Raw genomic sequence first — 144,179 nt, 5'->3', positions numbered from 1 at the left:
CTATATGCACGTTTTTTTACAAATATTACGAATCAATAACGTATAAGTGACACATAATATTTCATTCGGTGATTGTTAATGGCAAGCTCATTAACTTTCGAGTTTGCTGCCGAAGTTTACTGGATCGAGACATTGATAAACAATCAACACAGAAGTACGTGGAGCATGAAAATAATAAGTGAATTGAACTATGAGCTATGCTATTATTTTTTTGCGTGAACCCGTTTTGGTAGCTTCTATGGGCCATTCGGATATTCCGGAAACAAGATTATCGGATCTTCTCGAAAATGTTCGATCATTCATACAGAAAGTTATCTAATATTTCTTTGATACGGTTCCTCTATGGATAGGCTACCACGTGATATTTTATATTTCAACAATGAAAATTCATTTGTAGATCGGATAGTAAAGAAATAAACACAAGGTGCAGTCAAAAAATCATTTATATGTTAGAATCTATTTGCCTTTTTACAAAACATATGTGTTTTTGATAATGTGAATGTTTATTAAATATCAAATATAATGGTAACGCAATTATATAATTCATGCTTTGAGACGGTCCCTGTACGTGTTGTGTGTGTGTAGTTTTAATACAGCGTGCTGTAGTGCATTGTGACAATAAACCCGAGAAAGTGTATCAATATATAATGTCCCAGAATAAATTGATTATTTCTGAACGGTTATCACGTGATAATTTGTATTTCAATCATAGCCTTGGAAAATGTCGGAAAGCATGAAGAAAATTAACAAAACGATATTTCTGAAATAAATATTTATCTTAGGTCGACAACACAGTTGTCGGAAAGCGGAAAGATAATCAAACAAAAGGATTTTTCTGTCAAAAATAATTAATTTCATTAATAGATACTACCAGACCAAGAGAGTATTCATTAAAATTATTAAGTTTAAACTGAGACTAAATTTATCCTTAATAGAAAATAAATTAAAAATGTTATATATACGTGTATTAATTATGTCCCGCGGGTTTGAACAGTGAATACATTTATGAAAATTATATGCAACAAATGAGCACCAATGAGTAGGGATGCGTATTCATACGTTAGTATCTAAATTTTAAACGGTAGTGAATGAAAAAAATACTTGCATGGTTTCGATTCACAAGGATTTTAAATCCTTGCATCTCACAAAAAACGCAATTAATATTTTTCAATAATCATAAAAAAATTAATTATTAGTACTACGTTAAATATTTTATACTGTTTTAGTATGGATTTATTTCATTTTTGCTTGTGTGTTTTGTATGTGCGACTTTTTGTGTTTCTTTGGTTCATATGACGTGACTCTGTACTTTTGAAGATCCCGTCATTATGTTATTGTTCTATTATATGTCATTATGTTATTGTTCTATTATAAATTTGAAAATACTTTGAACGACAAACGACAAAATTATGTTACTCGCGTAGTGGTATTAACCATATGTGTATTCTTAAAAATTCTAAAAAACTTCTGGATAATTTTAAATCTGTTTCTGAAATTAGTTCTAACACAACTTTTGATGTTTTAACCCTGTATACCACCATTCCCCATGTGAAATTTTTTTTTACAATACTTTGAACGACAAAATTCGGAGTCCAGTATTTTTGTGATTTTATTTGGGTTTTTTTTATAAGTCTCTGCTTATATTTTGTATATCAATATATTCATATAGTGGAAATTAAGACTTTAAGAAGAGATTGATTTGATATATAAAATGTCCACCAGTAATTACTTTTGCGTTTGTGTTTATTGATAAAAAGTAAAATCACAAAAATACTGAACTCCGAGGAAAAATTCAAAACTGAAAGTCCCTAATCAAATGGCAAAATCAAATGATAAAACACATCAAACGAATGGACAACAACTGTCATATTCCTGACTTGGTACAGGCATTTTCAAATGTAGAAAATGGTGGATTGAACCGGGTTTTATAGCTAGCTAAACCTCTCTCTTGTATGACAGTCGCATCAAATTCCATTATATTGACAAAGATGCTTGAACAAAACAAACAGACACAATAGGTAAAAATGTCAAAAATAGGGGTACGGCAGTCAACATTGTGTTATCATCTTAATCACTATAAAAACAAACAAATGTTTAAGAAGCACAAAAAGGCATACATCAAATTTTACATCCTCATTGTGCTTTTTTATTATATGATTTTATTTATCTATGTAAAATCCACCCAAAAAGGATGGAAGGTTTTAAGTACTGGCGTAGAATCGCGCGTATGACGTTACACAGGTAGATGTAAAATAATTTTGTCGTTCAAAATATGACGGAATACATAAGTACAGAGTCACATCAAATGGATATCACAAAAAAAACAGACTTAACAGTAAAAGTAATATTAAAAGAATACAATAATTTTGTCGTTCAAAGTATGACGGGATACATAAGTACAATAACACGTTATTAAGATGATAAACAACGTCAGTACGCAGAATCTATACTTCAAGACCATCGTGTATTATTTGTGAAGTTGATACGGAATATCTATCAACAAGGTCTTGGTACCTTCCGATGAACTTTTTTAGAAAAAGGACGAGACGTTCTTTGACATACCCCTGGTTCATCAACTTTCTGCTCAGATACTGGTGACGTTTTACAAAGTCTGAGTAGGAGCTGCCAGCTCTTGAATACCGAATAAGTTGGGAAATGTATATCCCATATGCAGGTGAAGTTGTAATATTGCTACTAAGGTGGGGGAAATTGATAATTTGATTTTCGAAATCCTAAGGATTTCCTATCCAAGGAAAATATTACCTTAGATGTATTCGGCAAAACCTTTGTTTCTAAATCTTGGCCCTCAATGCCTTCAACTTCGTACTTTATTTGGCCTTTTTAACTTTTTTTATTCTAGCTTCACTGATGAGTCTTTTGTAGACTGAACTCGTGCCTGGCGTACAGTATTTTAATCCTGGTATCTTTCTTTATCTACATATCTTTTTATATAAATTGGTTCCTTGAGAGTATGTTCAGGTATTCATTAAACTTCTGAAAATAAGATAATCTTCAAAACCAAGTTTTTCTGTAGAATATTTGGATTTATTTAATTAATTTCAGGAAATCCTTAAAATTTGAGATGTTTTATGAGACCAAAATAATTGTCAGTATAAAAGAGGTCCCAATGAAGCTGGTGTGTTACTTTCAAGAAAAATATACGAAACCTTCTTACAAGTTGCAGGCTACATGGTTTCACTTCACATGGAAATTGGACTTTAAATTTATCAAAACAACATCTACCATGAGTACAGACACCTTCAATAACGAGTATAAGAATAATTGAAGGCATCCAGGACAAACTATGAAGATACGATAGATCAAATAAATGCATCCAGATTATAAAGCAAACTGAGTGCTTAAATTTATATTGCGATTGGTTTGTGCAGTTTGCATTAGACATTCGGTTTGCGGAAACTGGGATTTGCAATAGGATTATGAAAAAATGATGTACATTCCCAAGTAATAAATAAAATAGTCAAGCCTTAAAATGTATATTCAAATAGTAGCAGTATATATACACTTTTCTATTCACAACTATCCAACATTGCTTTCAATTGACTTGTGCAAGAATCTACACACAATTACACATTTTCAATATAGGTGTTTTAAAATCATCACTATCGTATTCTATCCACAGTCAATTATTTCAAATCAAAAGCAACAAAAATTCAGCAACAATTTTTTGGTGACCAGTCAGCGGTCTCGGGTTCACGTATTGCTTTTCTTTTTTTAAAGAATTTTTTTTTCTATGCATTCATATATGTTTAATAAATTTTTCAATAACTGTTGTTAAATGATTTTGTGTATTTAATTTGTTCTTTAAGAATCAATTATTACTATTTACCTTCAGGTGAACGTTTGTATACATTCTGACATCACGGGTTTCCCTCGCACTTGCGCTGTGCGGTGGCCGAAGTTCTAAAGAGAGATCTCGTAGTTAAGGTCACTGCATACGGAAAAATATATTATTACTCAAAAATATAGACGAATCAGTATACGGGAAGACAATAATTTAATAGCAGTACATTTCTGAAGATTTTGAAGATGATGGATTTTCTTTCACAAGAAAGTCCATGTACACTTGTTTTGTAATACAACTTAGCCATTCAAGTATATAAAACATATTCTATTCAACTTTGTTTTTAAATTTGAAGTTTCATATGACTATAAATAAAAAGTTATACAATTTATTTATTCTATAATAGAAAATGTTATCTTACAAAATCAGCAGAGAGATCAGGAATTCATGTATATCATCTCGGCATAACAGGATATGATTATATCACAAAAAGTATATCTTACTTTTGCATTCAATTTCATAATTAGAAATTAAGAGAACAAATTTAAGACATGAACATTTAGGTAAATATTTCTTCATATCAATTCTATTCGCAAAGATGTTATGAAAAGACCTACATTTGTTCTAACATAATACGTTAGAATAACAAATAAATTTTCAACCGTAATATTTTATCTATTAAGAACAGGTATCTGTAGCTTTATCAAATGCGTAGCGACTTAGCATTAAACTAAGGTCACAGTTCAATGGTTTTTAAAATTTGTATTCCAGATGCTCTGGACCATCCGTACCAGTTCATTATAGCCTGATATCAACGTTTTATTTAGGCCGAGTTTAACGACATCATGAATGTGTCTGTATATTTGTCAAATTTGGAATAAATCCCAGCAATGGTTAAAAACCCCAACTTCATTTTTAAACTTCAGTTAGGGGAATAACTTTATTTGATAAGTGTACACCCAAGAACTGTCAATTTTGCATGAGGTTAAACTGAATATATATAATGAGTGACACCCATCACAACAGTGCTTATTATGTAATGAATATTAACATAAGACATGCATGTATCCGATGAAGATAATTCTTTAAAATGGCATTGCAGTGGTAGCAGTTATGTTTTCGGCGAACTAGTAGTGGTGTACTGTAATGCATAAGCGAACGAAATAAGTCTAGTATTAGAAGCATGTGACTTCAGTAAGTGCAACTTATCACTGAATTTGTACTTTCAATCAAAACAATGATTAAGAACTAGTCATTTCAATTGATATTTTATAGTGTGTCTTTCTATGTTGTAAATTTACACTACTATTTCAGGTTAGGGTGAAGGTTGGTGCCTGTCAAAACGTTTAAACCCGCTGCATTTGTTTGCACCTGTCTTAAGTCAGGAACCTGTTTCAGTGGTTGTCGGTTGTTGATGTGGTTCTTAAGTGTTTCTCGTTTCTCGTTTTTATATAGATTAGACCGTTGGTTTTCTTGTTTGAATTGTTTTACACTAGTCATTTTGGGGGCCTTTTATAGCTTGCTGTTCGGTGTGAGCCAAGGCTCCTTGTTGAAGGCCGTACTTTGACCTATAATTGTTTACTTTTTACACATTGTGATTTGGATGGAGAGTTTTCTCATTGGCACTCATACCACATCTTCTTATTTGTATTTAGTAAAAGTCAAGAACAACCCTTAGTAGAAAGGTATCAACTTTACTCATAAGAACTTTACAAATTTGTTTTATAGATCTTCAACTGTTTCGGTTCTTATACATCCTTGGCATTCAAATATTCGGCTTTGAGTGTTCCTGATGAAGGTTAATCCAGAAAAGCACTTCGAACGCATTAAATTTAGAAAGTGTTGTTTTTTCTTTAATACAGCACTGGGTCTATACCGCTGCTGGTGGACTATTATTCCCAGAGAGTATTATCAGGAAATTAACCTTCGTCAGATAATAACGCAATGCTTCCTGTAATTTGTTCTCTTGATTTCGTTACTGCAATAAGCGTTTCGCATCAATTGACGAAAAAATTTTTAAAATGTATGCATTACATAAATATGGGGACAATCTTAAAAAAATAATGTATAGATGGACATATTGCTGGATGGAATAACGGCAGGTAGGCATAGGGACAAGATGATATCTATTTTTCCATAAACCATATTAAGACAACAAGACACAAAATGGTTTTCTCGTTCTTTTAATGGGCATAAGATGTCAAATTCTTGTTCACCTATTTGACCCAAATTATCATATTTGATTTATAACATACTAAAACGTATATCCATATTAAAAAATGTCCAAAAGAAACAATTAACAATGCATGGACCCGTTATAATGTATCAGCATTTCGTGCGTATTTTAGACTATCATTTGTGATAACCTCCAAAGATTGCCGATGGTTATCATTTAACCCGATATAAGAATAAATATTAGTATAAATGATTGCCAGTTTTCCTGTCGAAGGTCGATGGTTCTCTCCGGGCACTCCGGCTTCCTCCACCAATAAAAACTGATCGCCACGATATATGACAGGCAAGCACGTGCAATCTAGACGATTTTCTAGATCTGTTTAATTTCGTGTTATAGATCAGAATTATATGTAAATCATCGTTTTACCTGACGTGTATAAGAATGATCAGTCGACGAAAAGGTTATTGCTAGTGTCTCCCTTGTTTCACTTTGAAATGTTGACATTCTTTTAATTTTAATAAAGGAGCATGTTGCCCACATGCTGAACACATGCGCAACCCATATCTACTTAAAGGCAAATTAAAGGTTGCATGAATACGGATTCCAATAAGGTTCAATTATTGACTTGCAAGCCAATAATAAATCAGCGATATTTAGAGTTTATTTTGACGACATTGAACAAAACTAACTGATAATAGCGAAATATTATTGCTATATTATGCCTTTATAAATGTTTGAAACAAAAATAAGCGTGTTTAAATGTTGTTGGTTTTTTTTTCCTTATTGGTTGAAGAAAGGGGTAATGGTTTTTATTCTAGGGACAATATTTTTTTCTTTAACGAATTTACAAACTATGTTTTCAATAACAATATTTTTTAAATTATTTTTTATCAGAAACAAACTATAATCTGTTTTACTTTCATTCTTTTATAAGTACTAGGAATTCACAATCAAATAATCTATTTAAAAAAAAAAAACATGACCCCCACCCCTTTTTTGAAAAAAGATGAATGGTCAGTGCCTACTAGGTGTTTGATATTGATATTATTCACATATTATTTCTGATACTTAATTTGATAAACTGAAAGAATTATGGTGCAGCATGGAATAGTTGAAACATGATCCAAAGTGTATTTTAATAATATTCATTTACTTCACTTTTTATATAGGATTATAAAGAATTATTCATTTATAATATATTCAACAACGTAATGCCGCTTAAAAAGAATTACAAACAAAATATCTTCATATTCAAAAGATATTGTTCTGATAATTCTGAAATAGTATAACACAATCGCATAGTCATCACAAAACCATATCAACATTGTCACCTACAGTCTAACAAAAATCATCAAAAACATTTTTAGTGCGTTAGATATTCGCTTTTCATTCGCTCTATTCCTTTTTTTTTTTAATGGAAAAAAATGTATAGGTTGTTTCAGAGTCGAAAAAAATATCTGTTCGACCTATCTTAATTCCAAGGTCCCTCTGAGATATAAAATTGGTGTATTCAAAGTTTTCTTTTTACCGTATGTTGCCTTGTACACAGCCATTGATATATATAAAAGCTTGAAAGTTCAAAAATGATAGAAAACGGTAAAAAATGAATATGTGTAAATATTATCCCTAGTGGAGTATAGCATATATTGCACTCACAAGCTCGTGCAATATAAAAGCTACTCAGGACGCTGTTCCCCATTATTCATGCAATAGCCCTATATTATCGGATTTTCCTGCGTTTTCCTGGTTTAGATTTAATTTTATTTAGTCAAGTATCGGTAACATTCGTAATAACTATCTTTTTAAATTTCAACGATGGTTTCCAACTTCCCAAGGGTATGGAAATTTAATCGTGAGATAATCCGTACCAACAACAGACATTTCCTATTTATTAGTCACACCAGTTGGCCATCTTCAATAGATCCTTCCGCTAAGTAATATTGCGTAAAATAACTTCAGATAAATTCATTATACAACCCCAGTACTATTTTTCCTTATAGACCGTCCCAGTAATACTTATAAAAGGAAGAATACATTAATCTATTGATGGATTTAAACAAATCGTTGATCATTTAGGAAGTTGCAATTTCTTCGTTATTTTGGCGGTGAAAGGAATACAGAATATATTCTTGATCTTTATTATAACAAAGATGGATAAGATAAAGAAGTTTTTCCACCGGAACTCTCCAGACATGTACACGTAAGTCGACTTCTTCTCTTCACACTCTACCCAGAGTTGAGACCATTATTCATACAGGCTATTCTCAATTCGCCGTTTCAGAATTTAATGCAGTATGGGTAAAACTCTTTGGTGTACGCTGTGGTGCCATTTGTTTCTAATGACGACATTCTGTTCATCATAGCTGGTGCAAAATTGTCAATAAAAATAGGGTGAAAACAGTGGCGGATCCAGCGGGGGGTTCCGGGGGTTGGAACCCCCCCTTTTTTTTGGACGATCAATGCATTTGAATGGGGACATATAGTTGGAACCCCCCCCCCTTTTATCCTGGGTTTGTAACCCCCCTTTTAAAAATGGCTGGATCCGCCCCGGTGAAAATGTGCTGTTTGCACAAATACGTCAAAAACACACAAATCAGTATCAGCGTTTACCACTTTGTCATCATCATCCATGCCATGCTTAGTATTTACGCGATCAATTTATAACCATGTCCATGTGGACGGTTAAGGGCATACGATACAGTTACAAGGGAGGTAATGACATTGCTAACGTAAAATTTTTCGCGACGTCAAACTGTGACATATCGAAAAAAGATCCATTTTTCGACTGATTTTTATCCTTCAGACTGATTTAACTTGAAAACGATTTCAAGGACCCCTCTTTTTTTATAATGCCATTTTGCTTGATTATGTATGAAAATTATTTGTGCCAATTTTTATGAACAATTCACAGATGAAATTTTTTTAAATTAGATAAATATACAGCCAAAAATGCCCGTTTTTAACTAAAATCATGAAAATGTGACAAATGAATAATTTCCAAAGAATTGTTACAAACAAATTAGAAAAACGCTTATGTAGAGAAGATATTCCAGATGTTTTTAGATAAATCCGCTTACGTTTATCTTTTAAAACAAAAAAGTTAAGTATATCTCTTTCCAAACGATACTGAGAAATGTCAAAGAAACCGAAATGTCCAGTAAATGTCTAAAATTTCGACCCCTTTTATCTCTAAAAGTAGCACATGAAGGTATATTTTTTATTACATATATAAATTGTTTGTATGCAAACTTTCGTCAAAAATTCCGATGATCGTATGCCCTTAAATTCAAAATGTCGTCGCAGAGTACACCAACGAAAATTACCCATAATGCACTCGATCCTGAAACAAGGCGAATTCCACCGTCAGACAAATTGGTGCATTGAAAACCTGTGGAATAAAATTGACTGTCAGAATATAGGGTAGAGCTGTTGAAGTATTTATCTGAAGTGTGCTGAATAATTTCAAATGTCGTATCATTTTAGCTTGACCCATATTGGTGTAATGTGCAAATAAAGCTGTCGTTATTATTTGTTTTTCCTTTTTCAGCCAACTTGTAATAAATTTTTCAAGGAATGAAATTGTATATTTAAAATATTGGTTTTAGACACACTTCTGTGCGAATTATGTAAAATCGCAAAATACTTTCAAAGTAAAAATCATAAGGCTTGTGAAATCTCTTTAACAATTAATTCAGGATAAAGTAGTTGATTAAAAACCCTCTAATATCCTTTTGACATCTTGCACTAAATCGCACTAATACAAGGAAATATAATTAAGATCAATTTTTTACATCTGGTGATACGTTTATTTGGCAATCGCCAATGGCAGTCAGCAGGGTTTAAGAACATCAGTTGTTCGACCTGTTATTCAAATGCGTTTTGTTAAAATATACTTTTTCACTTTTTTGGTCTTTCGGAAAATGTTGTTTGTGCTGTATGTAGACCCCTCTACCAAGAAATTTGTTTTGCATGCACACGTATAAAAATTGCGGTTTTTATCCAACGCAATCATAGGTTTGAACGTTGTTTTCAATTTAGACTTGTATATATATATTTCGTAATAAATTTCTTTTAAACTGAGTTTTACTGTGCATATTGCTATGTGTTTCTTTATTTTACATTGGCTAGAGGTATAGGGGGAGGGTTGAGATCTCACAAAACATGTTTAACCCCGCCGCATTTTTGCGCCTGTCCCAAGTCAGGAGCCTCTGGCCTTTGTTAGTCTTTGTATGTTTTTTAATTTTAGTTCATTTATATGTTTTGGAGTTTAGTGTGACGTCCATTTTCACTGAACTAATACACAATTTTATTTAGGGGCCAGCTGAGGACCACCTCCGGGTGCGGGATTTTCTCGCTGCGTTGAAGACCCATTGGTGGCCTTCGGCTGTTATGTGCTCTTTGGTCGGGTTGTTGTCTCTTTGACATATTCCCCATTTCCATTCTCAATTTTATATAAATATTAAGGCATGCAACGTAGTCCAGATAATCCCGTACCACTTATAATGGTTTTCAAGAGATGAAATTTCTTTGTATATGAACCCCACTTTCGCGCGTCCGGAAAATTAGTCAGATATTTTTAGGTCATTTCTTTCAAGGTTAAAAAGGAAATACGTGTACCATCAAACAAAAATCATATCATTATCAATATCTATACATTTTCGTATTTAATACATAATCTTTAACCCATTAAATGCCATATAAATACCTTATTAAATCTAAATCAAATGCTTATTAATCAATATATGAATTTATTTAATGTAAATATTAATACGAACACGCTTTATCAATTGATTCTAATGTCATTCAATAAACAATGAATAGCATTTAAATCTATTTCTCAAATAAGAAACCAACGGAGCATATCTTTAAATATCTTACCCAGGGTATACAATAGATTTGTCCTAATGTTTTGGAAACACCTCTGTGAAAATACACATAGATACACTAAATGAAAATTAAAATGTGGGATTTTAAAGAGCCATGTGATAAAAACAATGAAATATTTTGAAATCAAGGTACGTACTTTATTTGTTTAGAATATTTTGAATATCGTAATTCCTATCGATGCCACCGTGAGGCCACAGGAACTGTGAACTATGTTCTGAAATAATGTTATGTTTATAATTATCACAGTGTTATTTGTATTAAATGGTTCCAGTTACTGACCTTCAAAAAAATATATATTGAAAGTCTTTTATAGAGACCATATGCATATGTGTTGTAAAAGCATTTGTAAAAATGTAATTGCGTGTGAATAAATGGAGATGTGGTTATATGGGTGTCACGGAATAGAAGTTCCTTCATGATATAAGTTCCAAATGGAAACAATATTCTGGAATATTATTTCCACTGGAATAAATATTACAGTAAATGTTCCTAACGGAATAAATGGTATAGAATATTTGTTCCAACAGTAACTGATATTATGACATTGTCTATAACAAAATATCCAGTGGAACTTCTGTTAGGCGGAACAAATATACGTTGACATGTGAAGTGAGGCAGTAACCAAACGACACAAAATCATCAATATTTTTGTAAATAATGAAAGTTTCTATTTAATGTGAGTGCAGAAAAAAAATTAATAGATTAAACATATACTACCATGAAAACTTTAACAATTAACAATTAACTAAAACGACAAAAATGTCTCTAAAGTTGCGCTCGGAAATTATTTTGGTGTTCTTGTGTGTTTTTTTGCAGCTGCTACTCTGTGGAACAGCCTACCTGACCATTTCAGGACTGAAAACAGTTTCTCTCAATTTAAGAGCCTTATACAGTCTTGGAATGGTTCAAAATGTTGTTGTTCTGCTTGTAGATAAGCTTTATCATATTTTAGAAGTTGCTCTAACATGTTATTATGCCTTAAATTTTTGCATGTGTGCTATATTTTATTTGTGCTTAATTTTAATTGTGCTTAATTTTTAGTTGTGCTTCAGCTTTGGCTTTAGATATGTATTTTAAAAGTGCTTTGCATGTATTTCGATATGACTGTGCTGTTATATATCCTGTCTGCATGTTGTGTGTTTTAATGTTGTGTTTGTGTTACCTTATATTCGGTAAAAAGCTCTTAAGAGTTTATGTTTGTATTGTTATATGTGAACCGAATCAAAATAAAACTTTCGTATTCGTATTCGTATTCCGATATTACAACCATATACGTTTTTCATTTCATATTCTTCTTGTTAATAAAGACGTTATGCACATGGCTTTTCCCTTTTATGACATCATAGCAATGTAAGTGGTTTATCTTTTCATCGGTCAACCACGACTTTCTTGTCGCAGTGTAATGGTAATTTTCGTTTTTTATCCCATATATGGACATTGCAAGAAGTTATTTATGAAAAGCATATTCTGGGCGTGTTTATGGTCATCATTCCATGTGCAAACTACAAGACGTTAATTGAGTGTATTTGAAAAATGTATTGCATGGACAATTAACAATCTTCACACAATACCCGCGTTCAGAATTTTTGGTCCTCAATGCTCTTCAACTTTATACTTTATTTGGCCTTTTAACTTTTTGATTCGAGCGTCACTGATGAGTCTATTGTAAACAAAACGCATTTCTGACGTACAAAAGTAATAGCCTTGTATCTTTGATGTGTTTATTCTCGGTTACTCCCATGTAATCATGTAAATAAATGTTTTAATGATAACTATGAAATTGTGTTTCCCAGTATTTTATAAGAGTTTTACATATTTTTTTTCTGGTTTACATCCATTCTATGAAATTAACCTTTTTCCGTTTGTTCTTTCTTTCCAACTGTTAACATTAAATTATATATTTTGGGTTACTTCTGTGGATCTTAAAATCTATATTTATCTAATTGAACCCTGTGGTCACAAATTCCCATACCCGAAGCCATAGCGGGTTTCGGACGAACCCCTCTAAAAACCAAAAATACTATTAAAGATCATTAAAGTGGATATCAGATTGAAGTTTAACTATTAAAGGTCATAACCCCAAATAACGACCTTTTCCTTGTCAGTGGTGTTCTTATGTCATATTTCGCAATGTCGTAATGTGTAGATCTTAGATACAAATCTAATTTATTCCTAAATTCTTTAATCGATTAAAAGCTTGACTTGTTGTATAGACACCTGTCTATTGCTCTCGATTCCTTTTGGCTATTTTGTACGTTGTGTTAATGTCCCATTGACGTATTTAAAATACCACAACATCTTCTTATATTTGCTTTACAAAACATTGGTGGATCCAAGGTTTCATCCTTTTATTAATTAAATTATGAGAACGCTTTGTGGCGTTCTGGAGGTTAGTACCCCCTTTTTTAAAATGGCAAAGTCCGCGCCTGCAAAAGACCATCGAGTACCCACTAACATATTTAACCTGTTTAGGAATTTAGTTACGAAATTACATTAATTAAATTAAATAATTGGTTGATATATATTATATAAATATTGATTACAATCGAGATTACCTGTTAGACAATTCTATTGATCTACGTCACCATCACAACACTGCAAACTGATGTCTATGTTACATCAATAAATATGGCGTTTCTTCCAAAGGTAAGTTCAGAAAGAATTTATTCAATGTGTTTTAATATGTTTCAGCTTAAAATGACATGTTTTACCATGTTGCATATCTAATTAATAGAGTAAGAAAATGTGGACGTCTTGTTTGTTGCGATTCCGTTGTTGGTTTTGTCATTGTCCCATTATGTCTACCATACATACTTTCTTGTCATGGCAGTCATCATTGCAACAAAATACCACCATACCTCCTTTGTGCATGCAAAACATCATCACACACCTCTTTCCATGCGAGGAATCATAACTAAATCACAGATACTTGGGGACAGGACAATTGTTTTGACTCTCCCCCTTTTTTAATGATAATTAGTGACCGCTAGGGGTATTTGTTGATAGTAAACAAGTAAACAAATAATTATTAAAAAAATATGTTAATTCTAGTACATTTATGTAAAGTCTAACATAGAAAACTATGAAAATAATTGAAACTAGAAGACAACAAAAAAAAATAACGGATTTTCGGGAAAAAAAGGTGGAGGGCGAAAAAAAATGTCCTGTAGCCAATTACTTGTGGTTCGGAGCCAAAGAAAAATCATTTTTTTTTTATATTTATCTCCTGTCCAATAGTTTTTTTCCTTGAAGAATTCCTCATCTTTGTTACTGAAAAACTTATGATATATACAGAGTTTAGATTATCATTGAGGTTCACCATCTAACCAAAGTTCGGCATAAAAAAGAAACTTGCTATCAAGTGTATTACATAATTTCAAATATAACCTGATTTCAGAGTTTGCACCAAACCGTATAAACGCCAACCAATCTGTAGTTAACTATGAATAGTGTTATTTTTCACTAAAATGAATGCTCTGTATTTTATCATTCTGTGTCATTATGACGTTAAAATATGTCATCTCTGTATTTAATTATTCTGTGTCATATTATGTCCTTACCGACTGTATTTTATCATTCTTTGTCATATTATGTCATTGTAGGCTGTCTTTTATGATTCTGTGTCATGTTATGTCATTGTACACTTTATTTTATCATCAGTGTTACATTATGTCATTGTAGACTTTATTTTATCATTCTGTGTCATACTATGTCATTACAGGCTGTATTTTATCATTCTGTGTCATATTGTGTCATTACATGCTGTATTTTATTATACTGTGTCATACTATGTCATTACAGGCTGTATTTTATCATTCTGTGTCATATTATGTCATTACAGGCTGTATTTTATCATTCTGTGTCATACTATGTCATTACAGGCTGTATTTTATCATTCTGTGTCATATTGTGTTATTACAGACTGTATTTTATCATTCTGTGTCATATTATGTCATTACAGGCTGTATTGTATCATTCTGTGTCATATTATGTCATTACAGGCTGTATTGTATCATTCTGTGTCATATTATGTCGTTACAGGCTGTATTTGATTATTTTGTGTAATATTATGTAATTGCAGGATGGGATGTGGATCAAGTAGTGATGCTCCAGAAGGTCCTAGGACCGTTGTAGTTTTCGGGGCCACTGGCCTACTGGGAAGCTCTGTAGCGCGGGCGCTACTTGAGGACCCATTTAGATTTAAAGTAAAATGTGTAACTAGAAGATCATCCAGTGATAAAGCCAGAAAGTTGGCTGAATTAGGTTTGTTCAATTTTATACTTAGTTTGATAGCAAACATTAGCTCGAACTATACGTCGAACACTTTCTTCCGTTAACCAAAATCGACAGCAACTGCACATGGTATTGTTATGTCAAATTTAAATTTCTTTTACGTAGGACGGACCAATACTGTCTATACAGGTCGAAATAATGCTAAACGTATCTAGGAAAATTTGTTTGGACAATTTTTTACAAAGCAATGAAATATATTCCCAGTAAAAAGGATAAGAGTACACCTTATTCGCACCATTTGAATCCGCCGCTGTTTTCTGATAAAAAAAAAGTTTTACGTAATGACTCAAAAGATTATTTGCCTTTTAGTTGAGTTAAGTACGCTTTTAAAACATTGTATAACATTCTTCCTCTTTTCTTCCTCTTCGACAGTTTTGACATAATAGTATCCCTACTAGTAAAACTTCTTAGTAAATTCCTACTTAATCACTTTAAAACCAAGAGTTTTAATAGAAAACATGTAAATATTGAATTTAGATTATAAACAGTATACATGTGTGTACTTTAAATTCTCAGTGAAGCATTTGCCTTTGTTATGAACTATGAAAAAAAATCTTTTCAAACCAGGTTTGATTAAAACATTCAAATATCGTTTGTTAATAAAAAAAAACCAGTAAGATTTAATTTTCATTGGCAATTTTTGTTTTTCGTTGCGAAAAGGAAGGGATTATCCACATTGATATATGTATATATCCAGAGGGTTAAAACAAGAAACATTATGACCAGTGCCCTTTGTCTGTATTTTTTAGCAAAACAAGTCGCGTCTACGTTCCGTCTCGTTGGAGTATAAAAATTCTGGTCTGTATATATAGTGTTAATGGGAAAGACGAGATAATATATTTTCCCTTTTTATAATAGTAATATGTTTTCCTGACAAGAAAGAAAAGCGTAATTTTTCCTTACGATAAATGACGTCATTACATGGAGATAAAACCTTCACTGTCAAAGAAATTCGGGGGCGATGAACATATCGGAATTCGGGGAGGGGGGTGAACATCGGAATTTGGGGGCGATGAACATCGGATGAACATCGGAATTCGGGGAGAGTGGTGAACATCGGAATTCGGGGGCGATGGACATCGGAATTCGGGGGCGATGCACATCGGAATTCGGGGGCGATGCACATCGGAATTCATTGGTGATAGTCCATTTTAAAAGCTTTCCCCAACTTTATTAGACGATGGCATAATTGAGATTTAAAAATTGAATAGACCCTTGTTTATAGGGTTAAGATCGTATTTTGTATTCTAATCTTTGGTAGTCAAAGGTTACGACCAGGATTCCTTCTGTGAAGAGGACTCCGGAGCGTACCCTTGGCTAGCGAATACAGTTTATCTGTACTGTATCATCTGTATGATATCTTTTGGTACGTTTGAGTAAAATTTAAAGTTGGAGAAGTAATAAAAGTTGTATATGTAGTATAGGCAAGTTGCTAGTAATGTAATCATGTTTACTTTTAATTGAATAAAGAAAATTACAACTGTATTTATAAACACCTTTTAACGAGCAACAGAATTGTCTTCAACTTGAAATTGCATGGGAAACTTACAAGAAATATATATAGCATGATTCTTTTTTTTTATTATTTCCGTTCATCCAGAAAACTATTTGATGTGAATAAAAATAGATGTGGTTACACGTAATTAATGAAACAGCAACATGGGGACATATAGTAGTCAATAGTCTTCAACAATAGACGCGATGTTCATATTTTACTTTACAGAGCTATCATAGGTAAAACAGTTTTAGAAAATCAGAAAATTTAAAGAGATAAAATTCGCCTGACTGGTAAGGGCATTTCTAACTACATGTATGATTATTTTATTTGTAGGTGCTATAATAGTAACAGCAGATTTAGATGACCCAAAAAGTTTAGAGAGGGCCGTAGATGGAGCTGATACTATGTTCCTAACTACTCATTATTGGGAGGATAAAAACAAAGAAAAAGAGGTCATCAGAGTATGTATGAGGGTCTAGAGGGTTAACAGAATAGAGAATAATGGGGGTGTACTACAGAAAAATGGACCAACAAGAATAGAGAAATAATCGGCCCCAAAAATGACAGAGGTCTATCCACTCAATAGCATATATTACCTATACAATTTCACGACATGATAATGGTCTATCTACTGAATAGTATATTAAACAATTCCATAAAATGATAATGGCCTATCTAATGAATAGAATATTATCAAATTTCACGATAACATAACATAAAAATATAAATTTCAGGGATTGAACGCTATTGATGCTGCTGTCCATGCTAACATCAGACATCTTGTGTTCAATGGATCTGAACTGGTAAAGAAATATGTAGGCAGAGAATGTGCTCATTTAGATTCTAAAGCAGGGATAGAGGAGTACATCCGGGAAGTTGGTATGCATTCAAAAATTTATTAATAGCTAAATGTTTTGCTAAATTTATTGTATTGAACTAGCAATCTAAATGCATGCACTATATAAATATGTTTATGCATGAATATGCGTTTTGCTCTTTAATAAGACCGAATATTGGATGGACATATTTTGAACATCAAATGGTCGTCCCCTAAAACAATCAATAACTGTTTGTTAGAATATCAAAATGATACGTAGTTATATATTTACCACAAAATCATTAAAAGGGCAATCTGTATTTTGCTATACTGATGATAATTTTTAACATAATGAAAATTAATGATTTTAAATATGCCACTTTCTGGGGTCGCTGGCTTATTGATCAGCTATGTGTTGCTGGCTTGATTTGTCGCTCTTAATCTAATATTAATGAATTGTTTAACGAAAGAGCCTTTTAAATAACTTGTTTAATTTACTTTGTATAATTCCTGTTTCTGTCTGAATGAATGACACGAATGACCAAAGCATCCAACTCAAATACAACACGATACGATTCTAACAATGTTGTATATGATTATGAACGATGGGCAAAGGAAAAATTGTGAAAATAAAAATACAGACCCGGGTAAAGGAAGACGACTCTAAAAGTATGTAATGCGTTTGTAAAAGCCGGTTACATAGATGCTTTTAAAGCATTCGTGTGAATTAGAATGAAAATAATCTAGGTTACTTAGAAGCTTCGAATATCTTTATGAAAGAGGCTGATACAAACATTTTAGAGATTTGAAAAATTTATGTCGTTTAACCTAGATACACCCCCTTAAGTTACATTTTTAGGACTTTATAAAATGTACAAACTTTGAAAAGTTATTTCTTTTACCTAAACAGCAAAAATAGTACCAGGTTTGTAACAAAGTGTTGGTGTTTTGTTTTAAGGGATTCGAATTCATTGTGAAACTATTGATCATACTACTTAGGTTAAAATGGATTCTTTAAAAAAAAAGTGCACGACATTACTTCCCTTTATTTATGTAAACTTGACTACCTCGTGTCATGATTTTTGTCTCGCCTTGACACAGTCAAAAAGCGAGACATAGGCATGCTGTTTCCGGCGTCGGCGACGGTGGTGGCGTCAACAATGTATCAGTTTGTGATTAGGTCTAGTTCATGGTGAACCACTAGTGGTAGGTCAATGATATTTGGTATGCAGGTGTATAAGCATTGGCACATCTCATTACCATGGAGATTATTTGGCCCTGCCCCCTCAGTCAAGGTCTATTGACTTTGAAACTTTGCTTAGTTTACATGTATAAGATTGTGATTAGGTCAGTTTATGGGGAACCACTAGTAGTAGGTCAATGATATTTGGTATGCAGTTGTATAAGCATTGGCATATCTCATTTCCATGGAGATTAGTTGGCCCCGCCCCCTCATTCATGGTCTATTGACTTTGAAACTTTTGCTTAGTTTTCATGTATTAGTTTGTGATTAGGTCAGTTTAAGGGGAACAGTTAATGGTAGGTCAATGATAATTGGTATGCAGTTGTAGAAGCATTAGCACATCTCATTTCCATGGAGAATATTTGGTCCTTACCCCTCAGTCATGGTCTATTGACTTTGAAACTTTTGCTTAGTTTACATGTATTTGTTTGTGATTAGGTCAGTTTAAGGGGAACCGTTAGTGGTAGGTCAATGATAATTGCTATGCAGTTGTATAAGCATTAGCACATCTTATTTCCATGGAGAATATTTTGTCATTACCCCTCAGTCATGGTCTATTGACTTTGAAACTTTTGCTTAGTTTACATGTATTAGTTTGTGATTAGGTCAGTTTAAGATGAACCACTAATGTTAAGTCAATGATATTCGGTATGTAAATGTATTGGCATTTGCAAGTTTCATTTCCATGGAGATTATATAACCCCACCACGGAATTATGGTTCATTGACTTTGAAACTTTTACATAGTTTACAAGTTAATGTTTGTGTTTAGGTTTATTAAAAGGGAACGACTTATGAAAAGTCAATAGTATTTGGTTTGCAGTTGTATTAGCATTGGCACATCTCATTTCCATGGAGATTGTTTAGCCCTGTACCTTCAGTAATGGTTTATTGACTTTGAATATTTGCATAACTTACATGTTAAAGTATTGTTATTTTAATTTCAACATTTGCATTATCAAAATAACAAATAGGCGAGACATATATCTGTGTTAATAGTTTATTTTTTTTCTCAATTTTTACCGTTTAGATATTTATACTATTTTTATGTCTATATCCTGTCTAAACTATTATCTCCGCAATATCAAATAACTTATAAATTTAAATCGTCCACACCGTCATTCCTGGGACATACATTTTTTAATACCATTATCATAATACTAAACGTCCCTGGTCATTTTATTGGCTCTATTAATAAAAAAAAGAAACTGTGTTGTTAAAGTGAGATATCTAGAACTCTATGCTTAAAGATATTCGAACCGATCAGTGAGTATATAAAGCCCAATCTATATTTTATGTGTAATGTGTCACAAACAAATTGTTTAATTATGTCTTAAACCAGTCATCAATGTGAAAAAACGTAGAAAATGTCTTCAAGAGAAATAATTTCATAAAACGGAGTCGCATAAAGATTTATATGGCCTTTCATAACAAGGTTTCAAAATGATGTACAAAGTTTGACAATGAATTCGAATTCCTGTAAATGCATGATTTTAAATAGTATTTTATGACTTAACCTCGGGTATGATTTTAATTCAAAACTGCAGTGATTTAATCTTTTCCAGCAATATTAATCAACTAAGCTGCTCAGAATTGAATCTTTGCCTGCATCACCCTGACCAGTTCTTCGTTTAATTCTTTATTGATCTTCAATGCATGTGCCTGTATCACCCTACCAATCGCATCGTTAAATTCCTTATTTTTTTTCCTTGCAAGCGCCTGTATCACCATGACCAGTTCATCATTAAATCTCTTATGGTTCTTCCTTAAATGTAACAGACCCCCTTTTTCTGAGTCATTCTTTAAATCCCTTATTGGTCGTCTGTGGCAGAAAAATGAGACTAGTAATCGGTCCATATCAAATCATCAAGACAACCTACACAATGGATCAAAAGAAAAACATCCTGTGTCTTTGAAAATTTTATGTCTGTATATGTTATACTCTGGTCAAATTTTAAAAAGATGTTTTAAAAACCATCGTGACTTATTAAATATAAATATATGTATTTTTTCAGGAAGTAAAGCCGGTCGAGCAGGTATATGAAAATTCCCCTTCCCCATACATGTTGTGTGAAACCTCTACTTGAATTTACCAAAACAGTTCACAAATGATATCATTTAAAGACATCTTACCTTTTGTCCTGTTTGGTTTTACCAGCACATTAATGTGTGTATTAGTTAATGGATTTTCAAAGATTTTGCCCTTCAGCATCACTGAAGAGATATTGGTTGTCGAAATTCGCATCAGGATCTGGTGCAGTAAAATTTGTACCGCTAAATCAAATAGTGTTATTTAGACTGATCAATTTAAGATGTTAAAATCTTATCATATTGACACTGTTATATGTTAAGGGTTTTGTGTCTACCGGCGGCTTTTTTTTTAAATAGATAGGACAGATACTTAGAAAATGAATTTGGGTCGTATGATAGTTGCAACAACGGCAGACCACTTCCGATCAAGTGTATAGGATTTACAATCCTGTTTTTTCCTATAAATATTATATATTCACCACCACATCATTATGATTACCAACGGAGATATTTTTGGAATTTTTGAAATATTGATGTATTTTTATTTTTATTTTTGGCGGGAGGGGCAAGGGGCGGTACGAAGAAATGTACTCCCATATTCATTTAAATTCTTATAATTTTTTGTTTAATTACGAATTCAATTAGAGGTGTTTACAAAGAAAAATTTATAAATATCAAGTGTGTGAAGATGTTGAGTTCTTATATATTGAGTGTACAATTCTTTGTGTAACAAACCTATACCACTTAAATCGTCCGTCTTGTCTGTGTTTGAAATCAAGTCCTGACATAACGAACTATTTTGTTTGCTGTATTTTAATTCTAAAATTCACTGTCAATTTGATTTCAGTGTATACATATGTGGTTTTAAAACACAATAATAACTTCACGACAGTAACTGTAATTGTTTGTCCTAGCAGTATATATACAGCACGGTCAAATAGAGTTATCTCGCTTAGAACAAATTTAATTGAAACGGTCAGAACGATGTTTTTTTTCTCTCCAATTTTTAATACGTTGCAATCAAATTAATTTCTTTTTGTTTTACAGGCATCACGTATACAATCATACGACTTCCATTCTGGTACGAAAATTTCTTCACAATCTTTAAACCACATAAAATCAAACACGGAGTTTATGCCATAGGTAAGCAATATTTTTATTATTATTTTATCTGTCTTGTTTTTTTTCCCGAAGAAAGAATTCGAAATAACCTTGGCTACTTTTCATTCAGTAGCATTGTTTTGCAATGATAGGGGCAGATTTTGATGGTAAATGCTTCTTACTTTCAAATCTTTGGTATCTTTTTGTTATTACTTTAATAACGATAATGGGTAGCTACGTCAGTGATACTTTTACGTGGTACGAGTTTGCAATGGTACGAGTTGACTTGCTTCCATACCCGAGATACCCCGGTATATTTCTCTGTTGAATGATACTAAGCTTTCGAGGCCTTGTGAAAATTAAAGGTAATATAAGTTTGTTTTGTGTATTTTTATCATAGAATAAATATTTTCTTGAGTATGTATTTTTTCAGTTTAATGAGTACCTGCTACGCTCACTCGCCAAAAAGTTTTACATTGTGGCTCGCGGCTGATATTTTACGATATCAATGTGCAGAAAACCCGAAAATCAATACGTATTATACAATAGAGTGTATATCCTGTGTAGTAACCGGTTGATAAAGTAAAAGGTTTCACAATTGTATTAACATTTTTATAAAATTGCAAAATTAACTGAACTAAGCTGAATTCTACATTGGTTGTAATTTGTAATTTTCAGCATTGCCCCTAGAAGACAATGACATAGAAGCAATATCGGTCGAGGACGTCGGAGAATGTGTAGCTACAATTTTTAACAAGCCAAAATTATATGCTGGAAAAACCATCGGTTTAACTGCTGGGCGATTAACAATGAAAGCTGTTGTTGAAGGGTTTAATAAACAATTTTCAAACAGAAAATTTGAAGATCCGAAGGTAACATGTTATGTACAAGTTTTAGATATGCATCTGGTTTTATTTTTGTGATTTTGCATAAGAACAAATTGGCTAATCTGATTACACTATTTATCTCACGTTCAGAACTATTGCATGAACACTTAGCTTGTTTATTTAAGTTGCATAGAAGATGTCCATTGTTTGTGATTGTCATTGAATTGATATCTGATCTCCTTTTATGCATTCAGGCCTATTAAAAAAAATATACTTCTGTGGACGAGTCATTAAGTTTCGTGGTTACCAATTATCGTGGAATATGGCAATTTTGTGGATATTTGATTTCGCGGTTTTGCCAAAATCTACATACAAGCTTATAGAAAATTTGTACTTCGTTGAAAATTGGTTTCCCGCGATTAAAAAGGAATCCAGACCACAGTATGTCATTGAGTTGATATCATGGATATCTCATTAACATTTACTCTATAGGTATACATCTCCTTATATTCACACCTATTAAAACATAGCAATATACTCCTACTTAGTATTCTATTTGTGATAATATGACGTTATGTGATCCCTGTTTTACTAGTGGTGAAAATGGAATACTACAACTATGCTATTTGCAGATCGACTTTTTTTCTATCGAGCGTCACTGATGAGTCCGTTTTAGACGGAACGCGCGTCTGGCGTACACAAATATCAGCTTTGGTATCTTTGATTAGTTGTTTATAGTTTATATTTAGTCATCTATGACTTAACTTTCTAACGTATAACTGTTCTTCCTAATCATTTCAAAATCTGTTTAAAAAAAGAAATTTGACAGCTAGAAAATACACCAGTAATCATGATGTCTACAGATAATCACACAAGTGTACATCTGTCTCACCACTCAAATACACCAGTGATCATGATGTCTACAGATAATCACAGACGTGTACATCTATCTCACCACTCAAATACACCAGTGATCATGATGTCTACAGATAATCACACAAGTGTACATCTATCTCACCACTCAAATACACCAGTGATCATGATGTCTACAGATAATCACAGAAGTGTACATCTATTTCACCACTCAAATACACCAGTGATCATGATGTCTACAGATAATCACACAAGTTTACATCTATCTCACCACTCAAATACACTATGCGTTTTGTACCTCATCGTTTTCTGTTTTTTCTGTTTTTTTTTTGTTTTTTTCTTTTGGTGGGGGGGGGGGGGTATCAATAGAACTATGAATCTTATTATAATCAAGGGGAAAAAATAGAAGAAATCATTGTAATTTCTTTAATTGATATATTATTTATTTATCTATAAAATTGAGAATGGAAATGGGGAATGTCTCAAAGAGACAACAACCCGACCAAAGAGCAGACAACAGCCGAAGGCCACCAATGGGTCTTCAACACAGCGGGAAAATCCCGCAACCGGAGGCTGGCCTCTAAACAAGAATGTGTACTAGTTCAGTGAAAATGGACGTCACACCAAATTCCGAAACATAAATGAACTAAAATATTTAAAAAAAAAACATACAAGACTAACAAAGGCCAGAGGCTCTTGACTTGGGACAGGCGCAAAAATGCGGCGGGGTTAAACATGTTTTGTGAGATCTCAACCCTCCCCAATACCTCTAGCCAATGTAGAATAAACAAACACACAACATTTATGTATGATTCATTGTAATTATTCTACTCCTTATGTATGCTTTTATAAGTAAATAAGATATCTGATTCTGTATCTGTTATTTCTCCTGATATCTTTTCTGGTTTTTTTTTCAGATACGATGTAAAGATTTTGAAAGATTTCAGTTCGTCGGAGCAAAAGACTTGGCGGTCATGTTTGATTTTTTCACATCACCTCACTGTGTACGAGACTATAAATTAACAAAGAAATTAAATTCAGACATTCGATCGTTTGATAAATGGTTATACCACAGTAGGGAAATTATAGATGAAGAATTAAAGAAGGATTAATTAATATTTTATATGCAAATTTTCCAAACATGTTTTGGAGTTATACGCTTCAATTGATCTTTTATCAAATTAAAACACAAGGTTTTACAAACTTTTATAAAAGCGTGTCTGTGATGCGGATTCTAAAAAGGAAAATAGAACTGTTACTGACAAGGGAGAGAAGATAGGAGACAGGATACCCTAACTGCTTTGCTCCTAATTAATATGAGAACCATTAAATAGGTGGTGTATGTCTTACAATTTTACATGTAGCATTTACAAATGTTTTACCTCTATTTGTTTGTAATTTAACCAGACACATAACTTTTTTTCAGTTGTTTAACCTACAATATTTTTTTCTGTGATATGCAAGATATGGTTTGCATACTTTTAACATAGTGTTATTCATCAATTTTTAGAAATTTTGATATGTTGCAAATTTGTAATATGATATATTTATAGACGAACAGTATATAAAAACTCTGTAATATAAAAGAATAATGATATGCATTTTATTTTGAAAATTTGACCAGTTTTGCATTTATTATATCATATTGTTATAAGTTTTGTTTTCATTTACAACAATAAATTTGAGAAAAAAAGTGTATTAGAACGTCCCCAATAGTTACCATTGATTGTTATACATATATGCACTTTCACGGTACTACAATCTGTCGATACCTATATTTTGGCATTGCACAAGGTTATGTTTTCTGTTAATAACGTCTTTACACTAAATCCATTGGATGTTGGATGTATACTGATTGATATTTTAGTCCTTGATACATGATTTCTTTTATTATTTAGTTGTTATTGGCTTTGAACTAGCTATCAGTAACTGCGAGTACTCTCAGATCTGTACTTTGTGTCTTTTTTGTTGTTAGGGATGTATTAATACTCTGCCACGTCCGGTCTGTGTTTTTGTTAGATGTTTTTCTGCTCTGTATGGTCTATGGATCTTATGAGTTGAGCCATTTTCAACTGACTTGTATATTTTGATCTTATGTTGTGATGTAACACCACTCTCCTAGGTTAGAGGAGGGTTGAGCACTCACAAACATGTTTAACCACGCCACATTCTTTTTGTGCCTGTCCCAAGTAAGAATCCTGTAGTTCAGTGGTTGTCGTTGGTTCATGTCTGTCATATTTGTTTTTCGCAAATTGTTTTGTTATAAATTAGATCTTTGGTTTTCTCAATTGAATTGTTTCATATTTTTCATGTCGGGCCCTTTTATAGCCGCCTATACGGTATGAGTTTAGCTCATTGTTGAAGGCCGTATGGTTACTTATAATTGCATGCTTACATCCATGCACTACATTTGAACTTTGGTGGATAGTTGTCTCAATGGCAATCATATCCCATCTCGTTATCTTTATATTACTAATTAAAAAATGAAGGAATAAAACATCACTGAAGAACTTTGAATTAGAATAGAAGACTAGTGGTGATGCAGCTAGTTTTGTATTTTGTTCGGATAGAATAATTAAAATAATAATTTTAGTTACAAATTACATCCATATGGGTCAAGCAAAAACACAAAATATAACATAGTCAAAAACAAAAGTCAAAAATCATAAGTTTAAACACAAAACGAAAACATAGTTTTGATAATGTATCTTTTGATGGATATGACCTCATTTTCACAATTCTAGAGATTGCTTTATAAAGTCACTAACTGCTGACAAGTTCAAATTCAGGATTTCAAAATTGTTTAAGCTATAATTTCAGAAAAATTAAGGGAATCTACAGGGGCGGATCCAGGCATTTTCAAAAGTGGGGGTTCCTAACCAAGGATAAAAGGGGGGAGGTTCCAACCATATGTCCCCATTCAAATGCATTGATCGTCCAAAAAAAGGGGGGTTCCAACCCCCGGAACACCCCCCCCCCCCCTGGATCCGCCACTGATCTAAATCTTATATTTTTTAAATGAAACCTAAGAAATATTGTTTTTTGAAATTGCAGTCATAATTATAGTCATCCTCCCTTGTGGCGGAATTATTATTTTTCAAATTGATAACTATATGACATTTCCCTTTTTGTGAGACAGTACATGTGCTTTGATATGGTTACATTACATTGTATTCAAATAAAAGAAGACTACTCAGTTTACTAGAAAAGTAAGTATCAGCAAGAATTCGCCTACGAAAATGAGTCCATATATAGTAAAATATATGTCTGGGACTTATTTTCCCATGAAATAATTTAACACAAATTATTGTTCAGATACTTCATTTTCTTGAAAAGTATGGAACATAGACTAGCTTACCTAGGGAGCAAAGTCCTAGGACCTGTTTATCTGCAGGCAGTAAATGACTGGAAACGCTGTTAACTGCTATAAAAACATCAGTTTTCCTATAGTAATAAAAGTTCTTCAAATCCATGTTAATATCGCATTTACATGTCGTTGAATGTTCCTTTACAACTTTGTTTCTTAAAAAAAGCTCTATATTAGTTTGATTCAGGACGGGTATAAAATTTACATAAAAAAGATGAGAGTTGAGCTCAATATTCAACATTCAACATTCAATTTTTTTTGTTTTGTTAAACTTTTTTTTCAATTTTTTTTTGTTTTTTTTTTTATTTAATCGTTTTCAACATTCAACATTCGTTTTCAATATTCAACATTCAACATTCAAATCATTTTTCAACTTTTTTTATTTTTTTTATTTAATCCCGCTATATTAGTCTTTCTGTGTCTGTCTCAAGTTCAGAGCGTGTATAATTCAACTTCGTACTTTATTTGCATGGCCTTTTTAACTTTTTTTTATTCGAGCGTCACTGGTGAGTCTTTTGTAGACGAAACGCGCGTCTGGCGCAAATACAAAATTTCAATCCTGGTATCTATGATGAGTTTATTAATAACCACTGGATCGATGCCACTGCTGGTGGAGTTTTATTCCCCGAGGGTATCACCAGCCCAGTAGTCAGCACTTCTGTGTTGACATGAATTATCATTGATATGGTCATAATTATAAATTAACTGTTTACAAAACTTGACATTTTTGAAATACTAAGGCTTTTCTACCTCAGGAATAGATTACCTTAGCTGTATTTGGCAAAACTTTTAGGAATTTTTGGTCCTCAATGCTCTTCAACTTCGTACTTTATTTGGCCTTTTTAACTTTTTTGGATTCGAGCGTCACTGTTGAGTCTTTTGTAGACGAAGCGCGCGTCTGGCGCAAATACAAAATTTCAATCCTGGTATCTATGATGAGTTTATTCACTGAGTGGTTGCCATTGGTTGCTGTCTGTCAAATTAGTTTTTCTTCCATTTTTCCTAGCATAAATCCGTATTTTTAATGCCTTCGCGACAAAATGTCGAGGGGCATATTAATTTATCCCTGTCCATCCGTTCGTCCGTCCGTTTGTCCGCCCGGTTAAAGATACATGGATTGTCCGACTATCTCTTCCTACAGTTTTTGAGCTACAGCTTTAATATTTTGTAGGATTTTTCTACACATAGTAGAGGTGTGCATGTACACAGGATTTAATTTTTTTCAAATATTTTTAAAAATTCTAGGTATTTGGACTTCGTCATATTTTGGTACTAGCTGCATAAAGAGATCATAGTTTGTCCGGCTATCTCCACCTACAGTTTCTGAGCTACAGTTTTGATAGTTTGTAGGTTGTGTTTACACATAATGGAAGTGTGCATTTCACCTGAATTTTGATTTTTTTTTCAAATATTCTCAATTTGCCAGGTATTTGGACTTTAGAAAGGGGGATGTCAGATATTCACAAATACCGGTAGTTTGACTTCATTTCCTTCTCACTTGCTATATAATTGAAAACATGGTTTGTACTTCTACTACAATTTTATTGACCTCTGCATGACACTAACAATAATACCGCATCTTCTTTTTTATATCTTCTATAAAAGTCCCTTCGCAATTTCATTTTCTATACAAATACAAATGTAGATTATTTTACATTTATATAATAAATTTTGAATAGCAAAACAATAAAATTCAACTTTCCTAGTCATAAACTAGATGTGTCGGAACGACACGAATGGTCCCCTCGTACAAAAAAGCTTGAAGCCATTTTAAGGAGTGAACATTTCACGAAAGTCCAAAGCCCGTAATTTCGGCACAAATCAGCGGAGCAGAACCAAACGTAAACTCAATCTGTAACTCATCATAGTAAACTCACACTCTAAAAAAAACAGCGCAATATATGTGAAGAGTTCGTTGACTGTCATTTTCACAAAATTTTCAAAGTCCACAGCCGTATAGTTTCGACAAAAACCAATGGAGCGGAACCAAGCGTAAACTCGATCTTTAACTCATCATAGTAGACCCACATACTAAAAAATCAACTCAATGGGGTTTTCTCATTGTTGAAGAAACCGTACTGTTGCCTATAATTGCTTACATCCACTTCATTTGAACTTTGGTGGATAGTTGTATCATTGGCAATCATACCACATCTCCTTATTTTTATATCAATATGTAATGTCGTGTAGAAAAAAATAGTTCGTATAACAGTTATTTTCGCGAAATTTTCAAAGTCTGAAGCCCGTAATTTCGGCAAAAATCAACGGAGCGGGACCAAACGTAAACTCGATCTGTAACTCATCATTGTAGACTCACATACTAAGAAATTGCATCAATATGAGAAGGCGTTTAGAAAAAAGTTCGTATAACTGTTCGTTGTGAAATGACGGAATGACAGAAGCTCCGATCACTTGGTGGCGGGGCCAAAAAATGATAAAAGTCCCTATTACTTATTTTGCTAGGAACATAATCCGGTAAAATAATTAAAAATACAAATATATATAATATTGATATATAAGGGTCTGAATGGGGTTCACAGAAAGAATATCAATTAATGGGTATTAAAGATTACAGAAAAATGGGGGGAAAAGAATAAAACAAAGTTGCAAAAAAAGTATAAAGAATAATGGGATGTAAAGTTATAAAGAATAGAGAATAATTGGCAAAACATACAGAATAGAGGAAAATTACCCAAAAATTAAATAATACAGAAATGAAAACTCCCTTTTTTTGCCATCTATACCCTCATATATATGTACATAATTTAAATGTGTATGTTTGTCTGGTTGTCTTTTGTGACTGGCTTTCTTTACAACCACAAACTAGGTATTTCTATTATAACATATATATTTTTTTAATTCATAATAATCATGGCACATTTATGATATCCCGAGGCCGGAGTTGATGTTTAAATGAAATTAACAAAACAAAAATACAGAAAATCATAAGATAAACAACTGCTCTTTGGTCGGATTGTTGTCTCTTCGGCATAATTCCTCGTTTCCTTTCTCTATTCTGTTATTATACAATAAAGAAAGTACTCGTGAAACGCAGTGTTATGAAGAGCTGAGCAGAGTGATATAGATAGTGGGAACACTCTAGTAAGTTACTGGTGCAGTAGTCTCCGGCAGAGACAATATTTATATATGTGTCTGTCTCAGGATAGTTCTGTTGTAAATCCTTGATCTAAGAATACGGTCACTTTATCTTTTCCAAGCCTGTTATGAATTTATCATCCTTGAAATGTAATTGTTTAGATCATTCACGTGATGTTTTATATCCTCATTTTTTTTATCTGTATCTGTATCTGTGAAAATGTTTCCGTCCAATTTATACAAATGTTGAAATGGTAATGTATGCGTGCTCTTATATATATATCTTATATATATTTTGTATTGTTACATATGTTAATTAAATGCCTTGAGAAGACTTCATAAGTCTGTTTGACTTGTGTCTCATCCAATTTGTGTTTATGCAAATAAAACATGTTTGAAACTAAATCTGTGAAAATATGTTGTAGTTCCCAAACATTTTGGTACAATGTATATAAACAACGGAAATGAGAGCGCATGTAGTTACTGAATTTTGAGGGCCGATGGGCTTTTAGCCGCCACTTTGTGTTCTTCTAGTTGGTTCTCGGAAAAACTGATTGTTTGTAAATTTCACTGTTTGTATCAATAGTTTTATGGCACTTAGAACTTTTTGTCTATTTATTCTGAAATGGATTGTTTACCATATAGTATTGTAATTTAAATGTTGAACTCATTCGTCTTTTGTTTTTAATTTTGGTGACTAGTTGGCAGTGTTTACTGCTTAATTGCTTCAGTAGATTTTAATTTTTCAAAGAACATCTTTTCATGTTAGATCAATAAATGAGGGTCTGGAGGGGGTCCTTCATTTCTGCATTCTTTAATCTTTTTTAAGCAATTGTTCTACGTATTCTTTCGATCATCGGAGGTTTAGCCCTCATTCCTATTATTTATATATTATTACCCTATTATTCTCTCAGTGATTCGTGATTTCTTGGCCCTATTTGTCTCTATTCTCCCCCCCCCCCCATTTTTTCTGTAGTATTGTGTCATTATTCTTAATTCTGTAAACCCCATCCAGACCCTCATACATTTATTACAGTGCAAAGAAATAAAGAAATTGTAATTTTTCCGTAAAATGAACTGTGCTTTATGGTATACAGGAAAGCTTTTAGAATTTTCTCCTGGTTTCTGGTTTAAAATTTTCTGTCTGTCTTTCCTCTTGGGAAATTCTTTTAACTTACAGAACCAGACAAAGACAATATGTCGCCCACGTGATACTAACAATCAAATGGAATATATTCGATGATCATCAGTGAAAACCATTAAAATTACATGATGGCACAGCTTATGAAGATGTACATGCGTGCTGTTGAGAAACACCCCTTAAGAACGAGTGCATGCACAACGGGTAATTATGACGGAGCTAGATTAAAAGTTCAGTATTTAGGTCGATGTCACAGTACAGTTGTGTAAGCATGTCTCTGTTTTTGTCACGTGTACAGTTTTAGCCGCTATTCCTTTATAATGGCCAGTCAGATGCTTGGGTTTTTTAAAGTTTGAAATAAAATGTTTAAGGTTCATCCTACATGTCCTAACAAATGGACAAAACTGGTTGTGTTTTTAGCTAAAAATTTACTTCTTTTTTTAATTCAGACTGTAACCACTAACCGGAGAGCATGATTCTTATAAGAAAATCACACTGTCTCCACCGGTAATTGTACCCAGGACCTCTGTGTTACAACGCAGCACTCTAACCAACTGAGCTAAATAAGTACATGTACTTCCCTAGCTCAATCGCTTACAGCTGACTAAGGGTCTACTATTGACAATACTAAGTATTGAAGGGAAGCAATCCCGTCACACACTCATGTATACCTCATAATTTTTAACTATGATTAATAATGTAAATATTTATCCTTTTTTGCTGTTTAGACAGAAAAATTTGTGTCCTGTATTCATTTTTCTCTAATTCTTACACAATTTATCCATTTCCTGACCTATTGATTATTTTTTGTCGAGCCTGCGACTTTTGTTGCAGAAAGCTCGACATAGGGATAGTGATCCAGCAGCGGCGACGGCGGCGTTAGCTAACTTCTTTAAAGCTTTATATTTTAGAAGCTAGAAGACCTGGATGCTTCATACTTTGTTTATAGATGCCTTATGTTACGAAGTTTCCGTCTGTCATATGTCTATTGTCCTTGACCTCATTTTCATGGTTCAATGACTACTTGAAAAAATGGTCAACATTTTTTGTAATGTTAATTTCTTTCTTATTATGAGTAATAGGATAACTACATTTAGTATGTGCGTACCTTGCAAGGTCCTCATGCCCGTCAGACAATTTTCATTTGACCTCGACCTCATTTCATGGACCAGTGAACAAGGTTAAGTTTTCGTGGTCAAGTCCATATATCAGATACTATAAGCAGTAGGTCTACTATATTTGGTATATGGAATGACTGTAAGGTGTACATATCCAACTGGTAGGTGTCATCTGACCTTGACCTCATTTTCATGGTTCAGTGGTCAAAGTTAAGTTTTTGAGTTTTGGTCTTTTTTTCTAATACTATATGCAATAGGTCAACTATAAATGGTGTATGGAAATATTTTATGATGTGCATGCCAGTCTCACAGGTTTTATTTGACCTTGACCTCATTTTTACGGTTCATTCGACATTTCTCAGTGTTAAGTTTTTGTGTTTTGGTCTGTTTTTCTTCAACTACATGTATAAGCAATAGATCAACTATATTTGATGTATGGAAGGATTGTAAGGTGTATATGTCTGTCTGGCAGGTATCATCTGACCTTGACCTCATTTTCATAGTTCATTGGTCAATGTTAAGTTTTCATGGTTAAGTTTGTTTCTTAGATACTATAAGCAATAGGTCAACTATATTTAATGCCTAAATTGATTGTAAGGTGTACATGTCTGTCTGGCATGGTTCATCTGACCTTGACCTCATTTTCATGGTTCATTGGTCAATGTTAAGTTTTCTTGTTTAAGACTGTTTCTTAGAAACAATAAGCAATAGGCCCACTATGGTTGGTTTATTGAATGATTGTAAGGTGTACATGTATTTCTCGTTTGGTTTATCTGACCTTGACCTCATTTTCTTGGATCATGTTAAGTTTATGTGTTACTTGTAGTAAAGCTTTGTATTTAGGACTATCAACATAAAATCAATGGTTAGTAAAGAAGGCCAGACATTTCAGCGTGTGCACTCTTGTATTTAATCAACGTGTGAATCATTTGATCTCAATTCCTCATTGGTCAAAATTCAATTATGACGTCAAATTTTCTTGCTTTCCTCTGAATTTTCTATTGTGACGTCATGAAAAAGGCGACCATGTCTGATGACGTCACATAGAAAGAACACATCTTTTTGCAGATCATTCCAAAAGAAGGATCGAGTTTGTCTGCATATCATTTAAAAATCATTAGAGAAACAGATTCCACCACCAAATTTTGTGCAATACGATATTTATCCACTCAATACAGTGGTAGAATCTATATATACTGAGTGCCAATGAAAACGCAACACTTGTAAATTTCAAATATTTTAAAATATATAAATATTTTTTTTAAAATGATTACCTATATCAGTTTGAAAATGAATCGTCAGACTTCTTTCGACAACTTTACGCTTGAATGATTTTAGAAAAAAAAGTTACGTGCTTTGTTACAGAAAAAGGGGGTGATTCGAGTGCACCGCTATTTTTCGCACAAGCGATTTTTTCATTGTGTGTTTTGGAAAGCCTCGCTTAAGAATTTAACTTTCCCATGCTTTTTTGTAAGCCACTGCAATAAACTAAGGCGTAGATGCCAAAACTTTCAGACAACCAGAGACATGAAGTTTGGGGCATGGTGCTAGGCATTTCAAGTCGTGAAATTGCACGCAGAATGCAGTGTTCAGCCTCAACAATTACCAGACTTATCCAAAGATTCAACCAAACTGGGTCTTTGAATGATAGACCACGTCCCGGAAGACAGAGAGCAACTACTGCCTTACAGGACCGATACATTTGTCTCCAGCATCTGCGAGATCGGTTCCGTACGGCTGTCCAAACAGCACGGGAGACTGTCGGCGTCCATAGGAGACAAATTGGAGCAAACAAGGTAAGACGCCGTTTGCGCAGCAGTGGATTAAGGGCATGGAGGCCTTTCCGTGGTAACATGCTGACAGCAGTACGACGCCAAAATCGCTTTAGATGGACACAACAGCGTCAGAGATGGTCACACAGGCAATGGACAACTGTCTTATGGACGGACGAATCAAGATTCCATCTTCGCCGTAGTGATGGACGAACTCGTGTGTGGAGACGAAGAGGAGAACGCTATGCAGATTCGTGTATCCAAGAGACAGATCGTTGGGGTGATGGTAGTGTCATGGTATGGGGAGGAATATCATTCAACCATAAAACTCCGCTCATCACTATCAATGGCAATTTAAACGCTCAACGCTACATTGATGAAGTTTTACGGACGACCGTTATACCGTTTATGGCTAGGCATCAAGATGTTAATCTTTTTCAGCAAGATAACGCTTGTGCACACTCCGCACTACTCACAACTTCGTTTATCAACAACAACCATGTTCAGACATTACCATGGCCAGCCTTTTCGCCGGATTTGAGTCCAATTGAACACTTATGGGATCAAATTGGACAAGCCGTAAGACGACGACAACCACCACCAGTTACGCTGCGCCAACTCGAAATTGCATTGCAGGAAGAATGGACAAACATTCCGCAACACCGTATCCGACGTCTGGTCAGGTCAATGCCACGTCGTTGTAGAGCTTGCGTTGCAGCACGCGGTGGACACATTCGTTATTGAGACTGTGAGTTAGTGAACTGTAGCGTTGTGATGCATAACCGTATTGCATTCGAATCGTGGCAATTGAACATTTTTGTTTGACTTTTATCTTTAGATATACCCTTTAACTGTCATTAACAATTACTATATAGAAAATATTATTTTGTATAAAAATGTTATTTCTAAAAAACTTAGTGTTGCGTTTTCATTGGCACTCAGTATATATACAGACCTTATGAGTCTGAAATAAATAAAGAATAGATTATCTTATAATTTGGTTTGAATCTGACAACAGGCCTTAAACGTCAGTGCCACATGTGGAGCAGGATCTGCTTACCCTTCCAGAGCATCTGAGATCACCCCAAGTTTTTGATGGGGTTTGTTTTGCTCAGTCTTTAGTCTTCTATGTTGTGTTTTATGTACATACTGTTGTTTGTCTGTTAGTCTTTTTCTTTTTGAGCCATGGCCTTGTCAGTTTATTTTCAACTTATCATGCTTATGACATCAACCATGCTGACTACATAAATATTGATTCATTCATTTATACACTATGCTGTAAACAGTGGATATATTCATGATATTATTTTTAAAATATTCTTGATAATGATAAAAAATGTTTTCTTTAACATCATTTGAACATGTGTTTATTTCTATGTTTCCATACAATGAAATAATGAAACTCTTGTATAGAAAAAAATGACACTTTAACATATGTTTCAATATTTATTTTTTTGAAATATATAATGTTTGGATTTTTTTACACTTAATTTGGTTTCTTGTCACTAAATTATTTTTCTTCATTGTCGCTAAATAATTTTTCTTGACGCTCTTTGTCGCTAATTAATGAGACCCTTTGAAACAGATAAAATCTTTTTTGGATTTTGATGGGAATTTTTTTCCATTCCTGCAGAAGGTGTAAAAATAAATAAACTAAGTTGGGTTAAACCTTTCAGATGCCCCCTCTCATGACAGTCAGTTTATCAGTAACTTTAAACAACACATGTAGGTCAATTATATTTGGTGTATGGATTGATTTTAAGGCATGTTTGTCTAGCAGGGTTCATATTAGTCCCAATAATTATGATGTCTTGAAAGACTATTTTAATTTTTTTCTGTGACGAGGAATGCGTCACAGAAAAGAATTAAAATAATCTTTCAAGACGTCATAATTAATTGGACTAGGTTCATATTATATACCTTGACCTAATTTTCATGGTTCATTGGTCATGTTGGTCAATGTTAAGATTTTGTGGTTTGATCTGTTTCTCAGCTAATAGATCTGTAAATGTCCATTTTCCTTGACCTCATTTTCATGGTTCAGTGACTGCTTGAAAAAATATTAAAGTTTTTGTCTCGCCTGTCATAGTATGCGAGACATACATGACATAAGTATTACTATCCGGTGGCAGTGTAAACTATTTGTATAAAGCTTTATATTTTAGAAGGTAGAAGACCTGGATGCTTCATACCTTGTTTGCAGATAACATATGTTACGAAAATTCCGTCTTGTCATATGCCCATTGTCCTTGAACTCATTTTCATGGTTCAGTGATAATGAATGCTTGAAAAAGAATTAGTTTTTTTGTCATGTGAATTTCTCACTTATTATGAGTAATAGGATAACTATATTTGGTATATGGGTTCCTTGCTACGTTTACATTCTGTCAGACAGGGTTAATCTGACCTTGACCTCAATTCATGGATCAGTGATCAAGGTTGAAGTTACGTGATTAGGTCTGTTTCTCAGATACTACAAGCAGCAGATCTACTATATGTGGTGTATGGAATGATTGTAAGGGGTACATGTCAGAATGACAGGTTTCATCTGACCTTGACCTCATTTTCATGGTTCATTGGTCATTGTTAATTTTTTGTGTTTTGGTAAGTTTTTCAATTAATGTACCATAGTCAATGGGTCAACTATAGTTGGTGTATTGAATAATTTTAAGGTGTACATGTCTATGTGACAGGTTTTATCTAACCTTGACCTCATTGTCATGGATCTTTAAAAATGTTAAGTTTATGTGATACTTGTAGTAAAAATTTATCTTTAAGACTTTCACATAAAATCAATGGTCAGGAAAACAGGCGAGACATTTCAGCATGTGCACTCTTGTTTTTTAAAGTCATGAAAGTAAAATACTCACTTATTATGAGTAATAGGATAACTATATTTGGTGTATGGGTTCCTTGCAATGTCTTCATGACTGTCAGTAGGGGTCACCTGACCTCGACCTCTTTCATGAATTGGTGATTAAGGTTTAAATAACGTGGTCAAGTCCATATCTCAGATACTGTAAGCATTAGGTCAACTATTTTTGGTTCATGGAATGATTGTGAGATATACCCCGGTACATGACATGTTTCATCTGACCATGACCTCATTTTTTATAGAACATTGATAGTTTTAACATGTTTAAGCTTATGTGATACTTGTAGTAAAACCTTAGACTGGTTTCACAGTATAGTAAGATGTTTAAAGTCTTAATACAATTACTTAAAGTATCCATCTGTAAAGGTTACAAGCACATGAGGGTCTGGTTGGGGTTAACAGAATGGAGAATAATGCATCAATACTGCAGAAAAATTTGACCCAAAAACAAATACATGAAATAATAGAGAAAAATGGGCCAAAAAAGAAAGAATAGAGAATAATGGGGTGCTAAATCATAAAGAAGAGAAAATAATGAGAAACATGGTCTAAAAATTTGAAGTATATACCCTGCATCAAGACCCTCTTACATGCAATTATTGCCACTTTATCAATCACCTGTTGGAAAAATTATTTGATTCATTGAACAAGGTCACAAATATTTGTTACTTAAACATATATAAAGATACTTTAGCTTTAACTCTTATTAAATATATCTCCTGTAAAGTGGGTATTCATCTGTAAATTGTATATATACAAATAATTCATGGATGACCTGGTTTGACTTAAATCTTACCTTAATCGGCCTCACCCCCTATGGATTTTATTAACCCTCTATGGATCCGTACCTGACTTAAACCTTACTTAATTTAGTGTTGATTATGCTGGATGTTTGATACTCTTAAATCTAATCACAACTTTTCTTGTAAGGGACTTTATGACATCAATGATTAACGGTACTAAAAACTATAACTTTTCAGAGGCGGATTTAGAGGGTTTTCCAGGGGGCCCGGGCCCCCCCTTTTGTGGGAAAAATTTGGTTGATTATTTAGGGAATCACTGAAGCATGACTGGAGCGGGCCCCCTCTTAGGCAGTCAGTGGGCCCCCCTCCTTATGAAAAATTCTGGATCCGCCATTGCTTTTGATATCAATAGTTATTTTTCAATACAAATTGGTTATAACCCTATATACATGATATATAACTTTCACCTTATCATGCTTTGCTTGGGCAGTAGGCTAGCCCATTTTGTCTGTTATAGAACCAGTCTGGAATTGACAAAGAGAAACAACCGGTGTTAAAAGTGCTTAAAATTAGAAATCAAATCAGTTTTAGGATTTTGTGTTATTTATTGATATGTCTTTTGACATGTATATACAAAAATCTCAGTTTTATTCATACAATAATTTTTCTTACAAGAAATAACAAAAGTTAACAAAAATATTATATAGGGATGATCTAGCTAATTTTCATCAGGGCATGTGTATAAATTTTTTTTTCAGAGGAAAAGTAAACAAAAATGCTTGTATACATGATATAGGCAAGAGGTGGCTAATTTAATTCAAGTGTTTATATAATTTCGGTGGCAAAGCGGTCTAAGTAGTTGAACCACTATATCACTAGCCTGTCAACACTGAGGTTGTGAGTTCGAATCCTGCACATCGTGCACATGGCAGGTGGTCTCGACTACAATCTTAATTGACTAGGATTGTCAGTTTTCCTACAGATGGTTGGTGATTCTCTTCTGGTACTCCGGCTTAATCCCCCAATAAAAAATGACTGCCAAGAAATGCCACAATAGTGCTGAAAGTGTTGTACACAATTTCAGGGGTTTTTTTTTGTTTTTTTTTTTATTTAGTGCAAATGTAGTAAGTAAAGTCTAATAGTAGCTGATGTCTTCAATGTGATTCACCACATGAACCATGTTAACAAGTGAGCTCTATTGGATAGAAATTGACTTTATGCAAGTGCACATAATTTATACATGTACGTGAGACTTTGATTGATTTTAGAACTTTCAAATAGGAAATAAAAGATGAATTTTGGTCTGTTTTGTAGGGTTCTTATAACAACTCAATTTTCAAAGTTACAGACTTTCTGTTGAGATTTTTCAACCTGAAATAGGTTATATAGATGTTTTGATATTCATTTGCATAATGTTGATTTCTATCCACGCAGCTCAAGTGCAATTATTGTTATTTATACAAATTTCAGTAATTTTTTTTATACACGTCATGATATAAGTACATGTGCAATGATAATTAAATAAATATGAATATTAAATGAATCAGTTAACTTAGACAGATGGAAGTCTGCCAAAATTATGTATTTTATATAGATATATACTTATAAACATTAACAATTCAATATGTACCTTCATGTAGTAAACAAATTCTCTTTCACTGCACTGTAGTAATATTGTAAACTAATGGATTTTATTGACTTGAGCCAGTTTAAAGTCATGAATGAATGAATTATTCACGGTTGCTGCTTCACATGAATTTAAACCATGACAGAATGAGTGGAAATTTTCCATAGATCATAAAAAACGAAGTAAACTTTGTGTATTTGTGATGGCGTTTGCTTTGAGAATTTATTCTTATGCCCACTTTCGGCATCCCATGTCAACATGTGCTGTTTCCACAGGTATTGTTATTTTTAATGATTATTCCTTTTATGTCTCAGTCCATAGTAATACAGATGCAGTTGGCTTGGCAACTAGCTAGTTTGAATTTTAAATATTAGTGTATTAATTTCTTGCAAATATTGATGCAGAATTGTGTAATTTTAGTCTGCCATTACATTAACAGTTTTCAATGTCTTTATGAACATGTCTTTGTTGGACTAATGCATTTTACTCTAAATATCATACATGTCATAATTGATAGTACTTGATTTTAAACATTTAAATAATAACAATGTAACAAGCTAGGCAAACATTTATACATTTCCGTAAATTGTTTTGTTAAACAATTAAAATTAGGATGTTGAGCTTGAATTGTTTCACATTTTTCATGTTTGGGGTCTTCATGATACTGTATAGTTTTTTTTGTTTTTTTTGTTGCTTAATTGCTTACATCCACTTCATTTTTACTTTGGTGGATAGTTGTCTCATTGGCAATCATACCACATCTCCTTATTTTTATATTGGGTATTTGTGATACCCCTTTTGAATGAAGGATCAGTCTGGTGGGTTGAAATTAGAACTTTTAGTCATTAATGTGACTATTGTCACTGTTGTTGTCTAACATGATATAATCATGATAATACTTATAAGTTATAATGCAAGGTCCAAACCTTAGTAATGGTAAATAAAGTTTCCAACTGACTTGAAAGTTCAGATTATGTACTGCAGGGCTCACACTACTTCAAAATCATAGGGAGAAGTGACTTCTCTTTTTGAAACTGAGAGGGAGAAGTGGTGAGATTTGAAAGAGAAGTGCTCGTTCGCTTGCTGCGCTACAATGATCGGTTTTTACTATAATACAAAGGGCCATATGTATCTTATTTTTTTCTATTGTTCAATTTGTACCTGGGAATACAATAAAAGTAACAAGTCAAATTCAAAGTTGTTTAATTTTACCATATCTAGTTGCACATTCATATTAGTCCTCTTGTTAGAAAAAAACAGTTAAATATCTAGCAGTACTACTGTATAAAATTCAGAAATTATTGTGTGCATTTATAATTGCAATTTGTGAAGAATGAACAACAATACGAGATTATCAAATCATTGGGATTTCAGAAAAATAAGATTATAAGGGTAATAACTGTGTCATGTATGTCTTACATTATTGTGTCCATCATTATTGAACTTGTTTAACTTTCCCTGGTCAGCATATTGTTGTGGTATTATAATTTTGGTCCTTTAATTTATTTTCTTTTGATATTAAGTTTCTAAACATTAAATGATAGCATGACTCTGTTTGCATGGTTGAATATATAGGTTTCTGTTGTAACTATATAAACATTGATTAAAAGGTAGTATAAAAGATGTACTTTAGGTTATAAGTCTCAGTACACTTGAATGCTTGAGTCAGCAGGAGATGTACTTTCTGGTGGTGATATTGCCATTATATTTTCTCAAGTGTTATTACACATCTTATTGATTTGGTTAGACATTCTAAAACTTTGATGCTGAATTATTCATTTTACCAGTAGATATTTTCTGTAAAGATTACATAACTTGTTATTTTTTACTCTGTTGAAAATGTCAATTAGTGTATTAAGTACATGAATTTAGGGCAATATAGATTAAGGTGATAATGGCACAGCATGAATTCATCTTGTACCCAGATTTACAAGAGTCTGTGGTATCAAACCAATTTTGTTTGTTCATATATAAAATTGACCTTTTTATTCCCTTCCCTTCAATGGAAATACCAGTAACCATAATTTAATATTCAGCCATTTGTACAAAAACATATATAAATTTTGAAAATAAAGATTTGTTATCCTGAACCACATTAATATTCAGAAGGAATAATTTGGAAAAAAAAGAATAATATGGGATAGAATTCCATTTATTAATCCATTTCAAAACTTTTACCAAACCTAAACTTGGTAGAGCAATAAAGGTGAGAACTTTAACAATAATTTGGAGCTGATGTCTATAAAACTGACTATGATTTGTTTCAAACATTTTTGTGTGTATTTTTTAATGCGATTGTTTAATGATAGACATAAATGTGACATTATATAAATAACACATAGCTGAGAGGGTGATAGAGCAGATTGTTACCTGAGGAAACATTGTCTCAGCTATGTGTTATTCAATTTATTATATTGAATGTTCTATCATTAGTGTCTTTTACTGTTAAAATTTAAATTGAAACTTCTTAACTATGACTTCACGCACATAACAACGTAACACATGCAGTTATTAGAAAAACAACAGAATGGAAGCAAGACAATTTATTTTTATTTTGACAGTCTACTAAAAAGTTCTTCTGAGGCCAAAATGAAGACCATGAGCATTGTCTTTAATTTGTTGATGTAAATTCAATTCATTGTCCTTTAAATTATCGATTTTTTATTGGTCTGCACGAGAGGGTGACATTAAAAAAATTGTCTCCCGCTGAATCATGGGATAGAGTAAATTATCTCCCTCATATTATCCAATCAAAATCTGGCATTTTGATGTGAAGTATAATACATAAATTATTGCCATTTTAGAAAATTCTGCATAGAAATAATGCTATCAAAATTTACTTGAAAGTTTCATTTTTGAAAACTTGTCCCATTGCAGTTTTTGCAGTGAAAAAATAAGATTTGCAAAATTTTCTGAATTTACGTTACATATATATATATTGGCAATGGAAATACAAGTTAGGAAAGTGATGAAGGCTCAGGTCAGCCTCTGGTTCTGTTTTTATTGATGGTATAATGAGTGTGTTACAGAAAGTGTTTTTCTATTTTCAGGGACATTGATGGCTACAGGAGATTGTATATGTCAGTTACTTATAGAAAGGACACATAATTATGATTTCCATAGAACAGGCAGATTTCTAGGTTTTGGTCTATTTATAGGTGTAAGTATTACTAACATACTGACCTATTGTATTGAGCACATTTTTAACAAGGTCAGTCTCTTACAATTTGCTTGCTTGGTCTGTTGATTTATTGATGGTCAACTCATGTAAATTTTATCAAAAATTAATATTGATATGAAAAAGAACATGTTATAATCAAGCACAGTGTTTTCCCTAGAAATTTTTGGTAGGATGGTGAGTGACTATTTATAGGCATGGAGGTCATTAATTTTGAAGGGTGGGACTTGTATACAGTAAAAGGGAATTTCAAATTTTAAATGATGGGGCCTAAATTAATGCATAAAGTTTCTAGAGAAAACACTGAAGCTTTTACCCATATGAATTTAAAAAACCTGACAATCTGTTTAATTTAGCTGCAAGTTGTGGTCAAAGGGAGATAATTATCGAAATATTTTTTTTTTAAATTCCCTAAGCAAATACCAGTTGAAGATATGTTCATAAGAGAATTGTAGGACAATTTAGTTAGAACATTAATTTTTCACCCAGAGACAGTCATTTTAATTTTCTTCTTATGACTTGGTCTCTTACATCATGTACATGTTAAAGGGAAAGTCCGCGATTTTTTACTTATCATCTAAATATGTTCATCTTAACATAAAAAACACATTCACAAAGTTTTAAATTTATATTCTTTCTAATAACGGAGAAAATAGAGTATTTGTAACTTTTTTGGTTGACCTACGTCACTGGGTTGTGACGTTTTAACCCGATTTGTTGAATCATGGGAAAAAATAAAATCTGTTAAAGTCTTAATTGCTTATCAGAATTTTACGTAATTAAAAGCGCACAGATGACCGTTGGTCGTAGTTAATAACCACAATATAAGAATGAAAGAAAATGAATATGTGTGTACCGTTTTGTGTTGATTGAATAAAACTTCCTATATGAAGTTATCTAAATATAAATATTTTCGAATAAATTTCATAAATTATTGAGATTTTTTCATAAAATATCTATAGAACATTTTTACTGATAATGAACTGAAAATATTTTAAGTTTTATTTACCGTTATAACTTTGATAACCATTTCAATGCAAAATATTTGTGAACAGAGTGTATATTATTTTGTAAAGTCATTGTTTATTTCTCGATTTGAGGAGAATTCGTTTGAACTTTACCTTGCAGCAACTAAGCCTCAGGCGTACACAGGTGTGAATATTGTCATTTTGAATGGATTAACAGAAAGAGTATAGCGTGTTTAATATACCCAGATGAAATACCCGATGACAATAGAGAAACAACAATTAAATTGTATAAATTAATTGAAAATTAACATTCAACTTTTTAATTCCGGAAGTGTTACAATATTAAAATGGAACAATTTTCGGTTACGTTCTATGCAATTAGCATAAAGTTAAGATATGAAGTAAAAGAATAGTACTTTTAATCTTAAAAATCAAATGTTACATTTCCCAATTAATAATCATTGCACATCTGTTTAATTTACTTTACCGGAATTCTTTAACTTGTATTTAAATCTGGCGATGTTTAAATGCTAACAATCGTAAAACTATCGCAATTTTAAAGTTTTTAATTGAAAAAATACAACAGTACAACATGCATGATTTTTTTTAATTTTCTTATCAACATTTCATTCTTACATAATTAAATTCATTTGACAATCACTTAGACAAATTATTTGTGAAAAGAATACCAATTATCGTTTATTTCATTAATGAATATACATACATTATAAATCTAAGCGAATACATTAATTTGTTTGAGGATTTATTTTAGGATAGCCGTCATTAATCCAAATTAGTAATACCAGAGACATATAATACAATATATGTCTCTGGTAATACAGTTGTTGTAATTAAAGGCATATCTTAGTAATGTATTACTGATATTGACAATTTTAGAACAGTTCGTCCCAACCTCGTTGTTCTTGAAACAATCTTACTAGTATACTTGTAAGTTTCCTGACGTATATGCGCCATTGCGGATGAGCTCCAGAGATAGCAGACTGGAAGCGTATTTGTTTGTTGGGGCAGGAGAGGCCATGCAACCATTTGTACAGATAAACAAGCTTATGTGGTCAACACTATCAGAAAGAGTTCCCATCGCGGATGGGGTATATGAAGGTTCAAAGAATGAACTATTGACATGTCTGACTCTGAACAGTTAGTAAACGGACTTAACAATGATCTATAGACATCGACCGCTTGTTCTTGATATTTGAAACTGCATGCATATATACGTTTATCAGAGTGATTATTTATCTTGTGTCTGACGAAAACTAAATGCCTGCATGGTTATATCTTGCCATACGTTTGTATTGGTTTGGTGGGTGTTCACTCAAAATCGTAATTAAAAAATTGTGTTTGTGAGATGTAGATTCACTTCAATACCAATTTCGTCTATATATTTCACAAGTGTATACCACGGAAAAGATCTGAAGGTATATTACTCCCATTTTGTTTGGGTGTGAACCATCGATGTTTACAGCAATATTTAATGAATAAGATGATGATGGTAGAAAGAACTATGAGCGTCATGTGGCAAATATTACATGCATGTCGGACCATGAGTTGTCAATCTGTATGGAAAGATTTCCAATACAACCATATTGAGTAGGAATTTTTACATGCTATACTCTCGTACTAGTATTACAGGGTTCTTGTGTCGTTTAACTCAGACACACATCTTTTACTTTAAGATGTATGAAAGGTTCTAAATATATATATATATATCTTAAATGTAACAATAATCAAACGCCTATAGGCAATCACTAAAATGGTATGAAGTTTTTATACAGATTTATTCTTATTTACACAATCATTAACAAACTAAATGAATTTAACAAAGTAACACCGTGACACTACGATATAATAAATGGGATACTAATTATTTTTAACCATGCTATGCAGAAACTTTACACATCAAGCAGGAACATATATATTAATATACTGTTCCCAGCATCAAGTTAGTGCACGTGAATACCAATTAGGTACACGATGTGTGATTTTGTATAACTAAAAATATCAAAGCGAGCAATAACTTTGTCAAGCAAACATTTTTTTCACTATGCCTCTCTTTATCTCCGCTCCTTTACAATAACTATTTCGCTTTTTCGTCGATCATTCTCTATATTGTTCTCTATTCGGTTATTTTTTTTTCACTATGCCACTCTATCTCCGCTCCTTTTCCCCCTGTCGTCCTAATCCTTATAAAGATAGGGACATTAGACATTGAAGGGGCTCTCTTATCTTCAATGAATTAATATTGATAGTGACTATAAGTGTTGCATTACTTTATATATCTGCATGTTTGCCAATCGACAAAAGCTTGTATTTGCGTGAAGATTTTTTTTTCTTCAAAAATATGGTCCAGAATCATGACAAAACAATATTCATTTCACAAAAATGTTCAAAGGTCATGTTTATAATTTTTTTTAAACTTATTATCAGCAAAAATAGTGGATAATATTATTATCAGAACATCATTCATTAAAAGGTGGAATTATAATTTCAAACACACAAAAGATAAATAACGTTAGACACAAATATATGGTTCAATAAATGTTACCTGTGCACACCGGGTACCTCAATAAAGAGGCCATGCATGAACCTGTATTATATAATTGTGTAGTACGAATTTTTAGTTGACAGGATGTCACTGGAATACCCAGGGACGTGTATCTAATATACGTCCTTGGAATACCTAACTGAATGTGTCGCTCTGACACGACATCTATCAATATATAATTCTGACATACCTATTATCAATTCGGGAGGAAGCCAAAAAAATATATATAATAAGATAACGTAAATAAAATTAAAAAGAAAAAAAACCTATAAATTTTTCACCGAACATACCAGATAGAGTCACACATTTAACTGTAAAGCTAAGTGTCTTTATAAGTGACCGTTCCGAATTGATCCCGTATCAATTTGATATAATTTAAAGATTAGTTAAAAAAAACCCACTTTTAATAAAAAAAATTGAGATGTCCGATATTTCGATATTTACATATCTATAACCTGGGAATATTATACTATATCAACATATTATGTCCCAGCTAAAACCTCTTCCCAACATTGCTCCTTGTCAATAGCCGTTAAATATCATAATTAAAAAAATGTTATTTTATATCGTATAACTTTATTAATTGAAAAATTATCTTGTCTAAATACGGAACTATTCTTTATACAAATCAATGCACTTTATATAAAAGAGGCATACTAATGAATCTTCTGTAAAACAGTGATTGTTACAAGAACACTGCATTTGTCTTTCTTATAATTGAAACTGTTCTTCCTCATCAAATCTATATTTTTTTTATCCAACGAGATCTTATCATATAAGGATTTGATAACTATAGCTATCAGAACTGCTAGGTTATTTAGTTATTAAAAAAGGATAATAATCATCGAATCTCCCTCGAAACAATATTGTTCAAAATGGTCTTCACACACCAACTTGTGCTTGCTATAGATGCAACTATTTGCTGTTAGTTTAAGGTTGTACAGCCATGTCTGATACAATTCTTTCTTTTTTTGTGGGATTGGGAAAACTATGTAGACTTTTGACATAACCTTGTCTGACAGAACAACCGTACGTTTGACAAGACATTTGACACTGAATAACCGTCTACGGTAATCCCCAATTGATGATGGGAGTTTTTAACGCACGGTCGGTAAATCCCCGATTCATTTTGTTCTTTGTGGTTTATAGATATCACGTGACTTTTTAGATCGAACATGCCGACAAGATGGCGATATGTTGAGAACTGATAGTGAATTTCAAAAATCGATTTTGATCTCTTTACATAGAGAATAAAAGTTTTTTATTTATGAACATGTGGTTTTTTATGCTTTAAGAACAAAATATCAATTTTTCATTTTTTTGCGGAGTTTCCCTTTAAAAATTCAATAATCATGATAATGGACTTTTTCACATGTTTGAGAATAACACAAATATGAAAAAGAAAATGCAGTAAATATCATACCCATCAATAAGACAGCAATTCAATAACACACAAAAACAAAACATATCCAAGGTCAACATACACAATCTATAACAATAATGAAAGGTCTACACAATATGTCAAGCTGAACATTGACTTGATTGTAAAAAGTGTGAATAAATTTAACAGAGATTCTCTTATGGTTGTGGCCTGTTATCTATTTCGTGCATGAAGTGATATTTCTTGTATCACCCTGTAAGGAATGTGATATGAAAAAATGATACAAAAATATGTGTTAATTTGATTGGCTTATACAGCATCATGAGACGATATTACGACATTTCCATAGGCTATTTGTTTAATAATTTAAGGTCATTGATATCTTTCAAAGGTTAATACCATGTAGATTTCGTCCATGGCAATGGACATATATGAAACCTATAGCTATCACTGATCTGTGATCAATATCAAATTGGCTGAAAGACAATTTATTTCAGTGTTTTTTTACAATTTGACCATTTCTATTTACTACTTAGTTGTGATACATTAATCATTTCAAACATTGTAAAAATTGTCATTTAATTTTCAAATTTAATACAAAAATAATTGTTTATTTAATTTTTCAGGGACCAATTTTTAGAGTGTGGTATAAAACTATAGATAAAGTATTTAGAGGTACAAAATATGCTCCTGTCAAAATGGTTATTGCTGATCAGGTAAAGATATACACAATTTAATAACATTATTTATATATTTATTGGATTATCTCCCTTGATAAATCTGAAAAGTGGATATGACAGAAGGAAGAAGGCATTAACAGTGCCACTGAACACAAAGTATTTAAAAAAATAAATCTGCGTTATTATGAATTTTATATACCTACGGGTAACTGAAAATAGTCCAGAGAAAACTTCTTTGGTTTGTAAACAGGCTTATTTCAATATAATGTAAATTCAGAAGTTTGTGTGTGCATTTATTATTGTCATTGTTGAAAAGTTTACAAAAATGTGAGATTAATTATTGTGATTTCACTAAACGCTGTTTACAATAATGTTTATTTAAAATACATTTTTGAAAAACCTGTTATTTAGCAATTTTTCAATAATAAAAACATCAGTGACAAAAATATTTTTTAAACAGTTTTTCAAGATTTGCTGTACACTATAAAGGGTTATTGCATGAATACTGGGGAATATTATCACTTATAGAATAGATATTGCTCTAGCAAGCTAGAAACAATATTCACCAATAATCAAGCAATTATCCTATTTTTAACATTGATCTTCAAAAGATGTCACTGATGATGAAAATGGACTATGAATTTTTTTTCGATCTTGAATATAGAAAGTGATGTTTGATAATCAAACATTGTCTTCCTTCTTTTCAATATCTCACTTGCTTAAAGCTTTTTTATATTATATACAATAGAGGTGTAATGATACACTACATATCTTTTTCGGTATTGTAGATTTAGAATTGTTGGCGTACGTTTTAATACATTGTATAGCAAATGTTGAACAATGGACAAAATTGAAGATTAATTATTGCAATTTCAGGAAATACTGCTAACATACAAACAATGTATCAAAATTTAAAATGTAAGTTTTTTTTTTTGCGAAACCTAAATCAATTTTGGCGATATAAATAGGAACATAGAAAAAATTTCTGCATTTACTGTTTATATTGTAATAAATCAGGAAAGATTTGAAACATACCACAGTCCACATTATGAAGAAAAATGTTCTCAATGGTTGCCATTTTGATATTTTTATCATTTGTATAAGGGGCCCTCTTCTATCAACAAAAATTAAAAAAAAGAATGAACATTTATTTTATTTTATTTGAACTTATTCTTTATGCATTTCCTGAAGTAAGAAAAAATTTATACCCAGCGATGTCTCTTTTGGATGTGAATACATATTTTTATATGGTTTGGACCTTGAATCAAACCATGAGGAAAATTTCTGTGATTCAGTATGTTTTGATAAATCGTTACTCCTCTAGTATACAGCATTCTTTACAATGTGTTTGAAAAGGGAGATAATTCATATATATTATAAAACATCCAGTTTAGAAGAAAATATTTGGGACTTATCTCATATAATTTGTATAGAATGCCTATAATGTTTGTATGACAAATGCTAGAACAGTAGTTTTAAATATTTATTTAGAATATTTAAGATGTATTATTATAATAATTATACTTGAAATTCTAATACCAAAAAAAAATTTTCAGCAATTTGTTTTTCATAATTTACCAACTTTGTTGTTGTTTTATAGTATAAAATATTTGAGTTTAACATATACACGAAAAATATTTGGTCAATAGTTAAAATCCATGATTTTTATTATTTGTTATGTTTAATGTTCCTGGTTTTTTTTAATAATTCTTCTGTTTATTAGATATTTTGAATTGAATAAAATAAATCGAGTTCGGTTATAAACTCTTAATCAATCAATTTTACCTCATCTTGCCTCCTTTATTCACAAAATTTAGAGCAAGGTCAAAGGGTATAAGTCAAGGTCACTTGATAGCATACTATTGCATGACTATTTTAAAAGTTTTAATGATTTTTGTTAATATTTCCAAATAGTTGAACATTTATGAGACAGAAATCCAAAAAACAAAATCAAATAAATTAAAAAGCTAAAGTGTGGTTTTTAATTTACTAATAAAAATATACCAGGTTTTAAAATAAAAACAACACCACTACTTATTTTCCAGCAATGCCAATCCAAGAGCAATTTCAGGCTACAACTCGGTTAGAGAACAGAGCTCTGTTATAATTGCAGGTATTGGTTGTGTTGAGAAATCACCATTAGTTATACATAGAGATAATAGTTTGGGTTTTAAAAGGGAGATAATCGAACTTACTTAGTAAACTATTGCAATATGTGGAATTTTTGTTCATTTCATTCACTATATAAGAAACCAGATAAAAATTTTCTGGTGAAATAAACTTGTTATTGATAATCAGAGTCATGTAGAATAAGTGGCCATATGAATTTACAACTACAAGTTGTGGAAAAATTAAGGTCCCTTGTAAAGTTGAAATTTCCCAAAAATTGTTCAGTTCATGGCTCTGCATTGTTTACTTTAGGTAAAAAAAATTAGAATTAAGTGGGAGACGGCAACTTTTCCGAAAAACAATTTTCTTGCTAAATATTAGGCATCAATAGACCACTTTCGAGTTCGTTGCATTTCCGTCAAAAGCTTAGGTTTTAGTGAACATCATTCGTGCGTTTAGGGGCATCGTCACTTCCTTCCCATGTTGAGCAAGCAGTAGAAAAAATATGATACTATATTGCACAAATTATTCGGCAAATAAAATTCTTATAATTGATAATCAGCACTGCTGTCATTAGGGAATTTTGATTAAGTACCTACAGAACAAACATTATTTATAGTTTTTTATCCTGCATAATGACGATCACATAGACGCTTGATGAACTTAAATAGTGCAGGGATACAGGCGATCCCCTCTATCTGGTATGTGACGTCTTAAAGGCGCGCATAATTGACGGAACTTTTCCGGTGAAGGACATAACTCCAAAGTGGTCTATTGAGGAAACACACTTTCAGGAACAACTTTTAAAGTTTTGTCTTATATAAGCGCTGTAACACATACTTTTTATATGTTTATTGCTAAATTCACAACAAAAGATGACATAAACATTTTTTTTAAAAGAAAATATGAGAAACTTGTAAAAATGCTCAAAAAAAGTTGATGAATTTCACTTATGTTGGCATGTTGTACAAAAATTCACTCAAGTTTTAAAATAAGATAGTCTCCTGACATGTATTTAATTTTGTATAATGCACATTTATCCCAATTATTAAATAAAACTGATTTGGCTAAATCACCACTGATATAAATGCCAGATTAAAGAATCTCAAAGGTAAAAAATTTCAATGCAATTACAAATATTTCCAATTTTGAACTTCTTTTTTCTACCAAAAAAAAGCACAGTAAATTATGTTTGATATTTTGAACATTGAACTTTACTCGATCTACAACATATCTGAAATCACTTAAATAACAATTTTACATTGGGAAATTATTGTATTAACTCCCCTTAATTGAAGATTTACTATGCTTAGATAATTTTCCTGTTATAGGATGGTACTACTAGTACACTTACAGATTTATCTGACTTGTTTTCATTCATGATAACTGCTTTTGAGTCTTCTTTTCAGCCATTTAAAAATTTGATATGAAAATATCATTTACTTTAACCTTTTTGAGTAGATTCTAAACTTGCATTGTTGGAAGTTCATTTATTTTCAAGGCTACCAATTTTTGGTGTATCGAGGAAAACTTTTTCATGGATATTTGATTTCATATTTTTTCCAAAGTCTGAATTAAAACTTTTAGGATATATGTACTTTGTTGAACATTTAACTTTGTGGATTACTTATACCCAGGAAATCAACGAAAATGATTATCCCATGAATTATAATGAATCCACAGTACTGTGAATCACATGAAGATTTTGTCACTACCTGTTTCATCAGACCATGAACATTCAGTGTTTTTTTTTGTTTTTTTTTTATAGGACATGTGTTTACAACAATGATAAAAAAAGTGAAAATCTTGAAAAATCCTAACTGATCATTTTCTTATTTTCACACTGAAGTCTGTCAAAATTTAATAGGATTCAACTGAGCACAGTATATCCAATCCTTATTAGAAACAGGTAATGGCAAAATATTTGGCGAGAGAAAAAAACTTTTACCATTACAGATTGGTAAATCTAACAAATTAAGGCTAGGTCTTATTTTTGTTGTAAACCAATTTCCAACTCATGACTTTAATGACATGCTTTTTTCTCTTGTCAAATATTTCAGGTCTACTATAAAGATTCATCTTTTGTTTAGTTTTTGCAGTAATATATTTAATTGTCTATTTTCTGCTTACAGGGATGTTTCGCTCCAGTGTTCTTGCCATTTTTTCTTGGAACTATGGGATTTTTGAGAGGAGAAACAGTTGATGAGTTCAAAAATCAAGTTAAAAAGGTAAAAATATTATTAATAGTCATTTTTTATGGTAGTGAAAGAAATCAAAACTGGATATATATAAGTATTATAGTTTCTCTAATTCTTTGCCAATTAATGCTTTCCTCGACTGGTTGATTATTTTTTTATAATCAACATGTTGTTCGTTTGATTTCAGATCTACATTGGTCAAATTCTATTATGTCTTGTATAGTATTTACAGATAATCCAATCTACACCATCTCCAATTTCCCTAAAAGTGTCTTTTTAGCATTCAATAAATCTCATATTCATCTTTTTCATATTTTTAACCAGATTTTCGAAGGAAAAATCGGTTATTAATTTAGGGATGTACGGCAGGCGGCTGCCAAACAGTGTCTGTTCATTAACATGAAAACTTTGAGTTGTAGACCTTTCAGTAGCCAAAAGTGATATTTATTATATGATTGAGTTATTTCCCTTTGAACAGAAATGGTGTAATTAATAAATTTATGTATAGATAGTCTATCAATGATTGTATCTGTTCAATTGATTTTAGTCAGGAGTTGTCAAAAATTTCTTTATAACTATTTTTTTAAGTCATGTGTGTTTTGAAGGTAGATGTCACAGTTGTTATGTGGTATTTTATTTTTGTTGTGTGTGTTAATGTTTAATTTTTACTGATCCTGTTTGGGGGTCCAGATTTGCAAATATCATTTTCATTAGATAGTAATCTATTTTTATTAAAGGATAAATTTCATTACATTACATTGTGTAGATAAAGTTGTTGACATTGATAGATAAGTTGCAGATCTATATTAGTTTGTGACAAATGAAAGAAAAAATATTGGGAACTATTAAATATATATATAAAGTTTGATTACACCAAGTGTTTTTAAATAATTTTCACCTGTTATCAGATAAGAAAGCATGTGGTAAATATCAATCATACAATTATAATTGGAGTGACAGATTTATTTGAAATTTTCTGTTTCCTAAGTGTTGATGATGATAAGCTCTGTAGGACGGTATTAATATAGTTTGAAATTTACTGTTCATTATTAGACATTTTGAAGATAATTACAGATAAGTTTTATAGATTTTTAAAAGACATTGTATTAATGATAAATGACATTTTGGATTTTTTTTTCTTTTCTTTGGTAAATTGTTTGAAGAATTTTGTGGTAGGTTTGTTTGTTATTCTGTATAAACTAATTTTCTGAATGCAACATATATATATTTTTTTTGATGAAGGGAACTCCTTTAAAAACTAAGCTTATATTGTCAATTAATAAACATATATTTAGATTTCTGATTTTGGGCCCAGTTTTCAAGTTAGTCCAAATCGGTTTCCAAAATTAAACTGTGTTTGATTTCAACATAAATTGAATATATAAAGGGTTCTTTGAAATGCTGAATCTAAACCTATATTTATTTGCATTATTAATTAGATAATACCACATTGAGGTCCAAATGGTCCTAAATTAAACTTTTGTTTGATTTCATCAAAAATTGAATTCTTGGGGTTCTTTGATATGCTGATTCTAACAATGTACTTAGATTTTGGATATTGGACCATAAAAGGTAAATGTCCGATTTCAAATTTTTCAGTTCTTTGACCACATTCATTTTGTGTAACAAACCTATGCTGTGTCAAATATTCAATCACAATCCAAATTCAGAGCTGTTTTAAGCTTAAATGTTGTGTCCATACTTGCTCAACTGTTCAGGGTTTGACCTCTGCAGGAAAATCTGGTTTGCTGTCACTCTGACAGCCTCTTGTTATAGTTTTGGTTTCATATTTTCAGCTGTCAGTTTTTTTTCTCGAAAAAACTTTGCAAGAGTTAGTTGGTGTTGCTCAGTCTTTGGTTTTTATGTTGTGTTTTGTGTACTGTTGTTTGTTTGTTTTTTTTTTCTTTTTTAGCTATGGCATTGTCAGTTTATTTTTGACCTGTGAGTTTGAATGTCCCTTTGGTATCCTTTGCCTCTCTTTTTCTTTAGCTGTTGTTCCACTTTAATTCACAGGGCTCAGGAATTATATTTTTAACGAAATTTGCTCTCTTTCCAATGAAACACTGGGATTAATTTAAATTTCCTGGAATAATCTTGGATTAATACTGAAGCGAATGTCGTATATTTTTTAACAAGAGAAACCCTTTCCTTCCCTAACTGGAGAGCATGATTATTACTAGAACATTGTCTCCTCCGGGACTCTAACCCAGGACTTAGGTATTACACATGTTACAAGCCAGTGCTCTATCGGACTAAGCTAAAGAAGGAAGAGACCATATGATTTGCTAATAAGAATCATGTCCTCTTTATATACATTTTCTTAACTTCTTTTATGTCATTTATGTTCAACATGTTCAAGGGTTTGAAAATTAATGATATTAAAAATTGTTATCATTATCTCTCGGATAGTTATTCTTAAATAGCTAGGTATAATTTGATTGGTTCATCAAAGAATGTGTCAACAACAGAATTCAGGGGTTCAAATTAGTGTGGGTCCGAGGTCCGGGACCTGTCTTTTCTAGGAGAGGACTTTTCATTTATAAATTACAAAAGTCAAGGACCTACCATTCTTTACACTGATGCTTTATACACAACCGTTGATTTCTTATGCAGGACCTTTCACTTAAAATTTCAAATGGTCCTGGACCTTTCATTATTTAAAGCAAATTTGAACCCCTGGAATTATCCTCTGATTGGTCAATTTTATACCATGCCTATAGTTAGAAAGGGAAAATACTAAAACAGAATTTGTTCATATTGTCAGGTTGATTGATATGATGATTTGTCTAATTAAAAGAGTATAATTTAACATTTGGTGTTAATTATCTTTAACTTTTCATTTTACTTTAATATAAAAATAAGGAGATGTGGTATGATTGCCAATGAGACAACTATCCACCAAAGTTCAAATGAAGTGGCAGTAAGCAATTATAGGCAATCATACAGCCTTCAACAATGAGAAAAACCCATACTTGCAAAATTTACAAGTACACTGCTGCTTTTATTGTCAGATGATGACTTTCACTTGTCCCTGGCAATCAGACAGCCATTAATGCATGTTTTCTAAATTCATTGCCAATTAAAAATTGTTTGAATGCATTTCTCACCAATTAGATGATTATTGTCTATTTAAATCCGAAATGTTGTACTTAAATGCAAATGTTCTTATATTCAAGTTAAATTACAACAAAATGGTAGTCTAGGATGTTTTAAAGAGGTACATGACATTTCACGGAGATAATACTTATGATTCACCCAAATGATTAAAACAGGGCAATTAGGTTGCACATACTATGATTTTCAAAGGAGACAACATACATATTTTCATCCTGCAATCCACTATTTTACAACTGTAAAGTTTGATATTTTCAAAAGTTGTTCAAATCTTTTCACCATTTCAATTCATAAACTTTAACACTGCACTCATGTATAGTAAGAGGCTGTATTATTGCTGTCTATGATAATAGTAACATGGATATTAAAGTCTTCTTTTCTGAACTGATTTTAATTGTGCTTTATATCTTTTGTTTTCAAAAGTAATCTTTAATATCAGAACCCAGCCAGCTCCTATGGTTTCTTAGTTTTGAGCACTTTTAACATAAACATAGCAATAACTTGAAATATTGTGCTAATATTTTTGTTATAATGCACAATTTTGTCTATTTCAGGATTTTATACCAGTAATGAAAGCAAATTATAAGGTGAGTTGATATTGTAGATACTTGATTTCAAGGTTATATCAATGTCAATAAAACACTAGGGTGTGATTCATGATCCTAGTTATAATCAATGGTCCTAGTCTGTGATCCATGATCCTAGTGTATAATCAAGGGTTCTAGTCTGTGATTCATGATCCTAGTTTATAATCAATGGTCCTAGTCTGTGATCCATGATCCTAGTTTGTGATCCATGATCCTAGTTTATAATCAATGGTCCTAGTCTGTGATCCATGATCCTAGTTTGTGATCCATGATCCTAGTTTATAATCAATGGTCCTAGTCTGTGATCCATGATCCTAGTTTATAATCAATGGTCCTAGTCTGTGATCCATGATCCTAGTTTGTGATCCATGATCCTAGTTTGTGATCCATGATCCTAGTTTGTGATCCATGATCCTAGTTTTTGATCCATGATCTTAGTTTATAATCAATGGTCCTAGTGTGTGATTCATGACCTTAGTTTATAATCAATGGTCCTAGTTTGTGATCCATGATCTTAGTTTATAATCAATGGTCCTAGTCTGTGATCCATGATCCTAGTTTATAATCAATGGTCCTAGTCTGTGATCCATGATCCTAGTTTATAATCAAGGGTCCTAGTCTGTGATCCATGATCCTAGTTTGTAATCCATGATCTTAGTTTGTGATCCATGATCTTAGTATGTGATCCATGATCTTAGTATGTGATCCATGTTTTAGTGTGTTCTATGATCCTAGTATGTGATTCATGATTGAGTGTTTGTTCCATGATCCTAAAGTGTGATCCATGATCCTTGTGTGTGATCCATGATCCTAGTGTGTGATCCATGATCCTAGTATGTGATTCATGATTCAGTGTGTGATCCATAATCCAATAAAAAAAAATCCAATCTATCTTTCTCTTAGTGTTTAGTGACCATGCATCTAGAGATGATTTTTCACAACCAAACTTATCAGTATAAAGAATTGTCTGACAGATATGTTTAATTTGATTGAATAAAGTGTATACAGACAGAATTTGTTGATGGAAAAAGAAGGCAGAAATTGGCATACCTGGAGGTCAAATTACAGTCAAATATAAAACCACGGAAAGGAAAAAGGGTATAAATATCATGCCTGAGGTTTGAAATCATCCTTTCCAAGAGAATAACAGTGAAGTAGAGTGAAAGTAGATGATTGAAAGTGCTAACAATCTGATTTGCAACCTTGTCAAGTGATATCTATTGAATATAAAAATAGGTATTTATGAGAGAATCACCCGCAATCATTGAACATTCACCCTTCCTGATATTGAGGGAATAAGTGAAAGATAATTGGATTTTTTTTTAAGATTAAGGATGATTCACTTAAAATTATGGCGGACACAGATCAGGTGATCAAAACAAACTAATGTGAACATTTTGATATTAATTACTATAAATCAAACTGTTTTATATCAAAACATTTGTAAAGATTGAGAATAAACTGTGAATATGTAATTAAAAGTTATGTCCCTTTGACCAACTGTTATATTTTTCAGGTGTGGCCAGCGGTTCAGATTTGTAACTTTATGTTTGTGCCTTTACAACACAGGTAAGCATATTAAGGCCACATCAATTTGATTTTAAGGTTAGGTATAAACATTTTATTTTTCAATTTACACTATTAAAACTTTCCAAGAATTTTAAAAGAAATTTTTAAAAAATTTGATATATATGAAATTGCAGATGTATATCCAAGTTTAGGAGAAGTAAGAGAATATGAAAATGTATTTAAAGACTCCATGATTTTAAACAATGCACATGTAGACACACTTACGTCCATTGACTATGTGGTGGTTATAAGAGTAAAAATTACTGTGGCAAACAACTGGATCTCACTTTAACATTGAATGGATCTGTTAAATATTTATACGTCGAATGAATATGAAAAAGTTAGTTAGATAAAAAAAAAAGATAATGATACTAGCTACAGATATTATAACTAATAATTATTTCTTAGTATTTAGATTTTTCAAGAGACAATACACAAAATAAAAAAATTAAAGGAAAATTCCTTGTTTTGAGATATATAATTGTTTGGGTGGGAACAAAATTTCTAAGGATTTCTCATACAGTATTTATGGTGTGAAGTCAATGTAAAAATTTAAGAAAATGTCCAGATGGAAAAAACACGAATTACAAAAAAGGAAGTCTTAGCTGAATTACAAGAACTACGAAAAAGCTCAAGAATGATTTACAAGAATTACAAAAAATAAGTGTAGACTGATTCACAAGAATTACCATAAAAGTCTTGGCTAAATTGCAAGAATTACAAAAAAACTAGACTGAAAAACATGTACAAGAAGTACAAAATAAGTCTAACCAAATTACAAAAGTTACCAAAAAAAGTCTAGACTGAATTACGAGGATTACAAAAAAAGTCTTGGCTGAATTAAAAAAAAGTCTGAACTAAACAACAAGAATTAACATAAAAGTCTCGGCTGGATTACAAAAATTACAAAAAAAGGTTAAGACTGAATAACAAGAAATGCAAAAACAGTCTTGACTGAAAACCTAGACTGATGTACAAGAATTACAAAAAAAATTGAACCAAATTACAAAATTTACAAAATAAAAGTCTAGACTAAATTACAAAAATTACAAAAAAAGTTCATACTGAATTACAAGAAGTAAATAGTTCGCCAAAGGTGTATGTAGTTTGTAGCTTTCAAAATTTCAAAAACAAATATATGGTTAGTGGATACATTTTTATAATGCATTTCTAAGGAAAACTGTTTGGGAGTTACAGAACACGAGTAACCATTTAGAAATATGAATTGCAAATGTTTGAAAGTAAGTCTGCTAAGATTTCGGAATTCTGAATACTGTAAATTCAGAAATTATTGCGTGCATTTATTATTGCGATTTTGTCATTTTAGACTAAAATGCGATTTTAATTTTTGCGATATTGAGAAAAATCCTGTTTACTTCATGTAAAAAATTTCAACATTATTGCAATTATAACCCTGTCGCATTTTTATACGCCCGTCAAATTTTTGACAGGACGTATTATGTTATACAAATGTCCGGCGTCCGTCCGTCTGTCTGTCTGTCTGTCCGTCTGTCTGTCCGGCGTCAACATGTCGCACCATAACTTGAGAATGACTTATCCAAATTTCATGAAAATTAACATAGTTGTTTCTTATGATGGTCAAAAGATCTGTATACTTTTTGGTGAAAATAAGATTAAAACTTTTTGAGTTACGGGACTTAGTAACTAATACAGATGTGTGTTTTTTTTCACATGTCGCGCCGTATCTCAAAAACAATTTATGATTATTGCTTAAAACTTTACACACTTCTTAGTTATATTAATCTTGAGATCTGTATACTTTTTGGTGATGATTCAAAATTTTATTTTAGAGATATTGAGTATTTTGTTAAAAAAGGGGGAGGGGTTTTTCACGTGTCGCGCCGTATCTCAAAAACAGTTTATGATTATTGCTTAAAACTTTACACACTTCTTAGTTATATTAACTTTAAGATCTGTATACTTTTTGGTGATGATTCAAAATTTTATTTTAGAGATATTGAGTATTTTGTTAAAAAAGGGGGAGGGGTTTTTCACGTGTCGCGCCGTATCTCAAAAACAGTTTATGATTATTGCTTAAAACTTTACACACTTCTTAGTTATATTAACTTTAAGATCTGTATACTTTTTGGTGATGATTCAAAATTTTATTTTTGAGTTATTGAGTATTTTGTAAAAAAAGGGGGAGGGGTTTTTCACATGTCGCGCCGTATCTCTAAAACGATTTATGATTATTGCTTAAAATTTTACACACTTCTTAGTTATATTAATCTAAAGATCTGTATACTTTTTGGTTTTGATTCAAAATTTTATTTTTGAGATATTGATTTTTTTTTTTTTTAAAAGGGGGGGTTTTCACATGTCGCGCCGTATCTCAAAAACAATTTATGATTATTGCTTAAAATTTTACACACTTCTTAGTTATATTAATCTTAAGATCTGTATACTTTTTGGTTTTGATTCAAAATTTTATTTTAGAGATATTTAGTTTTTTGTAAAAAAAAAGAGGGGTTTTCGCATGTCACGCCATATGTCAGAAACTATTTATGCTATACACACACAAGACGAAGGGCGTATCATGCGCTCATGGCGCAGCTGTTTATTCACAAATAATAAAAACATTGCAATAATTTCTGAGTTTACAGTATATGTTTTAGAATTATTGTTCTCTAATTGTGTTTTTAAGTTTTATATCATGTCCAGCTTAGAATTTAAGAATTATTCTATTTCAGGGTTTTAGCAGTGAATGTAGTATCAATATTTTGGAATACTTATTTAGCTTGGTTTGCAGAGACCAAAAATAAGGACAATCTTAATTTGATTGAACAAGAACTTATACTACACGAAGCAGTTCATGAATCACACGAAACTCAAACAAGCAAGTCCACTTCATCAACAACTGTAAATGAAAATGTAATTAGCTGAAACTGGAAACAAGTCCATGTCCTTTTCAAGTCAATGAAAGTGTTTTTAGCTGAAACTGGAAACAAGTCCATGTCCTCTTCAATAACTGTCAATGAAAGTGTTTTTAGCTGAAACTTGAAGCAAGTTCATGTCCTCTTCAATAACTGTCAATGAAAGTGTTGTTAGCTGAAAGAATAAGCCAGTCTGTAAACTACTATTACGCCATGTGATAGGTCCACATTGATACCCAGTGATTTTATGATTTATGTTCTGTTCTGGATGATGGTGCATAAAATTCTGTGCAATTTACTGTTTAAATTGTGAGAGTTACTGTCAAACTTCTTTTATTCATAGATTTGTGGCACGAATTTTTATACGCCTGTCAATTTTTGACGGGACGTATTATGGTATACAAATGTCTGGTGTCCGTCCGTCTGTCTGTCTGTCCGGCGTAAACATGTCGCACCGTAACTTCAGAATGACTTATCCAAATTTCATGAAAATTAACATAGTTGTTTCTTATGATGGTCAAACAATCTGTATACTTTTTGGTGAAAATAAGATTAAAACTTTTTGAGTTACGGGACTTAGTAACTAAAACAGGTGTGTGTTTTTTTTCACATGTCGCGCCGTATCTCAAAAATAATTTATGATTATTGCTTAAAACTTTACACACTTCTTAGTTATATTAATCTTAAGATCTGTATACTTTTTGGTGAGGATTCAAAATTTTATTTTAGAGATATTGAGTATTTTGTTAAAAAAGGGGGAGGGGTTTTTCACATGTCGCGCCGTATCTCAAAAACAGTGTAGGATTATTGCTTAAAACTTTACAGACTTCTTAGTTATATTAACCTTAAGATCTGTATACTTTTTGGTGATGATTCAAAATTTATTTTTGAGTTATTGAGTATTTTGTAAAAAAAGGGGGAGTGGTTTTTTCACATGTCGCGCCGTATCTCAAAAACGATTTATGATTATTGCTTAAAATTTTACACACTTCTTAGTTATATTAATCTTAAGATCTGTATACTTTTTGGTGATGATTCAAAATTTTATTTTAGAGATATTGAGTATTTTGTTAAAAAAGGGGGAGGGGTTTTTCACATGTCGCGCCGTATCTCAAAAACAGTGTAGGATTATTGCTTAAAACTTTACAGACTTCTTAGTTATATTAACCTTAAGATCTGTATACTTTTTGGTGATGATTCAAAATTTATTTTTGAGTTATTGAGTATTTTGTAAAAAAAGGGGGAGTGGTTTTTTCACATGTCGCGCCGTATCTCAAAAACGATTTATGATTATTGCTTAAAATTTTACACACTTCTTAGTTATATTAATCTTAAGATCTGTATACTTTTTGGTGATGATTCAAAATTTTATTTTAGAGATATTGAGTATTTTGTTAAAAAAGGGGGAGGGGTTTTTCACATGTCGCGCCGTATCTCAAAAACAGTGTAGGATTATTGCTTAAAACTTTAGACTTCTTAGTTATATTAACCTTAAGATCTGTATACTTTTTGGTGATGATTCAAAATTTATTTTTGAGTTATTGAGTATTTTGTAAAAAAAGGGGGAGTGGTTTTTTCACATGTCGCGCCGTATCTCAAAAAATGATTTATGATTATTGCTTAAAATTTTACACACTTCTTAGTTACATTAATCTAAAGATATGTATACTTTTTGGTTTTGATTCAAAATTTTATTTTTGAGATATTGATTTTTTTTTTTAAAAGGGGGGTTTTCACATGTCGCGCTGTATCTCAAAAACGATTTATGATTATTGCTTAAAATTTTACACACTTCTTAGTTATATTAATCTAAAGATCTGTATACTTTTTGGTTTTGATTCAAAATTTTATTTTAGAGATATTAAGTTTTTTGTAAAAAAAAAGGGGGGTTTTCGCATGTCACGCCGTATGTCAGAAACTATTTATGCTTATTGCATAAAAATTCACACACAAGACGACAGGCGTATCATGCGCTCATGGCGCAGCTGTTTATTATTGATGCATGTGACATTTTGTTGCAAAAGCTAGACATAGCGATCCTACATTCTGTTGCCTGTGTCAGCATCGTCATCATTTAGGTTCAGTCTGTGGTTAAAGCTTTAATTTAAATAAATAACTTTGTCAAACATTCCTGTAATTTTATGAAACTTGTACAGAAGCTCTTTTATGATCATAAGAAAGTATCCAAAGCAAAATTTAAAAAATACTTTTTATTTTTTCTTATTTAACAGATAAAGGGCTTATTTTTTTTTTTGTAGTTATCATTTTCAGTATCGCTTTTCTACCTCAGGAATAGATTACCTTAGCTGTATTTGGCAAAACGTTTAGGAATTTTTGGTCCTCAATGCTCTTCAACTTCATACTTTATTTGGCCTTTTTAATATTTTTTGATTCGAGCGTCACTGATGAGTCTTTTGTAGACGAAACGCGCGTCTGGCGCAAATACAAAATTGCAATCCTAGTATCTATGATGAGTTTATTTAGAAACAGTGTAGGGTTAAAGTTTTTTTTAGAAATCAAAAATTTGTCAAACCTTCAGAGAATTGTAGACAACTATGAGACAGGCTTTTATGTGGTGATTAACATATAACATCTGAATCAAACTTTTGAAATTTTTTTTAATTTCTTTTGCAGTATTTTAATGAATGAGGGACTTAGTTTTTTGCAGTGAACTTTAACATGCATCTGAGTAAACAGCTTAATTTATGAAATGTTATCCATATTGGATAAAAAGTAAAAATCCTAGGTACCGTGAAAGCTATCAGAGATCTGATGAATGACAAAGTCAAACTCCCAAACACATTTTTTGCTGTTGAGGAAAAAGTATGAATTTGCCCAAGATACATTAACTTAAGGTCAACATGGTCAATAAATTCTAAGAAAGAATGAGAAGGTTGTTGTTTTTAAGACGCACTGATTGTTAATTATCACTTGCCATATTTATCTGATTGTTGATTTAAATTGTTGGTGTCCAATATATTTTAAGAAATCCATATGACCCAGAAAGTTATGTTATAGAAATCCAGGCCTATGCCATAAGGATTGTTATCAGTTTAACAGGTTTTTTTTTAACAGAAAACATGCTAGGGTTCAGCCTATACGAAGATCCAACTTCAAACCACCATTCGTAGTACTGAAGAATTCGTTTATGGGTTCTGCAGCTGAATGAAAAAGAAAACATATAACCCATGTGTTATATTACAGGCATTCTTTTTATGAAGTGTCATATTATTATTTTGTAAGTTCCAACTAATTTGATTGGATCAGAAAGTGTCACATGTTCAACTGTATTTTCAAATATAGACTGAAAATGGCAGATAGAAAAGTGATATTTCACAGTTATTTTTGAACTATTTAAAAATAGAAATCTCAAAGATCAATACTTTGTGGCAATCATAACAGCCAATAAAATGAATTTCTACTCTATTTCTGGCAGATTGACAATTATGATATAACAATTGTAGCCTTTGTGTGAGGTGGATATGAAGATATACTGACCTTAAGAAATATATCTATCTCATTCTTACTCCACAGTAGATATACTTCTTTCAGGTCGATATATCCTCTTATCAACCTCGTACATAGGCTATAATTAAATATTATTCCATATTGGTATTATTTAAGTAGGTTTCTCTTACTATATGAATTGGTTTTGAATAACCTGGAGAAAAGTGATATTCACCATGCTAAACGTCACAAGGATTTACATGTACCGTTATGGTAAAATGTTTGATGTACAATTGGTTTTGGAAAATATTTGTCATTCAATATATTGTTTTCTCTCGGAATATGGAATAAAACAATTACTGTCTTTTGATTCAGTAAATAATTGGTTTAATTGACTTTTGAAAAACTGATATTCACCTCGGCTGTCAGCCTCAGTGAATATTAGTTTTTCAAAAGTTAGTAAAACTGCAGATTCACCTCACCAAAAGACAGTAATTGTATAATATTTATTTAAAAATGAATTGTAAAATTCTACAGTATTTAACCCAACACATATGTTTTGATGAGGTTAGAACTCCTGTTTTTATCCCGTATTTATTAGGAAAAATTGATTTATATAACATGGAATGTTAGTATTGTTACATTAAATTACAATGATGGTATTTTTAATCAAACATGAAATATTTATCATGGGAGATAACTCTAAATGTCTTCAACCATAGTATCAGTGATATTAATTTTGTTGCTCATTATTTTTATATGTTAATGTTGTAATTGAAGATAGACCAATGTTTGGCCTTTATTTCAATAAAACTACCGGTACTTACTTACTTACTTAAATTACTTGTAATTAAATGTATCATTTTATCACAATACTACAAACAATTATGACAGATTATATTCAATAAACTGGAATTTTACGCGACTGTCATACAAGTGAGAGGTTTAGCTAGCTATAAAACAAGGTTTGATCCACCATTTTCTACATAAGGAAATGCCTGTACCAAGTCAGGAATATGACAGTTGTTTTCCATTCGTTTGATGTGTTTGAGCTTTTGATTTTGCTATTTGATAAGGGACTTTCTGTTTTGAATTTTCCTTGGAGTTTCGGTATTTTTGTTATTTTACTTTTCATTCATGTTAGTAAACCCAGTTTGTCTCACAATAATGATGTCGTAAGATTGTCTGATTTGATTCTTGTTGTTTTCATGATGTTCCCAAGAGGACAATTATATGGAGTTATAACTTATACCCTTGTATTTCTGTAACTGTAAAAATTGTTAAGTATGACATTCACTTAATATAAAAATAAGAAGATGTGGTATGATTGCCAATGAGACAACTCTCCACCAGAGACCATATGATGTAGAAGTTGACAACTAGAGTTCACCGTACAGCCTTCAACAATGAGTAAACCCATACCGCATAGTAAGCTATTAAAGGCCCTGAAACGAGAAAACCAATAGCCTGATTTATGTACAAAACAATAATGGAAAAACAGATATGATATACAGCCTCTAACTACACCCACTGAATTACAGGACCCTGACTTTGGACAGACACATACAGCATCTAACTACACCCACTGAATTACAGGACCCTGAAAGTGGTGGGGTTAACATGTTTTCAGACGTCCCACCCTCCACCATTACCTAGGACAGTGGTGTAACAGCACAACATAAGAACAAAGTTCAACAAACTATAAAAAAAACTCATCAGATCGATACAAAGCACAAAAACACAAAAGACACAAAGTACAGATCTGAGAGTACTTACAGTTACTGGATGCTAGTTCAAAGCAAATAGCAACTAATAAAAAAATCATGTATCTAAGACTATAGAATAAAAGACTTAGTTGGAGTTATCTCCCATAAATTGAGATAATCTGATTGTTATTATGGTGCGTCACAGAAGACGACGGGTATTTTTCACATATTTTTGTTGTTTATTGTTATATCATAAATCCGGCTTTTGGTTTTCTTGTTTGTATTGTTTTACATTTCTTCATGTCTGGGCCTTTTATTGTGTACTCTATGGTATAGGTTTTGCTCATTTCAATGTCAAGGTTCACTGAACACAGAAAATGATCATGGGGTATAGTGTCGTGTGGACTCATACATATTCTTGTTTAATAGTGTAGTTTATTTGCAGTGTAACTGTGTTCTAACCCTGAATAAGACAATTGATTTCCTTAAATTTTAGTCAAAGTAAAAGTAGCCCAATATTAGATCTAGTATTAAATATTTACCTCATGCACCAATGCAATTACGGTAACAGGTTTTGCAGAAAATAAATTGACCATAACAGCAACTGGTCAGCTTTACAATTTTGTACCATATGATTGAAAACTGTTGATTCATTTATTTTCGTGGGTGCCAATTTTCTTGGATATTTGATTTCGTGGTTTTTCAAAAATCTGCATATAATCATACAGCAAATTTGTAATTCGTTGAACTTTAAAATTCGTGGTTCCCTGTACCCACGAAATCCACGAAAATTGGTATCCAACGAATTATAATGAATCCACAGTATAAGAGGAGTTCATCTTGGTGGAGTTTCTATCATTTTAGATTTTCGAAATCCTTCAAATTTGACCTCTGGCAGGATTAGGAGTGTTTTAGGGGTGTAAAACTCAAAAACACATTTCTAAGATTGAAAATATGAAATTTTTATTTTTGTTGGTGACAATTGTATGGCTGTACATGTATCATACAATGTAGCCATGTTGAACGCAAAAAAAAATTAACAGTAGGAACCGAATCCCTTTTTTTGTATAATAACAAAAATTCTTGCAAAAATTGTCAGAGTTTGTATTCCAATAAGAAACTACAATTAGGTAATGAAGTGATCACAGATACCTCCGCTTGCAATAAAACAGTAAGTGCCAAAAACTAATTTTAAGTGGAACATGGCCTGTATTCTAGGCTTCACAACATTATGTAAAAATCTACTAATATTTAGTCAAACAGTTCTTTCATTATATCCTGGGTAAAACAACAAGGTTGACCAAAATATCTACTGCCACATTTGAAAATCTGATTTTTAATAAAACAAATTGCAAATGTATAGAACAGATTCTGGATGGGGTTTACAGAATAGAGAATAATGGCCGCAAAAACTAATGATTAAAGAAAAATAAGTCTCAAAAATGAGGAATAGAGAATAATGGGGGATACAAAAGAATAAAGAATAACTGAAAAATTAAAGAATTAGGTAATAGAATACTAATTACAGGAAACGAACCATGTACAGAATAAAGAAATTATGTAATAACGAATAAATCTAATAATAGAATGATTTTCGTGAGAATTTGACAGAATAAGCCTTATTTTTAAAGATGAAGAAAAATTCCTCAAAATTTAAAGCATACAGAAATGAAGGACCCACCATCCGTCCAGTTCTGTCGCCAGCTTGTTTTTCACATCAATAATTCACGAACTTAAATTTTTTTTCCGCGCCCTTCAAGGTTGACATACTTTGCATACACCTACCTGGTGGATTTAGTTTTCGTCCTGAATATTCATCAACTATTTGCCACTGGAAGTTTAGCAAAAACAACAAACAACTGAAGAGAAACGCTCTTGGATTAATGTTGTGGAAACATTTGTCACTTAGTTCTGATAACAATTAACACTAAGATCAGCCATAAACCATCATATAAATAAGTATACTGTTGTCAGGTTATTAAAGATGGCATATTTTGGAATTAATATCGATTCACTCATAGGGCCTTTGCATCGGAAATAAACACATTTATTCTAAAACCAGTTGTTGGCATGATACGGGTTATGTTCTTCTCATATATTTTATGATGGTATGATATTAGACCCCTAACAGGGGGGATTGTGCTTGATTTTCATATGATGAAGACATAATTTTTCAATCAGTTTTATTGAGGCCTGGAGCTGGCATGTCATTTTGCTTAGTTTCTTCTGTTACCTATTCTGACATCGACTCGGCCTTCTTTTAAACTGAGTTTAACTGTGCGTATTGCTGTATGTTTTTTATTCTACAATGGCTAGAGGTATAGGGAGAGGGTTGAGATCTGACAAAACATGTGCAACCCCGCCGCATTTTTGCGCCTGTCCCCAAGTCAGGAACCTCTGGCCTTTGTTAGTCTTGTATGTTTTTTTTTTAAATTTTAGTTAATTTATGTTTCGGAGTTTAGTGTGACGTCCATTTTCACTGAACTAGTACACATTTTGTTTAGGGGCCATCTGAAGCCCGCCTCCGGGTGCGGGTTTTTCTCGCTGTGTTGAAGACCCATTGGTGGCCTTCTGCTCTTTGGTCGGATTGTTGTCTCTTTGACACATTCCCTCATTTTCATTCTCAATTTTATCATTCATTGTATGATGCACCTATATCTACACCTACTATAAATACTACTACGAATTCAACTGCATACCAGATATCGACGACCACTATGGATTCATTTAAAACTGACCCAACCACAAAATACAATATGAAAGCTATGCAAGTTTCCAAGTCCTTACACCAGGATCAAGGTGGGAGGCGACCCATATAATCTCCAAGGATACAAGATGTGCCATTATTGATGCAACTGCATACCAAATAGCATGAACTTGTAAGTGGTTCCCCTCAATATTACGGTTTACCTCATCACAAACTTAACATGTAGGGATGGGGTCATATTAGTGGAGCAGCGGAGAGGACAATTTTATAAATTTAAATTACCTACATACCTCATGGCATTATAATAGCTCATTGGAAAGCTAAAATCGTGTACTTTTTGAAAATATGTCTCGTAAATATAAAAGCGTGTGCCATCATGCCTTAAATCAAGGTCAAAGATCATCACTAAAAAAATCCTATTTTCATCTTGGGCATCAAACCGCAGATGTTTTCAAAAGCAATAATCCATTCAATAAATTATACAACTGAGTAGTATTATTTATCAATGCTTACGTTCCCACTTAGATGTGTTTCATATTTGCACATGACGTCAGAATAACGTATTATTAACTTTTTCGAAGGTAACACGTTTGATAAAAATTTTAAAGACTAATAATTAACAGAATGACCTTGATCTATAGCATTTCTGGTCAAGATATACATACATTTGAGAATAACAGATATTTATAGCGTATCAGAAATACATTGTTGATAAAATCCAACATGTGCAGGTCAAATTTCGTCTCAGTTTTCCAGGATTCGACATGTCACTGAGTTTTCTAGAAATATATTCCCACTGTTAGTCTCAATACACGATCATTTTTCAGTTAATGCAAGAAGCATGAGTTATTGAAGTGACAACTACGATGAATTTTCATGCATTCGACGGTACTGTAATGAATGCAAGCGGGATTTATGACAAATTCAAAAGGTAATTAAGACATGATCGTTTTCTTATACAAAATGAAACGTCTCAAAAATCATATAGAAAGTTAAAATTCACATACGACATGAATGAGGAACACCCCAATTTAGTTAGAAAATATTTCCTATAAATAATGTTCATGATATTTCATACGTATATGATGTTTCATCAGCTATGTCGGCTGATATGACCTGGACATTGTTACAACCACCTTCTTTTTACAAAACACAAATCCGTTCAAGAAAGATTGATTGATTGAATGATTGATTGATTGTTGGTTGCAAAACGTCCAGTGGCAAATATTTCATGCATGTTCGTGACGAGAACACATTCACAATTAATACAATAGGTAGGTCCTGTAACAGAGACCGTCCGGGATGAAGGTGGGGGAAAGTTGGAGTGCCACTGGAATATGAGGGTATATTGGATAGAGACAAAAATGTTGCCTTGCAACAGGCCACCTTTTAACAAAAATCTTACGACTAAAACTGATCGTAAGGTACTGAAATGTTCATAACTTCATAAAATATTATTTTATGAAGGAGTCGCTGATCCTTGCACGCATGCTGCTTATACATGATGTTATCCTTACAAAAACAAACAAGGTCTTGTAGAAAGTCTGATGCCATTTGGCCTTAAAAAAACCGGCTCTTATTTTGTCATTTTGCTAAATTTTCCGGCCAACCAAACTCACATGGCGTGCCATTATTTGGGTTGGGAACATCTATAGCACTATCAACATCACCATATGCTAATGCTACAAGATTACTAAAGTGGCTTGCTTTCGTCCTATTAAAGGAGGTTGAATATACCTACTTTTTACCGATTTCACAAAATCTTGAAGTGGAATCATGTCCACTCGACATAAACGATCGGCAGAATTTCGGTGACAACTGGGTCAAAAGACGAAATAGTGGCGTGAACTGGGATTAATCATCTGTCATCCTTCAAGCTGTCAACTGAACCAGTCTGAGCACATACTTCTTTTGTAATTTTAAACATCAGTTAGAAATGGTCCGACTTACTAATGTTAATTAGTAAGAAAGACTGTAACATTGTCAACATTGATAAGATAACAAGAGTCTTTTTGTCACGAATAAGGTCTTTGTGTTTAATTTCAACTACCCTTTCAACGCCAAATCCTACGTAGATTTATAAGTGTATTGGGGTCTTACTTTATATGCCAAACGTGGTCAAACATGCCAGAGGCGGATTTAGAGGGGGCCCAGGGTGCCCCCCCCCCCTTCCCCCTTCTTGGGAAATATGTGGTTGGTTATATAGGGAATCACTGAAGCATGACTGGAGCGGGCCCCCTCTTAGGCAGTCAGTGGGCCCCCACTTATGAAAATTTCTAGATCCGCCACTGCATGCAGCATGATAAACTGCATTTTTGAGCACATTATCATGCTCTATTCCGTATATATCAGTTCTCTAACAGCACCATCATTTTTGATAATCTTGGAACCAGCATGGTATGGACTTGTGATGTTTTCACTATTTATAAGACATTTTCTTGCAAATTATACACTTTGATGTATCGAGAGGGTCAACATTACTTTCAACCAACAAAGGATTCATATCTGGACTGGTTCTTCTTTTTCAGTCGCGCTATGCTGATTTCAAATTCTGTATAGCTTTTAAAACAAGATATGAGATACCTAAATATGATGGAATCAGTTTCTGTATAATTATAGAATTCGTCGAAATGAATAAATAAATCATCACGTCTCACTGTAGTCCGAGATTACTCTGACGTCCAACGGCTGTTTTGCCAGACAAGCTGGGGCCGTGGGACGGCCCCAGCTTGTCTGGCAAAACAGCCGTTGGACGTCAGAGTAATCTCGGACTAGTCTCACTGCTGCTGCTTTTTTTCTAGATTCTGTTGCTATACTAAAAATTTCAGCAAATACAGTATTGCAGGTTATATATTTGTCAACTCCAACTTCAGAGCATCTTTTCTTGGCATCGGACGGAGCCAGTTTTAACGAACCAGTGTAATTGTCCTTTTACGTGATTATCAAACACATATGAGAACCAAACGTACACTGCAATGGTTGTCACTTTCTCGGTTAAATTCAACACAAGAGTGAACACGCTAAAATGTCTCGCCTACTATACTGACCACTGATTTTATGCTGATAAGTCCTAAATGTCAAGTTTTACTACTAGTATCACATTAACATTTATGATCCAAGAAAATGAGGTCAAGGTCAGATAATCATTCCATACACCGAATATAGAGGACATATTGCTTATAGTAATAAATGTGGATAGTGTCCACAGATGATGCCCCCGTTGGATATCATATAGTTATAAAGGAACATAACTGAAGAACGGTAAAAGTGACGCTACCCAAATTTGAACTTAAACTGAGTTTTGTGGTAATATGCATTGTGTGCAAGTCTCATAACATTTGGTTGAGGCTAACTTGAGTAGAGAACAGAAACTAAAAATTCAGCAATTTTTCTATTTGTAAACACGCAAAACTCTAGAACGGTTGTGTATGAGTTTTATAACATTTGGTTGAGACAAACTTAAGTTAGAGAACGGAAACGAAAAATTCAGCAATTTTTATGTTTATAAAGGGACATAACTCAAGAATGGTAAAAGTGTCGCCACCAAATTTCGTACTTAATCTGTATTATGTAGTAATAAGCATAACATTTGGTTGAGGCAAACTAAAGTTTGAAAACGGAAAAAAAAATGTGTACTTGATCTTAGTTTTGTGGTAATGAATATTGTGTATAGGTTTCATAATAATTGGTTGAGGCAAACTTAAGTTACAGAATGGAATTTGCAATCTTTCGATTTATAAAGGGGCATAACTCAATAATGGTTAAAGCGACATTACCCAAATTCAGCTTCATCTGTGTTTTTTCAGTGGAAGTCAAAATTAAACATTGCATTGTATAAAGCATTGATTGTAGTTGATTCAACTATAATCATGGACAAAGGAAGATAACTCCAATTTTAAAAATTACTTGATATTTAGAAGAAAATAAAAATTTTGCAATTTTTCCATTTATAAAGGGGCATAACTCTAGCACGGTTAAAGTGACGCCACCAAAATTTAAACTTGATCTGTGTTTTGTGGTAATAAGCATTGTGTATAAGTTTCATATATAACATTTGGTTCAGGCAAACATAAGAGAACGGAAACTAAAAATTTTGCATTTTTTCTATTTATAAAGGGGCATAACTCTAAAACGGTTAAAGTGACGCCATCAAAATTCAAACTTGATCAATGATTTGTGGTAATAAGCATTGTGTATAAGTTTCATAGCATTTAGGAGATGCAAACTTAAGTAAGAGAACGGAAACTAAAAATTTTGCAATTTTTCCATTTATAAAGGGGCATAACTCTAGAACGGTAAACATGACGCCACCAAAATTCAACCTTGATCTGTGTTTTGTGGTAATAAGTATTGTGTATAAGTTTCATAATATTTGGTTGAGGCAAACTTAAGTTAGAGAACGGAAACTAAAAATTTTGCAATTTTTCAATTTATAAAGGGGCATTACTCTAGAACAGTTAAAGTGACGCCACCAGAATTCAAACTTGGTCTGTGTTTTGTGGTTATAAGCATTGTGTATAAGTTTCATAACATTTGGTTGAGGCAAACTCAAGTTAGAGAACGGAAACTAATTTTGGAACATACGTACAGACGGACAAGGGAAAACTTAATGCCCCTCCACTACGGCGGGGGCATAAAAAGAAACTGACCAAACCATGGAAATTTGTGTTGACCAATGAACCATGAAAATGTGGTCAAGGTCAGAAGAACCGTGCCAGACATCTTAACATCATTCCATGCATCACATATAGTTGACCTGTTGCTTATAGCATCTAAGAAACAAGGTTAACCATGAAACCATGACAGACATACACACCTTACGATCATTCCATACACAAAATAAAGTTGACCTATTGCTTCAAGTTTAAGAAAAAAACAGACCAGTCCACAAAAACTCAACATTGAGCAATGAACCATAAAAATGAGGTCAAGGTCAAATAAAACCTGCCATGCTGACATGTACATCTTAAAATATGTCCATACACCAAATATAGTTGACCTATTGCATACAGTATTAGAAAAAGAGACCAAAACACAAAACCTTAACATTGAGCAATGAACCGTGAAAATGAGGTCAAAGTCGAATAAAACCTGCCAGACTGACATGTAACTCTTAAAATATTTCCATACACCAAATACAGTTGACCTACTGCATACAGTATTAAATAAAATGCTCCGCAGGGCGCAGCTTGATACGACCGCAGAGGTCGAACCCTGAACAGTTGGGGCAAGTATGGACACAACATTCAAGCTTGATACAGCTCTGAATTTGGATTGTGATTAAATATTTGACACAGCATAGGTTTCTGACACAGAATGAATGTGGTCTAAGAACTTAAAAATTTTAAATTGGACATTCACCTATTATGGTCCAATATCCAAAATCTAAATACATGGTTAGATTCAGCATATCAAAGAACCCCAAGAATTCAATTTTTGATGAAATCAAACAAAGTTTAATTTTGGACCCTTTTGACCTCAATGTGGACAAAGTTGATAACGGGGCCCAAAAATCAAAAATCTAAATACATGGTCAGATTCAGCATATCAAAGAACCCCATATATTCAATTTTTGTTGAAATCAAACAAAGTTTAATTTTGGACCCTGATTTGGACCAACTTGAAAACTGGGCCCATAATCAAAAATCTAAATACATGTTTAGATTCAGCATATCAAAGAACCCTAAAAATTCAATTTTTGTTAAAATCAAACTAAGTTTAATTTTGGACCCTTTGGACCTTAATGTAGACCAATTTGAAAATGGAACCAAAAATAAAGAATCTTAATACACGGTTAGATTCGGCATATCAAAGAACCCCAATAATTCAATTTTTGATGAAATCAAACAAAGTTAAATTTTGGACCCTTTGGACCTCAATGTGGACCAATTTAAAAACGGGGCCCAAAATCCAAAAACTTTATACACGGTTAGATTCAGCATATTAAAGAACCCCAAGAATTCAAGAATAAAACCCCATTGAAATTGATCAAGAAATAAGCAATTTATAGGAAGTATCTTCTTTTGCACAGTACTGTGCAATTGAATATTTCTTGCTATTGCGCAATACTGTACAATTGACAATTTCTTGCTATTGCGCAATATTGTGCTATTGGATATTTCTTGCTATTGCGCAATACTGTGCAATTGAAGATTTCTTGCTATTGCGCAATACTGTGCAATTGAAGATTTCTTGCTATTGTGCAATACTGTGCAATTGAAAATTTCTTGCTATTGCACAATACTTATTATATAATAATTTACACATCCTGTTTGGTGTGTATCTCCTACCATATCATTATTTGCTTTTAAATATAAATCAGAAATAACCAACTTAAAATGGAAAATTTTAAAAGAAAAAAAAATATCCCCCCCCCCCCAATTTTTTTAACCCCCTTATGATTCATCACACCCAAACTCAATCCCAGCCTTCCCTTTGTGGTATGGTACCTTGCAGTACAATTTCAGAGAGATCCATACACTTGAACACAAGTTATTGTCTGGAAACTAGAAAAATGCTTATTTTTGGCCCCCAATTCCTAAACGTTTCGAGCAATTACCCCCAAACTCAATTCCAGCTTTCCCTTTGTGGTATGGAACCTTGTAGTACAATTTCAGAAATATCCAAACACTTACACACAAGTTATTGTAATGAAACTAGAAAAATGCTTGTTTTTTGCCCCTTTTTTGGCCCCTAATTCCTAAAATTTGAGGCAATTACCCCCAAAATCAATTACAGCCTTCCCTTTGTGATATGGAACCTTGTGGTACAATGTCAGAGAGATCCATACACTTACACACAAGTTATTGTCTGGAAGTTACAAAAATGCTTATTTTTGGCCCCTAATTCCTTAACTGTTGGTACCATAACCCCCAAAATCAATCCCAACCTTCCTTTCGTGGTATTGAACGTTATGGTAAAATTTCATGGAGATCCATTCACATTAACTAAAGTTAGAGTGCGAAAACCAATGTGTCTTCGGACGACGCCAGACGACGACGACGACGTCATACCAATATACGACCAAAAATTTTTTAATTTTTGCGGTCGTATAAAAACAGACCAAAACACAACTCAACTTTTGCCACTGAACCATGATAATGTGGTAAAGGTAAGATGACACTTGCCAGTTGGATATGTACACCTTACAGTATCTGAGATATGGAAGACCAAGAAAACTTAACCTTGTGCACTGATCCATGAAATGAGGTCGGGGTCAAGTGAAAACTTTCCCGAAGACCTTGCAAGGTACGCACATACCAAATATAGTTATCCTATTACTCATGATAAGAGAGAAATTAACATAAAAAAAATCTAACTTTTTTTTCTAGTCACTGAACATGAAAATGAGGCCAAGGACTATGGTCATACGACAGACGGAAACTTGTTCATGCGCGACAATAAACCGGAATTGAAATTTTGGCATAATGCAGATTTTAAACCAATTATATTGCTTATTACTAATTTTCTTCAAAATGTAAATCTGGTCGATTGAAGTATTATACGATGGCTTGGTGGTTGTACCTTAAACTAATTTTGGGACGTACGTACGTACAATGATTAAACTTAATGCATCCTCCGCTACGGCGTGGACATAAATATACACATTTATTGCGCGTGCCAATAATGCTAGTTGAAAAAGTTATTTTTTAGGTGTTTGTTTTTATACAATTTTTAGATGCGCTCTGCTTTAAATACAGGACGAATTAAAACTGTCCTTATAATGTATGGAGTTCACGAGTAATAGTATTTACCAATTTAGCTCCCAAATCATGTTTAGAAAGTGGTTAATCGTGATATTAATCTATCGAAAAGAAGTGGGATAATCAATGAAAGTTTGGTAACGTCATTCGCACATTTGACTTGTACGACATATTTTAAGATATTAAAATTTCACGAGGTATCTAGGTAATTTAAACTCGTTAACTCGTCTTTTTCCACATTCGCCGCTCCACTATATCAATTCCATGTAATGTGCAAATGCTTGTAAAACTGCATACCAAAACATCACTGTATCACCATTAATGGTTTATCTCTAACTGACACAATCACCAAACTTAAATAGGCAAGATACATTCAACAAGTTTCAGACCACGACTTAGGGGGCAAGGCCAGTTAATCTCCATAGAAATGAGTGCGACAATACCAAAAGACTAGACAGATCGCCAACTTACTAGCTTCAACCCCAAATATCATGACCTACCACTAGTGTTTACTCAACCTTGTTAGCTTGTCATTTGGGGGAGGGATCTCACCCCCCATCTTTTGACGATCAATACTTTTGAATTGGTACATGGTTGGAACTCTCTCTTTTATAAAATGATCCGCTGGGCGCAGCTTGATACGACCGCAGAGGTCGAACCCTGAACAGTTGGGGCAAGTATGGACACAACATTCAAGCTTGATACAGCACTGAATTTGGATTGTGATTAAATATTTGACACAGCATAGTAGGTTTCTGACACAGAATGAATGTTATTGTAATGCACTAGAAAAATGCTTGTTTTTTGCCCCTAATTCCTAAAATTTTGAGGCAATTACCCCCAAAATCAATCCCAGCATTCCCTTTGTGATATGGAACCTTGTGGGTAAGTTATGTCTGGAAGTTACAAAAATGCTTATTTTTGGCCCTTAATTCCTTAACTGTTGGTACCATAACCCCAAAATCAATCCCAACCTTCCTTTTGTGGTATTGAACCTTATGGTAAAATTTCATAGAGATCCATTCACTTAAACTAAAGTTAGAGTGCGAAAACCAATGCGTCTTCGGACGACGACGCCAACGTCATACCAATATACGACCACAAAATTTTTTGGCGGTCGTATTAAAATGGCTGGATCAGTACCTGAAGAGGCCCGACAAAAACAATACTGCGGGACAATTTTTTAAGATGCAATACAAGATGGTTTGTTGTTTCAAAGAGACTTGTGATCTTTCAGGAAATTCTTGTACATATATTATGACACACCCTCTGGTGTTGGTTAATATACATGTCAAGTATCTTTGAAATAACGGTTAACAAGTTATACAGCGGTCGATCTTTACCATAGGACAAGGGGTTGTCAATTGAAATCGGTTTTTGACCGTGACCTAGGAAATTGTATACACATTATGTCACCCCCTCTATATTGGTTAATATACATGTCAAGTATCAACGGTTCACAAGATATAGAGCAGTCGATCTTTACCATAGGACAAGGGGTTGACAACTAAAACCAAAGTTTTTGACCTTGAACTTTGACCTTGGAAGTTATGATACAGTGCAACACCCTCTTGTGTGGGTTAATATATATGTCAAGTATAAAGTATGAAATTATAACAGTTCTCTAAGATATAGAGCGGATACAATTTTTTACGGACAGACTGATCACTATGGGGCGAACCGCCACTAGGCAGGGCCCTAATAAAACAGAAAGGAAGTGGCTCCTATTGCTCAAGTTGTCATTACCAAATCAGCAAGTCATGAATATAGAAATAAGATCTGGCGCAATTCCCAACGAGACGTCTCTCTGCCCAAGATCAAAATGACGTAAAAGAGTTATGTCATCATATGGCCTTCAACAATGAGCAAAACCCATGCTGCATAGCTATACATACAATGCCTCGAAATTACTAATGTGAAACAATTCATACCAGAAAAATAATGGCCGGATTTATTTACATACAAAAAACATACATGTGCAGCAACGAATGACAACTGAATAACAGGCACCAGACTTGAGACAGGCACAATGTAATAATTTAACCTCAATAACTCCATTCCCAATACCAAAAGGGATATATTCAGCACATTTCTTCACATTTTACCGTCATTTCATTTACATTATAAAGTTATGCTAACATCTGGCATAAAGGTCAGACCAGTATTTGCTGACGCTCTTTAATGATGCCTGCTCCCGAGGTGCAGGAAATTTTGCTTTTCAAGTCTTTTTGGTTAGACCCGACTAGGGATCTAACTGCCTTTCCAAGGAAACCACACACATCATACTTATAATATAAACACAAAAAGATGTTAGGCATTTTTTTTAATTATTTTTTTAAACATAAATAAAATTATGCCATTGCCTATAGCATTTACAAGTTTTTCCGCCTGATTTCTTTACGATGAATTTTACTTCTAAGCAACCAAATTGTCCAATACATAATTTGCTGTGGTCTTAAATTTTGACAAAAAATTAGTTTGTTTTTTATTTCAGTCTTCAATTCCATATCAACATCATCTAGACTGGCCTCACATCATTTTTTGCCGGCCTTTGCTGCAGATTTGGTAACTTTGCCACTGGCAGGTTCAGCCTTTGTAACTTCTTTGATGACTCCTACAGCGACGGTCTGTCTCATGTCTCTTACAGCAAAACGTCCTAATGGGGCGTATGTTTGGAAGGATTCAACACACATAGGCTTTGATGGTGTCATGTCCACAATACCAGCATCCCCAGATTTGATGAATTTTGGGAATTCTTCAAGTTTCTTACCACTTCTTCTGTCAATCTTTTCTTTGATTTCAACAAATTTACAGGCAATATGAGCTGTATGACAATCCAAGACTGGCGCATATCCATTCTTAATTTCTCCAGGGTGGTTCAAGATGATGACCTGTTGGAATACAAACATTTATTTTATTGCCATTTGTTTGAAGTGGGTCTGTAGGGAAAATGTGGTACAACATAAAATCAAACCCCAGATTTTGTTGTCAATGTTGTTTTGTATATTGTTGTTGGTCTTTTTTGTTTATTGCCATGACTGTTTTAAAATTGCGAGTTTGAATTTAGTATCTTTCGCTTCATTTGAAATGATAAATTTTCAGCAGTGACCCATCATGAAATATTCAATTTTTTTGGGTCAAGTTTGATTTGAATTCAACATTTAATAATTCTTGATCAAGAACAGACAATACTGATGTAAATACAAGAATGTGTCCATAGTACACGGATGCCCCACTCGCACTATCATTTCTATGTTCAGTGGACCGTGAAATTGGAAAGATCATATCATAGAACATGTGTACTAAGTCTCAAGTTGATTGGACTTCAACTTCATCAAAAACAACCTTCACCAAAAACTTAAACCTGAAGTGAGACAGACAAGACATATACAACGAATAAAAAAAATGCCCCTCTAACATAACAAGTTGGGCATAAAAACACATTTCATTGGGTATCAAATTTCTTCAATTTAGACACCAGGAAATAATTCAGATATGATCTAAGTAAATATAAAATATTTTTAATCCTAGTCCGATTAATCTAAATAAATGCAACATATTTGTTGAAATACCAGAAGAATAAAAAATTCAATTTGAGGGATAAATTTTTTATATATATTAATATTCATATATTGTGAAAAATGCAATGAGGGGATACCCACTCTCTAGTTTTGGTGTTGACAAAAATTCGTTTTCAAAATCTGATATATAGAAATATTGATATGCACTCTGATATATAGAAATATTAATATGCACATCTATTGGGCTGAATTTTATAGGTTTAATCGGATATCAGATTGTAAAAGGCATAAATATTGCATCCTGCATTTAACAGACAATACATTGCGCTGGATGCTTACCTGTGCAATAAAACTTTTGGCTCCTTTGGGTGGGTCATTTTTGCTGTCACCACAGACCATTCCTCTACGAATTTCCTTGACGGAGACGTTCTTTACATTGAAACCAACATTATCTCCTGGTAAAGCTTCAGGGAGAGACTCGTGGTGCATTTCTACTGACTTAACTTCAGTACTGATGTTGGCTGGAGCAAAGGTAACAACCATACCAGGCTTGATGATACCAGTTTCTACTCTACCTACTGGCACTGTTCCAATACCTAAAATTTATATACAATACATCGTTATTTTCAATATCCTTTAAGTGTATTAATTACTGTATTCTGTAAGATTCAAGTTGATGCTTAATTGGTCTTCAAAAAAAAAAAAAAAAGATTTTGTATACTCTACGTTAAATTTGAATTTATTTGACCCTGAAAACTTGTTTCCTAAAATTGCAAATGTAAAACAATACAAAGAAGAAAACTAATGAGCTGATGTCTGTTCCTGATCTTTTAATTCACCAAGTTGTACTGTAGAGTCAACACATAAACCGGTACTAGTAATAATAAGACCTTACCTCCTATTTTGTACACATCCTGTAATGGGAGACGGAGAGCTTTGTCTGTGGGTCTTGATGGTGGCAGGATAGAATCTAGAGCTTCAAATAAGGTTTTGCCACTGGCATTTCCTTCTTTCCTTTCAACTGACCATCCCTTGTACCAGCCCATCTTTTCAGATGGCTCAATCATGTTATCTCCATGCCATCCAGAAATTGGTACAAAAGCTACACATTTAGGATTGTATCCTATTTTCTTCAAGTAACTGCTGACTTCCTTCTGGATTTCATTGAATCGGCTCTGAAAAAAAATACAAATAAAGTATAAAGCTTTACAATCTGACAATTAATTTCTTGTACAAAATGTGGAAAAGTGTCATCAAATTTTTCTAGTGGAATAAAATTTAACATGTGTACCCTCACTTAAAACTATCTTCCAAACTTAGCTCATTTGTGAAAGGATTGTTACCTCGAAAAATTATATCTAGTTTATTTCGGATGGATCATATTTGCTAAGATGAATGCAAATAAATATGTATCAGAAATTGAAATGCCACTATTAATTCTAACCTGAATCAACATTAGCTTTTTGACCAATAGCATCCAAATGACTGTAATGCATCACCACTTGTGATTTTTAAAAAAGAACAAACTTTGAAATGTCAATACTTACTTCACTGTATGGTGGTTCAGTATTGTCCATCTTGTTGACTCCGACAATCATCTGTTTTACACCAAGAGTAAAAGCCAAAAGGGCGTGTTCTCTTGTCTGACCATTGGATGAGATACCAGCTTCAAACTCACCAGTACCAGATGCAACAATCAAAACAGCACAATCAGCTTGAGATGTACCTTAAATAAACAAAATGAAAAATGAATTAGCATTATGACATCTCAAAAAAATTTGTAAGGGTTCTGCGGAACCTAGTGTCTCGCCTACTTTTGCTGTTATTCGCAGGCTTAACAAAAATGAGGAAAAAAATTAATAAAAATATTCGTCTCTATACTATCTTTTGATTGTAAGTAGCTTCTGTTCAAGTTTGGTAAAAATCCAGGCTGGTTTATGAATCTAATAAATGTGTTAAAAACAAACTGCAGACTGTATGTAATGTTAACTGGAAGAAAAACTAAGTCCATTTATAAGTAAAATACGGAAATCTGATTTATAGTCATTTTTGCTACATTGATTATATTTTGAAGATTTAAACTCACCAGTGATCATGTTCTTGATGAAATCTCTATGTCCAGGAGCATCAATAATAGTAACATAGTATTTGGTGGTCTCAAATTTCCACAAAGCAATGTCAATGGTAATACCACGTTCACGCTCAGCCTTCAGTTTGTCCAAAACCCAGGCATACTTGAAGGAGCCTTTTCCCATCTAAAAGATTACATAAAACATTAGCACTAGCAGCATTTTTATACACAGATTGTATAATTTTTGTTTTTCATTCTACTGCATTCTTATTGGTCAAGTGTGTAAGCAATGCACAGTAGAAAAGCACAAGACCAATTACTGTTATGTATCTTATGTAATATTGTTGCATAAAATGTAACAACAAATAGCACAATGTACATGTCATGTATCTCTGTCACTCATGTATGAGGATGGCAATTCAGCTCAAAACTTGAAACTAAAGACTTTTCATCATATTGATTTTTTTTGTGGGAGCAATTTGACCTTTCATAGTTTTTCCTACAGATTAATAATTACAAGGTAAAATGCAACTTTTATCACTCATCTTTATATCTGTTTTTTTTATTTAAACAATGAACATTTAGTATGTGTAAGCATTTCAGACCTGGAAAAAACAGTAATCAATGAAACTACACAACTTACCTCAGCTGCTTCCTTCTCGAATTTTTCAATGGTTCTTTTGTCGATTCCACCACATTTGTAAATCAAATGACCAGTTGATGTGGACTTTCCAGAGTCGACGTGTCCAATGACGACAATGTTGATATGAATCTTTTCCTTCCCCATGGTTGCTTAATGCTTAGTTAGGCTTCTGAATGTGGACCTGAAAAAACATTAAAACCCTGATAACATACAATACTTTGTTTTGAGGGTTCCCTGTCCACCCTATTTACTCCAGGTTTACATAGGACGGTGTATTGCAAAGTTTCTAAAGCACAATAATATCAATACAGAACAAATACTGAATATAAGGGACATTTTGTACATATATCCTCGTCTAATGGGGTTTCCTTCTATTAAGAATGCATTTTGATGTCACAATTTCCATTGAAAAACAATCAGTGATATTGTTGTCTTTTTTCAAAACTACCTCTACCGTTTTTTATTGGGAAAAATGCATATTTTTATGGAAATTGGGAAAATTGTATATTTTATTCTGAACACATCAGCGATTTTTTGCTGACCTTTGCTGTCTTTTTTGCACTGTTGTTTTCATGTATATTTTGGTTGTCAGACATTTTCAACCTAAAAGGTACTTTTCGAAGAGGGGAAAGAAACAGAAGCAATGATGGTACTTAATGCATTGAAAACCACATGTTTTACAAACACCATGATGATTCTGATCAGAAAACCGGATCTCAAAAGTGCTTTCTAATATCAAAATAATAACATGAATACGATATTTACAATCATTACTACCAATGCCATCACTGTTTTGGGAAAATGTAAAACTTTTTGGGAGGAATTTTAAGCCATTTTTTTTAGTAATTGGGAATTTTCTCTAGGGGAAAAAGCCGAATTTCGGCTGTAATTTGAGGCAAACAATATCACTGACAATGCATAGTACACATTCAATGACGTACGAAAACATGATCTGACCATAGTTAAGGGAAACAGCAGTCATAGCAAGTTCAACGTGTTCATCAGAAAATATGGATTTTGTAGCACTTCAAGCCAAGATCTTTACAAAACTCCAGACTTATTTACATTTCTAAATGTTCGTTTGAATCTAGTTTTTACGTAGCTAGACAAGTTCTTTTCCCCTTCCCCCATTTTATTGAACCATACACGGTCAACTGGTTTATTTAGAGAGTAAATAAAATAGACATGAAACATTCTCACATCCCAGTTTACTTTTTCTTCCGGTAAACTATTCATCCTTATCCCACGTGTGAATTATTGCCATATTAGTCATTTTACTTGCAACGCAATATGGACTAACATATATTCCAGAGATAAGAACGGCATCAAGGTCTTGACAACTTCATATCTCTATTTGAGAAATTTCCAATAAATATAATAATCATAAACATAATGATTGTTTTACACTTAAGTCGGTTCCTTTGTCAAAATGTCGGCACTGTGAATGTCGGGTTTTGTCGACGTGGTACGAAAAGCCGGTCTTGAAAAATTATCCCAAGAACATGGTTTTCAAAAGAAATAATGAGTTTATAACATCCAAATACCGTAATAGAGTCAAAATGATCGCTAAAATCATCAGATGACTTAAATTAATGTAATATTTTAATGGATTAGAAGTAACTAAATTTTCATCATACTCACTGTTATTTGGCCACAGCGTAAAAGAGATCGAGGCTGGGTTGTCACGTGGTATATATATGTGACCCAAAAATGACGTCATAAATTTGATATAAGTCAACAAAACGCTTTTCAGAGCGACGCAGTGTGTTTTAAACGTAAGCACTATTTAGAAATGAAAAGGTTGGGCAATTTCCGGTACTCCAACTCGCATGCCCTTAAAAGGCATAAATTTCAAGACAAAATGATAACACTTAAAGAAGAAATATAAAAAAATCTTTATAGTTATCCTTAATTTGAATGAATATTTCAATGTAGTTTAATTTTAATATTAGGATTATTTAAAATATTGTAATTTTTTAGGTAAATTTGAGATAAATATTTCGACATATGTTATCATTGTGTTATCTTCCAACCAAGATGGCAGCCTCCATAGTCAACAGAGTTGCAATTTCATTACGAAATACATTTGCTTTTAATCACAGTAAAACAGTAATTTTTAAATATATACACATTTAAAAAAAACCAAAACAAACATATTGACATTGATCTATGGTTGAAAACATTTTGTTGACATCAAACATATCTTTTTTAGATTATGCTCTAATAACAGGTCAGGAATAACCACCAATTGGTGGTTATTCCTCAATTGACGTATAATCCACCAATTGACATATAATTGTATAGACCAATTGACGTATAATTCTTTGTTTTTCAAAGCAAATTATTCAATCAAAATGGAGCATTGTTTTCTTAAAACCATATTATTGTATGAAAACATGTCAAACATTCCTAGTTTAGTTTAGTGACATAACATATTGCATTTAATCAATACAGTCAGGATTCTACTTTGTCAAAATTATCTCCCCATTACGCCAGTTTATTTTTACAATCTTAAAAATGGAAGCCATTGTAGGGACGACGTGCTGCCAATTTAGCTCTTGAAAACCGATAAATTTATCCACATAGCACCATTACGATCCTTATATGCCAGTTGTATTTTAAAAGACAAATGTATCTACTAGCTAATGAACATCAGTTAATGTACTTGTCTACATTCAGTCAACTTAAAACTAGTGTCTGATCGGTTGTCAGGTGGAATTTTCGAAAATTCATAAACATTTAAAAAAATTCTACTTCAATATTTCGTGGAAGGGCAGACTAAAAATTTTCAGTGGTTGAAGACTATAAACCCTAGATATCACACACAAAAAATGAAGTTTTTTCGAAGATATGCATTTTTAAGATCCAACTTAAAAGTCTGTCGTCAAGTATTTTTAGTAAAAATTTGCTATTCGAACACACCTATTCTGTTTCTGTGATTCATTAGAAAGGTATTTCACTTGACCCATATATTTCATTTTTTTAGTACTGTGAATTTTCGATGTTATAAAGTCAACCTGTAGCCTTGATATATAAAAATATTAGAATCTGAAGCGAGATGATGTATCAAATACTTTTGCTTTTTGCGTTTTCAAGACAAAATATTCAACCCAAACACGCCCTAACATAAAAAGGTGCACTCGATTTTCTCTTTTCGATGCAATTGTTACCCATTTTTGGAATTATTTCTTGAGTCACATAATGGAAGGGCAGAAACGAAAATTAAGGATCAAATAGATTGATATGTTCTCCGTCTGTGGTATTTTTTTTTTTTAAATCGGAGATTATGCATTTTTTAGATCCAACTGAATAGACACCCATGTCGTCGACTTGATATCTAATTATTCTGCTTAATTATGTAATAGATAAATTGAAAACTTATGCAAATGGTGTTTTTATGATAAAATACTTCGTAATTTAGCCGAAAACTGTCATTTTATACATGTTATATGTTTCTATTAACTTTTAAAAATTTTGTTACTATAGTAAACATTACAGTAGACATTTATTGCCTTCTCTAACAAAGAGCTTCGATTCTTTTGTTCTATTTCAACTGGGTTTCCACCTGAATAATTGTATTTGCAGTTTCTTCTATTGTTATCTTGTCAATTCTTGATTGGCAAATTTACCACTAATCACCTGTCAATGGACATCAATACTGTCTGTAGTCATGTGATTATGAGTACAACTCCACAGGTGAATGGAGCTCTTTGTTAATACTTGACTTTCATTATTAAGAGTCAATCATGGTCAATAGTACAGATGTTTCAACAAAAGAATTGTTGTACACATGCATTCTCAAGAGATGCAGCAGGCTTTGACAAAACTGAAACTTTCGGAGGACTCAATAATGGTCATAAAATAGGTTGTAAGTTGCAAAATGATGCTCCTATCTCACACTAGCATTTTATAACAAAAAACTTGCATTATACGTCAATTGGTCTATACCAATATATGTCAATTGGTGGATTATACGTCAGTTGAGGTATAATCCACCAATTGGTGGTTATTCCTGACCTGAATAAACTTGTTACTGTTAGTGTTATTAGTGTTACTCTACACAAGGGTTGTGAAGGGCAAATAAGTTTATATATATGCGCAAGGGACAATGATCAAGACGGCCAAATCAGCAAAGATAATATTTTTCTGAGTCGAATGTGCTATAATGATAGCCGTTTTAATGAATTTGTTTCTCCAGTTAAAATTACACATATATTTCTTTCTAAATAGGCAAAATGATAACACTTAAGGTTCATCAAAAGGAATTAAAAAATATGGCTGTGTTTACACCACAAATTCTACTATGAGGACAGAAAAACTGATGCATCTAGGCAAGTTTTAAGGCATGACAGGACCTAGATATATAAATGTTATATGTAGTCTTTGTTTTCTATCTATGAGTTTGGCTGTTCCTCTGGTATCTTTCGTCGCTCTTTCAGAAAATAAAAAACTTACCTGGATTTTGATGTGCATTTTTTTCCAGTCTGGAGACAGTCTTCACGCTTAACCACAAGTCCTACGGCATTGGCTTGTAAAATTGCTTTCTGACTTGTAAAATTCTTCTCTACAAGCCAACAGAATCCAACTAAAATTTTGAAAAAATTGAGCTTTGGGCTTGTGGACTTAAAAGTTAACTGTGAAGGCTGTGCAGCAGAAGGGGTGCAAGACAAGTGGGCCCAGAGATAACTTGGACTATCTCCAAAAAAGACAACTCTGACCGTCTATGAAGACAACTTGGACATTCAATAAGACAACTTGGACCGTCAATAAGACAACTCGGACCGTCTATATTAACAACTGAGACTAAGTATAAAATTAGTCTTTTGACGAAATAAATGATTTAAGGGAAAAAAGAATATGTCTGATGAGAAGTCTCTAATAATGTTTTGAAGCTGATTTTTAGTATATGTTGTGTACAAGATATAAGTTTGTACAAATTATAATTTGTACAGGATTTTTGTACAAATTATAAGTTTTTTGACATACACCTTTTTGCACCAGGTGGTAAAAGCTTATCTTCTAAAATGTATCAGTTTAATGCCTTAAATTCAAATGTATATACTTTAACCTACGTTTAGTGCTATTCTCCTTGTCCTCAAACTGGAAATAAGGACACCTCAATGGTTTAAATTCTAATTTTATTTTTCTCCTTATACCAAAATCATATCCATAAAAAGTCTTTTTGTGTTCTTATAATGATTTTTGTATCAGTGCTCAGTATTAGACTGTATCATGTAGTCTTGGAAATATAAAAGAAATATTTGAAACAAAAGACTGTGCGCTTGCATCATCCATTTGTATTAAACGGTTCATAAAACACTTATAATTAATAACTTGTACAAAAAATCTGTACAAATTATAATTTGTACAACATTACAATTTGTACACAACATATAAATAACGACAACTCTGACCGTCTATGAAGAGATGTCTATATAGACAATTGAGTGTTGTTCCCAAGTATTTTTAATTCTGTTGTTTGAAAGCTGTATGAGAAAATAATGTTTGTAATGTGTTGATGAAGTCTCTTTTATATATATATATATATTATATATATGTTGAATGGAGTATTTTAAAGTACTGTCGTATTAGTCCAAGCATACTCCAATTTCAAAATAAAACTATAACTGCCAGTTATAGTTTTATTTTGAAATTGGAGTATGCTTGGACTTAAACTGCAATATATACAGACCCATTGGTGGCCTTCGACTGTTGTTTTTTATACGACCGCAAAAATTAAAAATTTTTTGGTCGTATATTGGTATGACGTTGGCGTCGTCGTCCGGCGTCGTCGTCGTCTGGCGTCGTCCGAAGACACATTGGTTTTCGCACTCTAACTTTAGTTTAAGTGAATGGATCTCCATGACATTTTACCATAAGGTTCAATACCACGAAAGGAAGGTTGGGATTGATTTTGGGGGTTATGGTACCAACAGTTAAGGAATTAGGGGCCAAAAAGGGGCCAAAAATAAGCATTTTTGTAACTTCCAGACAATAACTTGTGTGTAAGTGTATGGATCTCTCTGACATTGTACCACAAGGTTCCATATCACAAAGGAAAGGCTGTAATTGATTTTGGGGGTAATTGCCTCAAAATTTTAGGAATTAGGGGCCAAAAAAGGGGCAAAAAACAAGCATTTTTCTAGTTTCATGACAATAACTTGTGTGTAAGTGTTTGGATATTTCTGAAATTGTACTACAAGGTTCCATATCACAAAGGGAAAGCTGGAATTGAGTTTGGGGGTAATTGCCCGAAACGTTTAGGAATTGGGGGCCAAAAAGGGGCCAAAAATAAGCATTTTTCTAGTTTCCAGACAATAACTTGTGTTCAAGTGTATGGATCTCTCTGAAATTGTACTGCAAGGTACCATACCACAAAGGGAAGGCTGGGATTGAGTTTGGGGGTGATGAATCATAAGGGGGTTCAAAAAATTTGGGGGGGGATTCTTTTTTTTTCTTTTTTTTTCTTTTTTTCCTTTTTTTTTTCTTTTAAAATATTCCATTTTTGTTGGTTATTTCTGATTAATATTTAAAAGCAAATATTAATGATATGGTAGGAGATACACACCAAACATGATGTGTAAATTATTATCTAATAAGTATTGTGCAATAGCAAGAAATTTTCAATTGCACAGTATTGCACAATAGCAAGAAATCTTCAATTGCACAGTATTGCGCAATAGCAAGAAATCTTCAATTGCACAGTATTGCGCAATAGCAAGAAATATCCAATAGCACAATATTGCGCAATAGCAAGAAATTGTCAATTGTACAGTATTGCGCAATAGCAAGAAATATTCAATTGCACAGTATTGTGCAAAAGAAGATACTTCGTATAAATTGCTTATTTCTTGATCAATTTCAATGGGGTTTTATTTTTGAATTCTTGGGGTTCTTTAATATGCTGAATCTAACCGTGTATTAAGTTTTTGGATTTTGGGCCCCGTTTTTAAATTGGTCCACATTGAGGTCCAAAGGGTCCAAAATTTAACTTTGTTTGATTTCATCAAAAATTGAATTATTGGGGTTCTTTGATATGCCGAATCTAACCGTGTATTTAGATTCTTAATTTTTGGTTCCGTTTTCAAATTGGTCTACATTAAGGTCCAAAGGGTCCAAAATTAAACTTAGTTTGATTTTAACAAAAATTGAATTTTTAGGGTTCTTTGATATGCTGAATCTAAACATGTATTTAGATTTTTGATTATGGGCCCAGTTTTCAAGTTGGTCCAAATCGGGGTCCAAAATTAAACTTTGTTTGATTTCATCAAAAATTGAATTCTTGGGGTTCTTTGATATGCTGAATCTAACCATGTATTTAGATTTTGGATATTGGACCATAATAGGTGAATGTCCAATTTAAAATTTTTAAGTTCTTAGACCACATTCATTCTGTGTCAGAAACCTATGCTGTGTCAAATATTTAATCACAATCCAAATTCAGAGCTGTATCAAGCTTGAATGTTGTGTCCATACTTGCCCCAACTGTTCAGGGTTCGACCTCTGCGGTCGTATCAAGCTGCGCCCTGCGGAGCATTTTATTCTCTTTGGTCGGGTTGTTGTCTCTTTGACATATTCTCCATTTCCATTCTCAATTTTATACATATCTTTATTTCATCAAAGAAATAATTTCAAGTCAAGTATAGCAGGTAGGTCATTTACATAAAAACATATCATTTAAGCACTAAGTAAAACTTAAGAGGTACACAAAATCAAGACAAGTAAGTCATTCACATAAGATACATATGATTTCAACCTAGACTTATTTTTTGCATCAATTAAGTTTTATAACAAATTAATACATTTTGTAATAAAGATAAGTAAAAATTTGTATTCACGTAATACAATATTTATTTTATTATGTTTGCAAATTCAGTAACATGCCGAAATGATGTTGCCATGTAAAATATATCGTTTAATAATTTATATAGTTCAAATCCTCTTTTAATACTTTGTCTGAGTTGTGACTTGTCCTTATAGATGATCCGAGTTGACTTATTGACAGTCCAAGTTGTCTTAATGACGGTCCGAGTTGTCTTCTTAGATGGTCCGAGTGGACTCAGTCCAACTTGTCTCCTGGCCGAGTTGTCCTGCATTCCGCAGAAGATAGCAAAATAAACATGAGTTTCATTTGATATGGTCCACTCAGTTACACAGTTTAAATCACCTATTGTTTGCAGATGTCTATTGTCCATCTATTGTCCATTTAAATCAATACTACTCACAACATTTATTATATGAGGGAGCTTCTCAAACCTCTTTCCCAACTTAGTTTATTTTGGCACCTTCTGCAGGAATGAAAAAAAAATGAATAACAAAATCCAGAAAAGTTTTAATTTTCTGAAACATAAAATGCATTTAGAATTTAATTATCTAGTTCCTGCCATGTCTTAAAACTTTTCCAGGTGCACAGGTTTGTCTGTACTCAGAGTAAAATTTGTAGTGTAAATACGGCCATATTAGCCTAAAGGTTATGATGAACCTTAAAGTAGAAATATACAAAAATCTTTATAGTTGCCCTACATTTGAATAAATATTTCGATATTGATTACTTTAATTTTACCCGTTTAGGGGTGTTCCTAATAACAGGAAGCTGATACGAAGAAAGAAAGACTAGTACTTTCCTATCGGAATTCAATGGATTTCTAACAAATCTGAATTCTGTTAAAACATGTAAAAGAAAAAGAAAAATATTTTATGAAAAAAATAATTTTTAAGCCAAATACTCTGACCTGAAATGGGAAATGAAACAACAGATAAATTTTTTGAAACTTGAATAGCACTATTATTTTTCAATTGATCTTAGATTATGTTATAGAAAAAGACAAATATTTTTATCAAGTAAAATCCTTTTACTACCAAATATTGTCGAAATTTCGATCTGAACTGGAAAATGAAACAACCTGCTTGTCCATGAAAATTGTAAAAAAAAAAAGATATATAAAGTTTTTTGAATGTATGTTTTTAAATACAAGATTGGGAAAAAGGTCATATTCATGAATATTTATATGTATAACCTTATTCATTATAAGGATGTGCATACCAGTAACCTTGTTTGGAAACTGTAATAAAATAAACATACCATTTTATAATTTTTTAATTTGATAATCAAAATTGAAACAGTCAGCGAGGCTGTGTATATTTTTATGTCAATATTTTTTTTTAATATTTAAGTCTCCCAAACGAAGTTTGGGAAGACTTATTGTTTTTGCTCAGTTCTTATTATTATTATTATTCTTCTTCCTCTTCCTCTTCCTCTTCCGCCGCCTTTAAATTTGAACTTGTCCGCACCCGTTCTCCAAAACCGCCATTTGAGAAAGTTCTAATATCTTGTAAATGGTCGAGATCCCCACCCCTAAACCATATATATTCTGGTTTGTCATGCTAAGATGGTTTGAATGATACACAGAGTTAGACCCCAGGGGGTCAACCCAACCCCCTGTCGTTTGAGAAAGTTCTAATATCTTGTAAATGGTTGAGATCCCCACCCCTAAACCATATATATTATGGTTTGTCATGATAAAGCACATGAAATGAAATACAGGGTTAGTCCCCAGGGATCACCCCCACCCCATGCCATTTAAGAAAGTTCTAATATCTTGTAAGTGGTCAAGATCCCCACCCCTAAACCATATATATTCTGGTTTGTCATGCTAAGATGGTTTGAATGATATACAGGGTTAGTCCCCAGGGGTCATCCCGACCCCCTGCCATTTGAGAAAGTTCTAATATCTTGTAAATGGTCAAGATCCCCACCCCTAAACCATACATATTCTGGTTTGTCATGCCAAGATGATATGAATGATATACAGGGTTAGTCCTTAGGCATCACTTATGCATATAACTTTACTGGACCAAACCAGTTTTCACTGGACTTTGCCCAATGTCAGGCGACCCTGGGAATTACGAATTATGGGAGCTTCGTTTGGGAGACTTCGTAACAGCATCCTGTTACAATCATTTCTTGTCTTGTGTAAGGTCTTATTTTTAACTCACTGTTCCTTGCCATCACTTGTCGTTCAATTCCAACCAAACTTAAGCTGAATGATCCTTAGGGTATCTAGAATAAAGTTTGTGTTTTATTTTCTGTTTCGTCAAAAAAATGGCTGCCATGGCAAAAAATAGAACATGGGGGTAAAATGTAGTTTTTGTTTTATATCTCAAAAACCAAAGCATTTAGAGCAAATCTGACATGGAGTAAAAATGTTCACAAGTTCAAGTTCTATCAGTCCATAAATTTTCAGATGAATCTAACAACCCATTGTTGGGTTGCTGCCATTAAATTTGTAATTTTAAGGAAATTTTGCAGTTTTTATACGACAGCAAAAAATTTTTTGAGATCGTATTATGGTATGATGTCGTCGTCATCTGCTTTGTCCTCCAAAGACACATTGGTTTCCAGACAATAACTTTAGTTAAAGTGAATGGATCTCTATGAAATTTTTTTAGAAGGTTCAATACCACAAAAGGAAGGTTGGGATTGATTTTGGGGATGATGGTCCCAACCGTTTAGGAATTAGGGGCCCAAAACAAGCATTTTTCTAGTTTCAGGATAATAACTTGTGTATAAGTATTTTGATCGCTCTGAAATTGTACCGCAATGTTTAATACCACAAGTAGAAGGTTAGGATTCATTTTAGGGGTTATGGGGGCCAACAGTTTAGGAATTTAGGGGCCAAAAACAAGTATTTTTTCTAGTTTCCAGACAATAACTTGTGTGTAAGTGTATGGATCTCTCTGACATTGTAACACAAGGTTCCATATAACAAAGGGAAGGCTGGGATTGAGTTTGGGGTTAATTGCATTAAACATGTAGGAATTAGGGGCCAAAAACAAGCATTTTTCTAGTTTCCAGACAATAACTTGTGTGTAAGTGTATGGATCTCTCTGAAATTGTACTACAAGGTTCCATACTACAAAGGAAAGGCTGGGATTGAGTTTTGGGGTTATTGCTCCAAGGGGGGTTTCAGAAAGTGGGGGGGGGGAATTTTTTTCCCAGTTTTTGTCGCAGAAAGCTCGACATAGGGATAGTGATCCGGCGGCGGCGTTAGCTAACTTCTTAAAAGCTTTATATTTTAGAAGGTGGAAGGTTTGGATGCTTCATACTTTGTATATGGATGCCTCATGTTACGAAGTTTCTGTCAGTCACATGTCCAATGTCCTTGACCTCATTTTCATGGTTCAGTGACTACTTGAAAAAAAAGTTAACATTTTTTGTAATGTTAAATTCTTTCTTATTATAAGCAGTAGGATAACTATATTTGGTATGTGCGTACCTTGCAAGGTCCTCATGCCCGTCAGACAGTTTTCACTTGACCTCGACCTCATTTCATGGATCAGTGAACAAGGTTAAGTTTTGGTGGTCAAGTCCATATCTCAGATACTATAAGCAATAGGTCTAGTATATTCGGTGTATGGAAGGACTGTAAGGTGTACATGTCCAACTGGCAGGTGTCATCTGACCTTGACCTCATTTTCATGGTTCAGTGGTTATAGTTAAGTTTTTGTGTTTTGGTCTGTTTTTCTTATACTGTATGCAATAGGTCTGCTATATTTGGTGTATGGAATGATTGTAAGGTGTACATGTCTAGCTGGCAGGTGTCATCTGACCTTGACCTCGTTTTCATGGTTCAGTGGTCAAAGTTAAGTTTTTGAGTTTTGGTCGTTTTTCTAATACTATATGCAATAGGTCAACTATATTTGGTGTATGGAAATATTTTATGATCTATATGTCAGTCGCGCAGGTTTTATATGACCTTGACCTCATTTTCACGGTTCATTGCTCAGTGTTAAGCTTTTATACGACCGCAAAAAAATTTTGTGGTCGTATATTGGTATGACGTTGGTGTCGTTGTCGTCGTCGTCGTCGTCGTCGTAGTAGTCCGGCGTCGTCGTCCGAAGACACATTGGTTTTCGCACTCTAACTTTAGTTTAAGTGAATGGATCTTTTTGAAATTTGACCATAAGGTTAAATACCACAAAAGGAAGGTTGGGATTGATTTTGGGGGTTATGGTACCAACAGTTAAGGAATTAGGGGCCAAAAATAAGCATTTTCTAGTTTCCAGACAATAACTGTGCAACGGTGTATGGATCTCTCTGAAATTATACTACAAGTTTCCATACCACAAAGGGATGGTAAGGATTTGCTTTGGGGGGTTATGGCTCAAACCGTTTAGGAATTAGGGGCAAAAAAGGGGGAAAAACAAGGTTGTCCTGGTTAATGGACAAATACTTTAGTACAAAACATAATTTAAAGCAGTGTAAGGGAGATAAATCAAATACATCATTGAAATTATCTCCCTTACACTGCTTTTAAATTATGTATAAAGTAATGGTTAATGAACAATAAAGATAATTTAAAACAGTTTACTTGGTTAATGTTAAGTTTATGTGACAGTTGTAATAAAGCTTTATATTTAGGACTATCAACATAATATCAATGATTAGTAAAGAAGGCGAGACATTTCAGCGTGTGCACTCTTGTTTTAAGGGATTCATAATTTTTTTCCAAATTTTCCAAATTTGAATTTTTGAAAAGTTTCAAGACGAAATCTTCAATTGCACAGTATTGTGCAATGGATTTATAAGATCTTTGACCACATTTATTTTGTGTCAGAAACCTATATTATGTCAAAAATTTGATCACAATCCAAATTCAGACAGTATCAGGCTTGAATATTGTGTCCAAATTTGCCCCAACTGTTCAGGGTTAGACCTCTGTGGTCGTATCAGGCTGCTCTCAGCGAAGCATTTTATTGGTTATTATCTTGAATATTATTATAGATAAAGATAAACTGTAAACAGCAAAAATGTTCAGCAAAGTAAGATCTACAAATAAGTTCATATGACCAAAATTGTCAATTGACCCCTTAGGAGTTATTGTCCTTTAAAGACAATTTTTCACAATTTTTTCATCTAATCTAGTTTGCTTACTTTAAAAAATTTTCTCCTTTGAAACTGCTGAATCAATTTCAGCCAAACTTGGGCTGAATGAGTTTCAGAGTATCTTGTATAAATTTTGTATTTGATTTCCTTGTACGTCAAGAAACATAGCCACTATGGCTAAAATGGAACATAAGGGTAAAATGCATTTTTTTGCTTTTGAAGAAAATATGACAGATAAAAAAGAACATTTAAATGGCATTTTTAAGCCACTCATTAATATATATTGAAAAGCAAAAATAATCATTGATGAAAGATTTAAGCAAAAAATTACAGGTGAGTGATTCAGGCTCTTGAGAGCCTCTTGTTTTCTTCTTAGCCCTTTTGTAACGTGTTGTTCATATACAAGGATAATAATAAGCTTATATCATGTATATATATAAGGTATTCTACATTATTTTTCAAATTCTTAAATTAATATTTCTGATTGGCAACCACTGTCCTACATGTACATGTAATTGCCGCTTTAGAAACCTAATTTTATACGACCGCAAAAATTAAAAAATTTTTGGTCGTATATTGGTATGACGTTGGCGTCGTCGGCGTCGTCCAGCGTCGTCCGAAGACACATTGGTTTTCGCACTCTAACTTTAGTTTAAGTGAATGGATCTCCATGAAATTTTACCATAAGGTTCAATACCACGAAAGGAAGGTTGGGATTGATTTTGGGGGTTATGGTACCAACAGTTAAGGAATTAGGGGCCAAAAAGGGGCCAAAAATAAGCATTTTTGTAACTTCCAGACAATAACTTGTGTGTTAGTGTATGGATCTCTCTGACATTGTACCACGAGGTTCCATATCACAAAAGGAAGGCTGTAATTGATGGGGTTAATTGTCTCAAAATTTTAGGAATTAGGGGCCAAAAAGGGGCAAAAAACAAGCATTTTTTTAGTTTCATGACAATAACCTGTGTGTGAGTGTTTGGATATTTCTGAAATTGTACTACAAGGTTCCATATCACAAAGGGAAAGCTGGAATTGAGTTTGGGGGTAATTGCCCGAAACGTTTAGGAATTGGGGGCCAAAAAGGGACCAAAAATAAGCATTTTTCTAGTTTCCAGACAATAACTTGTGTTCAAGTGTATGGATCTCTCTGAAATTGTACTGCAAGGTACCATACCACAAAGGGAAGGCTGGGATTGAGTTTGGGGGTGATGAATCATAAGGGGGTTCAAAAAATTTGGGAGGGGGGGATTTTTTTTTTTTTTTCTTTTTTTTCCTTTTAAAATTTTCCATTTTAAGTTGGTTATTTCTGATTTATATTTAAAAGCAAATAATAATGATATGGTAGGAGATACACACCAAACAGGATGTGTAAATTATTATATAATAAGTATTGTGCAATAGCAGGAAATTTTCAATTGCACAGTATTGAACAATAGCAAGAAATCTTCAATTGCACAGTATTGCGCAATAGCAAGAAATCTTCAATTGCACAGTATTGCGCAATAGCAAGAAATATCCATTGGCACAATATTGCGCAATAGCAAGAAATTGTCAATTGTACAGTATTGCGCAATAGCAAGAAATATTCAATTGCACAGTATTGTGCAAAAGAAGATACTTCGTATAAATTGCTTATTTCTTGATCAATTTCAATGGGGTTTTATTCTTGAATTCTTGGGGTTCTTTGATATGCTGAATCTAACCGTGTATTAAGTTTTTGGATTTTGGGCCCCGTTTTTAAATTGGTCCACATTGAGGTCCAAAGGGTCCAAAATTTAACTTTGTTTGATTTCATCAAAAATTGAATTATTGGGGTTCTTTGATATGCCGAATCTAACCGTGTATTTAGATTCTTAATTTTTGGTTCCGTTTTCAAATTGGTCTACATTAAGGTCCAAAGGGTCCAAAATTAAACTTAGTTTGATTTTAACAAAAATTGAATTTTTAGGGTTCTTTGATATGCTGAATCTAAACATGTATTTAGATTTTTGATTATGGGCCCAGTTTTCAAGTTGGTCCAAATCGGGGTCCAAAATTAAACTTTGTTTGATTTCAACAAAAATTGAATATATTGGGTTCTTTGATATGCTGAATCTAACCATGCATTTAGATTTTTTATTTTTGGGCCCCTTTATCAACTTTGTCTACATTGAGGTCAAAAGGGTCCAAAATTAAACTTTGTTTGATTTCATCAAAAATTGAATTCTTGGGGTTCTTTGATATGCTGAATCTAACCATGTATTTAGATTTTGGATATTGGACCATAATAGGTGAATGTCCAATTTAAAATTTTTAAGTTCTTAGACCACATTCATTCTGTGTCAGAAACCTATGCTGTGTCAAATATTTAATCACAATCCAAATTCAGAGCTGTATCAAGCTTGAATGTTGTGTCCATACTTGCCCCAACTGTTCAGGGTTCGACCTCTGCGGTCGTATCAAGCTGCGCCCAGCGGAGCATTTTATTAGTAAATAGCAAAAACGTGGAGAAATGTTCTCTTTTAGACTACCTTGATCAAATTTATTTTGCTTTCTAAGCTATAATTCGTAGTGCCCATAAAAATGAAGTATATATATATGCATTGGTATGCAACACACAAAATATGACCATGATGAGTACAGAGTGAAATGAAAACTCAAACTGTGTTGAAAATACTAGGGTTGATGCTTTTAAGATTCTCATGCAAGGTGCAAATATTATTACAATGTAAAACATGAATGAACTATTTAAAACCAAAAAGAAGTTGTTTAACGACTCTATTGAGGGGCTGGGGACAGAGGGTGTTTGCTGTTTATCAACAAAAACGACAGTCTTTGGGTAAATCTAAGGACTTGCTATAATACATTTTGTACGTTGGCCGACTCTTTGTACTCAATATACGGTCATAAATCGCACAAGTTCGTGCTTGTGTCAATTACTTTATTCCAGTCATGTGTTTGTATCAATGTGTTCCACGATTCTTGCGCTTTGGATATCATTCACAGTCCAAATTTCCTGACACAAAGTCATTGTACATGTATTAATAAAAAAAACCTTCCAATCACTGAAATTTGTGATATACCGCAATTAGCGTTCTTGGACACCGCCTATTACTCATAACCCAATTATTTCATGCCCTTTTAGTAATCAATATTAATCTATATTCTCAGAAGATAATGTTGTCATCCATTGTCATCATTGAGCAGAAGAATGTGTCGACTTATAATAATTTACTGGAAGAAAACCGAAATTTGAAACAGGAAGTTTTGAATGGAACGAAATAATCGGTGGTTACCAGTTAACATGGTTAACATGGTAAAGGAAATGAACAAAATCCAGAAATTGTAAATTTTAAAAAATAAAAAAAAATTGGGGCGGGACGATTTCAGAGGGTCCGGCGGGGATGAAAATCTATCAATTAATTTTAATTGGCCTAAGTGATTAACAACATTAAACAAAGGCATCTATAGGTCCTTGTATTCAGTACACACTGGAACATAGTCTGATAAATCAGTAGTTAAAAGAGGCACTTCTACTTCTTCTACTTTGCTTCTACTTTGAAGTGACCGCCTTCAATACATTGAAGTTTATGTCACTTGTACTACGCATGGCATAATGGAAACGTATATACAGTGAAATTTAATAATTTTAGAATTTTTAACAAAATCAATTTTAACATTTTTACAAAGTGCACATTTTTATTTTGTTTTTTTTATATAAGATAAACACAGGATAAATTTATTGACTGTAGGTGAAGGTTGAGACAGCTGCTTTGAACGACTCTTCAGAGTCGCTCATCACAATACGCAGAGGAAGGCTGTTCCAGATTTTAATAGTACATGGAAAATATGATTGTTGGCGTATTTGTGTTCTGCAAGATGGAATTTGGTATGAGAGTGTGTGCATGTCCTGAGACTGTCTGAGCGGATGTATTAGTAATGTTAGTCTGTCTGTTTTTATACGACCGCAAAAAAATTTTGCGGTCGTATATTGGTATGATGTTGGCGTCGTCTTCATCTTCGTCGTCGTCGTCGTCGTCCGAAGACACATTGGTTTTTGCACTCTAACTTTAGTTTAAGTGAATGGATCTCTATGAAATTTTACCATAAGGTTCAATACCACAAAAGGAAGGTTGGGATTGATTTTGGGGGTTATGGTACCAACAGTTAAGAAATTAGGGGCCAAAAAGGGGCCAAAAATAAGCATTTTTGTTACTTACAGACATAACTTGTGTGTTAGTGTATGGATCTCTCTGACATTGTACCACAAGGTTCCATATCACAAAGGGAATGCTGGGATTGATTTTGGGGGTAATTGCCTCCAAATTTTAGGAATTAGGGGCAAAAAAGGGGTTAAAAACAAGCATTTTTCTAGTTTCATGACAATAACTTGTGTGTAAGTGTATGGATCTCTCTGACATTGAAGCACAAGGTTCCATATCACAAAGGGAATGCTGGGATTGATTTTGGGGGTAATTTCCTCCAAATTTTAGGAATTAGGGGCCAAAAAGGGGCAAAAACAAGCATTTTTCTAGTTTCATGACAATACCTTGTGTGTAAGTGTATGGACCTTTATGAAATTGTACTACAAGGTTCCATATCAGAAAGGGAAAGCTGGAATTGAGTTTGGGGGTAATTGCCCAAAACATTTAGGAATAAGGGGCCAACAATAAGCTTTTTTCTAGTTTCCAGACAATAACTTGTGTTCAAGTGTATGGATCTCTCTGAAATTGTACTGCAAGGTACCATTCCACAAAGGGAAGGCTGGGATTGATTTTGGGGTAATTGCCTACAAATTTTAGGAATTTAAGGGGCCATAAAGGGGCAAAAAAACAAGCATTTTTCTAGTTTCAGGAACATAACTTGTGTGTAAGTGTATTGATCTTTATGAAATTGTACTACAAGGTTCCATATCACAAAGGAAAAGCTGGGTTTGAGTTTGGGAGTAATTGCCTTAAACGTTTAGGAATTTGGGGCCAAAAAGGGGCCAAAAAACAAGCATTTTTCTAGTTTCCAGACAATAACTTGTGTTCAAGTGTATGGATCTCTCTGAAATTGTACTGCAAGGTACCATACCACAAAGGGAAGGCTGGGATTGAGTTTGGGGGTGATGATTCATAAGGGGGTTCAAAAAATTGGGGGGGGATATTGTTTTCCTTTTTTTTTTCTTTAAAATTTTCCATTTTAAATTGGTTATTTCTGATTTATATATAAAAGCAAATAATAATGATATGGTTTAAACATGTTGAATACTGTGGATTCATTTATTTTCGTGGGTACCAATTTTCGTGGATTGAGGAAAACTTGCATTTTCGTGGATATTTGAATTCGTGGTTTTGTCTATCTCTGCACACAAATCCCATAGAAATTTAGTTATTCGTTGAACATTTGAATTCATGGTTCACCTGTACCCACGAAAACCACGAAAATTGGTATCCAACGAATAATAATGAATCCACAGTAGGTAAATTAAAAATTTTTAAGTTCTTAGACCACATTCATTCTGTGTCAGAAATCTATGCTGTGTCAAATATTTAATTACAATCCAAATTCAGTGCTGTATCAAGCTTGAATGTTGTGTCCATACTTGCCCCAACTGTTCAGGGTTTGACCTCTGCAGTCGTATCAAGCTGCGCCCCAGCAGAGCATTTTATTGTGATTGCAATGAGTTGATATGAAATTTTATAAAACATGTCAAGGCGTGTGTCTGTTCTTCTGTGTGCAAGGTCTCTCCATTTTAGGTGATTTATCATGTCACTTACACTTGGGGTGTTTCTGTGTTGGTTAGTGACAAATCTAGCAGCCCTTCTTTGTACTTTTTCAAAATTGTTTATATCCTCAGTAAAGTAAGGGTCCCAGACTGAACAGGCGTATATTCTAGTGATGGTCTGACTAAAGATTTATATGCCTTTACTGAGGTGGAACTAATGTTATGATTCCTTCGTAGAAAACCAAGTGTGCTGTTAGCCTTATTACACGTAGAAAACCAAGTGTGCTGTTAGCCTAATTACACGTAGAAAACCAAGTGTGCTGTTAGCCTAATTACACGTAGAAAACCAAGTGTGCTGTTAGCCTAATTACACGTAGAAAACCAAGTGTGCTGTTAGCCTAATTACAGATGTTGCTTAAGTGACTGTGCCATTTTAGGTCTGATTGAATTGTCGCGCTTAGGTATTTTGCCATTCATGGTCTGTATACCTGATTAATTAATTTTTTCGTGTGTACCAATTTTCGTGGATTGAGGAGAACCCCCCCTTTTTTTTTGACAATCAATGCATTTGAATGAGGACATATAATTGGAACCCCCCTTTATCCTGGGTTGGGACCCCCCCCCCCCCCCCTGTACTTTATTAAACATTTAAATTTATGGTTCATCTGTACCGACTAAATCCACAGTATATTAATTGTTGATACTTTATTGTAGGTTCCTTTGTTGTCAAAGCCACTGACAGAAACATTTTCTTCACCATGGAAACCGTGCATACAGATTAGAACATGTGCAGACCAACCAAAGGAGTTTGATCCATTTGCAGAACCAAAATTTAATCATCAAAAAAGGCTGTTAAAATGGGCAGCAAACAGAGACTATAACAATCGTAAATTAATTAAACAATATGGACCACAACGATTGAGACTTGTAACTATGAAAAAGAGCCGAGTTTTACCTCATCCTTTCAAGGTAAAGGTCATATAAAGATAATCTGTAAAATTATACAATTTTTTAAGAAATATTGGAACGAGCATTCCTATGTCCTCAGATTGGACGAAGCCATCTTTTCTTCTACACTCCAAAAAAAAAAAATTCCAAGTTTAATTACTTTATCTGACGTATATATATGTAACAACTATTTGTTATTCCAAATTGACATGAAAAACTTACTCTTTGTAAAAACTATAATATCTTAGACTCTCCTAAAGCTTCCTAGAAGTATTAGTAAGTTTTTCAGGCAGTTTCTGTGTTCATGCTGTTGTGTATAGAAATAAAAAGATGTGGTATGAGTGCCAATGAGATAACTCTCCATCCAAGTCACAATGTGTAAAAAGTAAATCATAGGTCAAAGTACGGCCTTCAACATGGAACCAACTGTCTTATCTATATACACATGATATAAAAAACAAGAAACACTTTTTTTAAGAACCACATCAACAAACGATAACCACTGAAACAGGCTCCTGACTTTGGACAGATGCAAACAAATGCAGCGGGTTTTAACAGGCGCCAACCTTCACCTTAACCTGAAATAGTAGTGTAACATTACAACATAGAAAGACACACTATAACATATCAATTGAAATGGCTTCACTCAATCAAAAAGGACATACTAACAAAAACAAGTAAACATACACTGAACGAATAATTTGATCTATGACACATTATCAATAAAATATTGAATAAAAAAGGGGGGGATTTAAAACAATGTCAAAAAGACAACTATAACCTTGGACAAAATGGCGTTAAATAAAATAACGTACACAGGTAAATTTAAGTATAATAATGGTATCTCCTTTTGAGCGAGTTAAATAATATACTCTTACAAATGCTTGATTACATTATCAGTTAGTTTGTAGAGATGAATTCAAACTGCTATATTGTGAAAGGACAAAACTCTCTGAATAACAGTCAATATTAAACAGAAATTTGAAAATTGGAAGTCACAAAAAAAGTATTCCTTTTTTTTTTCAGGATAGAAAGTGAAATTGTCCTTTATAGCACTTCTGCTGATTGATTTAGAAACATGTATTATATAGTATTCCAATTATTTGAATTCAAATATCCCTTGTTTGTATTGTATTGATAAAATTATAAAATTTTCATAATAACTTGGATGAGAATCTGACTATTTAAAGAGGTAGCTAATTTTTATACGCAAAAAATTTTTGTGGTCGTATATTGGTATCACGTCGTCGTCGTCAGCATTGTCCCAACATTTGGTTTCCGGACAATATTTTTAGTTTAAAGTAGATGGGGTGTCTAAATTATAATCCATAGAATTTTTTAATAATTTGCCAAAATGTAGTTTATATCATGCTTATTTAAAAAAAATAATAAAAAGAATGGGTCACGGGGCTTATTTTCACGCTACAGGTTGTGCAAAATTGACAGATTTTGTATAGATTATGCATGGAAAACCCAATTTTCTGCCATAAAACGAAAACTACTCCATAGAATTTTGAGATAAAATATGAGAAGATAGCTCCAATATTATGATTTCAGATAAGAAAAAGAAAAAATGGGGTCACGGGACCCGTTTTCTTGCTACATAATAAAATAGGTAAATTCCTAACACATTCTATTGTAAAAGTAACTTTATCTGAATGATCTTTCCTTAGATTTGAGTTGCCTCCCCTCATGTGGCAAAGTTGGAAAAAATTGAATCTAACAAAAGTATTCTGTTTTTTGTAAAATACAATTATCATGATTATAAATATGATAAAACATGTCATTTTCTATATTGAATTGAAAATTCTTACACATGAATTACCCAATACTCTCAAAATTTGCACATTTTATTAAAGATCTAGACCGATTGTTTTCTGGTATTTCAAAATCCAAGATGGAGGAAGACACCCTATCTACTTTAAGTGTATGGATCTCTATGAAATTTAACCAAAAGGTTCAATACCACAAATGGAAGGTTGGGATTGTTTTTGGGGGTGATGGTCCCAATCGTCTAGGAATTAGGGGCCAAAACAAGCATTTTTATACGCCCGTTTACGGGACGTATTATGGTATACTGTTGTACGTCCGTCTGTATGTCCGTCTGTCCGTCCGTCCGTCGTCAACATGTCGGACATTAACTCAAAAACGCTTTAACCAATTTGCTTAAAACTTTGGTGAATTATTTATATCTATTGACGTGAGCTCCCTTTCGTTTTTTATAAATTTTAGATTTTACGTTTTCGAGTTATGGGGTTTTATTCATTAAAAAAAGGGGGATTTTCCAGTTTTCGGACAATAACTCAAGAATGCTTTCACCAACTTGCAAGAAATTTTGGTTAATTGTTTATATCTATTGACATGAGCTCCCTTTGGATTTTTATAAATTTTAGATTTTACGTTTCCGAGTTATGGGGTTTTATTCATAAAAAAAAGGGGGATTTTCCAGTTTTCGGACAATAACTCAAAAATGCTTTCAGCAGTTCTCTTGAAACTTTGATGAATTGTTGATATCTATTGATGTAAGCTGCCTTTAGAATTTTATGAATTTTAGATTTTACATTTCCGAATTATGGGGTGTATTCATTAAAAAAGGGGGGATTTTCCAGTTTTCAGACAAAACTCAAAAATGCTTTCAGCAATTCGTATGCAACTTTGGTGAACTGTTTATATCTATTGATGTGAGCTCCCTTTAGAATTTTATAAATTTTATTTGTTTATAGTCTGACAACAGATTTACTAAGTATTGCGCAACAGCACAGTGTATTGCACAACAGCAAGAAATCTTTAATTGAATATAAATTCAATTCATATAACCAACTTCAAGTTCTTTGACTACATTTATTCAGAAACCTATAATAGATGTATATCAAATATTTAATTACAATCCAAATTCAGACCTGTATCAAGCTTGAATATTGTGTCCATTTTTGCCCCAACTGATCAGGGTTAGACCTCTGCGGGCGTATCCAGCTGCGCTCAGCGAAGCAGTTTTTTTCTAGTTTCAGGACAATAACTTGTGTATAAGTATTTTGACTTTGTCCAGTTCATGAAGTCAGTCAAATTCAAACACCATCATGCAGGATATAAACAAAGTCCTCAAAAAGTGAAGGTTTTAAACACCAAAATGTTGCAAAGGACTGACACAATTTTGGGTTTTTTGCAATAGAAATAATAGTGAGTACCAGCAGATTTCTTCAAGGACCACCGAAAATTTTTTTTCTCCAGAACTCTGTTATAGCTTGATTCATTAAGACATAATGTAAGAAGAAATGTTTTTGGGTGTCTTTTAGTTTTAAAAGATATTCAGTTTCTGCTGAACTACAGATACTGGTATTGTACCATTTACTGTGTACAAAATATTGTTTTACAGGAATATTCTTGTGACAATATGACATTTTGTTAAGAATTAATAAAATCCAAAAATTACTTCCATGGTCCTGAAATGAAGACTTATTTTAAAAACCTAAGTAGAAACTTTCATTTTTTAACATTTGCTATGAACTAATGATAAGTGGACTCAGTTGATACAATCTTGATGCCTCTTTGGACTGACCAGTGTAAAATGAGTCCAGACAGATTTTCATAAGTCCAGGACTCATGGATTCGTTTTAGTGAGAATCGTGAGATTCTTATCCAATTAATCACAATCCGAAGACTGAACCATGTTTTTTTCTCAATTTATCATTCCAGGAGTTAGTTGCAACAGAATTACATGAGTTGCCAAGAAGAAGTTCTGTTACCCACACATACCCACGATGCATTTTGACAGGAAAGGCACGAGGAAGATTACGAAGATGGAGACTAAGTCGGATTCAGTGGAGAATATTAGCAGACTATAATAATTTGTCTGGTGTTACACGTGCTCAGTGGTGATTGAATAGTGACAATTGCTTATATATAAGCAGACTATATAATATAGCGTCAGTGGTATGATATCAGAAAAAACAATTCCATGATTTGTTAACATTTGTTTGTATTTTCAAGCTTGAGCGATAAACATGATAAAAAAAGATGTGAAACATATTTGATGATCGAAAATAAATTGTTTGTTTGATGTTATTTCAATGAAACAGAACAGTTTGTAGCAGTCAGTTGTATTAAGTGAAGAATATGACAAAGGACAAACAATAAGGGGACTTTCCTGACTTTGGACTACAGGCACAAGGATATGTTGAGGGGTCAAACTACTTTTTAGCTCATTTATACCCATCTGTCGGGTAGGTTTCATATACATGTAACCTTGACCTTTATTTCATGGTTCATTTGTCAATGTTAAGTTTTCATAGATTTGTCAGTTGATCAGTAATGATAAGCAATAGGGCCGCTATATTTGGTGTATGGGATGATTGTTAAGTGTACATATCTGTCAGGCAGGTTTCATCTGACCTTGACCCCATTTTCATGGATCATTGGTCAATGTTAAGTTTTTGTTTTGACTTGACGCAGTCAAAAAGAGAAACACAGGTATGCTGGTTCTGGTGGCGGCGTTGTCATCAATGATGTATTAGGTTGTGATCAGGTCAGTTTATGGGGAACCACTAGTGGTAGGTCAATGATATTTGGTATGCAGTTGTTTAACATTGGCACATCTCATTTCCAAGGAGATTATTTGGCCCTGCCCTCTCAATCATAATCTATTGACTTTGAAACTTTTGCATACTTTACATGTATTAGTTTGTGATTAGGTCAGTTTATGGAGTACCAATAGTAGTAGGTCACTGATATTTGGTTTGCAGTTGTATTAACATTGGCACATCTCATTTCCATGGAAATTATTTGGCCTAGTCCCTCAGTGATGGTCTATTGGCTTTGCATATTATGCATAACTTACATGATAAAGTATGCTACTTTAATTTCAACATTAGCATTTCACTATCAAAATAACAAAAAGGCTAGACATTTCTCTGTGTTAACAGTGATGGTTTTGTCAGTTAATGAGATACTATAAGCAGTAGTCCAACCATATTTGGTGTATGAAATGATAGTAAGGTGAACATGTCTTGTCTGTCTGGCAGAGTTCATTTAACCTTGACCTCATTATTATTCAATTATGATTTTTAACCGGATTTTCGAAGGAAATATCAGTTATTGATTTGGGGATGTACGGCGGGCGGACGGGCGGCTGCCAAACAGTGTTTCTTCAATAACATGAAAACGCTGTGATGATTTTTTTTCAAATTTAGATATGTTGTTTCTTGTGACTAAATGAAGGTCAAGTTCAATCTTCACGATTTTAGTATTTCTCCTTTTTGAGTTATCGTCATTTTTAATATCCAAAAGTGGTATTTTTAAATATTTTTCTCTTGTTATCATATTATGACTAAGCATATGGTAAGTGTCTTATCTCACAATAAAAATTGGAGTGACAGATTTATTTGAAAATTTTCTATTTCCTAAGTGGTGAGGATTATAAACTTTATTAAAGACATTTTGAAGTTAATTACATTATTAACTATTATATATGTAATGTTAGAGTACTATGTTAAACCATAGTTCTGTTCAAAGGGAAATAACCCTTCAGATTTGCTAGTATGATTTTCATCATTAATTAGATCTGGTAAATATCTTAGCATATGATAATCATTGGGGTGTCAGATTTATTTGAAAATTTTCTGTTTCCTGATAAGATCTGTAGGACTGTATACATAAAGTTTGAAATTTACTAGTAGGACTGTATAAATGAAATTTACTGTTCATTATTAGACATTTTGAAGATAATTACAGATAAGTTTTATAGGTTTTTAAGAGATAGACATTTTGAAGTTAATTACATTACTAATAATTATATTTTTACTTGATCCTGTTTGGGGTTCCAGATTTGCAAATTTATTAGATAATAATCTATTTTTATGAAAGGATATATTTCATTACATCTCATTGTGTAGATAAAGTTGAAGACATTCATTGATAAGTTGCAGATCTATATTAGTTTGTTACAAATCAAAGAAAAAATAGTTGGAACTATTAACTAAATTCATGATTGCATATATATAAAGTTTGATTACACTCCTTTTATCAAGATAACACACCATCTGGTAATTGTCAATCACCCTGTTATAATTGGAATGACAGATTTATTTGAAAACTATTAATTATATTTTATTATAGTTTGAAAATAAATATAACATCATATCTAATTACCTCATATATAATTTAAGAGAGGTATGGTTAAATCATATTAAATTTTAGATTTACATTATTGGTTCATGGAAATAAAAGTTTGAGTATTTCCCTCTGAACAGAAATGGTTTAACTAAGAAGTATTTCATCAAAAATTGAATTCTTAAGGTTCTTTGATATGCTGATTCTAGTAATGTACTTAGATTTTGGATATTGGACCAAAATAGGTTAGGGGAGTCCCTGGGGTCACCCCCACCCCCTCCTGTTTGAGAACTTGTAGAAAGCCATATATCTTCTTGTATTGAACAATAAAACAAATCAAATGAAATATAGGGGGGTCACCCCCACCCCCTTCTTTTTGAAAACTTTTTGTAAACGGTCGAGATCCCCACCCCAAAACCATATATATTCATGTATGGGTCAGTAAAACAAATCAAATGAAATATAGGGGGAGTCCCTGGGGTCACCCCCACCCCCTCCAGTTTTAGAACTTGTAAACGGTTGAGATCCCCACCCCTAAACCATATATATTCTTGTATGGGACAATAAAACAAATCAAATGAAATATAGGGGAAGTCCACATGGGTCACCCCACCCCCCTTCTTTTTGAAAAATTTTTGTAAACGGTCGTGATCCCACCCCGAAACCATATATATTCATGTATGGGACAATAAAACAAATCAAATGAAATATAGGGGAAGTCCATGGGAGGGGGGGGGGGGTCACCCCCACCCCCCTTCTTTTTGAAAACTTGTAAATGGTCGAGATCCCAACCCCGAAACCATTCAACCTCTGCAGGAAAATCCAGTTTGCTGTCACTCGACAGCCTCTTGTAAAAAAAATATGCAGCCGAGACATTTCAGAGTGTGCACTCTTGTCCTGGTTAAAAAAGGCAAGAAAACTGGCAATCCGTGACAATTCAGATCAAAGCCAGGTACCACACAAATGGGAGTGGAGTAGTATAACTGATAACCATAAGAGGACAGCACCACTAGAAGAGATAACCATGTGGGAGGAACAAATGGTCCCAAAAATGCAGGCTCCAGTTCAGAGCTGTAACATAAGCTCTCTAAACTAGTAGTCAACCTGACAGTCCTCACACTGACTAACAGAATGTACCATCAGGGTCTTACAAAAAGCCAATCAGAACCAATAGGATAGATATTTGCTAGCTGTCAATCATACAACAAATGTGTATTTGCAGTAATACCAACACATTGTTATTATATCTGGCATAGAAATATAATAAATACTGCCATAATTTGTCCCAACTATCTCACGGTCATTTTATTGTAAAGTACTTTTAACCAGAGAACATTTAGATGTCAGACAAGATTCATCTGAATTTGACCTCATCTTCATGGTTCATGGGTCAAAGTTAAGCTTTAGTAATAAGATCTGTTTTTCAGAGAGAAACTATAAGTATTTTGATGTTTATGAGCACTTCTATTTGTGGTAGTGATGAAAAGACCAAGAAATCCAGTACCCCAACGTTTTCAGACATTACGAATTACAAAAATACCTTCCCAGCATATTTTTTTTACAAAAAATACAGCTATAGCTTTCATAATTACCCTTTTTCATGGAGAGAATAGCATATTTGATAAAAATCTAATGCATTTACATCTGTGGTTTTAATATCATCTGTAAAACATCCCAATCTGATAAGTTTCAGATACTTATGATTTTATCACCAGCATGATCATATATTTCATCTTTTTTCATGACCTTTTCATATATTATGAAACGTGAAAAAGTTGCCTATTCTAGAGGCTCATCCCAACCACTTAGTGCTCCCCTCGGCTGATTGGTTTATGTTAGAACAGCATAAACAAGTTTATGTGTCACCATTCCATACGCTGTGGGGGACATAGAAATACCGGTCGTCCGCCTGTGCGTCTGTCAGTCCGGTCTTGTTAGCGCTCTCACATGTTCAATTCTTGCCAGATATTTATAAAAATTTGTATCATAGGTTTATATCAGCAATGTCTTGGATGAGTTTGAGAATCAGTGCCGATCAATTATATTTAAAATTATATGAAAAATTGCATCGTTAGCGCTCTCATTTGTTCAGTTCTTGCCAGATTTTTTTATGAAACTTATATTATAGGTTCATAATAGCAATGTCTCGGACGAGTTCGAAAATCAGTGCCGATCAATTATGTCTAAAAGAGTTATGCCACTTGGAAACATTAATTATATGTAAAATTGCATCGTTAGCACTCCAATTTGTTCAATTCTTGCCAGATTTTTATGAAACTTATATCATAAGTTTATATCAGCAATGTCTTGGACGAGTTCGAAAATCAGTGCTGATCAAAAATTTATAAAAGAGTTATGCCCCTTGGAAATATTATTTATATGGAAAATTACCTTATGAGCGCTCTAATATTTACAATTCTTTGCCAGATTTTTATGAAATTTATATTATAGGTTTATATCATCAATGTATTTGAAGAGTTTGAAAATAAGTTCTGATCAAATATTTTTAATGAATGATGCCCATTGGAAATATTAATTATAATGGAAATTATATTGCATTTGCTCTGAAGCCTTTATTTCTCTAAGATATTAATGTCTTATAGAACAAAACAAAAATGTTTTTTATTTAGTTGTTGCCCTTGTACATTGGATAGATAAAATATGTGCAATGTGGGGGACATTGGAACTCTGTTCTTTTATTTTTGATAGTGAATCTTGCTTGAATCCAGTAATAAAGAGCTTAAAATTTCAAACCAAGACTGTATTGGCTGTGTGTATCAAAGCTATATTATCACAATAATATAACGCCTTCAAACAGCAGTCAATCTTCATATTCAAAAGGGAAAATAAAAGAAATAAACTTACCTGTTTCACAAAGATGATGTGATGATGTCCCAAGTTGTTATCCACAATGACAAGTTGTCACATGTGTCCCCCTGTAATACATCATGACAAGTTGTTGCATGTGTCTCACTGTAATACGTCACATGTTTTTCACCGTAATACATCAGTGGCGGATCCAAACGGGGGGGTGGTTTCGTGGGGTTGGAACCCCCCTTTTTTTTGGGCCGATCATTGCATTTGAATGGGGACATATGGTTGGGACCCCCCCCCCCCCCCCCCCCCCATTTTTAAAATGGCCGCATCCGCCCCTGTACATGCCAGTTTGTCACATGTGTCTCACTTTAATATAGCAAGACAAGTTGTCATATGTATCTCACTATAATACATCATGATAAGCATGTGTATCACTGTAATACATCATGACAAGTTGTCCCATGTGTCTCACTGTAAAACATCATTGCAATTTGTCAAATGTGTCTCACCGTAATACATCATTGCAATTTGTCAAATGTTTCTCACCCTAATACATCATGAGAATTTGTCACATGTGTCTCCCTGTAATACATCATGTCAAGTTGTCGCATGTGTCTCGCTGTTAACATTGCAATTTTTCACATGTGTCTCATTGTAATACATCATGACAAGTTGTTGCAGGTGTTCACCGTAATACATCATGACAATTAGTCACATGTGTCTTCCTGTTATACACCATGACAAGTTGTCACATGTATCTCACTGTAATAATAATGACATGTTGTCACACGTGTCTTACTGATATATCATGACTAGTTGTCACATGTGTCTCACTGTATAACATCATGACAAGTTGTCACATGGGTCTCACTGTAATACACCATGACAAGTTGTCACTTGTGTCAAACTGTAAAACATCCTGACAAGTTGTCACTTGTGTCTCACTGTAATACATCATGACAAGTTGTCACATGTGTCTCACTGTAATACATAATGACATGTTGACACACGTGTCTTACTGATATATCATGACAAGTTGTCACATGTGTCTCACTGTAATACATCATGACAAGTTGTCACTTGTGTCTAACTGTAATACATCCTGACAAGTTGTCACTTGTGTCTCACTATAATACATCATGACAAGTTGTCACTTGTATCTCACTGTAATATATCATGACAAGTTGTCATTTGTGTCTCACTATAATACATCATGACAAGTTGTCACATGTGTCTCACTGCAATACATCATGACAAGTTGTCATCTGTGTCTAACTGTAATACATCATGACAAGTTGTCACTTATGCCTCACTGTAATACATAATGATATGTTGTCACACGTGTCTTACTGATATATCATGACAAGTTGTCACATGTGTCTCACTGTAATACATCATGACAAGTTGTCACATGTGTCTCACTGTAATACATCATGACAAGTTGTCACTTGTGCCTAACTGTAATACATCCTGACAAGTTGTCACATGTGTCTCACTATAATACATCATGACAAGTTGTCACATGTGTCTCACTGTAATACATAATTACATGTTGTCACACGTGTCTTACTGATATATCATGACAAGTTGTCACATGTGTCTCACTGTAATACATCATGACAAGTTGTCACTTATGTCTAATTGTAATACATCATGACAAGTTGTTACATGTGTCTCACTGTAATACATCATGACAAGTTGTTACATGTGTATCACTGTAATGCATCATGACAAGTTGTCACATGTGTCTCACTGTAATACATCATGACAAGTTGTCACTTGTGTCTAACTGTAATACATCCTGACAAGTTGTCACTTGTGTCTCACTATAATACATCATGACAAGTTGTCACTTGTATCTCACTGTAATATATCATGACAAGTTGTCACATGTGTCTCACTGTAATACATCATGACAAGTTGTCATTTGTGTCTAACTGTTATACATCCTGACAAGTTGTCACTTGTGCCTCACTGTAATACATAATGACATGTTGTCACACGTGTCTTACTGATATATCATGACAAGTTGTCACATGTGTCTCACTGTAATACATCATGACAAGTTGTCACATGTGTCTCACTGTAATACATCATGACAAGTTGTCACTTGTGTCTCACTATAATACATCATGACAAGTTGTCACATGTGTCTCACTGTAATACATAATTACATGTTGTCACACGTGTCTTACTGATATATCATGACAAGTTGTCACATGTGTCTCACTGTAATACATCATGACAAGTTGTCACTTATGTCTAATTGTAATACATCATGACAAGTTGTTACATGTGTCTCACTGTAATACATCATGACAAGTTGTTACATGTGTCTCACTGTAATACATCATGACAAGTTGTTACATGTGTCTCACTGTAATACATCATGACAAGTTGTCACATGTGTCTCACTGTAATATATAACCACCAGACAACGGTTTTCTTGCACAGTGGCAGATTCATAGGGGTAACCTATTTCGTAATATATTTTTTGCATAAAATGTTCATAAAAATCTCTGCATCATAGCGCTATGCTCAGTAATGTTTTTACGTTGATCAACATTAAGCTCCACTCCAATTTTCCTCGAACCCTAGATCCGCTCCTGCTGTACAAACTTCAACATTGACGAACCATGTTTGGAAATGAATAGCTTCCAAAGCTGGGTGTTTACAATAGTATATCCATACGTTTTCATTGTAATGCAAAGATGTAATTTTCACACAGACTTTAATGTACAAATTGCTGTATTTATTCTGAACATTGAAAAAAAAAGACAAAACATTTATAATTCCTTCAAATTACTAATAAATAAAATACGTTATGTTTTATTTTATATTTTACTTTCAAATTACTAGAATATTACCAATAAAACAACAACTATAAAAGTTTTGTACGAGTTTGTATAAAAATTATAAACGGTTCGCGTGTCTCGCCAGTGATTGCTGTTGTCAGTGTAAACGTGGTTATGTTTTTTTTGTCTGAGTCAGAAAATTTTTTTCGACGCTATCAATCAAATTATTTTTTTTTCAAAATTTAACACTATATGTATGGGGAAAATCTGGATTCAGAATTTTTTTTTTTGTCATCTGCCTGAGCACAATATTTTTTTCCATCAAATTGGGGATCAGAATATTTTTTTAGGAAAAAACAATAACCACCCCCACCCCTTGAAGTTAAATGGTCGTTCCCTCATCTGCAGTAAAAAACAAAATGTCGCAGGCTTAGTCCGCCCGACGAAGATGGGTACGCGTTGATCGAGTACGATATTATTAGTCACAGTGTGCTAGTGACCTAATACGATATTAACAGAAGCATTAGATACCAAATACGATATTTACAGAAGCAGTAGATACCAAATGTGGATCCATCTAATGAAACTTAACACTGACCAATGAACCACGAAAATGAGGTAAAGGACAGATCATACCTGCCGTACTGACATGTCCACCGTAGAACTATTGCATTCACAAAATATAGTTGACCTATTGCTTATAGTATGAGAAAAACAGACCAAAAAACAAAAACTTAACATTGACCAATGAACTGTGAAATTGAGGTCTAAGTCAGATGAAACCACCCAGAGTGACATGTACAGGCCCATTATTCCCTATTCTTTATTTTTTGGGTCTATTTTTCTCTATTCTTTATTATTTGGGACTATTTTTCACTATCCTTTAATTTTTTTGCCTTTTATTCTGTGACTCTTTTCACAAAAAATCTTACGATTAAAATTGATCGTAAGTTATACTGAAATGTGTATGACACGAGTATTTTTGCTCTTAAGATCTTTTGTGAAAAGAGCCGCTGGACTTTTTGCCCATTATTCTATATTATGTAAACCCCATGCAGACCCTTATATACCGGTATGCAAACGAACCTCAGACTAGATTGCAGGCCTCTACTGGGTAATAAACCTTAACCACCTTTAAATAATATATAGGTCAGAATAACCTAATTAAGCTGAAGGCCGATATATGAGGGTAGGAATGCCCTTTACCGATAGGCGTCAAACGGTCACTTTCGGCTACCGTTAGCGTCAATTTGGTTAAAATTTTATCATGATTCGTCAGAGGTATGAAATAATAAACCGTTACCGTTATTTTAGGAAAGAATTTAACGTGATTGGTCAAAACCATTAGATTTTTTAATCGTCATAAAGAAAAGGTTCATTTTATCGTCATGCACCAAAAATTATCGTTAACGTCATTTAGAAAGATTTTTTACCGTTATTCGCCATGAAGGTACCCCCATTACGACCCTCATATATCTCCTGGAAACATCCTTAAACTCAGTTATAATATATAAACGTCGGTGATATAGAAAATGAGATATGAACTGGTATGGATTTTGCTCATTGTTGTGAGACGTACGGTAACCAACAGTAGCTAACTTCTACATCATTTGGTCTCGGGTGGAATGTTGTCTCATTGGCAATCATACCACATCTTCATATTTTTATCAGTAGTGTAGCTTAATTCATGTCACCAGAGTTTGAAATGTACATGAAAGTAGCAGATGTCATACCCTTAGAATACATATCATTAAAAATAAGGAGATGTGAATGATTGCTAATGAGACAAATCTCCACTAGAGAGCACATGCCAAGGGTGTCACCATACAGCGCCTTCAATAATCCGGAGCAAAACACATTAAAATGTTCCAATTGTCGTAACCACAACCCCGTCCTCTTTTCCTCCAAATGTGACCTACCGAATTGTACTTATCACCGGGTTTGTATTTACATGAGCAACACTACTGGTGCCACATGTGGAGTAGGATCTGCTTACCCTTCTGCAGCACCTGAGATCACTCCCGGTTTTCGGTGGGGTTCGTGTTGCTCAGTCTGAAGTTTCTATGTTGTGTTTCATATACTGTTGTTTGTCTTTTGGTCTTTTTCGTTTTTTGCCCCGGCATTGTCAGATTATTTTACTACTTATGAGTTTGAATGTCCCTTTAGTATCTTTTGCCTCTCTATTAAACACACTGTAAAACAGTTTGGAGGGGCTTTGACTCAGTGGATTGGTACTAAGCATAAACATTTATAATTTTATTTGATAATTTCTATAAATAAATATGATATAGAGGCCAGTTATGTCACGTCTTTACTTTATCTTTTGCCAGCTTTCATTGCAGATTTGGTGAGTTTTCCTTCTGCAGCTTCAACCTTTATGACTTCTTTGATGACTCCTACGGCGACTGTCTGTCTCATGTCTCTGACAGCAAAACGTCCTAACGGGGCATATGATTCGAAGGTTTCAACACACATAGGCTTGGATGGGATCATGTTTACAATGGCTGCATCTCCCGATTTAATCATTTTAGGATTTTCTTCCAGTATTTTACCACTTCTTCTGTCAATTTTTTGTTTTAACTCTGAAAACTTGCAGGCTACATGAGCGGTATGACAGTCCAAGACTGGCGAATAGCCATGATGTATTTCCCCGGGGTGATTCAGGATAATAACCTGTCAAAATAATGTTTTACAGTGCTAAGACGCAAAACAACTGTAAATTCAGAAATTATTGCGATGTTTTTATTATTGCGAAAAATGCGACAGGGTTGTAATCGCAATAATTTAAACTCGCATTTTGGATTTCTTTATATGAATGAAACGGGATTTTTCTCAGAATCGCAAAAATAATAATCGCATTTTGGTCTAAAATGACAAAATCGCAATAATAAATGCACGCAATAATTTCTAAATTTACAGAACTTCATTTGGGAGATCGGACATTTTTTTCTTTTCTCTTATGAATTTTTATAAAAGAATTCTTAATTACTTAATGACAGATGATACCTGCAAAGATTGACATGTCCACATTAAAACCATTTAACCATTTTATAGTTGACCTATTGGTTATAGGATAAGAAAAACAGACTAAAACACAAAAACTTAACATTAAACAATAAAACATGAAAATAAAGACAAAATCAGATGAAACTAGCGAGAGTAACATGTACAGACCCATTATTCTATATTCTTTATAATTTAGCATCCAGTTATTCTCTATTCTTTATTTTCTTTTTGCATATTCTTCTCTATCCTTTTTTTTTTTGTCCTTTAATCTGCCCTTTAACTCATTATTCTCTATTCTGTAAACCCAGAAGTGAAAAGGGGGGGGGGGGGGGGGGGGTGCTGCAAACGAATTTCAATATTCTGGCAAAATTTGATCCGAAACCCTCGGCTTATTAATAATGACTGTTCCCTATTTTATTTAAAATGGCATGTAACATATTTCTCGCTCAAGAGAAGCTTTCAAGCAAGTAGAAAAATAGTCATTGATGACTTTACTGCACTCTTCCCAGTTGGTACTTTAAAGGTTGACGATATTGAACCTTATTCAAAGAAAGTTATAACAACTTGGTTTGATACTAATCTGAGAAATAAAGCTTTAGGCTAATTTAGGGGGATCAATTAACCACCACCACCTCCTAAAATAAAATAGAATGCACATCAAGAAGGTTGAATTTTTTAGGTGTACACTTTTCCAAAAGTGCTAAAACAGGTCCAGTTTTAGTCAGAATTCAGATGGTAAAAAGGCATAATTATTGCTTCAACCATTAACAGACAAAACATTATGCTTGATGCTTACCTGTGAAAGGAAACTTTTGGCTCCTTTGGGTGGGTCATTTTTGCTGTCACCACAAACCATTCCTCGCCGGATTTCTCTGATAGAGACGTTCTTTACATTAAAACCTACATTATCTCCTGGTAAGGCTTCTGGAAGAGACTCGTGGTGCATTTCTACTGACTTAACTTCAGTACTAATGTTGGCTGGAGCAAAGGTAACAACCATACCAGGCTTGATGATACCAGTTTCTACTCTACCTACTGGCACTGTTCCAATACCTTATAAATTATAGAATAATATATCGTTATTTTCAAATTTATTGCTTTATTGGTCAAGCAAGTATACTAAAACAATCTTGCGTATAAGATAAGATAAATAAGATAAGATATATGTTATTACCAATTAAGGGCCCACAAGGGGCATATAGAGAATACATGTATAAGGAAAAAGAACATTGATTAGCATAGATACATATAATTTAAATACACAATTACAATACAATTATACTGTAAAAAAGCCCTTGGTTTAAAGTATATAATATATTTATATGAGAAATAAATACTTCTAACTCATATTGACTTGATATGAATGTAGTGAATCACGCACACACAAACACTTACACACACACACACACACACACATATAAGTGATACAAGTAAAACTTTACTTTAAAGCGTCGTATCTGTCAGTCATCTATTTTGTATTTAATTTTGTAATAGATTTTTTTAGGCATGATTACTTTTTTTCTGGTTAAAGGGAGTTAACCCAATTTTAACGATGCGCAACGAAACATTAACATGTCTAACCCCGCCGCTTTTTTGCGACTGTCCCAAGCCAAGAACCCCTAGCTTTGGTTAGTCTTGTGTGTTTTTTTTAATTTTTGTTCATTTGTTTGTTTCGGAGTTTAGTGTGGCGTCCATTTCGCTGAATTAGTATAAATGCTAGTTTAGGGGCCAGCTGAAGCCCCCCTCCGGGTGCGGGATTTTCTCGCTGCGTTGAGGACCTATTGGTGGCCTTTTGCTGTGTTCTGCGCTCTTTGGTCGGGTTGTTGGCTCTTTGACATATTCCCCATTTCTATTCTCTATTCTATCCAGCCTTTACAAGATCTTACAAATGCATGATTATACACGTGGAGTATAAACCGAGTTTCTCTCTATTTGATAATTCTTGATATTTCATGTTCGTTGTGTATATGTTGCCTATGGCGAGGTCTACCACTGTTCATATTCAAGCAATAATATGTAAGAAGATACATATATATACCTCCTATCTTGTACACATCCTGAAGTGGGAGGCGAAGTGGTAGCTTTGATGGTCTCTCTGGAGGTAGGATAGCATCAAGAGCATGAAGCAAGGTCTTTCCACTCGCGTTTCCTAATTTCCTTTCAATGTTCCATCCCTTGTACCACGGCATCTTTTCCGATTCTTCAACCATGTTATCTCCATGCCAACCAGAAATAGGAACAACAGCCACGGCTTTTGGATTGTATCCCACTTTCTTCAAGTAAGAGCCGATTTCTTTTTTTATTTCATTAAAACGAGGCTGAAAAAAAGAATTTGGGAGATAATTGTATTGTATTTGAAGATTTGTGCCATTGTGAATATCAATTGACGATTTGATAGTCGCATATCGAGTTTACTATCTGCGCATTAGCGACCATCAAACCTTGTTTATTCTAAATCTAAAGTATCTGACAAAACCTCCGTTTAAGCATGTACTTTAAGACAACCATATGTAATGAATTGTATATGTGTTTTTTTTTAATTCTTATTCTCGACTTTCTGTGACAATCCTCAGAGATTGAAAAAGGGATAACAATCTATAACAAGTGGCTCTCAAGAGCCTGCATCGCTCACCTGTTATTTTTTTATGCTTAAATCTTTCATCAATGATTATTTTTGCTTTTTACCCATATGTTCCATTTTAGCCATAGTGTCTATGTTTCTTGACGTACAAGGAAATGAAATACAAAATTTATACTATATTCATTTGAGAAGATTTTTAAAGTTAAAAAACATAAAACAACTTGTGTAAAATTGTCCTTAAAGGGCAATAACTCCTTAAGGGGTCAATTGACAATTTTGGTCATATTAACTTTTTTGTAGATCTTACTTTGCTGAACATTTTTGCTGTTTACAGTTTATCTTTATCTTCAATAATATTCAAATAATAACCATAAACTGCAAAATTTCCTTAAAACAACCAATTTAGTGGCAGCAACCAAACAATGGGTTGTTCGGTGTGTCTGAAAATTTCAGGGCTGATAGATCTTGACCTTTTGAACATTTTTACCCCATGTCAGATTTGCTCTAAATGCTTTAGTTTCTGAGATATAAGCCAAAAACTGCGTTTCACCCCTATGTTCTATTTTTAGCCATGGCGGCCATGTTTGTTGATTAATCAAAATTTCAGATACACTTCATAAACTAGATTCCTAAAGGAACATTCATTCAAAGTTAAGAAGAATTAGGCACAATAGTTTCAGAAGAAAAGATTTTTAAATGTTAGCAAACTTGATGAACACATTGGGTAAAATTGTCTTTAAAGGGCAATAACTCCTTAAGGGGTCAATTGACAATTTTGGTCATTCAACTTTTTTGTAGATCTTACTTTGCTGAAAATTATTGCTGTTTACAGTTTATATCTATCTATAATAATATTCAAGATAATAACAAAAAACTGCAAAATTTCCTCAAAACTACCAATTTAGTGGCAGCAACCCAACAATGGGTTGTTCGATTTGTCTGAAAATTTCAGGGCTGATAGATCTTGACTTATCGAACAATTTTACTCGTGTCAGATTTGCTCTAAAAGCTTTACTTTTCGAGATATAAGCCAAAAACTGCATTTGACCCCTATGTTCTATTTTTAGCCATGGCGGCCATGTTTGTCGATGGATTAAAACTTCGGATACAATTTATAAACTAGATATCCTAAGGAACATTTAGATGAAGTTTGAAGGTATTTGGCCCAGTAGTTTCAGAGGAGAAGATTTTTAAATGTTAGCAAACTTGATGAACAAATTGTGTAAAATTGTCTTTAAATGGCAATAACTCCTTAAGGGGTCAATTGACAATTTTGGTCATTCAACTTTTTTGTAGATCTTACTTTGCTGAACATTATTGCTGTTTACAGTTTATATCTATCTATAATAATATTCAAGATAATAACAAAAAACTGCAAAATTTCCTTAAAACTACCAATTTAGTGGCAGCAACCCAACAATGAGTTGTTCGATTCGTCTGAAAATTTCAGGGCTGATAGATCTTGACCAATTGAACAATTTTACTCGTGTCAGATTTGCTCTAAAAGCTTTACTTTTCGATATATAAGCCAAAAACTGCATTTGACCCCTATGTTCTATTTTTAGCCATGGCGGCCATGTTTGTCGATGGATTAAAACTTTGGATACAATTTATAAACTAGATATCCTAAGGAACATTTAGTTAAAGTTTGAATTTATTTGGCCCAGTGGTTTCAGAGGAGAAGATTTTTGAAATAGTTTACGACGACAGACGACGACAGACGACGACGACAGACGACGGACGACGACGGACGCCAAGTGATGGCATAAGCTCACATGGGGCCCTTCGGGCCCCGGTGAGCTAAAAGGGTGTTAATTTTGATTAAGTACATAGCCTTCCTGTTACGGTTGTAAGGTCATGGATTTTCAAGCATTTTTCAGGATTCGATAAAAGGTCCATTCAAATGAGGATTCTTTCAAAATTGTCATAGTTTGCAACATTATGAACTAATTTATTCATTATTCGTAATTGGCTTTGAACTAGGTTCCAGAAACCGAATATTTAAGATCGGTACCGGTTGTGTCTTTTGTTTTCATATTACGGCAATTTTTGTGCTTTGTACCAATCTGCTGAGTTGGGCCATTTTCAAACGATTTTTTTACAGTTTGTTCTTACGTTGTGCTGTTTCACCAATGTCCCTTGTTAATGGGTTGGATTGAACGCACACAAACATGTTTAATCCCACCAATTGCTGTATGTGCTTGTTTCAAGTCAGGAGCCTATTATTCAGTGGTTGTCGTTGGTTTCTGTTTGTCGTATTTGTATTTCATTGTTTGTTTTGTTATAAATCAAGCCGTTAGTTTTCTCTGGTTTGTTGTTTCACACTTTGTATCGTCAGGTCTTTTTGTAGCTGACTATATTGTATGGGTTTTACTTGATTGTTGAAGTATGAGTATGCCTAAATTGCAACACATTAACAAAAGATGGACACTTTGTTTCAATACTATCTAATATATTTCTGTAGTGCCAATACAAAATTTTGAACACTAATCCCTACTGTTCTTTTCATAGTTTAATTACGTATATTTTCAAAAGCCATTTTTGAAAATCTTATAAAATCCTTGTTATTTTTTCATAGTTTTTGAAAGAAAAAAGGTGCCAATGTTAAATCTCTGAAAAATTTAGAGAGAATCATTTCCCGTCAAATGTTTAATTGATAAAACTCAAAAACAAGGACATAGACCTGCATCTTTCCCCTGCATTTTAAGTTCCGCTATATTTATAAACTATAAACCGTCTCTCATAACGCTTGTTATTTTTAAATAGAAGAGCGAACATTTGTGTTAAACATACAACCGCTCGCAATTAAAAGTATCGGAAAACAGGAAAAAAGATTTCTGACAGATCCAAAAACAGTACACTATTTACAACTCTTCACGGTTAAGGATGTTCGCTATTCTTTTTCAAAATAACAAGCTTTTTTAAAGTCTGCTATAAATTCTGTCTAGATTTTCCATACATTTAACATTGACACCTTTTTCCTTTCAAAAGCTATGAAAAAACTAACAAGGATTTTATAAGATTTTCAAATGACTTTTTAAACAATATGTAATAAGATTATGAAAAGAAAAGTAGAGGTTAGCGGGCAAAATTTTTAATGGTACTATATGGATAAAACCAGAGGATTCCAAATATCTGACAAAAAGTAAAACAAAACAAGAGTAGCGAACATCCTTACGCTAATGGCCAAATGAGAAGTCTTTCGGTTGAGTAGTATTGGAGAAATGTGTGACGAAAAAGTTCATTTGATACATATTGAAAAAAAAAAGTACCTGCAAACAAGAATTATGGATCCGACAAATCAGAAATTTTTTCACGTGTAACAACTCACCACTGTCAAGCTGCTGGCTTAATATGAAGAAGTTTCTGAGAAAAGTCTGACAAAAATATGCTTTGGACAAACAAATGGACAAACGGACGGACGGACGAATGGACGGAGAAGGTGATTACAATATGGCTTAATTGGTTTGCTTACTTCACTGTATGGTGGCTCTGTATTGTCCATCTTGTTCACGCCGACAATCATCTGCTTTACTCCAAGCGTGTAAGCCAGTAGGGCGTGTTCTCTTGTCTGACCATTGGTTGAGATACCAGATTCAAATTCACCAGTACTAGCAGCAACAATTAACACGGCACAGTCAGCTTGAGATGTACCTGATTAAAAGATAAAGTTGAAGAATACCTTCAAATATCAATATTTGATTAGAGCTGAGGGTCTGGATGGGGGTCCTTCATTTCTTTATTCTATAACTTTTTATGCCATTTTTTTTCTATTCCTTATTAATTTTTACCCTTATTCTCTTTTCTTTATATTTCAGCACCCCATTATTCTCTATTTTTTATGCGTCCTATTTTTCTCTATTCTTTATATGTTTTGCTTTTATTCTGGACTTTTTACCCATTATTCTCTATTCTGTAAACCCTAATCCAGACCGCCAGATACCCTAACCCATCTATCTGATCCCATTTTAGAATTTATTTAGACTAGCTTACATATCAAAGTTATATGCAAACAAAATCAGTTGTAAGGATCCCCTTCACTCTCTCTCTCTCTCTCTCTCTCTCTCTCTCTCTTTCTCTCTCTCTCTCTCTGTCTGGATATTTTTCAATCATTTTTCAAAAAGGTAACACACGACATTATATAAATAACACATAGCTGAGAGGGTGATAGAGCAGATTGTTACCCCGAGAAAACATTGTCAACTGAGGTTGACAGTGTCTTTTCGAGGGGTAACAATCTGCTCTATCACCCTCTCAGATATGTGTTATTCAATTTATTATACTGAATGTTCTGTTATAACTGTCTATTAAATTTCAAATTCAAACTAATAAACTATGTCGTCTTGTACATAACAATCATCCGTATTTATTAAAGCGCACAGTTGAGCAAGCGTCTCCGTGAAGGGTAATAGAGTATTTGCCATGGGATAGAGTAAATTGTCTCCCTCGTATTAACCAATCAAAATCTGGCATTTTAACATGAAGTATAATAATAATGAATGTCATACAAAAGGTGTCCAATATATAAAAATGAAAATTAAGCAATGTTAAGTAATAGGAACAGCAAATATTATACCCAATTGCATGTTAAGAGCATATCGCTGACACAATCTAGAAGTGAAACATTTTATAAATCGATAATAGAATTTGCAATAGTTATCATCCATTGGTCACATTTTTTTTATCAGAACTATAATCGACCATCAAGAAATGATATCTTTTTGTCCCTCAAATTATTAATAAGGCGATAATTTTTCTTTTAATAGCTGGAGTTATTTTTGATATATTTTGTTTGCATTTTGAGGTGACGTCTGTAGTTTACTATGAATAAATTTAAGATAAAAATAAACCCCAAAAAAAATAAAAGAAATACCAACAATTTTAACGTAAAGACATCACTTTCAAGTTAAAGATTGAATTCTTATTGACGAGATTCCCTCTTTAAAAAACTCACCAGTGATCATGTTTTTGATGAAATCTCTATGTCCAGGAGCATCAATAACAGTGACGTAGTACTTGTCCGACTCAAATTTCCACAAAGCAATGTCAATGGTAATACCACGTTCACGCTCCGCCTTCAGTTTGTCCAATACCCAAGCGTACTTGAAGGAAGCCTTCCCCAACTAAACAAATGATTAAAATTATTATTTCAAAGATGATAACTGTTTGAACTCTTCAAAAATCTAACATCAATGATAGACTTTTTTGGCTGGTCTAGTCACAGGAAAAACATTCAGCATAATTGAGGTTCTGGATGGGGTCCTTCATTTCTGTATTCTTTAATTTTTAAGACATGCATTTTTCTCTATTCCTTATACTTTTTGCCCATTATTCTCTATTCTTTATATTTTAGCACCTCATTTTTCTCTATTCTTTATTTTTGCTGTTCCATTTTTTTTCTATTTTTTCTATTTTTTGCCCATTATTCTCTATTCTGTAAACCCTCATCCACACCCTCATAAGAAAATAAAAATTTTAAAAATCTAAATATTAAGTTGATTTTCAATCTTATAAATGACCTGAAAAAGTAGTCGTACATATATTTTCGTTAAATAAATTTGTATAGTGGAAAAGAGAGGCGAAAGATACCAAACATTCAAACTCATAACTCAGAAAACTAAAGACGGAGCAACACGAACCCAACCGAAAACCGGGGATGAACCGGAAGGGTAGCAGATCCTGCTCCACATGTGGATTATAGATAATTAATTGCTTCATTAGTCGTAGACGGAAGTTCAGGAAACATAAGTTGTAAGTCATAGATTATAGGAATTTATTGAAAAATGCGCGACCACAAAACTACCGTTGGAAATAAGAAATAAAACCAACCGTCAATAAGTTTTCGAGCCGTCATTTCCGAATAAAAAAACATGTAAAACGAGTATGCAATATACATGTACACATAGTCGAATAATATATAATTAATTCGTACAAACTTCACAAACAGAGAGAAAAACGAGGCTCTACAAGTTTTTCTCCTCTTTCATAGCGAGTACAAATAAAATGTACACATAAAATTGAGAATGGAAATGGGGAATGTGCCAAAGAGACAACAACCCGACCATAGAGCAGACAACAGCAGAAGGCCACCAATGGGTCTTCAATGCAGCGAGAAACTCCCGCACCCGGAGGCGTCCTTCAGCTGGCCCCTAAACAAATATGTATACTAGTTCAGTGATAATGGACGTCATACTAAAATCCAAATTATACACACGTATATATTCTCAAACAATGTATTAAGCATAATTTTTTATTGTTTTATCAGGTGCAATTTAGCGAAGACGCTTAGCATTTCGTCTTTTAGTATTGAATGTTTTGATTGAACAACATTGCAAACACGGACCGCGAAGATGACCCAAAAATGTACAGCGGTTTGCATTGTAATAGTAATTCGAAAAGTATTGTTCGTTCAACACAAAAGTGAAGGTCTGGATGGGGTTTACAGAATAGATAATAATGGACAACAAGTGTAGAATAAAGGGTCAAAATAATAAAAAATAAAGAAAATTAGACCAAAAAAATAAAGAATAGAGAATAATGGGATGCTTTAATGTACAGAATAGAGAATAATGAGCAAAATATATCAAGAATAGAGAATAATGAGCAAAATATATCAAGAATAGAGAATAATGAGCAAAATATATCAAGAATAGAGAATAATGAGCAAAATATATCAAGAATAGAGAATAATGGGCAAAATAAATCAAGAATAGAGAATAATGGGCATTTGCCGCCAAATATACAATGTATAAAGAAATAGATAAAAATGACAAAAACATTAAAGAATACAGAAATGAAGGACCCCCCTTCCAGACCATCATTAAACATCACAGCAATGCATGATAGAGAATAAAAGATGAAACAACGCGAACTCAATATAAAACCGGAAATAAACTTCAGTGGTCCGGAAAAGTTGTATCACTTACCTCAGCTGCTTCCTTCTCGAATTTTTCAATGGTTCTTTTATCGATTCCACCACATTTGTAAATCAAATGACCAGTTGATGTGGACTTTCCAGAGTCGACGTGTCCAATGACGACAATGTTTATATGTGTCTTTGCCTTTTTCTTTGATAAATCCCCTTTGTCCATTCTCAATTTAATAGTTGCTTGGTAATCTATTTATAATATAAAGATGTTCAAGAAGATATTGTAGACATAACAATTAATTAAGTTTTTTGGGGGGTGGGGTTGGTGGGGAGAGGAGTAGATTAATTACAAATCATACAATTTTTTTTTAATTTAAAATTTATTTTTTTTCAAAAAATTTGTTTGTACAGTGTATTTGGATTTGATTTTTTCTTCAGTACAGGGGTACTTGTAGTTCTTAGTAAAGCTTAACTGTAGACCGAACAACAGAAACGACTCTAAGTCTGTGATTGCTGGCTGAAATGTATAAGTACAACTTTTATAAGTTTAAATACTTTACTCTGGATGCGCACATAAACACAGAATTAAAATCAAATAAACAAACAAATACATTTCAAATTCAGCAATAGTTAAATTAAATAATACGATCTTGAACTCATATTTTGTGCAATAACATTATTAATTGTTCCTCTTGAATAGAAAACTATTTCAGTATTCAAACCTCAAAGTTGAACGATTAAGGAACTTTCATTATTCATACCTAAAAGTAGAAAACTGATTCATTATTCCTTATGGGATTCCTGAAAAATGAAATATGAATAATGAACCTACTTCTGCGCGGTGGCAAATCATCTTTTAGCTATATATCCCGCATTTCCTTCTTTTAGTGTTAATTTTTTTCAGAATAACAAAAAAAAAAAGGAAAAAAAAAAGAAGAAATTTCATTTATTCCATTTGTCTCCTTAAAATCCGTAAAATACCTATATATAGGCATAATAAATAGGCCCTACGATAGATTTTTTCTTTATTTCAAACAAAACAAAATAAAAAATAATAATAAAAAATAAATAAAAAACATTTGCTTATTTTTTTGGAAAAAAAAACCAGTCCTACCTTTCGTTTCAAACTGATAGAGACAAACTGTTGAACCTTATTAAATCATCGGGGACCTGATTCAACTTTTAATAGCCAGTGTGCATCCTGAAACGCATAAGGCCTTGACACGTCCGTGTTTAAAGATATAAATATCGCTCTGCATCCTTGATCATTATTCTATCCCTTATGTCATCATGGTAATGTCATCGACCTTTTTTAAAGATTATGAAATGATTAATAAAATATCCCTTTAAAATAATATGTTTTGTTAACACAAGTAATAACAACACGGTTGGCTTACTTTGGAATGAAAATAACCATTTTTTATTATTGTCGTGCGTCCTTGAAAAAAGAAAAGAAATTAATAAGTAACTGTAAAGTCAATAGAAAGGTATACTATGACATTGATCGCGAAGGGCCTTGACCCGAGCATTAAACTTCATAGTTTCTGCCTTTTTCAAACATGTTGATTACAAAAAATATCCAATTTAGCACACATTCACAAGTCGAGTCATCTTGACATTGATCTTCTGATGTTGATTTTTGCTGACTTCTTGTTCAACAGATGTTTGTAAAAAGGTGTCAATAAAAAAGAATTCATCAACAAAATTTTGTGCTATGTAAAATCCGATCACTAAAGTATCATAGCTGTCATATTTGTGCAATTTGTCATATACACCGGGGCTTGAGTTTATAAATGCAGCAAACATAGATTGAACGTAACGGTTTATTTGTCAAACAAACAATATACAAATTGACGATTTGAAAAGGTTTTCATTTTAGTCTTCTATGATTTTTTAGATCATTATTCTCTATGCATAAAAAAAAAATCGCCCTGAACATGCATGAAATATTTGCCACTGGACGTTTTCCTTAGAATGGTGGAGCTCCGAGTCAATCGATCAAAACTGTCATACAACAGCGATAGAAAATGTCATAAAAACATAGAGAAGACAATCGTTGCTACCAGAATTTGCACATATAAAAAAGAAGATGTGGTATGATTGCCGATGAGACAACTTTCCACAAGAGACCAAATGACAAAGAAATTAACTATAGGTCACCGTACGGCCTTCAACAATGAGCAAAGCCCATATCGCACAGTCAGCTATAGAGGCCCCGAAATGACAATGTAAAACAATTCAAACGAGAAAACTAACGGCCTAATTTATGTACAAAAAATGAACGAAAAACAAATATGTAACACATAAGCAAACGACAACCACTGAATTACAGGCTCCTGACTTGGGACAGGCACCTACATACAGAATGTGGCGGGGTTAAACATGTTATCGGGATCCCAACCCTCCCCCTAACCTGGGACTGTGGTGTAACAGTACAACATAAGAACGAACTATAAAAATCAGTTGAAAGAGGCTTAACTCATCAGATGGATAAAAATACAAATACTACAAATACAAGTGGACGTGGCCGGGTATTTGTACATCCAAACAACAAAAAGACACCAAGTACATGTTCTTTTTCTGATCTCTCTTAAAGTTTAATAGCTATAATGATTGTCTTAGTAAAATGTATATAAATTCATATTATTATTAATCTCTATGTCGAATATTTTACGGACTATACATTCGCTTGCGCAGTTACTTTAATTCTATCAATGGCATCTCTCTAAGGCACGCGTAGAGTATCTATATCAGAGACAGAATTAAAAATCGAACAATCAGACTTAGTATACAAGACAAAGGAGGACAATACAAATGTAAATAAATCACTTATAAGAAAAATGAAGCTCGTACAAACTCCAAAATCATACTCGGAATGGATACAAGATGCTCCGCAAGAGAAAGAAGCTCAAAAGTTTACTTTAATTATTTATCATTTACCAACATTTCAAAAAATATGCCCAGTTTCTGCAAGATGAATATAAACAATACAACGAAGAAAATTTCATCAGAAGACCGGGAATTCGCACTTGATACAGATATTCGAATGTATAATTGTTATTTCACGGAGCTCTATACATCATCAACTACTAACAGAACAATGTAAAGACGTGTACATACGTCAGCAAAACATTTAGCTAGACACAATTTTAACATATCAACAAAACGAATGCAGATTCAAAAAGAGAGGCAAAAGATACCAAAGGGACATTCAAACTCATTTGTCGAAAAATAAACAAATTTTGGGAAAAGAGAACGGGATACTAGTTACGACAATTGGAACATATCCGTCGTCATTTGCTGTGAAACAGATACGGTATTCCATAACGATCAACCAACCCGTGATGAATAGATATAAGAAGATTTGGTATGAGTGCCAATGAGACAACTCTCCATCCAAGTCAAAATATATAAAAGTCCGTAAAAGAAGTAGGTCCGGTAAGGACCGAGTTTGGCCTCAAAATTCAGGTTCATCTGATGAAAGATTTTGGACACTTTTTAAACACTTAATTTAAGTGTCTACTTCAGTCGATTCAATTAGTTTATGTGAAAGATTTGAACTGATTTAGTCATTAAAGACGCTAAAATTCAAGCTTAAATATGAAAAATCTATCAAATATGCCATAATATGTCACTTTTCAGATGTTTTTTGTCAAACATGAAAGTGGCCGCTTCCGTGTTCATTCTCAACCTTTATATATGTTATGTATTGTCATCAAATACAACTTACATTTAAATATTAAGAATGAACACAAATACGGCCACTTCCATTTCAGACGGAAACCGTCTAAAAATTAACCAAAATGCTAAAATTTCGAAGATTTCAGTAATTTAGCATGACTTAATGATGCTAGTACCCGATACATGTGCATTGTATTGTCAAAAACAGCCCATATTTATGTAACAAAAGAATTGTTCTTTCCAATTGAATAAATAGCTAAAAACTGGGCCAAAAAAGGGTCTTACTGGGCCTACTCCTTTACGCAGGGACGAATTCAACTTCACCAATTGGAAGTCTTGGTTTAGTTGCTTCCTTTTGAGCAGCAACCCTCTACCAGGGAAACCATGATGGGATATACAAGCCCTTGAATATCGTATCAACTGGGAGATATATACTCCGTATGCAGGCGCTGCTGGAATGTTGCTCCATAGAAATGGAAAGTTCAGAATTGGGTAGTTGAGATCATCTCTTTTGTCGTAAAGGTTTGTTTTCAACCGACACCTCATTGTCAATTTCTAGATGTAAGTGAAGATATGAGACAGTGTCACCAAATTTCGAATTATTTAGTGAGATAACATCATCTATATAGCGGAGAGTGATACAAGGAGACTTCTTTTCTTTCTTCCGTCAAACTCATATGAATAAAGGAACAAGTCGGCAAAGAAGAGGAGCATAGTTGGTTCCCATGGGAATGCCGATTGTTTGTTGAAAACCGTGTCCTCCAAACGTAACAAATATTTTGTCAATCAAGAAATCAAGCATCTTGAAAATGTCAGTTTCAGAGAATTTTTTGTTGGAATCAGAGTGATTTTTTACAAACTAGGATTTATCCTGCCCTAAGACAAGATACTTGTATCTACGTTGGTCATTCTTTTTGATGAATCAAAGCAGGACCAACTCTTTCAATTTGTCTTTTAGTTTGAAATACTTGTGTAAAGTGAAGAAAAGTCAATTTTTTTAATACTATTGCAAGTAGAAAGAGTCTTAGATTGTATGTTCGCTAAAAGATCTTTGGAATTTTTAAGTATACACATCTGATTCACGCCACCTCTAGAATAGGTAGTTTCACAATAACTTTAAAGCCCGGCTTTGTTTGCTGATAAAATTGATATTAATAAATTAGAAAGAGATTTCGTGGAGCACTTGGAAGACCCAGCAGTATAACGTTGTTTGTAAGGACACTTATGCAGTTTAGGTATCCAATACTGAGAGGGACGATCCAGTTCCTCATCTTTGGTTGAAATTCCAAAATAGAACATAGAACAGACCTGTGACTATCCAGGATTTCCTCCTTGGTAAGTGTCGTCGGGGTATATGTTGAGTTTCCATTGTGAATTGTCAATGCCTAATTCATTTATCAAGCAGTTTATGTAATGTGATTACAAATTGGTTTCGCCTCAGTTGACAATTTTTTCTCGGGGTAACAATCTGCTCTATCACCCTCTCAGCTATGTGTTGTTTATATAATGTAACTTGCAAAAGTATGAATGTTATTTACATTCTAGAATGTTCGGTGTGTGGCCTCCAATATGTTGGTGAGTCAAAGCAGGCTTTTCACAAACGCCTCAATGGCCATAAAAGTGATATCTCTAAGAAACCACTCCTCCCAGTTAGCCAGCATTTCAGACAGTCGGATCATAAACTTGAGGACTCTAACCACATGCAAATTCTAGTGATTGAATAGAACATTCACTGGAGTGATGCCCAGCGACAGGTTCGGGAAAGCTTCAGGATAAAGGAACTAAACGTACTTCATCCAAACGACATCAACAAGAAGTACTAGCAGTTTTATAGAGGGGCGCTTCTATTATTTTACATACATTTATACATACTACTGCATTTTGAAAATTTGGGATGTATAGATACGCAGGCACGTTTATAGAGTAGTGAGTTTTGTTTTATTTTATGAGATACAAGATTTGGGATTAAATCAATAGACCAAAACTTACCTGTATTACTGAGCTATTTTACACAAACAAGTATTAGATACAATACAAAGGTAACAAAGAAACAGGCCGGTAACAACCGTTGTACGACTTTGCCCCCAGCAGAGCTATAGAAAAACAGTACATTAACGGGTGTTACACGGACACTTTTTAGATGATACACGGACACTTTTTAGTTGTTACACGGACACTTTTTATGAATAGAATCACTCGTGCATGATCAGTGAGTTCATGGGCACTTTAAATTTCAATTAGATTTGAACTTTTTGTTTCACCGACATATTTCCTGTCTTTTTAATTAAAATATTTACGTTAGCATCAATAACTATATTTTTCTTCAAACAATTCCAGTAACTATTCATATTAGTACACTAAGGGATTGACCATTTAACTTCAAAAGGTGGGTTATGGTTTTTTCCTTAAAAAATATTTTGATCCCCAATTTTAAAAGAAAAAATATATATAATATATTATATAGTTGAAAAACTAAATAATTTTCTTACTCAGAAAAGAACACACCCCCTTTTGAAGCTAAATGGTCGGTCCGTAAATTATTTTTTTTTTCAATATATGGACATGAATAGTATTCTGGACAATGCTGAAAGAAATACTGGTGCCAACGTTTATATTTCAATAAATAAGACAGCATATATATATAAAAGAAATCAAATCTAATCAAAAGATAAAATCCCTATCAACTCACCAATGCACGATTGATCCTATAAATAAAAAGTGTCCGTGTAATACACGTTCAAATAGGCAGCAAATCTTGAAGAAAATCATTCAACTTATGTCATCAATTTTGGACGGTAAGGTCTGATTGGATCATATAATGACACGTGTTTAATCCTGATCAACACTATCAGAGACATATAAAAACCTATAAGCATAAACATTTTTTTTAATCCAAAATATATGCCTATATATATCTAATAACAAGACAAAATCCATTTTTTCATAACATTTCATTCACTAATGAGATAGGAAATTCATTCTTTTGGGGGGGGGGGGGGGGGGGGGCGCAGGAGCTGGAATGGCACAGTCTGCATTCTTTCAACAAAAAAAGGATGAAGCCTATTTATTTTAAATTTATTTTAACTCCCCTTTTTCCCCCAATAAAAATCAAATGGTAGCTTGCTCACCTCTGAAATCTTTTTTTATACATTACTTACTTGCGAAGTTGCATTTCAAAAAGTCTCAAATGTGTATAACATTCACCTTTAACTTGAAATGGTTCTTTTTATAAAGTTATTAGATTCTTGATTTTTTCAAGAAAAAACTCTCGGCTGAAGGGAAGTGAGAAAAAAAAATTGAGTTTAAATTGTAACTCACATTAACTGGTATATGGCCATTTAAGTTTCTAATATCTTTAGTTTTGCTACCTCTTCTAAATGCAAAATGTACTTCTTCCTTCTTGAAACGTCGTACAAGTCAGATACAAAACAAAGGTAACAAAAAACAGGCCGGAAACAACCTGCCGTATAGTTTGTCTGCACTTGTAGTCAGGTCAAGATCCTCGGCTATCGCCTCGGACCTTGACCTGACTACTCGTGTAGAAAAACAATCCGGCAACTAGTATTGTAAACATTATTGACACTGACGAAGGCTATTTGTTCAGCCGAAATATTTGTCAACACGATTTTACAACATCATCATCGTATATAACCATCTTATATAAGTACCGTTTCGCAAATCTTTAGACTTTTATAATTTTTTCCTTACCTGCGCAGTATCGTCTATTCTATTCTATTCTTCTAATACACTTCTATATATATATTATCAGATTATTACATGGCATTTTTCATATTAGATGTATTATAAGCCCAAGAGCTTTTTTTTTATCATATGCTTCAACAATGGAGAAAAATATTGATCCTTTTAAGTGGTTCTCAAGTAGAAGTTAAAAAAGTGAAAAGTTTACGGACGACGAACGCCAAATGCAATACATCTGATATGAAATCTTTCTATCATATGCCTCAATAGAGGAGAAAACAACAGTTATATATATTTTGATATTGACGATAAAAAAAAAACAACAAAAAAATCAACAAAACATAGTGAACACTGTTTGGAAAAGTCAACATTTGTAAAGTAACTTGCTAAATTATGCTGGAAACTTTGAAAAATGCATTTATTGTATCATTTGTTTTGCATTTTACATACTATATTTTCCTGTTTCCTTATATTTGTTTTGTACCCTACTTTGTTATGTTTTTCACTGAAAACCATTGAGGTGTATTTCACCGGAATTTGTCGAGTAACGTCGGAATGCCATGCGAAAACGTTACAGAAAGGCATGCGATAATAGCTTGAAGCAGTTGATAAATTTTTCATATCAGCCCGCTAAGCACCATTTCGGAAAATATAGAATTCACGTAAATTTTAATGCTATTATCATACTGTAAAAATTATAAGTTATTTACTCTAAGTATATGATAAATATTTTTATTATATACTTGTTGAAAATAATGGTATAATTGTACCCCTTGATAAAACTAATTTATACATATATTTATTCAATAAATTTGAAGAATTGTCTTAGCCGCATGCCTTTCTTTAACGTAATCGCAAAGCATTTCGACGTCATTCTGCAAATTCCGGAAAATAAACCTCAGTGGTACATTTAAGTGAAAAACATAGCTAAGTAGAATAACAGAAGGAATATTAGGAAACAGGAAAATATATTATTAAAAAACGCAAAACAAATAATACAATAAATGAATTTTATAAAGTTTTAAAAAAGTTTTCATGTCTGTATGGCTTCTGCTGAAGTATATGATAAAAAGAACATAACATGTCATTTTTCATATCAGACCCCTTATCAGCCCATGGTCAAAATCATCGCTCGAGCCTGTCGGCTCTCGGGCTGATATCATGACCTAGGGCTAATAAGGGGTCTGATATGAAAAATGCCATGTTATAATCTATATTCAACATATACTTGTAGAAAATAATGGTATAATTGTACCCTTTGATAAAACTAATTTATACATATATTTATTCAATAAATTTGAAGAATTGTCTTAGCCGTGTGATATGACTTTTGTTATCAACTGCTTCCGGTATATATCAACTGTTTCCGGTTTATATCAACTGCTTCCGGTTATTATCGCATGCGTTTCTTTAACGTAAAATTGGTGGATTTAAAATGAAAAAGAAATAAAAAATACTAAAAATAAAAATCTATAAATAATAAAACCATTTTAACAAATTAAATACACTTACTAGAAAGAAATGTTTTACACGGGGATAAAGTACTGCCGATTAAAATAAGTTTTTTTAGTTTTAACTACATCATCGAATTTGTTTCAGAAAAGATAAATACTTTTCTTATGGTTTATGAAAAATTACTTTGAAATAACAAATTTAGTCGAAATGCCGGCGCTGTACTTGACCGCTGAGAAAACAACGTTTAGAAGGTTAATAGATCATGATTAATCCTAATAAATACAATAATTGTGCAGTTAAAAAAAACTATATTGGGAATTTCAGTTCATAATTTATCCCTTTAAAAACCGTTACTAAGATATCACTCAGGTCTGTTCAAATTATTTCAATAGCCCATTGTTTTTCGAACTCCGTGTTACACCTTAATTTCTCAAAGTTAAATCTAGTTTGGCTTCTCTTTGACCAAAAATAATTTAAAACATATGCATTTGTTTCATGATAGTAATTATTGTTTTAAAATGTGCAGTATAACAGGCTTGTTGCATTTGGATGGAGATAACGATCTACAATTTTTTTAATTTTATGGTGATTACACTGATGTTGACGCCGGCGATTGTTCCAACGACGTGCTGTCAAAGCCACCAAAGGTTGTTATAACTGCAATTGCTGAAGCCAGTATATTCTTGCTCAATGTGTGCCAAAGAACCGAAAAGGGTCACCGTTTTCCGTGTACATATGAGAGCCGTTTTCCGTGTGCATATGAGAGATCAACACAAAGTTCACAACATCAAAGGTCTAACACAGCTCCAGCATCTGCAGCTACACCATCAACTGACCACAATTATAAGTTCAGAATGTCAACTACTGTTTTAAAGGGGTTTCTGATTCTGTCTTTACACTGATATTTGAAGGTATCATAAATTGTCCATTCCGGAATAGTTCCGTCTCTAAAAATGGTAAACACAATGTAACAATTGTATTAGATATATAAGAGACAACCAACCTATCATGCAACAACTAAATTAAAATCTGCCTTATAAGACCTGTTTTGGTCCATATTTTCAAAAAGAGACTCAACATCAGAAATAATTGAAAATGAAGAAGTGTTTGCTTCACTTTTCTCAACTTGTGTAGACACAAACCTTAAGGACAACTGCATGTCTATTATTAATTCTGCAAGTTCATTTACAACAGTTTTCATTTAATTTAGTATTTTCTTTCTGGGACTTTTAGACAACATTATTCAAAACCGGGCATTTCTGCTCTCATAAAATTCTACTACAAACTCTGACTGGTTGCCAGTAATAAGGATATATCAGTTTTTTCCTCTTGGAAAGGGAATTCAGAACCATTCTTCGTCAAAAGTTTGTGACATTTCAACTACATGCATCTATTATTCCTATACCATAAACAAACAGGGGCTTAAGGTGGTACCTAACACTACAGGGAGATAACTCTGTAAAAATCAGCCGAACGTTTTAATCACGTTCTATTGTTAAGGAAATATTAAGCTTCTCAATGATCAAAACTAGTGTTTGTCAAACTGCTATATAACCAGTGAAATTTTTCTGATAAAGTGGTTGGTTCAAATTATTTGAAATTTTTATATTTTTGTCAAAGGGTCAAAGTAAACATTTTGTCAAAATTTTAGGAAAATTAAACGAGCCAAATTAATATTAGTCAAGGTGTTGGGTACCACCTTAAGGAACAGATTCTGTTTGCTTTTATGGGGAAACATTATTTTAGCAAATTGTGTCTCAACCCTGTGCATTCATGATACATTCTGGAACACATACTTTCCTTGTTTTAAATAATTCGTGGACATGCAGTCACACACCAGATTAAGTTTGAACATCAAAAACTAAAGATCATCACCGGGTTTGGTGAGGATCGTGTGGCACAGTCTTTAGTTTTCTTTACAGTGTTTTATGGACTGTTATTTGTATTTTTGTCGTTTTTTTTACCATGGCGTTGTCAGTTTCTCTACCACTTATGAGTTGGTATCTTTCGCCTTTTTTATTGAATGTAAGAGATCTTTATCAGGTAATTTGATGAATTGTGTCACCCTGCATTATAGTTATTGTAAAAAAAATATGATATTGGTATGTTAATATCACTGAGATTAACTTCGCGCAAACATTTTCTTGTGAATTAGTAATTCGTTCAACAAAGTTCATTTAGAAATACCACTCATTTTGAAATGAATGTATTATAAGTTATTGTTACAGATAAAACGCTAATATACATATTTTGGTAGATTTCAATGGACTGTAGATATTTCAACGGCCTCAAGTGCTAAGTTTAATGACATGACATAAAATGCTTAATTTGAAAATAAAATTTTGCTACACCTTCTTGTGAGCAGATTCTAAATGAATAAATGTCATTATAAAAAATATTAAAGATACCAGGCTTATAATTTGTTACACGCTTTATCTACAGAAGACGCATCAATTGCGCATGAATAAATTAAAACAGTCTGAAAGCCAAATCAAATATGAAGTTGAATAGCATATCAAGCCAAATATTCCGAGAAGTTGTGACAAGTACGATTGATTGATTGATTTGTGTTTGCTTAAAGCCAAGTGGCAAATACGACCAAGGCCATATATGCTACAGAGTTTAAGAGTAGAAAAGCCTAGTGTTTCGAGACACTCCAGGACAACATATTTTTTGGTTCAGTATCTTGGTATCTATAATGATTTTACTTATATGATAAATAATTTATGTTAGTTTGTGTCTTTGACAAATGAAAACATAGAAAAGAGTGGTTCTTTTTTAAATTAATGCTATGTTTTCACTATCGTTTACTTTTATCATAATTGTCATATATCATAATATGTTATTTTATCTTACCTCCTATAGATTTCTGGGGATATGATTGGTTAAAGGACTACACGTGATGACTACATATATTTGATATAGGGTGTCCTAAAAATATGGGGTTAGTTACCATATAATGGGGTTAGTAAGGAGTTACTTCCCTTTCAAAACAAAAACGAAATATGAAAGGTTTCAACAGACGAAGAAATTAATAATGAACGATTGAAATAAATTCATAAAACAAATTTAAAGCTAACAAGTTGTTATTGTTGGCATTTAATTTTTGTATAGACAAATAGACGTAGGTTCTTAATAATAAGTATTGAAGACTTAATCATTTTGATAGGCTGCTAGTCTAAATACCACATGTGAAGATAGTCGGTAAGATAAATTCGTTACACGGTGTGCTAGTGACCTAATACGATATATATATATGGGATCAGTAAATTCCATATGGGATTTACTGACCCCATATGTATCGTATTAGGTCACTAACACACCATGTAACTAATAATATTACCCTTTCACATTTTTAGAACCAGAAACATGCATCATTAAACAAGTTTAGTCTATTGTATGACGTGCGTTTCGTCTACAAAATTCATTAATGACGCTCAAATAAAAAAAAATCTGTCAAAATCCAAATTAAGTACGAAGAACATTTCGGATCTAAAACGCCGAAAGGTTTTGCCATAAGTTGACTTTTCGTGTTTTTTTTGCCATGACTTTTTAAATTGTATCTTCGACTAAACGAGTTTTGATTTTCCCTTTTATTATTTTCCTGCGTCTTTTCTTCCACATTCGGTCAAGATACATGTAAGGTGCTTAAATTCATTGAATATAATAAACAAATGGATATTTTCAGTACTGCATTCTTATTCTATTTATAGAAAAATATCATTTAAAGTTAGTTGTTGAATAAATATAATTTCAAACTTGACTCCTCGTCTTAAAAAAAGATTATAACAAGTTAGAACTTGTATTGCCTGTTCTATCCCATATCATCCATTTTTGATTTCATACAAGAACACTTGTTCATTTATTTCCTTTCGAATACTCATTAAACATTGTGTTAAAGATACCAGGCTAATTATTCAACTACAGAGGCAGTGCTGAGTGTCTGAATGAAATATAAACATTCGCATAACTGTCTTTCTAAGGTGTACAATCTGATAAAAATACAGATCCTATGTCCATGCTTTACTTACAAGGATCTGAAAACGCTCTATTATACTTTCTGTTTTAAAGCCATATGGGTCCAATGTGTTCATTGGATTAATACACACCTGCAAATATTTGAAGGCTGAAACTTCATTGGCTGATGTAAAAATTACTAGAACAGAAACTAAAACGGAGTGTTGTCAGATCCTTGTAAGCAAAGTGTAGACACAGGATTTGTATTTTAATCAGATTGTTAATTAACTAATGTTTGATTCAGACAAGCAGGAATCAATCCGTTTCCTGTCTATGTTCACATCCGTTTTTTTTAATTTGTTTTCAAAAGACGATTGAACCAAAACCTTACGAAGCTCATTTGACATGTTTTATGTACTCGGTTAAAAGATGAAATAACAAAAGAAATAATATGCAACAATGATTTGTAGATTTATTATGCATAAAAAATGTTTTAGCCATTTCTTCAGTACAAATTTATCTGAAACGAAGCAAAATTAAAATGAAATTGTGTTGTTACATAAGGTTTAAATACATTCAAACATACATTATAAAAATAAGGAGATGTGGTGTGATTGCCAATGAGACAACTATCCACCAAAATTCAAATGAAGTGGATGTAAGCAATTATAGACAACCGTACGGCCTTCAACAATGAGAAAAACCCTTACCGTATGGTCGGCTATAAAAGGCGATGAAACAATTCAATTGAGAAAAGTAACGGACTAATTTATAACAAAACAATTTACGAAAAACAAATATGACAGACATGAACCAACGACAAACACTGAACTACAGGCTCCTGACTTGGGACAGGCACATACATACATACATACACACACATTTACAAACATATATGCAATCAATCAATGGAAAAGAAAGAAACCTTTATTGGGTATCAAAGTTACAATTCAAATTGTTTTCCTTGCCAATTAACTACAATTATAGATAAATTTCTGTGGAAGTTGTATACATGCAGAACTGTTATCTTAAACTCAATTTCTGATATTGTAATTCAACACACAATATTTATTCTTGAAATTTGATTACAAATTCATTCCTTTTTGTCATCAGATTTATCAAATAAGGGACTTCAGCTAAAATGATTTGTTCATAACTGCGTGCTGCATTTTGAAAGTATATTACGATAAGAAAGTATTAGTTATACAGTGTCGTTATAAAATTGCAGCCATGTTTTATTGCTTGAAATACAGTTGATGTTAACCTATTAACTAATGTAATATCACAGTTGATGTCAACCTAATGTAATATCATACAGACATACACAATGATTCTTTGGGTTAAACGCCACTTTTACTACTATTGACTATATCATGGCCCCCAGTTATTATTGGTGGAGGAATTCGGAGTACCTGGAGAAAACCACCGACCTTCGATAGAATAACTGATAACTCTGGTCAATTAAGATAGGAGTAGAATGCACCAATCACGAGTGAGGTTTAAACTCACAACGTCGGTGTCAACAGGCTAGTGGTCACTGCACACGAACTACTCAGACCACTTGACCACTGAGATCTCAATAAGAATAAATAAGTTAAATCTATTCAAACATACATATTCAGTTTCTCCTCCTTTGTTAGTTCCTTCTCCTGTTGTTGTTCCTCCTCCTGTTCAGGTTTTATAAGAGGGTTCACCAGGGTAGCTACCTCTAGAAAAGCATAGAGAAAGCACTAAAAGACCTGTTTTATAAACTGTAATGAAACCGGTTCGATAGTGTCAGCATAACATACTCGGCTAGAGTGCAAGAGGTATTGATTTATCCATGACTTTAAAAAAAAACATTAGAATATGTATAAATAATGATTTTTTTTATCGTATACCTGCGTAAGGAATGATTGATTTACGACTGTTTTGTAGTATATTATTTCAGAATCAAAATCAAATATTCTATAGAAAATTATATTAACAAAGTTCTGTAATTTAATGAGGCATGTTCCAAACATCTATATGTGTAGCCATTGCTAAGCAGTATATAAATATATGACTGATATTGTCGGACTCCGCAAGCAGTGAAAGGTTAAAAGCTTTTACCAATTTTATTTTATGCAAGATATATATTACCTTATATATATCTTAACTATGAAACGTTTAACTTTGTTGTCAATATAAGTATTAGACTTTCGTTAGGAAATAAATCTCAAATATGTCCGCAGTCACTTTTGTATAAAATTCTGAAACATGAACACGACTAAAGTAAATAAGCTGCTTAAATAAAATGAACTAATACTTGAAACGTTTGATAAAGGTATTAAAAATGTCAGAGGTTTGCTTAGGAAACAGTTGTTTGCGATTTAACAGAAAGTATTTGTTCTCCGTTCACAATTTGCAGAACGCTGGACAAACTAATGACAGAGAAAAAACCTATCAAGACACGAACGAGACTAAATGTGAGGTATGCGTCAGCGCGACAGAAACCATACAGCGAAAAACAAAACCATTCAGGGGTCAAGACATCATGGTCTTCACTAAGGGTTTCTATACAATCGGCTAAAATCTAAATCGCTTTGAGACTATTAAAAGGTTAAAAAAAATATAATATTCTATCAAAGATCTCAATTGGGACAGCCACATGAGCATATGTTGAATCTCCTCTGTAACTTTATTCTTTTGCAAATTATAAGGAATATTACGAACTTTCATTCAAAATTAGTAAATGAAAGCTTTTAAGTCTATCATAATGATTGAATAGATTACAACAAAAAAAGTAAAATCAAAAACAATAACGAGCACAACTGTAACATAAAATCCTCGCAATGCAAACGCTATCCACATGAACTGCTCATATGAAAGCCTACCGTTCGTTACTCTTATAAATGTATATATGTATATTAATATAGATATTTATCATGGCAAGGCGTTTACATATCTAAATTAGTACACACCGCTCATGCATTCACGATACGCGTTTCATTAAAAGGAGTGTTCTGTTGACAAACAATACTAAAGTTTTACGGTCACCATCTTGAACTGGTTAACCGATAATAACATTAACAGAACTTTCCTTTTTGTGCGCCAGTGACACAATTTCGACAATAAAAAAATCAAAAAGTTTCTTTAAAAAAAATGAAGTGCTTATAAACCGAAAAGGACCACCTAAGTGCCACCTTGTTATCGAACTCATGATGCCTGTCTCCTATGAATATTTGAACATGTTGAAGTAGAAACAATATTTTGAACCAATTACATTCCTTCATATATTAGAAAGGCAAAAGATACTAAAGGTACACTCAAACGCATGCGTCGAAAACAAACTAATAATGTCATGGCAAAAACAAAATAAAAAACGGCTAAAGACAAACAACAGTGCACAAAACACAACATATTAAACCAAAGACTGCACGATACGACTATACCAAAAACCCGGGAGTATTGCAGATGCTCCAGAATGGTAAGCAGATCCTGCTCCACAAATGGCACCCGTCGTGTTGCTCCTGTAAGTACAAACCCGGTCTAATTTTGTAGATCACATTCCAGGAAAAGAGCACGGGATTGTAGTTACGGCAATTGGAACACGTCGTCATATTTGTATGCACAATTGAACATGTATAACTTAAGAAACTTACGCTTGATACTAATTACAGACGAAGTAATTGTACCCATCAAACCCTGTCATGTCATCAACATCTCTCGATGTAAATTGATTACATGTAGCAACGCCGCATCCTGTTTTGGTTGTAGCTGCCCACATCATCTTTGATAACATACAATATACTAAAAAGATTAAGGGCTCACAATTTTGTTAACCAGACGTGCGTTTCGTTTACATGAGACTCATCAGTGGCGCTCGAATCAAAACATTTGTACGGCTAAAATAAAACGATTTATAGAAAATATTTACTGTTAGCAGTTTTAAAAAGTAGAAGTCGATAACTGTGAAGTTTACAATTATGTTTAAATCAATGGTTCCAAAGAAAAGACCGAATAACTTCGTAGATTTTGATTAAAATTTGCGTATTCATCGACACAACTTCCGATAATATTTCCAAACATCGACCTTTTAGTTGACAACTTTTTCTTTTCGAAGACCGAAACAGAAATGTCAAAAAACATGTTAAAACTTTAAAATAACATATTTATCACAAGGCACCTATTCATGAGATAATTAGTGCTCTCTTTTAAAAGAATACAACAATTTGATAATTAATTTAAACAAAACATATCATATTGCGAGTAGAATATCAATCTGAATTAATATTTTTTTACAATATTCGACAGTAATTGCTCTCTCAATTACATATTCTTTCAAAACGTATAATGATTTCAGACTAGAAAATGTTTTTTGTTTTTGTTTTGCACTTGTATTTATAAATAACTGAATCAAGTAGCGTTACCGAATTTTCACTTGCATAAGCAATTCGACTGTGCAGACCAGGAGTTCATACACGGTTTTTTGTTGGGTTTGGGTTGCTTAACTTTAGTTTTCTGTGTAATATTTTGTTAATGTTTGTCTTGCTAGAAATTTTTTTTTTGTCTTTTGCAATTGTGTTGTCTGATTTTAATAAAATATCTATAGAAAAAATTGTCAAACGGTCCATACAAAATATAATTTGGGGTACCTTTACCAAAGTAAGTACAGATAAATAAAATTACAGATCATCATGACACAATGATACCTTATGTTTGCTCCATACTTTACCTTTATACATGAGGAAGTGTTTTGATTAAGGTGTTAATTGGCTTTAAATGGAGCATCCTCATTGAAAAACGAGTCGCAGTTTTCTCTGCATCGCCGTTAAAGAGACCGCTAAATACGTTTTCTTTATACTTCTGACTATAATACATGTAGCAATATTTCTCAAGTCAAGTTTGTCTGCATCTCCGTTAAAAAGACCTCCAAATACGTTTTCTTTATACTTCTGATCATAATAGTAATATTTATAAAGTCATTTTGTCTGTTTAAAATGATGCGGTTAATCTGTAATATGTGTGGGGGGGTTCACATATGATGTGGAAATTTCAATTATTTTTTTTCCTCCTTGTTTTTTTTTAGCTTTGGTTTTCACAATTTTATAAGTCTCCTAATTATATGTCTCTGGTTTTATCAACATCCATTTTCAGTGATGTAGAGTCTGTAGTGAATGTTTTAGATTTCGAGGAACGAATTAACTGGTAAATTATATAGCCAGGGATCTCATAACTATAAATTACTTAAAATCTTTTATTAAATTCTTCTTAATTCGGATAAAAATCGGGGTATCTAGTCCTAATTTTATTGAGTATTAAGCTACGTGCACTGTTTCGTAAGTTTTTTTCCAACATCTGAAAATTGCTTTTACTAATGCTCTCGTCTTTCTGATTTTTTCC

General features: G+C 33.1%; 4 protein-coding genes across 10 annotated transcripts; 3 read left to right on the top strand and 1 right to left on the bottom strand.

The window, feature by feature from the left end:
* The first annotated feature begins 10,839 nt into the window (after window positions 1-10,839).
* Window positions 10,840-25,255, top strand: LOC127732199 (nmrA-like family domain-containing protein 1). Of its 3 annotated transcripts, none has more exons than XM_052241274.1 (8): window positions 10,840-10,993; window positions 14,947-15,128; window positions 16,990-17,117; window positions 17,391-17,535; window positions 20,731-20,751; window positions 21,794-21,889; window positions 22,526-22,719; window positions 24,465-25,255. In XM_052241274.1, exons 2-8 carry the CDS (start codon window positions 14,948-14,950, stop codon window positions 24,657-24,659), a joined length of 960 nt encoding a protein of 319 aa, XP_052097234.1. In that variant the 5' UTR covers window positions 10,840-10,993; window position 14,947; the 3' UTR covers window positions 24,660-25,255. The 3 variants fall into 3 exon arrangements, with proteins under 3 accessions (XP_052097234.1, XP_052097236.1, XP_052097235.1); XM_052241275.1 differs by lacking the exon at window positions 10,840-10,993 and adding an exon at window positions 13,424-13,511; XM_052241276.1 differs by lacking the exon at window positions 20,731-20,751 and having other exon boundaries at window positions 10,841-10,993.
* Window positions 25,256-31,180: 5,925 nt separating this feature from the next.
* Window positions 31,181-60,869, top strand: LOC127732198 (protein Mpv17-like). 2 transcript variants are annotated; one of them, XM_052241272.1, is made up of 7 exons: window positions 31,181-31,355; window positions 42,337-42,446; window positions 48,003-48,092; window positions 52,298-52,393; window positions 56,032-56,064; window positions 57,581-57,633; window positions 60,345-60,869. In XM_052241272.1, the coding sequence occupies exons 1-7, from the start codon at window positions 31,280-31,282 to the stop codon at window positions 60,535-60,537; spliced, it is 651 nt and encodes a 216-aa protein (XP_052097232.1). In that variant the 5' UTR covers window positions 31,181-31,279; the 3' UTR covers window positions 60,538-60,869. The 2 variants fall into 2 exon arrangements, with proteins under 2 accessions (XP_052097232.1, XP_052097233.1); XM_052241273.1 differs by lacking the exon at window positions 31,181-31,355 and adding an exon at window positions 38,619-39,561.
* A 17,527-nt stretch (window positions 60,870-78,396) lies between these two features.
* On the bottom strand, window positions 78,397-136,803 carry LOC127732188 (elongation factor 1-alpha). 4 transcript variants are annotated; one of them, XM_052241259.1, is made up of 7 exons: window positions 136,793-136,803; window positions 82,326-82,506; window positions 81,698-81,866; window positions 81,159-81,337; window positions 80,507-80,786; window positions 79,951-80,207; window positions 78,397-78,981 (listed from the first exon to the last, which is right to left on the bottom strand). In XM_052241259.1, the coding sequence occupies exons 2-7, from the start codon at window positions 82,467-82,469 to the stop codon at window positions 78,625-78,627; spliced, it is 1,386 nt and encodes a 461-aa protein (XP_052097219.1). In that variant the 5' UTR covers window positions 82,470-82,506; window positions 136,793-136,803; the 3' UTR covers window positions 78,397-78,624. The 4 variants fall into 4 exon arrangements, with proteins under 4 accessions (XP_052097219.1, XP_052097218.1, XP_052097217.1 ...); XM_052241258.1 differs by lacking the exon at window positions 136,793-136,803 and adding an exon at window positions 83,967-84,116; XM_052241257.1 differs by lacking the exons at window positions 82,326-82,506; window positions 136,793-136,803 and adding an exon at window positions 126,082-126,261.
* Window positions 84,297-105,908, top strand: LOC127732196 (28S ribosomal protein S14, mitochondrial-like). The gene is made up of 3 exons (XM_052241271.1): window positions 84,297-84,434; window positions 101,618-101,872; window positions 105,545-105,908. Exons 1-3 carry the CDS (start codon window positions 84,333-84,335, stop codon window positions 105,725-105,727), a joined length of 540 nt encoding a protein of 179 aa, XP_052097231.1. The 5' UTR covers window positions 84,297-84,332; the 3' UTR covers window positions 105,728-105,908.
* Window positions 136,804-144,179: the final 7,376 nt, after the last annotated feature.

The sequence above is a fragment of the Mytilus californianus genome, unplaced genomic scaffold (assembly GCF_021869535.1).
Source record: "Mytilus californianus isolate M0D057914Y unplaced genomic scaffold, xbMytCali1.0.p SCAF_22, whole genome shotgun sequence".
Classification (NCBI taxonomy): Eukaryota; Metazoa; Mollusca; class Bivalvia; order Mytilida; family Mytilidae; genus Mytilus; species Mytilus californianus.
This window is presented reverse-complemented; position numbering and strand designations above follow the sequence as displayed.

Excerpts from the sequence above, each read along its gene's own strand:
- LOC127732199 (XM_052241274.1), top strand. The coding sequence starts at position 14,948 with ATGGGATGTGGATCAAGTAGTGATGCTCCAGAAGGTCCTAGGACCGTT. Across the intron at positions 15,129-16,989 it reads CAGAAAGTTGGCTGAATTAG|GTGCTATAATAGTAACAGCA; the intron begins GTTTGTTCAATT and ends TTTTATTTGTAG. Across the intron at positions 20,752-21,793 it reads AAGTAAAGCCGGTCGAGCAG|GCATCACGTATACAATCATA; the intron begins GTATATGAAAAT and ends TTTGTTTTACAG.
- LOC127732198 (XM_052241272.1), top strand. The coding sequence starts at position 31,280 with ATGATGGCACAGCTTATGAAGATGTACATGCGTGCTGTTGAGAAACAC. Across the intron at positions 42,447-48,002 it reads GTTTTGGTCTATTTATAGGT|GGACCAATTTTTAGAGTGTG; the intron begins GTAAGTATTACT and ends TTAATTTTTCAG. Across the intron at positions 48,093-52,297 it reads AAATGGTTATTGCTGATCAG|GGATGTTTCGCTCCAGTGTT; the intron begins GTAAAGATATAC and ends TTCTGCTTACAG.
- LOC127732196 (XM_052241271.1), top strand. The coding sequence starts at position 84,333 with ATGTTATCATTGTGTTATCTTCCAACCAAGATGGCAGCCTCCATAGTC. Across the intron at positions 84,435-101,617 it reads CTTTTAATCACAGTAAAACA|GTTCCTTTGTTGTCAAAGCC; the intron begins GTAATTTTTAAA and ends ACTTTATTGTAG. Across the intron at positions 101,873-105,544 it reads TTTTACCTCATCCTTTCAAG|GAGTTAGTTGCAACAGAATT; the intron begins GTAAAGGTCATA and ends TTATCATTCCAG.
- LOC127732188 (XM_052241257.1), bottom strand. The coding sequence starts at position 126,246 with ATGGACAAAGGGGATTTATCAAAGAAAAAGGCAAAGACACATATAAAC. Across the intron at positions 81,338-81,697 it reads CATCAAGAACATGATCACTG|GTACATCTCAAGCTGATTGT; the intron begins GTGAGTTTAAAT and ends TGTTTATTTAAG. Across the intron at positions 78,982-79,950 it reads CCAAAAGTTTTATTGCACAG|GTCATCATCTTGAACCACCC; the intron begins GTAAGCATCCAG and ends GTATTCCAACAG.